The sequence below is a fragment of the Ictidomys tridecemlineatus genome, chromosome 9, assembly GCF_052094955.1.
Source record: "Ictidomys tridecemlineatus isolate mIctTri1 chromosome 9, mIctTri1.hap1, whole genome shotgun sequence".
In the NCBI taxonomy this organism is placed as follows: domain Eukaryota; kingdom Metazoa; phylum Chordata; class Mammalia; order Rodentia; family Sciuridae; genus Ictidomys; species Ictidomys tridecemlineatus.
In genome coordinates, this window is record NC_135485.1 from 29,124,636 (window position 1) to 29,268,814 (window position 144,179).

At 42.7% G+C, this 144,179-nt stretch overlaps 1 protein-coding gene and 1 long non-coding RNA gene across 7 annotated transcripts; one reads left to right on the forward strand and one right to left on the reverse strand.

Annotated features, from left to right (window-relative positions):
* Positions 1-39,962: 39,962 nt before the first annotated feature.
* Positions 39,963-67,455, reverse strand: LOC120892384 (uncharacterized). Of its 4 annotated transcripts, XR_005737037.2 has the most exons (7): positions 64,904-67,455; positions 58,837-58,968; positions 56,349-56,522; positions 54,681-54,978; positions 42,837-43,329; positions 42,474-42,556; positions 39,963-41,556 (listed from the first exon to the last, which is right to left on the reverse strand). It is a non-coding gene; the product is annotated as an uncharacterized LOC120892384 (long non-coding RNA). The 4 variants fall into 4 exon arrangements; XR_013425759.1 differs by having other exon boundaries at positions 42,837-43,035; positions 54,681-56,522; XR_013425757.1 differs by having other exon boundaries at positions 54,681-56,522.
* Positions 67,456-67,656: 201 nt separating this feature from the next.
* On the forward strand, positions 67,657-100,658 carry Klf3 (KLF transcription factor 3). 3 transcript variants are annotated; one of them, XM_078021186.1, is made up of 7 exons: positions 67,657-67,674; positions 67,915-68,224; positions 82,461-82,556; positions 88,487-88,973; positions 89,625-89,778; positions 94,550-94,710; positions 96,852-100,658. In XM_078021186.1, the coding sequence occupies exons 3-7, from the start codon at positions 82,500-82,502 to the stop codon at positions 97,031-97,033; spliced, it is 1,041 nt and encodes a 346-aa protein (XP_077877312.1). In that variant the 5' UTR covers positions 67,657-67,674; positions 67,915-68,224; positions 82,461-82,499; the 3' UTR covers positions 97,034-100,658. The 3 variants fall into 3 exon arrangements, with proteins under 3 accessions (XP_077877312.1, XP_005319965.1, XP_077877313.1); XM_005319908.5 differs by lacking the exon at positions 67,657-67,674 and having other exon boundaries at positions 67,754-68,224; XM_078021187.1 differs by lacking the exons at positions 67,657-67,674; positions 67,915-68,224 and adding an exon at positions 77,557-77,575.
* Positions 100,659-144,179: the final 43,521 nt, after the last annotated feature.

Here is a 144,179-nt window from a genome sequence, read left to right on the forward strand (position 1 = left end):
TTTACTGGGAAGAAGCTTTTGAAATACATCTGCAACATATGAAATTCAACGATGTAACTTTTTGTAAAACTCAGACATTTCAGTAATCATCAAAGCTCAAAAATGGTAAAATAAACATTTTGGTCTTTGAGTCACAAAGTTAAGTTTCAACTTGAATACTAATATGTTATCAGAAACTGTAATCATAGTAATACTACAACTTCTCATTGCCAAATTGAATTCATTGAGTTTATTAAAAAGAACATCAGCAAGCTGACACAACACTATTATATCAGAGTACTATCACTAAGCCTTATTTCAGAAAAAATAATTAGTGATTTCTTGTCTTCTTTGAAATACCAATAACAACGCCCTACCTTAAGACTAATGATAAGTGTTATGAAGAAAAGGTAAATTCTGGAACTTACCACCCACGATATTCCAGAAAACTGGGAAGAGTCTGGAATCATGCCATATTTAATTGACGGTGTATAAGGTGTCATTAACCACTGTTTAAAAGATGCTCATATCTCTTCAATAGCCAGTGCTATTCCATGGAACTTTCAAGTGTCTTATTTAAAATCACATTTCATCAACAAGCACCTGGTACCACCATAGCTATTCTGCATGGCCTTATTCTTTTTGGTGTGAATAAAAAAGACTGTAAGTCCCCCAAGAGCTGGAATTCTCTTATTAAGTCTTTTCTTCCCATAGAGCTTAGTAATATATACCAAGAGCTTAGTGAGAATGGTATTTCAGAGCTCATGTTGACATGAGGCAGGTCTCTAAATGTTTGGTGAATAAATATGTTTTCTAAAAAGGATGTATATTTTACTAACAACAAAATTAAAGGGGAATTTTAAAGCATTGTTTTAATTAAAATCTTGAGAGTAATTTTTATACACCTCAATAATAGCAAATAAAACAAGAAACCTCAAACGCATCTCCTTTAGAGATATATTTTCCAATTGCTACTTTGGCCGCAGGAACATTAATGCCCTATATTCATTCATCGAAGTAAGTACCTACTGTGTATCATTGCACTGTCCCAGTTGCTCAGAATATTTTTTTAAAAGACATTAAACAGAGTCCTTGACTTCAAGGAGTCTAGACCAGGAGAATCATTAAAAAAAAAAAAAAAAAAAAAGTGCATGTCCCTACTGCCACCCGAGACAGGCGGTGATAGAGAAATGAATATTCCATGCCGTTCATTCAGCTCTTTCAGGTTGCCATGAAAAGAAATGTGCTCTGGTGACTTGGGTCAATGTGGTTCATTGTGAGCAAAGCTTCGCAGGGAAGTGGAAAGGCAGGAAGCAGTCTTAGCAGCTGCCTGGCGGGGCCGGCAGAGCAGGAATGTCATTCAGGACATCACATACCTCCCGCCACCTGTTCTTCCTGACATGGCTTAGCAGCAGACACCTGCTGCTCCCTCTCCAGTGCTCGGCCAGTGTGGTGACAGCCGAACTCTGCCCTGCTCTCTCCACTTGTGCTGCTAAACCCTCTCTGCATTTGTTTCCTCTACTCTGAATCCTGCTTTATGTGGCCCCCATGACCATGTGGATGTGGCTGTGGGACACCCTCCTGGTGTCTGCCCACTTCTGGCCAACCTTTCAGTTCAGTTCTCCCATGAGTCTCAAGTTCAAATTGTGGGAAAGAGGCTCTGTTTAATTGGCTGCCACCTTCCGGGATGTAGTGACCATGTTGGGTGGGGCCCTTGCTTCAGTTCCTCGGTGGCCACTGGATAACCCATGCATGGGCAGCAGCCTCAATTCTCAGCTCAGTCCACTGTAGCCAGGGAGGCAGGGCCCTGCTGTGAATCATGTCAGCCATGGCCAGAGCTCTGCCTGCAGCAGCTTTTATCACAGGAGGGGTGTGGCTGAGGCTGGCATCCACCCCAGAGCTGCCTTTGCTCCAGCACAATGTCCCACTGTATTGTTTGCCCTGACTGTGTCAACCTTTCAGTTCTGCCACAAATAATGTCAGAGTTATGACAGATTTTTAAAAATACATTTTAAAGTTATTTAAAATCACCAAAAATTAAAAACAACTTGAAGCCCACATCTGTAATTCCAGCAACTCAGGAGGCTGAGGCAGGAACATAGCAAGTTTGAGGCCAGCCTGGGCAACTTAGCAAGACCCTGTCTCAAATTAAAAAAAAAATTAAAAAGGACTGGGGAGATGGCTCAGTGTGTATCACCCCTGGGTTCAATCTTCAGTGCCACACACACACACACACACACACACACACACACACACAAACTTGAATATCTGATGAGAGAAAACTATTTGAATAAATTATATTTATAACAAAAGAATCATGATTTGAAGAATAATGTGACAAAGGAAAATGCTCACTAATACAATGTTAAATAAAAATCAGTACCTACAAGTTATGTAGTATTATTCCTAAATGAATTATACACGCTTACATATGGGATTGAAAGAGCGGAAACCGGAAAGTGACTCTGGATAATGGGATGATATTTGAGTCTTATATTCATTCTTACAAATTCCTTTTATGTCTCTCTCTTCTCTTTTCCTTCACCTTTCAAAAGAAGAAAATATCCTCAAGGATAAGCTATATAAATCAGTATACACGACCAACCCTTTATTAGTAGTAAAAGCTACTATTTTTTTTCTACAAAAAAATACAGGATACTTGGGTCCGATTTTCAGTAAAGAAGATTTCCTCTTATTCATGACCCATTATATCAGAGAAAATCATGAAGACCACAAAGTCAAAGCATGATAGAGGAATGGGTGCATGGTACCCAACTGTCCTGCACTGTGGTTCTTAGGAGCATTTCTGCATTGCCAAAATACCACTTCATTCAGTGGATGAAGAATAGAGATGGCCTTTGAACAACTGTAATCCAGTGGGAAAAAGTAACAGCGGAAGACACCATAAAGAAGCATGGAAACCCAGAAGATGTATTCCTACAAGAGTAGAGGGGAGAATTTAATAGGTCAGTGACATGAGCTAAGGCTTAAGTAATGTTTACTGAATGTTCAAGGAAGAAAGAGAAAAAGAATAGAAAAAAGGGGGGGGGGCAGATTCAAACTATCCCCTTTCCTTGATAAAGTTAATATTCAAGAATAAGGCTTTACAGCTGCAAGTAAGAAGTTTTCTCATTTTGAATCCAGAAATAGAAGATTTCTCCATCCCATCTGGGAGATTCCCAGGGATCTGCGAGTTTCCTCATAGAGGGCAAAGCCCCTGTAACCTACATCAGGAATCAGAACAGATCACATCCTCAGCAGGCTGGCTCATCCCAAAAGGAAAGGGGAGGAGGCCAGATGCACACGGTCAGTTCAGTGGGTCAAATGTGGCCCCCAAAACACATCCACCCAGAATCTGTGAATGTGACCTTGTCTGGAAATTGATGTAATTAGGTTAAGGACCTTGAGGTGAGATCACCCTGCATTAGAGTGGGTCCTAAATCAAATGACCAATGTTCTTAGAAGGTAAGGGCAGAGAGGAGATAAGAAGACAGATAGGGGAAGCCATGAGAAGATGGGGGCACAGATTGAGGGTGCATCTGCAAGGCAAGGAGCACTGAGGGTTTGAGGCAGCCCCCCAGGACTAGGAGAGAGGCATGGGACGGTTCTTCCTCAGATGCTCCAGAAAGAACCACCCTGGACACACCTTGCTTTGAGACTTCTGGCTTCCAGAACGGCAAGAGAATCACCTTCTGTTGTTTTAAGCCTCCTAATGTGTGGGAATTTGTTACAGCAATTCCAAAAAAACCAACATATACTCAGTTTCTTATAAACTCAGCAGCTCGGCAGCAGTCTATGAACGGAGTGGGACGGGGAGGCCAGATTATCCCCCACTGGTCTTCCTCCACATGGAAGGAAATACTATGGGTGAGGAAAACACATCTCACCCTAAAAGAACATGAAAAGCTGGTTACTTTTTTGAGTGCTGGCTGTACCAGCCATTGTTTTAAGTGGTTTCATAAAGAATACACCAGGGACTATGTAGGGGAAGGGAATTCCAGATCAAGGGGAAAGTTCTCTGGGGTTTTCCCAGCCCACACACTTCCTCATCTATTCCTATACAACTTCCACCCATTCCACTGGCATTTATGTGGCACAGGGCTGCTGTGATTTATAACTGTGAGTTGTTGGGTTTCCAACATCCTCTGGTAAAAATAAAAAAATAAAAAAATAAGGGTGTATTTGCTCAATCATAAATTTTTTTTAAATTTTCATATAATGTTTATGAAAAACATGGGTGCATTAGGGTCCTCCAGAGAAACGGGACCAAGAGGATGTTCATAAACCTAAGGTCGGACAGCTCTAAGGACTTCATATACATGGGATCACAGTGTTTTGTCATTTTTGTGACTGGCATATTTCACTTACCGTAATATCTTCAAGTACATCCATGATGTGGTGTATGGCAGGATTTCTTTGTTTTTTAAGGCTGGATAATATGTCAGTATAGATCATATTTTGTTTCTCCATTCTCCATCAATGGATACTTAGGTTTCTTCTGCTTTTCGGCTCTTGTGAATAAAAAATGCTATGAATGTTGGTGTACAAATGTCTGTTCAAATCCCTGCTTTGAATTCTTTTAAGAAATCCAAAGTGGAATTGCCAGCTCCCATGGTAATTTTATTTTTTTGTACCAGGGATTGAACCCAGGGGCACTTAACCACTGAGCCACATGAGCCACATCCTCAGCCCTCTTTTTAACATATATATATTTTTTTTTAGAGACAAGGCCTCACTAAGTTGCTGAGGCTGGCTTGGAACTTGCAATCCTCTTGCCTCAGCCTCCCAAATTGCTGGGATTACAGGCATGCACTACCATGCTCAGCCTCTCCTGGTAATTCTATGTGTATTATGGGGGAATGTCCTACTGTTTTTCACAGTGGGTAGACTATTTTACTATATTATCATCAGCATTTTAAAACTTGTTATCAAAAGTGGAGATCATCAGGGTATGGTGGTGCATGCCTGTAATATCAGCTACTCAGGAAACTGAGGCAGAAGGTTCTCTTAAGCCCATGACTTTGAGACCAGCCTGGCAGCATAACAAGACCCCATCTCAAACAACAACAGAAGCTGGGATTAACATTCACCTAAAATAGCCAACCATATACACTAATACCTATCTATAGCTGCATACCTCAAAGTAAGCAAGTACATTCAAGAAAAAAAATAATAATAATTGATGGATACTGCAAATCCATTATCATATCTCCATTCTGTTGTTTTCTTTTTGTGGTTCTGGGGATCAAACCCAGAGCCTCACATCTTCTAGGCAAATGCTCTACCTCTGAGCTGTATCCCAACTCATTCCACTCTTTTTGTTTCCTTAGAGAACCTCGATTTTATTCCGATGTCCTTTTCTTCCCTACAGAGTAGTGTTCTTTGGAGAAACCTTACCCCAGCTCTAGGAAGGATCTGACTGGTCTCAGGAAAGTTCCACTGCCCTTCCCGAGGCCATGCTTAGACAAGTGATCTGATTTTGCCCGGTAAAATGAGAGGGGAATGTGCAGTGGAACTCCCAGAAAATTATTCTTTGTTTCTAAGAAAGCACCATAGGAAGAGACCCTTTCTCCTCCTGTCAAGACATTGTCACTTCTGCATGGAACTCCTAGAATTGTCATAATCAAGCTGCCACCAACGTAAGAATAGTCAACATCCATGCGGAACAGTAGAGAGAGAGAAAAAAAAAATCCATGTGCTTGATGTTCACATCCTTGAAATGGTTGGGGTGACTCAGTCTGGAGCCCACCCTGCACACTTTGACCTACCTGATGACAGAACAGGCTGGCAAACATATTTGCCAAAAATACTGTTAAAAAAGAAGTCTGCTTATAAATACGTGAAAACACAGGAAAGGGTAAAGGAGAACAGAACACAGATGGCTCATAATCCCACTGTTTTAGGGTTCTTGGTTGCAAGCAACAGAAGCCAACTTGGATTTACTTAAACAGAAAAAGGAATGTCATGGAATGATCATCAAGGAGCTGATAAAACCAAAGGCAGGAGAACCAGGATTCTTCCCCAGAGGAACCAAAGCCAAGAACCTCTTAATGTTCCAGGTGCTGCCTTTGAAATCAGTAGCCCCACAACTGCCACCACCATTGTTTCTACTGCACTAGCACCACCTCCACTGGCTGGCTTTGCAAGTGGCACACCACAGCTAGGTCAAGGGGAGACAAGCCCGCAGCCTAGGACAGGATTCTTAAGGAGCACCGCTCTCAGGGTTGTGCAAATGCAGACCAGCACTTGAATGACTCTGAGAATGAGTGCCTCCTTAAATTGTATACCCTTCAACACCGGATGCTTCATTGGTCTCACTGAGTACAGGCCCTGTGCCACTACCCAAGTTTTGAAGTTCCAGGTGGCAGCAGCAGGTCCAAGCCTAGTTCATATGACCACACCCAAGTTGTTATGCAGCGAGCACTGAAGGGTCTTCCCCTTCTGCTTCCACAGACGCCGAGGGCAAGGCACTGCAGTGACACATATGGGAAACTACCCCCAAATAGCAGCACCTCTGTGATCTCAGCAGTTTGTGGGCAGCTGCTCCAGGCTTTACTCCTTCCCAAGACTGGAGGTGAGGTGCAGAAACGACTTTATGTTTCTTAGCATTGCTTTTTGATTCTTAGAAAGCATCTAAGAATCCTTAGAAAATTCTAAGGATTAAGCGCATCCCAGATTTCCTCCTAACCGCATCATGCCCTGATGGCTGACCTATCTCACCCCCGTAATAAATGACTCCAGGAAATGGGATATATTCAGTCAACCACATGTTCAGTTTATGTTTTTATTACCAGCATTTGAACAGTGGCCAATTAACCATTCTGTTAATTCTTTTCTAAAAGCATTGTGGTTTATTTTTGGAAAGTCCTATTGTAGATATTTAAGTTATTGTAGGCAAAGACTTGACAACCCAACCCTGCCCTGCCAGATCCTAAGCCCCATGAGAGGACCAACAACAATACTACGAAAAAAAAGCCAGAGCGTGGGGTTCACTCAACACATCGGCTGACTTTACTGTAACAGCAATACTTGTAGAAAGAGGAAAAGCTTTTGAAGTGTAAGCATTTAGCAAGGAGAGAAAATAGATATTCAAACCAATCATAAATGGAAGGAAATGTACAACAATGTGATTCTCAAACTCTCCTTCCTTCAAAGACACTTCTTCTTCTTTTTAAAATTTCAACTGTGTATCCTTTAAGCTTGCCTACTTTGGTCTTTCTCAAAGGATCCACTTTTGAAAATTTTTGCCCTCTTTATGGGCAAAGTAACTCATTGCTCAGGCCCTGCCTGCACATTTTCTTGCCATTTCACTCTGTCCTCAGGCTGCTGACTCAGTTTACAGTTGCTAAGGTGATGGCCTTTTTACAAGATGCTTTGTTTATAAAGAAGGATTAAAGGACAGGCATTTTCTACTTGGAACTTTCTAGAAAAATGATCCTTGCCTTTGCAATATATGTCAATCCAGGTCAAATTTTAAAGACAAGAGAGCTAATAGATGTGGTGAGGCTTAATTAAATTAAGGACAAATGTACTCCATAAACAAAAGCTTTATAACTTCCCAGCTAAGACTGTTTTTCCCCCCTTTTCTTCTTTAACTGTTTAAGCTGCAAAACTCAGACCTCACAGTGATTTAAAGGCATACTACTTTGTATTACATAGCTCAAGTAGCAGATTCAATAGTCAAAATTAAGATCACATAATGGGAATTTTTACAAAATATTTGTTTGAATTTAAAGTTCTTAAAATTCTTGATTCACATCACCTGTAGTGATGTCTTTAATATTAATAATAATGATACTATCTCTGCAAACAACACTAATTCACAGATGCTTACCATCTATTATTATAGTTCTTGATGTTATCATTATCATTAATATTAAAGAAATCACTGCAAATTGTAGTTATATGGAAAAATAAAAGCAAAGCTACTCTACTGAGTAAAGCTACTTGCCGCAAACTCAATATTCCTAACCTGCTATGTTTTTTTCAGAGAAGTGCATGCATAGTTCGCCGCTCTCATTGCCGACTTCCAACCTCAGAAGCTAGTTAGATGAAGTCCATGGTCAGAACCTTTGATCCATTTATGATTAGGCACAGGCACATGAATGATGTAATGAGATAGAACGAGAATATTGCAAGGGCTTCTGGGTAGAGTTTCCTCATTTCCAAAAGGAGACAAAACACAGAGACATTCCACTCTTCTCCTCTGGACTCTGTCATCTGTGAGTAAAGCCGAAACTTTCATGGACGTCTTGTTAAGATGTGGACAAAAACCAATGTGTTGGGAATGACAGAGTGGAAAGTTGAATAAAAGCAAACCCAGGACCACCATGGCATTACCAAGCAGCTGGAATAACCTTGGAATAATTTTTCCTCCAGAGTTCTTACTTTGTGAGATAATGCGTCTTTATTGCCTTAACAACTTATTCTGTTACTTAAAGCAAAGGCACCCTAATTGATTGTGACATATTGCAAAAGTGGCCACAATTCCTCACCCCTCCCTGTATCCATGGCCCACACAATGCAATTTTGCCTCTTTTCATCTCTTTAATAAGAAGCAATGTATCCATGCCTTGAATTTGGGCTGTGTTTATGACTTGCATTGTGCAATGGAATGTGGCAGAAGCAATGTTGAAAAGTTCAAAACAAAGGCCTCGAGAGGCTTGTCATGATTCCTTTCTCACTGTCAGAATTCTGATACCACCATATAAAGAAGACTATACTAGACAGTGGAGAAGAAGGTGACTGTGGAAGGTGACCCAGTTTTCCTATCCACCTCTACTGAGTTGTCAAATCACCCAATCTCTATCAACCCACCAGCTGATCATAGATACCCAGGAAACTCACCTGAGATCAGCCAGGCCAACCCAGACAAGACCAGCCCAGGGATCTGGCCCAAATTCCACTCTCAGAATTGAGAGTTAAATAAATGGTTACTATTTTAAGCCACTACGTTGTGGTATTATTTGTTATATGGCAAAAGTAAAAATACAGATTATTGCTAAGAGCAACCTCCCTTGGTTGCATGTATCATAGTGCAACCTTTGAATATATATCTGTCTTGGCATTGGAAAAAGATATACATGCGTAGTGCCCAAATTAAGTTATTACATGTATAATAGATGTGAGAATCTTGCACCATTGTAGAAATGGAATACTTTAAGGTTATATTGGCATCCTACAATCATTTCTTACTTTTGTTCTATTGTAAAGTTGTCACTATTAATTGGACAGAGGAAGGAATAGAAAGAAATAATTGGTAATTTAAAGCTGCGTGTAATCTATGACCATTTATATTTGGTATCAGAAACAATCATGGAATGCACTCATAAACCTAATAGTTCCTCTTTCCTTAGGCTGGCAGTAAAGGTAGAAGGCATTCTACCTGTTCTCTGTAATCAAGTGCAGAACTAGGCAACTTAGAAACCTTCTGAGCAGTGGGAACAATCAAGCTGAAATTAAATAAATCATACAATTTTAGAGGAAACTAGCCTTGGAGAACACCTGGTTCAACTCCCCTATTCAATGCACTCATTTTCTTTGTAACATTCAATTCCACTCTACAGTCGTTTAAAGGATGCCTCCTGCCAGAGACGATACAGGGAATTCAAGAGTAATAACGTCCCTGCCTTCACAGTCACCACCACCACCTGGTAGGCAAGATAAGGCACTTGCTTAAAGAAAGACTTCAATACTAGACTCTCAGGAGTCAAAAGGAAGACAGATCTCTTCAAAAGTGGAAATAGGCATAGGAAATAGGGGCCTTGAAAGATGGATATGAATTTAACTCTTGACAATAGAGAGGGAGGAGGAAGTCCCAGATGGAGGAAATGTCATAAGCAAAGATACGGAGATGAGAAACAGTGGACCAGCAGGTCAAGAGCATCACATACCAATAAAAGTCTTTAAGCATTAGGTGAACATTCTGGATTTCTTTGTTCCCAACTTGTCCATCTCCTGCCTTCTTCGTGTAAGTAAATGGCACATCCATTCACCCAGCTTCTCCACCCAAATTTAGGAGGCACCTTTGATTTCCTGCTTTCCCTCAAACCCATATTGAAACCATCACAGAAACAGGTCAGCTCTAACCACCAAGCCATGTCTAGAATCCACCTCCTCCTCACCACCCGTTACTGCCAGCCGAGCGTGGTCCATCTCTTGCCATGGTGGCCTCCTTCATTGGCTTTCCTCCTCCCCTTTTAATCTCTCTCAGTCTGCTCCCCTCCCAGGAGCCAAACTGAGCGTGGTAAAATGTCATTCAGTTGCCATTACCCACTCCATGTGAGGGAGCCTCCAGTGGGAATAGATTAAAAACTCCGGGGACTCGCAGGGTCTGACTCCTGCGTTCTCCCACCTCATCTCTTCCTACTTCCTCACTTGTCCACTGTGCTTTAGCCACACTGGCTTTTTACTCTTCCTCAACTCTCCAGGTTCTTTCCCTCTTTACAGCTTTACTGGGCTCCATTCTTCTTGGCTGGAATGCAGACCCAGAGTTTGTTCTCGCATGTCATTCAGATGATTTCTCCAGGGCCAGCTCCCCGGGATGCCTTCCCTGACCTCATCTCCAAAAGCCCCCAGCTCCACCATTCTGGATTCTCTTAGCATGCTTCATTTTCTTCTTAGTACCTATCATTACCCGAAATTATACTGTACACTCACACGTTCACTTATTTCTAATCTGCACTAGTACTCATTTCCTAATGCTGTTATAACAAAACGACCACGAGGGCTGCGGCTTAAACAACATGAATGTATTATCTTACCATTCTGGAGGTCAGAAGTCTGAAATGGTTCTCAGGGAGCTGAAGCCCAGATTTCAGTAGGGCTGTGATCTCTTTGGAGGCTCCAGGGGATGATTCACTTCCTTGCTTTTCCCACCTTATAGAAGAGGATTCTTCACCCCTTGGTTCTCAGCCCCCTTCCATCTTCAAAGTCAGCAGGAGAAGGTCAAGTTCTCATCACTGACACTATTCTGCCTCCTTTTCCATCTTTTAAGAGCCCACCTGGGTGACCCAGGCAAATATCCCTCTTTTCAAGTCAGCTGATTTGCTACCTTAATGCCATCAGCCAACTTAATTCTCCCTCATCATGTAAACGAACATTCACAAGGTTTCAGGGATTAGAATGTGAATATCTTTGGGGAGAGGTCATTACTTTGCCTGCCACCACCCACACATTAGAATGTATTTTATGAGGTGCAGAACTGGGGGTCCCTCACCATTTCCCTACACTCTGCCTATGGAAATATATATTGCTTCATATATGTAAAATGAATTGTTTTGTTTAGCTTTTTGGGGTACAAGGGATCGAACCCAGGGGCACTTTACCACTGAGCCACATGCCCAGCTCTTTTAATTTTTTGAGACAGGGTCTCGCTAAGTTGCTGAGGCTGGCTTTGCACTTGAAATCCTCCTATCTCAACCTCCCGAGTTGTTGGGATTCCAGTGGCATGCCACCAGCCCAGTTGTAAAGTGAATTCTTAGTAAAACATAGTGATCTAAGAGTTTTATTATCCTAGTTTCATGGTTATAACTACCCTGAGTTAAGAACAATGATTATCCCCCCTTTTACATTTGAGGAAATGGAGACACAGAGAATTTAAGTAATTTGCAAAGTTCACATTATCAGAGAGGGCTGGAGCGAAGGCACAAACCCTAAGGAGACAAGCTCTGAGGACTGTTCTCACCACTGGGCTACAGTGAAGTCACAGAAAAGAAAAGGTGAGGTCCTCGGAGAGTCTTCCTGGAACAAACTTTGGCTCCATGTGGCAAGCACAAGGTAAATGCCTCTGGACACATGGCCGCCTGTTCTCTGTCTACAGACTGCTGCTGAAGACAAACTCATTATTTGAGGGGAAAGCTTATTTCCATCTGTCAGCCAGATCTGGTCTTCGTCCAGCTAACCACAGCCACCCACAGGTTCCTGAAGACACTTTCAACTAAATGCAAACTCTTTTGTTCTTCCTGAGCAGAACTTCTGCAAAAAAAAAAAAAAACAAAAACAAAAAAAAAACTCTTTGCTTTCCTGTTTGGGTGAACCAGGATGAGCCTTGAAGACACTCAGGGCCACCGGCACCTTCCCTTCAAGGCTCCACCAGAGCCAGCCTCAGCAGGCAACTTTGGTGGCCCTCCTCCTGCATCTCAATTACCCCGGTCTCAATCAGAGACCAAAAATCCCTCCCACACAGACAACACCCCCTTATTCCAAAACTCAGCACCAGAATGCCCCAGAGGAGGGAGAGTGAGACACTTTCATAACCATTTCCCTCCATGCCTCCCCCAAATTTCCAGCTCCTAGGCCAGAGAGTGGGTGGGTGAGGCATTGTTCTAAGGGGACCCCATTGTGTTTGATGAATACCAGGGCCCCTCCATCAGGAGACCAGGAAGGAGAATGGAGGGTGGGTGGCCAAAACACAGTGCTTTTGTTTTTCTGGCAAATAATCCAGAAAATGGATGATTCCCACAAACATAATCAAGTTATCCGTGTGTAATTCAGCAATATGTTTGCTAGTCAAATAACAACTTAAACTGCTTGTGGGAATTTTAAAGGGAAATTTACTTAGTCATTTTAATTAGGTTATTTCTCGGAGACAAGTTTTTCAAAGAACGGAAAGGCCAATAAAACTAGGGTCAAAGTATGATCCCCAGGTCTGTGTCAAAACAGCTGTCTAGAATGTACTATCTCCCCTTTAATGATCCAGCTGTCATACCCGCATACACATATTTGCCCCCACACAAACTCAACCATCTCAGACACACACACACACACCACACACACATTCATTCATAAGGACACTCACTCATACACTTCCTCCTAGTATTTCCCAATTGCCCGGGAATACTCCCAACCCTTTGCTGCCCGCTGTCCTGCTTTCTGTGTTCAAACATCACTCTACCTCTATAATGGCAGCACTGGAGTCCCTGACTGCCATTCGAGTAAGCTGTTGGTATCAGTCCCTATGCATAAATTATATCCCAACTCCACCATTTATATCCTTGACTTCAGGCAAATTAACATCTTTAGCCTCTGCTCCCATGTCTAAAACTGTCATAAGAATAGCATCTATCTCATCTCCATACTAAGCACCAATAAGATAATTTTAGATAAGTTATAGTAAAAGACTTACATAATAATGTAATAGAAATAAAGGAGAAAGATGTGGATAGTAGCATCAAAGATAGTCACCTAAGATATACATGATATTCATAGTTTTGTTTGGTTCTCTCCACACTGAATAGGCTGACCAAGGAAACCTAGGATATTGTGGAAATGGTGGGGTATGACTTCTAAGGATAGATCATAAAAGATACTGCAGCTTTGACTGAGTACCATGGTGCATGCCGGTAATCCCAGTGATTCAGGAGGCTGAGGCAGGAAGATAGCAAATTTGAGGCCACCCTGGGCAACTAAGTGAGACCTTGTCCCAAGACACAAAATTTAAAATTTTTTTAAAGGGCTGGGGATGTAACTCAGTGCTAGAATGACCTGGGTTCAATCCCCAGTAGTGCAAAAACAAACAAAAAAATAAACACTGCGTCCGCCATGTTACTCTCCCTCAGATCATTCACGGTGTGGGGCAGCTGCTATATTGTGGGCCATTCAAGCAATCTCCTGGACATTCCTGTGGTGAGGCTGTGATGAATGAGGCCTCTGGCCAAGAGCCAATCCTGGCCTGCCATGTTGAAAGTGGTTCTGGAAGCCCAGACAAGGCTTGGGATGACTGTAGCCCCAACAAACCTAGAAAAGAACCACCAGCCAAGCTGCTCCAGAATTTCTGATTCACAGAAACTGTAAGACTATAATTTTTGTTGTTGTTGTTTTAATATATGGAAATTTGAGGTAATCTGTTACACAACAACATATAGCTAACATGGGGAGCTCTGGAATAAGCTTTGGAATAATTAAGAAAAGACTTTACTGAGTTTCATCAAGCTTGGGTTTTTGAGAGGATTAAATAAATAAGGTGAACAAAGTGCTTGGACCCACTCAGTAAACCTCAGTTACGGGTATTTTTATTATTTGTGATGACTAATCTCTATCCAACAGCCTCATAGTACAGAGGAGGACTTTATGCTCTAGAAAATTTCAGACATTTGCCCATATCATACAAAACAACTGTCAGTTAGGCTAAGTCTGAGGTCAGATCTCCTAGCTCCCAACCCTAAACTAGACCTCTTTCCTCCCTCCTTGCACAAAAAGCTGGTGAAATGTGGGTGTGACAAGTCTGCACTCAGATTCAGACTCTGCTGGGTCTGCTCAGGTTCCCCGGGACTTTCAGTCAGGGCAGGCAACAGAGAACGAGAATGTACATGTGCAGAACAGCTATTTCATGGCTTGCCTATGAAGACCCCATCAGAGAGCAATGGCCATGGCCAGTTGGTAGTTTTTATTTATCTATCTATTTATTTATTTATTTATTTTGTGGAATGCTCTCTTCTTTAAGAATTACTATTAGGAACCCAGAAGCTGTTTTAATATTTTGATGTTAATCACCTTTAAGGATATGGGGAGAAAGAAAGAGAGAAAGGCAGTGTGCAAAGCCCAGGAGCCTATCTGTGCCTCGGCTCAAAAGATCTTAGAACACGTGGGTTCCCATTGGCTGCTGTTCTCATTTCTCTGTGGCCCACTTTCCTCTCTTGGTGGTCACTAATCCATTCTCTCCATGGGTATTTTGTCCTCCCCTCTCCCCCATGACCAGCTATGGAGTGGCCCATGTCCCCTGTACCTCCTTCTTTCCTTGTATCCCTCAAAGAAGAACTCATGGGCTAGTTCACTGCTGGTCACTATAAAGAGACAAGAGGCAAAGAAACAACTGAAATGGGGGGAATTAGAAACTACACAATCTTTTGATGTGACCATGCCATCTCTTATCTAAAACCTATGGGTCACTCCTCACTACCTACTGAACAAATCCCAAGTTTTTAAAGAAGGCATCCAAAGTTGTAGATTTTGGCCTGAGCAGGCAGTGTGCCTTTGAGCAGGTTACTGAATCTCTTTGTGCCTCATTTTCTTCACTGTGAAAAGATAAAAAGGGAACTAAATGTGTTAATACATATAAGACCTTAAGTCAGGACCTGTCACATAGTAACTATTCAGTAAATGTTATGGATTCCTGCTATTACTGTTATTATGACCACCTATGCAAACTCATTCCTGTCCTACACCTGCTTGAGGATCCTTGGCATAATCATCTCCATGTTTTCTTTCTTTATTCCCTGTACCTAGATGACTTTCAGCCTTCCCCAAGTCTGAATCCCATCTAGGTATTTAGAGGAGCTATTTCACTCAAGCAAACTTAAGCAAACTTTCTTTGGAAGCATTTTATGATCATGCTGTCATTTCCATAGGCTGCTCAGGTACCCGCTATCCATGCTCTTATAGCATTGGCTGTATGACTCTGTCATCATCTAAGAATATATGTGTTTCACTATATACATCAGTGTAATACATACCCCAGAACATAGTGTGTTAAAACAACAGTTATTTGATTAGTTCACAATACATGGGTCAAAAATGCAGGCATAAAAAAAAAATGTAGGTATAGCCTAGCATGTCAGTTCTTACCACATAGCATGGGGGAGGGGGTCACTAAGCCACACTCAACTAGCAGTTGCGCTAAATACAAGGCCTGTGAAGGACCTTGCATGTGTAGGACCTTGGTGTTTCTTCTTACTCCATGTGGCTCTTTGGGCTTCCTCACAGCATGGTGGTCTCCTTATAAGGCTGGTTCCTTACAAGGTGACCAACAAAAAAAGCCTTTAAGAATGACAAAATCAAAAGCTGAAGATCTCTTGGAAGTTACACAACATTGCTTCCACCAGATTTTATTAGTCAAAGATAGTGACAGGACCAGTCCAAACTCAAGAAAATGAGTAGGGAGCATCGGTGGGCATCTTGAGGACACGACCTCATGTCCCTATCCCAATAAGGTTCTGAGCTTTTTGGTTTATCCAGCACCTCACTGGGAAGAGTGCCTGGCATGGAGGAGGTGCATAACAAGTTATTTAACTGAACTCCCACACAAACACAGGAACGTTCTAGAGGAAGATGAGCTGTCCTAACAAAACCCCCAAGGCAGCTCATCTGGGAGCTGTCAAAGCCTCCCACCCACAACCTCTGTTTCTTGTCAAGTCCATCTCCAGTTCATTCCTGGCACAGCAAGGTGTGTAAGCAATGCCAGAGTCACTTGCTGAGCACCAGTATCTCTGACTGGCTGTAACACGGGTAAAGGGCAAAAGTGAAGGAAGTTAGTAGAGTTGGAATGTTCTGCATGTCTATCTAAAGGACAGATAAAATATGAAATGTATGTGTGGAAACATTCCCAACTCCAGTGTGATGGAGGTTGGAGCATCCCCAACTAAGAGGACTCTTAAGTTTCCTTTTTTGGGAGAAACCCTTCCCCAAACCTCATGCAAACAGCAATCCAAGCCAATAGCTAGACCATGAGGCTTTTCTCCTGAATTCCCTGGAGAAAGTCCTGTTGTTTTTGCCCATGGCTCATGGCAGTAGCTCGAGATTACTGCAAGAATGCCAACTTCCCAAAACCAGGTGCCAAGGCAGAGCCATGGGCGGCCAGGGTGTGAGGGTGAGTCAGCCCAGACCACCAGCGACTGTGTGTGCAGAGAACGTCCACACCTCCTCTGCAGCCCGCATTGGCAAAGTGCTTGACTTTTAATGAGCAAACCGTCCAGAGGAAAACAAACACAATTTTAAGTATCTGAGTACACAGTTTTGCCTCTTTGTTCATTTTAGCATCCACATGGTCTCACTGATGGGATGGATCAGGTCCATTTTTAACCTGGGATCTCAAACAGCTGGAGGTCCCTATGGGAAATGATCACAGAGTTCATCTGACACCCTGCAGAAATAGGGAAGGGGGTCAGTTAGGTCACTGGGGTACACCCTTGAGGGACATATGGAGGCCCCAGCCCTTTCATCTCTTTTCTGCCGAACTGCCATGAGGTAGGAATATTGCTCCACCACATACTCCCCACCATGACGACTGCCTTGCTACAAGTCCAGCGTGATGGGGCCAAACTCCTAAGTTCCACCATCTCCCATGAGTGCCACACGCTTGTGACTAAGCCTTTAGCATATGGGCTTTGGGAGACATTTAAGATCCATATCATACCACATATTGATGGCTATAGTTTGGATCTTGATTGTTCCTCAAAAGCCCAAGTGTTAAAGGCTTGGTCCCCAGTTTGGTGGTATTGAGAGGCAGTGGAAACCTTTAAGAAGTGGAGCTGAGTGGGAGGTCACCAGTCACCAAGGGCATGCCTGGGGTGGTGCAATGCCAGCATCTTGCTCTCTCTTTCTCTGTTTCCCAGCAACCATGGGCTGAGCAGCTTCCTCTCCCACCATGATGAGTTGGCTCTCCATAGGCCAAAAATCAATAGGACAATCAACCAGTACTGGAACTTCTGAAATAATAAGCCCAAACAAGCCTCTCTTCCTTTCAAGTTGATTTATCTCAGATATTTGTCACAATGACAGAAAACTGACTAACACACTGCTAACCTGGGAAAAGATCAAAATTCAAAATCTGAAGAATAGTTTCTACTTTTCTACTATTGTCTAGTTGAGAAACCGTAAGTGAACCATTGTATGTTAGGGATCCTCTGAATAAGGAGCACAGCGTAAAATAGTGGGGCTATATCACACAGGGCCTTTTATATCACTAAAAACCTAAGATTTGGTGGTTCTGCATATTTTGCCTAAACTTTACCACTAATAGTTCTATAGCACTACCGTTTTCATTTATCAGAGATTATGATGTCCCAAAGCAGTGGTCCTGAAAACATGGTCCCAAGACCAGTAATTTCAGCATCACTCTGGAAATTTGTTAAAAATGCGAAGGCTCAGGACCCACCAGGGACCTGCTAAATCAACAAGCCTATGCTTGCTGGCCCAATGTGGCTGTTCTTTTTGAGTATTTTGTGCTTGCTTTTTATAGCTGCCTTATAACTCCCTTTGTTCTTCAGTGTTCAATTTAGTTAATTATAGATACTGTGAAAATTAAAATAGCTGTTTATTAAATTACTATATATCAGGGACTATATTTCAAGATCCCTGTTAATAGATACTAATACCATTTTGCAAAAAAAGAAAACAGTTTCCTAGAAATGAAATTGTATATATTGTAACACGACCAGTAGAAGGCCATGTGGGTATTCAAACCCAAGTGTATGAGTTATCTAACGCTGAGTAACAAATGACACTAAAATAAGCAGTCTAAAATGGCAGAGATACATGTGCTGATGCAGTTGCTGAGAATCATGGACCCAGGGGTAGCTTAACTTTGTGGTTATGTCCAGAGCTTCTCATGAGGTTGCTGTTAAACTGCAGTCCCCTGAAGGACTAGAGGGTCTACTTCCAAGATCATTCATGTGACTGCTGTTAGGAGGCTTCTTATCCTTACCAAGTAGTCTTCTTCAGAGAGCAGTTCTTGATGCGGAAACTGGCCTCCTCCAGTGCACATGATGGATGAAAGAGAGAACAACCAAATCAGAAGCAATAAGGTCTTTTATATCCTAATTGAGAAGTAACATAGCATCTCTTACATTGTATTCTTTGGGTCACATAAACTGCTGTTGGTACAAGGTGGGAGAGAACTGCACAGAGGAATGATTATCAGGAGGCAGGATCATTGGGGGCCATCTGGAGGATGACTTCCATACCAGCTTTACTTTGATATGCATAACCTCTTTATTCCTTCAATAAATATTAAATGCATAATGATTTTTCTATGTTGTCTTGAACTCTGTGTCTTGTTGGTAAGTAAAGCAAACAGCCCTTGTCCTCCTGGAGCATATAATTGAGTAGGTAATCAGGTGAGTATGTAATATAATTTGTGATAAATATTATGAACTCTATTTAAACAGGGGGCATAGAAAAGAATGGAATTGGGGTGGTGGGAAGAGACCTCCTCATCCAATTTGGTAAAACCTGGAAAGCAACTTTCAAGAGCTAGTTTTAAATAATTGACACCAAGCTTTGGGAATTAGCTAATTAAAAGTTTTTGAGTAGACATTCCTAAACATATGTTTTATTAATTTTTAACTTTATTTATGTGTCTATATTCACATGTAAATATAATCACAGACATAATATACTTCATAATATATAATATAAAAATAAAAATATAATGTAATATAAAAATACTATATATAAAAAATAAAAAGATAAAGTTAAAATATAAAATATTTATGTATTTATAAATAATCATACAAAAGTCACTTTGCTCGCCTTTTGAATTTGGATGTGGGGTACTAGAGATTGAACCCACAGGTACTTTGCCACTGAACCATATCCCTGATCCTTTTTATTTTCTATTTTGAGACATAGTCTCATTAAGTTGCTTAAGGCCTTGCTAAGTTGCTGAAACTGGCCTCAAACTTGTGATCCTCCCTCCACTTCTTCCCAAGTCACTGGGATTACAGGCACACATCACCACATCTGACTTATTAATAATATTTTGATTAAAGTTTTGTAACTGAATATGTTTCACTATTTTTAAATTCTTTGTGAATAAATGGTTTCATTCTGAATCTAGTCTTTTTTCATTTTTGGTTCTAAGAGCTATCTAACATGAAAAAGATACCTCTCAAAAGTACATTGATTAAAACAAACCTGGTCTTACTAAAGTATGATATTTGTTTTTCAACCCTGACCCTCAGTTTAAGTTTCCAGTAAGAATTGTCTACTAAATTTCTGTCTTCCCTAATGCCAATCAATGGTTCATACAAGCTAATAAGAAATTGATTCAAAATCTCCTAGAACTGCTTATCATTTTTAAAAGACTACAAATTCAGTTTTCAAGTAAAATGGATAGGAGAGTTTTTAAAGGGACATACTTACTAAATTTTTGGCAATAAAACTGCATAGAGAGTAGATTTCCCAAATATCCATTTTCAAAACACCCTACATTTAGCATCTGTCTTGGTGCATTTTGTGCTGTAACAGAATACTTGAGATTGAGTAATTTGTAAAGAAGAGAGATTTGTTTCTTACAGTTCTGTAGGCTGGGAAGTCCCCAGTCAAAGGATCAGCCTCTGAAAAGGTTTTGTTACACTGTAACATGATGGAAAACATTACAAGGGCAAAAGAGAGCAAAATGTTGAACTCACAACCCCAAGGCTTTTTATTTATTTGCTTGTTTGTTTGTTTATTGATACCAGGGATTGAACTCAGGTGCACGTACTACTGAGCCACATCCCCAGCCCTATTTTGTATTTTAAAGACAGGGTATCACTGAGTTGCTAAACACTTCACCATTGCTGAGGCTGGCTTTGAACTTGCAATCCTCCTGTTTCAGCATCCTGAGCCGCTGGGATTACAGGCATGTGACACCGTGCCCAGCCCCCTAGCCTTTTTATAGTTGATATTCATCCATTCATGAGGGTAGAGCCCTTGTGACATAAATGCCTCCTATTAGGCTCCACCCCTCAGCATTACTACACTAAGTTTCCAACACATTCAAGTCATAATGACATAAAATGTGGATACTACCTCACTAATATTAAAAGATTACATTTACCTGGATAATTTCACAATTTTTTTTAACCAAGTTATTTTGTTCCTGGCTTTTCTCCAGTACTGTGTGGCTGAAGAAGTACTTGCATGAGGAGCTAAGAAAATACCACCTTTGCCCTTTCTGATCACTCCACTAAATTGGTATCACTAGGGAAATCTTCAGACTTAGTCTCTCTGTAAGAAATCTTTTTAAATTACTTATCCATTTAGGGAGATGTTTGGTTAAACCTAGATTATATAGGACTTTTTGTTCTGGTCATGGGAATCTATGTCGTTCAGAACAACTCTCCCACTGAGGATAATTAGCAAAACAAAATATTTTTTAAAACTGGCTTGAAAGCACTATAGAGCTAACAAGAGAATAAAAATTACTGGGTTGGGATCTGGGGGTGGGGTAGGAATCAAGGGAGCTGCGGGGGCAGCTTTTTCTCTTATGGCTTATGTCAGTTTCTAAAACAGGGACTGAGAGGCCAAAAGGCTGACCCAAAAGGCTGTTCAAAGGGTCTTTCATAAAGTGAAGGCCAAATTCAGGGTCCAGCAGCACCATGGCACATAGCATCGGTGAACCTCTTGATTCTGGATGTGCAATGGGAGGAAAGTACCCTAGAAACAATGATAACCCAAGAAAAGGTCATAGAAACAGCTGCATAGTACTGAAAGTTGGATTAAAAGTGAGTCCATAATGCTAGTGCCCTAGTTCCTAATAGAACCAAATATGAATTCACTCTAGAGAAGGATAACATCATTCTAGAATCCTAATTATTTCTATAATTTCTATTTTATATATTTATTTATTTGCTGTGCTACAGATCAAACACAGGACCTTGTACCTGCTAGGCAAGTACTCTGCCACTTAACTACATCACCAACCTCTCTGATTTTTTAAAAATACTACATACATGAATACAATTAATGAAAAAAAAAATCAGAAAAGCAAAGAGACAAGACCAGATGAATGAAAACTAAGAAAACACAGCCACAGATTCCAGAAGCTCAGGTATGAGTTTCTAGGTTAAAAATAAAAAACTATAGCTGAGCATCGTGGCATACATCTATAATTCCAGCAATTTGGGAGGTGGAGGCAGGAGGATCATGGAGTTCAAGATCAGCCTCAACAACATTGCATGATCCTCAGAACTTAGTGAGACCCTGTTTCAAAAACAAAGAAAAAAATTAAAGCACCTGGAATGTAGATCAGTGATAAAGTACCCCCATTGAATCCCTAGTACCACAAAAACAAAAAATGAAAAACTATCGACTTTAAAAAAAACTTCTACCACCATGGAGGCAAAGATATAAATGCCTTATGGGCCTGAATATGCATAGGGAAGACAGAAACTTTGTCAGAAAAAAAAATAAAAGGATTATAAAATCCCAAGGCGATCATGCTTTCTCTTTTCTCCTGTTAAACAACAACAAAAAAAAGTGACTATTTCAGAGAGGGTCATCTGGGAGCCTTTAAGGTCTGTGTTAGTGTCTTAGTCCATTCAGGCAGCTATAATAAAATCTTTTTGGCTGGGTAACTTATAAACAACAGAAATTCACTTCACACAGTCCTGATGGCTGGGAAGGCCAAGGCCTTGGCAGAGCCCGGGAAGGGCTGGCTTTCTCACAGATGGTGTCAATCTCACAGTGTCCTCGCCCTGTAGAGAGGGACTCGCTGGCTCCTTCTGGTCTCTTGTATTGAAAAGGGCAGCAGTTCCCATCACGGGGGCGCTACCCTCCTGACCTAATCACCTCTGGAAGCTTCCACACTCTAATACTGTCATCTTTGGGGTTAGGATTTCAACATAAGAGGTTTTTTTTAAGAGAGAGAGAGAGAGAGAGAGAGAGAGAGAGAGAGAGAGAGAGAGAGAGAGAGAGAGAGAGAGAGAGAACTTTAATATTTATTTTTTAGTTTTCGGCGGACACAACATCTTTGTTTTGTATGTGGTGCTGAGGATCGAACCCGGGCCGCACGCATGCCAGGCGAGCGGGCTACCGCTTGAGCCACATCCCCAGCCCCAACGTAAGAGTTTTGAAGAGACATTCAGACCACAGAAGTGGGGATTCTGGATTTCAGATATAAATTCCACATCCTACTTTTATTTTTCCAGTTGTGTAAATTTGGGCAAATTACTTAACTTCCCTGGGCTTCGTTTATATAATGGAAACTGTGTAAAACTTTAAATCAGGTCTTCAAGGAGCCTAACTCTTGCATTATGACATGTTCCCCCTCTCCCAAAACAGGTACAAAGGAAAGAAAATAGGATTTGCCCCAAATAGAAAATCAAGGGAGCTTTGCATCCACAATAGGTATAAAAGTAGAAAAGACAGTGGACCGAGGGGGACCAGAGAAACTAGTATAGATGCTGAGTCTAAACATGAAGGTTGCTTGGCAGTTCTCTGAGTTGCCGAATTAGGGTTCTACCAGAGATTACAGTGAAGTGGCTCTTGAAATAAGAATGGAAGTGAGCCACACAAGGTATTGAGTAACTCCTTTCTGCACACGCTCCAGAAGGAGTGTTTCTGCATTTAATCTGGCCGCCCATGGCACCGTGCATGCACCTATTCTAACCCCTGTAAGGTGACAGACAGTGAATGGCATCTCCACCCACTTTCCACTACACGAGGAATTTCTGAAAAATGAAAAGACAGCACTCTGTTCATCTTTGAGCCTTAGGAGAGTAACAAGCACAATGGATCTCAATAAATGTTGAATGAATGAATTGACAAATGAAAGGATAAATGATGTAGTCCTGCTTGCAGAAGCAAGCCACCAAGTAAATACTGAACCTCCTTCCCACAGTTCCTCTCCTGCCTGACCTATAATTTTTCACCTCCAGATTTCTTCCCCACCCTGCTGGAAGAAGCACCGAACGGGAGGGTACATTCTTTGGCTTCTCTTACATCGCTCAGAATATTCCAGTCAGTTGACTGATGTTAACCTGAATATTGCTTCCATTTTCTCCCCCAGATCTGGGTGAAACTAGGTCCTTCTTCCCCAGCACCCAAGACAGGCTCTTGCTAAGGTGCCTCAGACTCATGATCCTCCTGATTGGCTGGGATTGAAGCATGCCTGGCTTCTTGACACTAGATTCTTGACAGTGAAATGCAGTTGTCCTCCTCAAGATCTGCCCCTGCTTCCAGACTGACAGCTGGGGGTGGGTCCCCAATCTTCTAGTTGCTCAGACAGGAAATGCTGACTCATCTTTTCTTCTCTCCAACATCATGTTCCATCCATCAGAAAATCTTATTGACTCTTCCTTCCAAATATTGAGATCTGGTGAGTCCTCAGTCCAAACTATCATCATTTCTTGCTTAGATAATTGTGTTCTGTTTCCATCTGTGCCGTCTTGGGTTTCTTTGGAAACAAAAGCCACAGTGATTCTTTCTCACTTCTGAAAACCCTCCACAAGACACCCAGAGTCAAAGTCCTTGTAGTGACCCCACCAGACCCTCAGGTCCTCGGGTCTTCCTCCGACCATACCTCCCACCACTGTCACTCACCCTCCCTGGACACCCCTGTGCCTGGGGCAGCTTCCTTCAGTGGGCAGCAGTGCTCACACCCTCACTAGGCTGTACCCGCACTTCCCCAGATGCCAACCACTCTGTCTCCTGTATTCCTCTTTATTTTTCTTTGCAGCAAGCCTTACACCCTGACAGTTTATATAATCTGTTAATCTGATTGTCTGCCTTCCTCCCACCTGGATGTTAAATTCTGAGACAGCAAGAACTTGATTGTTCGTACATTTCTATGTCTCCAGCACTTAGTACAGTGCTTAGAAAAAGATAAATGCCCAAAGATTTTTGTTGAGTGCAAAAAGAAATATTATATCCTTTGCTAAGCATGTGATGAGGGAGGGGAAATATGGGTCCAAAATAATTAAGAATGCCCCATCTTTAGAAGCTCCCAGCCTGGTCCCCTTCCCTGTGGCACAGAGCTGCTACCTAGGCCACAACAACTACTTGCAACCAAAAGAGCATACCAATACCTGATGTCATTGCTTTTTCTCACTCTGAACTTGGACTTTTATCCCATGTCAGAAGTTTGACATAGATCCATTTGCTGTTGCAAAAAGTCAGACCTGAAAATCCAAACCCATATGCATTCCCTGCTCTCCTGTGAATTGGAGGATATGATGTGGCCAGGTCTGGTCTCAACAAAGAGACAAGAGCTTCCTAGATGTCTGAGTGACACCACCCACCCCTCTTCCACCCACCCACCCTCTCAACAGTCCCCCCTATTCTGCTTCAGGTCAATTCATTGACCTCTGAAAAAGCAAGTCACGCCCCAAGGAGAGCTGTAGACAAAAGCGTTCCCAAGCGGATTCCTTGTTGACACTGGTCTCTGGTTACACCCAGGCATTAAAAAGGGTGGAAATTCTTCAAAGCCAGTGCTTCCCCCACTTCTGTGCAACCCCAGCAGAATCTCTTCCTCCACACCATCCCCCCACAGAAAGACACCCTGTAAGTTCAAAACACAAGTGCTGGGGGGGGGGGGGAGACATTTTCAGGTGACACACTATATATAGCTAAAGTAACTTATAGGTCCTGTCTCATGTTACTAGCCTTGGCAAGGGTTTAAAGCCTTCAGTAATTCCTCTCCAGCATGCCCTGTTGTGAATCCCTTTTCCTGTCCAAAAGCCCTTTGTTGGCTCAGACCCTGAGAGTCACCTTTCTTCTTCCGGCCACTCCCGCCTCACTCACCCTCTTTCAGTCTCCTCACAAAGCAGGGCCTTTTCTCCAGGGTCCCCCCACCTGCCCCAGAGTTTCAGAGCCGCTGACATTTCACGAGTCAGGCCTTTCCTCTGACCCTTCACATTTCTGGATTGTGAGTCTCCTGTTTTTTCTGGTTCCAGACCAGAGTCAGAGGGGACAGATGGAAGGCCCGGATGAAGTGCCTTCTCCACCCCACAAGCACAGCCCGTTCTACTCACCCACCTGCCACCTGCCCTCTAGGCCTCACACCCTTCTCACATAGCCCGGGGCAGGGGTATTTGTCACTCCCAGTCTGGAGCTAGGCCAACTTTATCTTTGAGGCCCTGAAAATGGAAATCATGTGCTAACACTCCAGGAACCTATCAAGGCCAGAGCTGAGACAGGAAACTCTGACACACTGACCCCGAGCAGGCTCCACCAGCCCTGGCCTCCTCGATTCTGTTCTTTGCAGCTTTGTTCTTCCTGTTTCCGTCTCTTCTTGCTCTACAGTTTGAATTTTTCTTAGGGAGTGATTCCTTCCGGGTTTCCATCCGGGTCCAACCATAGGAGCATCTCAGTAACTTGGCCCATTAGTCTTGAGCTCACAGCCTACATCCCCTGCCTGGGCACCCTCAGCCCACTTGTGATTCTGACCCCTCCACTGCCCCCTTCTTGCCGCTGTTCACACTGACTTGTGATGGAATTTGCAGTTCTTGAAACATATATATGTACAGTGCCCCAAAGATGATGAACAAAAAATCTTGTGACGTCATCTGGAAAGGTGGGTGATCCTCTTTGTGTTTGCAAATGCAGAGATTGAGATCCAGGACTAGGTTCTTCATTCATTTCTCCACTTCCAGAGGTCTCTTATTATCAGGGTCCACTAGCTCCTGGTCTGGTCCCCAAGACACCATCCTCACCCAACTTTTTCCTCTGTGCATGAATTTTCAACTTAGTCATGCATCAATTTCCAAGTTTATATATAGAAATTATTATATATTATATATGTATATATTATATTATTATATGTATATATGTATATATGTAAACATATACGTGTGTGTGTATATATATATATATATATTTTTTTTTTTTTTTTTTGGTGTCAGGGATTGAACCCAGAAGTGCTTAACCACTAAACCACATCCCCAGCCCTTTTTTTAAAAAAAATTTTGTATTTTATTTAGAGACAGAATCTCAATCAATTGCTTAGCTAATTGCTAAGTTGCTGAGGCTTAAACTCACAATCTTTCTGTCTCAGCCTCCTGAGCCACTGGGATTACAGGAGTGCACCACTGCATCCAGCCAAATGTATATATTTGTTTTTTGTTTTTTTTAAAGAGAGAGTGAGAGAGGAGAGACAGCGAGAGAGAGAGAGAGAGAGAATTTTTTTAATATTTATTTTTTAGTTCTCGCGGACACAACATCTTTGTTGGTATGTGGTGCTGAGGATCGAACTCGGGCCGCACGCATGCCAGGCGAGCGCGCTACCGCTTGAGCCACATCCCCAGCCCAAATGTATATATTTGTAATATTTTTTTTCCTAAACATCTCTGTGCCCGCATGGTACCGCAGAACCTTAGCACCTCCCTCAGTATTTCTGCCTCACTCACTCTAGCATGCCGTCAGAGTTCAAGAGTTAAGATTCGGAAATCAGACTTGTATCTAGGTCCTCTTAACCTGACCTTGGACAAGATATTTCACCTCCAAGAATTCAGTCTCCTCATTTTTAAATTGAGAATATGACTACCTACCTCAGGGGGCATTGTGAGGATCAGATGATATTGTGTCCTATGAGGTACACTATGCTCAGTTAAATGTCATCTATCACCAGTGCTATAGTTTGACCTGGAGCATCCCCTGAAAGCCCATGTGTTAAAGGTTTAGTCTCCATCTTGGTGCTATTGGGAGGTAGTGGGGCCTTGCGGGAGGTCTTCTGGATACTGGGGAGGTGCCTTGAAGGGGATACTGGGATCCCAGTCTCTTCCCCATTTTCTCTTTGTCTGCTTCCTGTCTATGAATGAGCGACTTTGCTTTCCCACATAATCCCCACTATGATGTACTACCTCACCACAGGTCAAAAATCAATGGGGCCCATGAACCGTGGGTGGAAATCTCTAGAACCATGAATCAAAATAAGTTTTTTTTTTTTGTCATAAGTTGATTAACTCAAGTATTTGTAAAAGGAATGGAGATCCGATAAACATGATCATTATCAACACATCAATGTCTCTTGTCTCCTAACTGTTCCCTTTCCACTCTCCCCACCCCCCCCCGCCCCCCCACCCCCGGCCCCATACAACTACCCAGGCCATTACGCTTTATCTTCCACAATCATGGGACTACAAAAAAAAATTAGGAACCATTTTGTTTCCATACTTGTATAGGTGGAAGAATGTTTTTAAATTATGCCGCAGTCTGGCTGGGCACAAATCACGAGCCACTGAAGCAGGAACAAACTTTACTTCTTAACTCTACCAGCACACTCCACACACGCTCCCGGGAAATCTGCCGACCACCACGCGGCTCCTCCAGGACCCAGCCACCGGAAATATTCCTCCGGAAATCTCTCCTCCTGCACTTCCCCAACCAATGGGAACTTTCCGGGAATCCCCACGAGAACTCCAAAGTAGCGTGAGAACTCCAAAGTAGTGGCTGAGGCGGATAGTAATGCCTCGCCTGTCAACCAATACTACTGGCAAAATTCCAGCGGCCATTCTGACTCAGCTGTGGCTCTCAGCAAAATTACTAAAAATTCTACCTATACACTACCTTTCCTTTCCTCCTTACCTCCAACAACAACAAAAAGTTGGCAAATTTTGATCAGATTTGTGATCAAAACCCACCTTATGCTCCATGTAAAAATCCAACAATCTCCCACTACATCTGCAGGAAGCAGCCTACATTCTAAGTTTATCAAGCCACTTAATGTTGGCCAAACAGACCAGATCCCTTCTGCCAACAGATGAAGAATTAGATTCTGGTGTTCAAATTCTGGCTCTACTGCTGTGTGGCTTTACACCATAGTAGTCTGGCTGTGCCTCCATTTTCTCTTGATTATAATGGGAATAAAACATGGCCCAAAGATTTTTTGTGTGTGTGAGAATTAAATGAGATAATCCACGTACAATAGTTGGCACATAATAAACTCTCAACAAGTACTAGGTACTCATTAATCAGTAGTTTTCTCTTCAGTAGACTGAACTAGCTCCATGGAGTCTCCTCTCCGGCTTCCTGTCTCACTTCCTGTTTATCTTAGTGACCTTCAACACTTCTCCTCCTGAAGTCTTTCTGGACTGACTGTTGTGAATTCCCTTTGTGTCAAGCATATTCCCTTTCCTACCACTGTCGATTCTGGGTGATCTGCATTTGTTTTTCTGAGGTCCCCTTCACTATCCTACAACCATCTTGAAGAAACCAGACCTCATGCCCACTGGGAAAGAAAAGAGGGAAGAGAGAGGAGAGGGAAGGAACACGGACTCAACCTCAGCGTGCTCCAGAATCTTCACAGTGATCCACTGACTCTCAGTACGGTCTTCCCAAGAAACCATTTAAGATATTTAAGAACTTCCACTTACACCATGCCCCACCTGCCCCCAGCTTCACCCCTCAATCCAGAATCTTTTTAAGGGAGGGTGCTGTTTTGACCCCACCTTTTTCCAACATTCTCTTTTAGCCTGCTTTCTTTAAAGAAATTAAATCATTAACCCCTACGAAATTATTTATCAGATCTATTCCAGGTCACTCTGTGAGCCAGAGTTGGCCCCGGAAGATTATATTGTACCAGTTCTTTCCAGGAACTAAATACGTCATGGCACAGGAGAAAAAAAAAATTGTTTCCCTGTACCACCTTCCTCCCACCCCACCCCCCATCACCCCCTCCAAATTCAAACTGTCTTCATATTTGTTACCAATGAGGCCACAGTTCACATAAATGACTCCAAATCAACATGAGGGAAACTCAGCAGCTCCTGGCACTGATACTCGTGCATTTGACCAAGGAATAAATGCATCTCATATCCTCTTTTGTTTATCGATGGCACACACAAAAAAAGGGGGGGGATCTAAATTCTGTTAGCTTCAATCTGGAATGCAAATGACAGGCACCAGCCTTTCGTCTCACAATGAGTGCCTTGAAGAAATGGTGATGTGCCAGGGGTAGGGGAAGAGTTAGAGTTGTTGTTGTGTTGTTTTTTCTTTTTTTTAAACCGAAATGGCAACACCCAAATGTTTGCAGCGTCTCAGCTAGCCAAGAGGCAGAGAGGTGAAAATGTGGAGCCCGCACTGACAGGTACCTGAGTGGCCCGGAAGTAGAGAGCTCCCTGGATGGAATACTGTGAACTGCAGGTGCAGGTTACAAGGGGAGGTTGGGGTATGGGAACATGCCAAGGACTCAACAAACATCAATTGAAGGGAGCCAAGCTGGAGAGGGCCGCCCCAACACAACACAGGAGGCAGCAAATTCCATAGGATTTAGGCAGAGAAGCAGAATTGCCATGTTTTCCCTTATGAGTTAATTTAAATACTGAGTAGGAAAAAGTAGCATCCTATTTCCTTTTCGCTGAGAACATTTTCATGATAGAGTCAGCTCTTTGGAAACAAGATTCTTCTGCATTTGATTTAGTTCTCCAGACATTATATCAGAATCAGTCATATCTTCAGCAAAATAAAAACAGATTTATTTTGCTTAAAGAATGTTTACAGAAACTTGTATATTGAAAGTACAAGTACAAAATGAAGCAGTCAGAAATAGCCTACCACTAAAACAAAACCCATCCTAACTTACACCGAGTTTTGCCTATTTTAATCTCCAGATTGACTTGTACTGATGGAATAAATTAAGAAAGAGGGGAAAGGATCTAATACATTTTTAAGCTTTTCCAATATTGAAACCACTGCTAAGATATTTTACAGATAGGTCTAATTTTTACAGAACCCCATGAACTAGGTATTATTGTTCCTATTTTGTAGATGAGGACACTGAATCTCAAAGAAGCTACCTAACTTTTCTAAGACCACACAGCTAGTGAATGGCAGAGATGAGATTCAAGATTTTATATTTAGGATTTTTCCCTGCCACAATTACAAAGCACCTTTGTACATTACTAGGTATCACAAAAGACTGTGACATGAATCTTGGCACTAATTGAACCCTTAAAAAAAAATAAATGGTCAAGTGAACTGTAGTCAGACTTTTCTATAGAGAATAATTTCTGGGGAAATATTTATGTATTGTATTTTTTACATGTCAAAATTTATAATTGAATCCGCAACCCTTTTAAAAGGCACATAGTTCTCTTTTTATTTTGTATGATAGTTTTATTTTAACGGAAGTTAAAAAGGAGTTTTATTTCAGCATGTCCTCTGAACCTCAACATTTTCTTAACTATTACTAGTGGGTCCTGTAGGGTTGGCACCAATGTGAGAAATTTCTAAAGTGAAAATTCAGTTTTGAAAAATACATCTAATGACATCGAAAAACAGGAGGCACTGGGGGGTGGGGTATGCTTTCTAGAAGACAATATCAGTGTATCCATACTTTAGGGAAAATGATAAATCTATTTAAAGGGAAAAGAAATAGAAATGACCTGATCAGATCACTTGGAGAAATAAATGCTTTTCTCTGCCCTATCCTGAGATCACATTGCGATTTAACCTGTTTTTAAACAAATAAGGACTTTTTAAACATTTTCTATCCTTTGAGCAAATGTTCTCTGCTTGGCTAAATGACAATGTTCAAGAAATGCCTACCACAGAAGCATAAAAAACCCTTGGCAACTTTCCAGAAGAAATCCACCCTGCACAATGGTTTCCAGCCAACGCTCAATAGCTCTCTGCTGAACCTGCTGGCTCAGTGTGCACTCGAACAGGATCTGGAAAGAACAAAAGAAAAACTGAGAGACATTTTCCTTTTTGTGAGTCTGGGGAAGTAGCCCTCTGCTCATTTTAGCCAACTTTCCAAGCTTGGAAACCTGGATGTGGGGATGGTTCACTTACAAACCCTGCCCTGGGTTCTGGTATAAACTTTGTTTTACTACCTTTGATTTCCCTGAAATTCAAGTATAATTATCGTGTTTGTCTTTTCATCTTATAAAATGTGCATGACCATGGGGTTGCACTTCGCCAGACCTTTTGCTTAGATGAACGTTATTTTTTTTTTTTCAAATGACACGTTAGGGCTGTCACCAGGAGAATACTTTAGATGATTCCAAACCTCATATTAAAAAGAGGGGCGCCGCCAAGGGACAGAGACCTCTTCAAAAGGTTTCCGGAGTGTGTTCGTGATTGGTGAACGCCACTCAGTTCTCCAGATATTTATGCAAGAATTTCACCAAGCGCCAAAGTCACCGGTAACTTTAAAATGACATCCATTTCCCTGTACCAAGTGAAATGGGTGTGCCTTCTGGATATTTTTTACCACTTTGCAATTTTTTTTTTTCCTCAGGATAAACATTTTCTACTTGAAAAATAAAATGGTTGAGCATTTTACAGGGCCATTAAACTGTGTCCATACTCGTGGCCCAGTTCTCTCCTAGGGCCTGGGGGAGGTAGGGTTGGGCTGGCTGGCACAGGGCGTGTTCTGAAAGCCTCTTTGACCTTAAATGCCCTGAATGGAGGAGCAGAGGATAGCTGGGAAGGGGAGAATTTCTCGGGTCAGTGTTGTGGGATGACTGCACAGTTCTGCAGTGGAACCCACGCTGCAGAGAGAAGCTAAGACCCAGCTGCCAGGCCCCGCCAGAAGGCCACCCTGGAGAGAGGGCTGGGGGCACTAGAAGTGGCCCTCTCTGGCCCTCCCATCACCCATCTCTAGCCTGTTCTGAACAAGGCCATTTTCTGACTCCAGGGGATCAGCAGCAAGGCCACTTGGAGGAGGGTAGCAGGCAGGAGACTGGTTTTGGGGTTTGAAATGCAGACTTTGGACGGGTCTCAGGGACCGACCAACAGGAGTGAAGAGGAAAGACTCTGGCACAGATTTTTCATGGATGGATATAAACTTTGAGAATAGACCGTGCTGGCTGGGGCACTCTTGGGGTATTTCTTCATTTTTAACTATGCCAAAAGCCTCCAAAGATGGAAGAGACCCAGCTCTCTGGACTCTGGTGAGGCCCAGGCTACCAGGAAGTCACGTGGTCTATTAGAAGAAGGCAGGATATTTACAAAACCTCAACTGCTTTCTGCAAAAAAAGGTTGGGCCTCACACTCCCATCAACAGAGTAAATTGCCAGCACCAAACACACAAAACTAAAACTCTCTCTGGCCCTGTTATCCTGGCCTCCACTCTCTCCACTAGGGTAGCCATGACCATTATTAGTTCAATGAGTTTTCTACAGACCTTTGAAAAGACACATACACACACACACACACACAAACACACACACACAAACACACACAAACACACATATACTGCAAATGAATGCTATGTTCACATTGGGTAATACTCTGCGTACCCTAAAGTTTGCTTTATTCAACAATAATTTTGAGAGCCATCCATGTGGCTATACCTAGATGCATTTCATTACTTTTGACTGCTGAGTAGTATTCTACCATTGGAAACCATCACCCTTACTCATCCATCCCCCTTCTGATCCACATTAAATATTTGTCTGTGGATGAACTGGTACATTCTTCCAGACCATTTAATCTTTCTTTTTTAGAAGTCTGAATGCACGTTATTGCTCCTTAGCTGCTTCATGTGTGTAGAAAACCCAAAGTTCATCTTACAGAACTCCATATCCAGCATCTAGAATACATTATATAATAACTTCTTGAATGAATGGACTTTGGGAATCTGACTCCCTCAGCTTTGGGCTCAATAGAGGTTCAGAGAATTCTATGTATTTATTTCCTTCTCTTCCTTAAAAGAGAACTTTTGTATGTTCAAATCAGGTTCAACTAAAATCTACTTCCTTTCCCAGTCTAGACTTATGGTGGTTGATGTCTCCTAAAAATCTCCCAAATCCTGACACTAGTGATATAATGAAGGTTGTACCTTTTAAAGATTGGAGGGTGGGCAGGGGGAGGAGGAAGAGTAGGAAGAGAAAAGGGAGGGGGTGGAGTGGGAGGAGGAAGAGACTGAAGCCAAAACTTGCCCTAGGGTGTGGCCCTGTGGCCCCTGCTGGCCTGCAGGCAAAGCCAGGCACAAAGGATCGATTCTCTTTGCAAATGAAAACTGGAAAAGAAGCACTTTCCCTTCTTTTAAAACTCTCACCCTATAAATTTTACTTTATACTTTTTCTTTTTTTTTTGTACCCAGGATTGAACTCAGGGGCACTTGGTCACTGAGCCACATCCCCAGCCCTATTTTGTATTTTATTTAGAGACAGGGTCACACTGAGTTGCTTAGTTTGCTGGGGCTGGCTTTGAACTTGAGATTCTCCTGCCTCCCTACTCCCAAGCTGCTGGGATTACAGTTGTGTGCCACCACGTCAGTCCGGCCTTTACTTTATACTCTTAAGTTGCTGTGGTCAAAGGCACCCTTTTCTTTCTTTCCCTGGAAACTTTATTCTGATACTTTAGGTTTCCTGTGGGGAGGTGGGGAGCTTTCTAAGGACAAAGAAGAAAAGTGCACAGTCTGCCCACTCACCAGAGATCCTGAAAACCACTCAACCAGACCCTGGATGATGTCATCAAGAGCCAGTCTGAAACAGTGGAAACCTTGCCAAAGAGTCTAGACCTGTAAGTTTGTCAGAGGAAAGGGGAATACGTGATAGGACCAAAGTAGTGGAAGCACTTGGGGGATCTTTGTGTCTGTGCTAAGCCATTTTTCCTTTTTATTTATCTTTTATTATTTATTGATTTATTTACTTATTGTCTTATGAAGTCATTTTCTTTCCTAGTCTGAGACACCTTATCGGCAGTTCTTTGGGATTTATTTATTTATTTATTTTTGAGTCTGTTTCCTTTGCTCTGACCAGCAACTCCCCAAATGCAAATACCATCACATATGCAAGTCTACCGAGTACTTCAAGGACTTCAAGAATCCCCTGAGACCTAGAGAGCCCAGATTAAGAAGATCTAAATTGAGGCGGGAGCACCAAGAATCCAGACGTCCGGAGACAGCAGAAGAGACAGATGCTATAAACATTTCTGGTAGCTTCAAAATAACACCCATCTGCATGATGGGGGTACTGGAGAAAGAAGGGCTGGTCCTGGGTTTGGTCTTCTGAGACACACTGCTTTCGGTTATGGATAACAAGAGTAACAATATGTCATCAATATTCCACTGCCTTGGAATACAAAGAAGGACTGCTTCCAGAAGATAAATGCAGGCCAAACCGCAGGACTATTACTAATAAGAATGAGATTTTTTTTTCTCATCAAAAATAGCAACACCAGCGACGAGTACTGGAAATAAGTGAATAAATACGTTGCGAATGGTTGCCTTTCATCTCGATTTTTAATCACACCTTCTGCATCTTTTCTTTCAGTAACGATCCTACCCTCCAAGTCCTTCTTAGCCCTGCTTCAAGGTGAGAGATGGCTACATATGTCATCTTCCTTGGGTCTCATCTATTCAAACACAAAACCCTATAGTCATGAGGTCAATGCCATCATAGGAACTGGTATCACTCACAGAGTGGCTGCCATGTGCCAGCTAGGCGTAGAGTACTTTCAGTGTATTAGGTACATGTATAAATCTTTACCATAACCCTGCCAAGAAGATTGGAGCATTTTCTTTTTTAAAGATCAGGAAAAACTGCAGTTCAGGAAGGAGCCCTTCGCTGGAGGTTACAGAGCAAGGTACCAGCAGAACTGGGCTCACCCTTCCTTGCTCTTGACGGCGGCTTCTTCATCTCATTTCTGATGGCTGGAGCCAAAGTCCCCGTTTTCCAGGGGATTCTTAAAATGATACAGTTCTAAGTTTCTACACATGCTTAACCTTCTTTGGCACATAGACTATTTGAGCAGAAAAGGATCTTTGAGGCAATCTTGTTTGATTCTCACACTTTACAAATAAGGAAGTAAGACTTGGCTAGAGTCGGGTACTGGCCAGCCGCAGCCTTCCTGGTGCTGAGTGGGAGGAAACACATCCTTCAGGAAGTCAGTTTGTGCTCCCCCCAGCACAGCTCTCAGTGCAGACATTCGATGATGATTCCACACAGAGACTGAAGTCTGGAACACCTGAAGGAGCAGAGCAAGGAGCACCCAACTCTGAAGGCATCTACAATCTGGAATGGCCCCTCTGCACTCCCCCAGGGAAGCCAAAGATGTGGCCTGATCCACGAAGCTGGCATAGCAATAGCACAGCCACAGAGGTCCAAGAGACTAACACCTGCAACCTGAGGCGCTTTTAAGGAGATGATTTCAAAACCCACCTCTGCAAGTCCATAGTAGCTGGAAGGAGGAGGAAAAGGACAAATCATTGCACTTTAGCTTACCTTTAGGTTTATGATCAAGCTCCAAAATCAAGATTATTGCCATATTTGAAATATGCTTAAAAAGTCTTGAATCAGACAACTACTATGGTTTCCATTGTCCTTGAAAAGGAAAAATGGATGTCTTAGTCAGCTTTTTCCCTGCTGTGACTAAAAGAGCCAACCAGAACCATTTTAGGGAAGGAACAGTTTTATTTGTGGGCTCATGGTTTCAGAGTTCTCAATCCGTAGACAGCAGGCTCCACTCCTTGGGGCTCAAGGCGAGGCTGAACATCATGGCAGAAGAGTGTGGCAGAGGGAAGCAGCTCACATGATGATCAGGAAGCAGAGAAAGAAATTCTAATCTCCAGGTACAAAATATATACCCCACAGCCATGCCCCCCAAAGAAAACTTCCACCAGCCACACCCCACCTGCCTCCAATTACCATCCAGTTAATCCCGTCAGAGATGAATTCATTGATTAAATTAAGGCTACAAATCTCCAGACTTTTTTGCATTGTCTCACACGTGAGCTTTTGGGGGACACAACATCTAAACCATAACAACAGAAAAGTAAGAAATTATTTAAGAGGCAGTAAAACAAGGAAACAGAGAGGGGATCCAGGGTGTGGGCAGCAGATCTTTATTGTTGATACCATGGTCTTTCACTGTGTGACAATAGTTGACAAGCACTGTTAAAAATAGAGTCAGCGTGCACCAGAATGACAAAGTTACCTCCGTGTAGTGGGCCTGTAGTCCCAGCTCCTGGGAGGTTGAGGCAGGAAGATCACTTGAGCCCAGGTGTTTGAGGCCAGCCTGGGCAACACAGCAAGACCCATCTTTTCAAAAAACAAAACAAAAGAACAATAGTCAAGCACAGTTTCGATCTGTCTCCCAGGAGAGAGAAATAACAATAGAATAAGAGACTAAAACACAGACTATTTGATTGGCATTCTTATTTTCTAAAGAAGGAAATTCAGGGTGGCCCTAGTAATATAACATTAATTTTTTCCCACTTTATTATACCATTGGAGAATACCAAAAACATAAAGCACTATATACCTCAAGTATCACATGTAACACAGACAGGCAACACTGGGTGGATCAATGATCTGAGCTTGCCCAAATTAGCTTTAATTGATTGTTTAACTTCCATAAGTTCTCTTGGGTATTTTGTCAATACTTATTTTGTAAATAAGTCTGACTAAATATAAGGTGAAACATAAATATCCAAAATAAGCATGCATACGCATTATATACAAATACAGATATGTATAGGTATATAAGTATATATGTAAATGTCTTTGTATGTAATATATTGAAACCATTTAATATGTCCAGGTATTGAGTCTACCTTCCAGCTGAATAATTAAGTTCACTGGGCATTCAAGTATAGATCCTGAGCCTTCTCAGGGCACATGCACTGTTTGCTCAATATGTAAACACGTAATTATTTAACTTGCCTTCTAAAGGGATACCACACCCTGGATATGATGCAAAACCCAGCATTACAAGATAAGCTCTGTCTCAAGTTTCTGCTCGTTAATAGTGCCTGAAGTATTTGCTCATATACTCAGGGACAGAAGCAGAAGTAAACAGGCCAGTATTATAAGGGACACCTATGTTACAAAACTGACTTTCGCACATTGTGAAAGCAATGAATGAAGCTCAGCAGAACTCCTGTAAGAGCACCTATCGAGTTGGTCAAAGGGACTTTAACCTCACCACCTCCTCCCAACCCACCCAGGTGGGTCTCCTTTCCTCGGGTATCAGATGCAGCTCTGAGGTGTGGGCCTGGGCGACAGCACCTCACCTACTTGTGTTCTTTCTGCCTGCGCCTCCATTCACCCGGCTTCCTCTCCATCTGCACTGCGTCAGACCTCAGTGAGGCCTTTGCACAGGGCAGTTAACATGCCTGGACTTTTTTTTTTTTTTCTTTAAAACTACAAAATCATTCCTTTATGATTCCCTCTCTAATTAAAGAGAACACAGTGTCCTGAACAAGGACTCTTGTCAAAGTTGGGCTCTGGCACAACTTTGCTTTTTTATACCTGCCATCATCCCCAGATACACGCTGCAGTGAGATCCGGCTAAGCAATTAGAGCAAAAACTTGGAAAACCTGATGACCAGTGTTTGAAATCTTGATCCATACGCTTGCTATGGCGCCGCTTTCAGTACCCGTCATGGGGATAATGGATGGACAGATGGACAGATGGATAACCAAAGTGCTTAGACTAGTGCCTACTCTGCCATAAGTTCTACATAAGTACAAGCACAATAACTGTGATAATAAATAGCAGCTCCTATCTACTTCTGAGTTTGGGAAGCCACAGGGATTGATGGGGGCTGCCCTTGCAATAAAGTAGGGAGGACATGCCTGAATGGCTGCAGCTGGGCTGCCTCAGCCAGCTGTCCCCATGGAGGGGCCCAGCCCAGTGTGACTAGCTCTTCATATTTTCAATAGAAGACAAACATCAGCCTCTAGATTTTAAATTGTTTACATTTAACAAATATCAGTGTTTAAGTTGAAGAAAGCATGTCTAGAGGCAGGGATCGCCCTTTAGTCACCATTGTGTGACCTCTGACAGGTCTGAATCTACCATATGTGTGTGTGTGTGTGTTTCTGTTTTTCTGTGTTCTCCTCTACCTGTTTCTCAGTTGACTACCCTAGGGCAGTAGAAAGCGCTCAGAAGGTACTCAATTAAGGCCGGCTGACCAGGCTTGTTAATGAATAAACACCTGTGAAACTTTTCTGAAAGAAAGCAATAAGTACCTTAGTGCTCAGCACCTCTAGTGCCTTTTCTTAAAGTGTGTTTTCACATCAACAGACAAGATCCTAGGGACAGGAATCTGAACAAGACTTACAATGCTATCCCTGCTCTTTTAAGAACTTTCAGACTTGCCAGGGACACAAAAAAGCAGATGATGTTTACAAGACAAGATGGCATGCATCCTCTTACATCCTGAGAACCCTCTGCAGTAGATAGGGTGCGTGGTTTCAGACCCATCAGAAAGGAATCAGAGGTTAAGGGACTCGTCCATGATCGCTCCACTAGTAATTGAAGGTGTAACAAGAACCAGATCTGCAGACTCTCAATCCGGGGCCCTCCCTGCTGCACTCAAACGCTCCATACACTATGCCCATTTCTCAGAACCTCTGCCACTAGAGACGCCAGTGTCGCAAAGAGGGCTGCTGCTGTCCAGTGAGTTAGGAGGCATCGGTGGTACCATGGAATGCAGGCTTTAAAAAGGCCCCTGAGAAGGGTTAGGGGATGTTTTTTGTTTTGTTTTCATTAATTTTTTAAATATATTTTTTAGTTGTAGTTGGACACGATATCTTTATTTTATTGATTTATTTTCATGTGATGCAGAAGATCGAACCCAGAGCCTTGCACATGCCAGGCAAGCGCTCTACCGCTGAGCCACAACCCCAGCCCCTGTTTTCATTAATTATAATTTCCCTTTTGCCAAAAAGAATCTGAGGCCACTTTCAACAAAATATAATGCCATTGTTAAAAGATTTAAAAGAGTAACAGATAAAATTGCTCTTCAGAAAATGAAAGTTAAGAATAGGGGCAAACTGGGAGGTGACCAAGTTCTTGTTGTCTGCAAAAGAAATTTAGCAAATATTATCACCACTTGTTCTCTAATTTCTGGATCGCATAGCAAAAATTGGTGTTTTTATGAAAAACATTGATTAAAGAGTATGGCATTTTACAAAAATAAAAATAGCTGATTTTGTTATACTTGTAAAGTCTTGTTGATCGGAAGATTTGGAAATATGTAACAACATACTGACTAGTCCGTGGTTAACAATATTAATGACGTGGTGTGTTTGGTGAAGGAAAAATGGGAACACTGATGTCCAGTTTGGAACACTTGTGTGGCTGAGTATTGGAACTATAATTTTGAAGAGAGAAAGAGCAATGTCACCCTTTTCACACACAGTAGGCAACTCATCTCAAGTTCTTAACTGTGTAAACAATAGCCACAGGGCATAAGGAACACAAGATGATAGTCAACAGTGACAGGGACATATCATCATTCACTCAACTGTTCCTGAGGGGCCACGAAAGGGTATTTGTGTACTGTTCCTAGGGAAGGAGATAGAGCCGTGAACAAAGATCTCAGACCTCCAATATGAATTTGCAAGAAGGCACGGTGCTCAGAATGAAGAGGATGTCCTTCCATGGCGTTGTGTGCTGACTTTTAGCAGCCAGACTCAGGTACAGAAGTTACATAAAAGCAAAAGATGGAGCCAGAGGTAGTGGTGCATGCCTGTAATCCTAGCTAAGTTGGAGAGCATTCATATGTTTGAAATCAGAATTAAAGAGCGAGCCAAATTCAAAGTGACTTTAAATTCTATTTTAAGGTTCTCACAACACCTTCAAACTTAGTAAGCAATCAAAAGTTGATAGAGAACAGTCTTTATTTCCACATCAGAGTCAATAATAACATTGCATATATATATAATTTTGGTACTTTGACATTTCTTAAAACCTCCCCAAATACTGACAAACAGTAATACCATATGGTTGTTGACACTTTGCAGAGAGCAAACCTGTTTCCAAATGCAATACAACAAATATGTTAATGGATTGTTTCATTTCTGAATTTTAAATGTTCAACAGAAAACCAATTGCACCAAATGTACATGATATTTCTTAATGTACACCAATTGCATTACAGAAAGACATAGAACTGAAACATTCATTTATTTGATTATGAACCAAGCCATCATCTCTCTGGGTATCAGTTGAGGGGAAAGACATAAGAGCTAGGATTTCCAGATTTTTTGGATTTAGTAAGCCAATTAAACTAAACGAATCAAGAAGGAACCAACAACTAACATAGGGTTGCCAAGGAACTAAAACACAAACACACACACACACACACACACACACACACACACACACACAAAACCCCACTATCTATCAGGAAATCATTCATAAATAACCTCAAAATATGAGGAGGGAGACATAGTCTTTGAATTAGAAACATCCTTTAAGTTGAGTGCATTTAACCTGATATTTTTAAATAATCTGCTCCAATGTTCATATTCTTCGGATGCGGCCCTGGAGGGTAAAAGCTGTGTCTCTGACTTGTTTTTAGACCATTGATTCTTGACCAAAAGCAACTCCTCCATGTAACTCCTAAATTCTTCCTAGTTCTAAAATGTTTTGATTTTACGGTCCTAAATTTTATTCTAGACTTTTTGTACCAAAGTAGCTTGCAAACACGTTTCAAATCCAGTCTCTCGCACCTCATTGACACCACCAATGAGTGGATTCCATGAATGGGGTCTGGGCACCTTACCATCTAACAGACAGCAAGGGAGGGCCTCCCGAGACCAGGCACTGGGCCATGCAGTTGGGGACACAGAGACACAAAGCACAACTCATGCCACCTAAAATAAAGTTGCTGTAGGGCACATCCAGTGATACACTACAGGAGGTATGCCGGGTTCCTGGGTATTTAGGAGCAGCCCTGTATCCTGAGTGGGGTAGAGGAGGCTAAAGAGCCAGACGTCCTGGATAAGGGGATGGTCACGGTGTCTTGGCATCCGAGGGTTCCCACGACAGCAATGAGCAACTCACGTGAAACTGACCTGCCTTCAGAAATCACGGAGAATCCCAGGAACTCCATACCCTGGTGAGTTCCAGAGAGGACAGGTCTACGCGGTGGAGAATCACTGAAGATGCTGGAGAGTCAGGCAAACTCCAGTTCCAGGAGACCTGCAGCACCTCTTTAAGGAGTATGGGCTTCACCCCCAACATATTGGGTCTCACTGAAATGTTTTCATCAAGAGGATGAGACTGAGGCCCCAACTCAAATTTTCAAAGAACCTCCAGGTCAAGAATTCCTTTGTTTTTTGTTTTGTTTTGTTTTTTAAGGCTACTTCAGGCCTTCCCCAAAGTACCTCCTCTCTCCTTCCCTAGAGCTCACCAGCCACAGGCGCTGCTGGATGGACTGTAGAACAGGTTCACGTCTTCATTTAGATTTTCCTAAATATCACAGACAACAGTGACAAACCACTCAAGGTGCTTCTTTATGTTCAGTTTGTAGAAATATTTGAAAATTATATATATATATATATGCCATACCTATTTATTGGAAATTGGGACAGACATTAATTTCGACGGTGTGTCCTCACTATTTCTCGACTCCACCCACCTCTCTGTCTGCGCCCCAGTCCTCTGTTGTGCCCTCCTTGGCCTCTGTGCCTCCTTGCTGGCCTCCCTCTCATCTCTCTGCCACGCTCTCCAGCCACGGCCCACACTGGCACCAGAGTATCTCTTCATACCAGCCTCCCCCAGCTCTTAACCCTCTTTGCTCTTGGGCTGAAGCGTGTCCCTCTTCCCAGCCTGGTCTTCTCTCGTGCCACCTCCTCCTCCCTTCTTCTGGCTCCCACCACACGGGGAACATGGAGGCATTCTCCCGCCTACCCCCTGACCTTTGTGATTCTGTTTCTTCTGCCTGAGTGCTCTCTCCCCCACTCCTCTCTCATTGATGTAACTTCTACCCAGCGGAAAGAAAACTTCCCTTGACCTCCCAGGCCAAATCCTGCGCTGCTCTTACACATTTTCGTGGGACTCTGCTTTTTTTTCCCTTAGTCGTTATCCCAAATTTGCAATGCTACCGTTCACTAGCATCTGCTTCCAGTGCGGCAGGAGAGCTTCCTGAAGATGGGGCTGGGATCTGTTTTGTTCTTTTCTAACCATAAGAAGAGAGCAGGGCTGACCCAGAACCAGTGATCAATAAATACTGTTGAAGGGAGGGAGAAAAATGAGGCTATTCTGAATGATTCCTTACAGGTCTTTCTCTTCCTCCTACGCTTGTATTCAAATACAAGAGGGTATGTCCTGGTCACAGAAGTGTGCTGACCCTGTCAGGTCATTACCAGTATTTATCAGGAACCTACCATGTATGTATTGAGCACTTTTTCAGGAACTGGGAGATGCCACAGGGAGCAAAACACACCAATCTTCTCCTGGAGCTTGTACTCTGGGAGGAAGAAACAGTAAACATCCTAGATAAGTAAACTATGCAGTGTATGGAGAAGGTAAAACGCACTGCAAAGGAAAAGAGAGTAAGTTGATGAAAGAGGAAGAGAGAAGAGGGAACCAGCATCCATTCATTTTATGTTAAAAAAAAAAAAAATTGATCGGTGAGACTGAAATAGAAGGGACACCAGGAGGCTCATGAAGTCTAAAACAAGTTTGAAAAAAGCAACAGAAACAGACACAGGAACTCATTAACCTCAGGAGGAAAATTTCACACATACCTGAAAAGAACTGTGTCTAGGCACATGGTGGCAGGTCTGTGGTGGCCCCTCTCACTCCACAGGGCTTCAGCACCTTTCTCCAGAACAATATAAGTTTAACCGCTACCTTCTCCCTCTGAGTCCTCTCCCTCTCCTTGGTGCTGTTGGTGGATCTTTCTTCCACGTTCCTACGGCCTTTGGATGGTCTCCCTGCATCTCCCTGTTCGGTGATGATTTATTTTCATAAATATCAGCTCCATCAGAACACAGGAACCATGTCCCAGTGGCCAGTGTCTGGTCATTTTTAGCACTTGATAAATGAGTAAATCGTGGGTAATGACTGAACGAACACACACAGTGCGGGAGTGAGTGTAGCTACGACAACGAAGAGGCGTCCTGTCCCGACCGCCGAAGTCCTCCATGAGTTTTCCATATTTTTGTATGCTAATAATTATGCTAATAATCTTTAGCCTCTGGACCCCAGGAATATTGGAATAGTCAGACAAATTATTCTCTAGAAGGAATAAAATGCTTGGGTAAGGGCTTATTAGCCAGCTACAAAATCAACTTAATAAGTCCCAAAAAGCATATTTTAGTTAATTAGGATACATGATAAAGTAACAGAATGCATGAAATAAATAAGGTTAAGTGGTTTGGAGACATGTGGCCCACTTTGCTCAGAATAGCCCAGTTTCTTCCTGTCGCCCCCCCCCCCCCCCCCCGCCGCTCCGTCATTACTTTCCAAATAATAACTTCCCCAGTTTGCACAATGAATTAGGTAATCAACTTCATTATACACACATTTGTAGATAATTTATATACTGGTTTGTGAAGTCAAGTGTATTTCTAGCAATGGACATTGTTCAAAAAAAGTGTGAGAAACACTTTTATTCAGAGATTCAAACTTCTAAAGCTCTGGGCGAGTGGAAGGAGGAAAAGCAAGGGAAAATTAGAGGGGAGAAAAGAATATTGTGGATTGCCTGAATAGCCATTTCTTTGTTTTGTTTTGTACCATGGATTGAACCCAGCAACTCAGTCTACTACTGAGCTACACTCCCACTCCTTTTCTTTTCCTTAGTCTGAGAAAGGATCTTGCCTAGTTTCTGAGAGTCCCACTAAGTTGCTGAGGTTGGCCTTGAACTTGCAATCCTCCTGCTCCAAAGCTCCTGAGTCGATGGAATTACAAACTTACATTACTGCACCCAACCCCAAATAGCTTTCTAATGCTTATGCTATCCCTGTGTGGAAAGCAGAACCTTCCATCTTACAAATGGGGGAACTGAAGTTCTCAGCTCTTAAAGGTTGCCTGAGTCCCTATGCCATCAGATCATAGTGCAGTATTGAAATCTAGAGCTACACATGGAGAAATCAGAGCACTAATCTCTAGGATGTATAAAGCACTCAAAAACCTTAATACCAAAAAACAAATAACCCAGTCAATAAATGGGTCAACAAATTGAACAGATATTTCTCAGAAGAAATTGATCAACGAATATATGAAATAATGTTCAACATCTCTAGCAATTAGAGAAATGCAAATCAAAACTACTCTAAAATTTCATCTCACTCCTATCAGAATGGCAGCTATTAAGAATACAAACAACAATAAGTGTTGGTGAGGATGCAGGGAAAAGGCATACTCATACACTGCTGGTGGGACTGCAAATTGGTACAACCAACATGGAAAGCAATATGGAGAATCCTTGGAAAACTTGGAATGGAACCACCATTTGACCCAGCTATCCCACTCCTCGGTATACCCAAAGGACATAAAAACAGCATACTACAGGGACACAGCCACATCAATGTTTATAGCAGCACAATTCACAATGGCTAAATTGTGGAACCAACCCAGATGCCCTTCAGTAAATGAATGGATAGAGAAAATGTGGTATATATATATATACAATAGAATATTACTCAGCTTTAAAAGAGAACAAAATTATGACATTTGCAGGTAAATGGATGGAGCTAGAGAATATTATGCTAAGTGAAGTTAGCCAATCCCCCAAAAAAACCAAATGCCAGAATGTTTTCTCTGGTATGAGGATGCTGACTCATATTAGGGAGGGTAGGGGGTGGAGCATGGGAGAACTTTAGATAGGGCAAAGGGGAGGGAGGGGAGAGAGGGGCATAAGGGTAGGAAAGATGGTGGAATGAGTTGGACATCATTACCCTAAGTACATGTATGAAGACATAAATGGTGTGACTCTACTTAGTGTACAACCAGAGACTTGAAAAATTGTGCTCTATATGTGTACTGAATTGAATTGCATTCTGTCATTGTATATACCAAATTAGAATAAATAGATTTTTTTTAAAAAAAGAAAAGGCATTTCTTTCTGCACACAAACCACAACATTTGTAGCTGCATAAGATTTTAAGAGGGCATAATGGAACACACCTCCCACTCTGACCTAATAAATTTTATGATTCAATAAACATAATTTTTCTTTGAAAATATTTTGTATTTGAAACTACTTAATATTTTCACTCAAATGGCAGTTTTTAATATGAACTGAAGAAGGGACTGAATATTTGGGATTAATGAAATAAGCCATATGTTTCAGTCAGCTTTTCATCACAGTAACCAAAAGACCTGACAAGAACAACTCTGAAGAGGAAAAGTTTGATTCAGTCCATGGCCAGCTGACTCCACAGCTCTGAGACTGAAGGGAGGCAGAACATCATGGCGGAAGGGCGAGGCAGAGGGAAGCAGCTCAAGTCAGGGCAACCAGGAAGCAGAGAGAGCTCCGCCCACCAGAGACCAAACACAAACCCCAAAGACACACCCACAGTGACCTACTACCTCCAACCACACCCTACCTGCCTGGAGTTACCACCCAATTAATCCATATTAGTGGATTAATTCACTAATTAGGTTACAGTTCTCATAATTCAACCGTTTCACCTTTGAACATTCTTGCATTGTCTCACGCAGAAGATTCTGGGGACATTTCCTATTGGAACCCTAACACCATGCTAGGCAAAGTTACAAAACGTGAGCAGTTCTGTGCAGAGTAGTGCATACGTAAAGAATTCAGTCCAGAGCCACGGGTAGAGCTCACTGGTAGCATGCACTGGAAAGAAACATAAACAACAAAAGTCTATTTTTTAATTGCTATAGACTGAGAAGAGCTTCTTAAGTTTCTCTGTGCTTCATTTCACTCATCTACTGATACCCCCAAGATAGACCTACCTCACAATATGGTTATAAAGACTAAATGGAAGCATTGACCTCAGTAGTGAGTGAGCTGCCATAATAATAGAAATTCGGAGGACTGGAGCCAAAGCCACTCTCTTTTTACTTTTATTTTCACTTCCCTTTGACACACACCTCCGCCTTTAATGGTCTTTGCTTTGTAGTTTGGATCTGAAATGTTCCCAAAGGCCTATGTGTTAGAGGCTATTGGAGGTGGTGGAAGCGTTAAAAGGTGCGGCCTAGAGAGAGGTGTCAAGTTATTGGGGACAAGTCTTTAAGGGGAGAGTGGGACCTTCTTCTTCCCCTCTCTCGCTCACGTCCTGTACTTCACCATGGACACACTGCCGTGATATGTTGCCTTTCCGAAAGCAACAGGGCCAATGGGCTCCAAAACTGGGAACCAAAATAAACTTTTTCTCTTTATATCTCAGATATTTGGTATAGTAGCAAAAAAACAAAATAAAACTGGTTATTATAGAGTTCCTCTAACCAGAGCATGGTGGCATACTCCTGTAAGCTTGGGAGGCTGAGGCAGGAGGATCGTGAGTTCAAAGACAGCCTCAACAATTTAGTGAGATCCTGTCTCTAAATAAAATACAAAAAAGGGCTGAGAATGTGCCTCAGTGATTAAGCGCCCCTGGATTTACTCCCCAGTACCAAAATCAAACAAAAACAAAAACTCATTCTGCGTCTAGTTTCTCTTATTTTCCTATAATAACCTCCATTCGGTCTTTATACGTTATTTCTTTAAGATATTACTGAATTACTCAATTTGTTAGCAGTTTCCTAATGTTTTTTGTGTCTATCTTTATGAAGAATATTGCTTTCTCATTGTTGTTTTTCTTTTTTTTTTTTTCTTCCCCTTGTGTAATTTGTGTGTCAGAGTTTCATAGCAAGGGGATGCTGGCCTCATAAGATGAATTGGACAGTATTCCTTTCATCCTCTTTTCCTACAAGAGTTTATGAGACATTATTGTATTTCTTAAATATTTGATAGAAGTCACAGGTGAAGCCATCTGGGTCTAAATTTTCCCTGGTTGGAAATTTTTAAATTACACATTAAATTTCTTTACCAAATATAGGGCTATTCATGTTTTCTACTTCTTCAGTCAAGTGGCAAGATGTATTTTCTAAAGAATTTGCTCATTTTAGGTTGCTGAGTTTATTGACATAAAATGATTCATAATATTAATTTATTATCCTCTCGATGTTTGTTGTCACCGATGTAATGTGTCCCATTTTTTTTTCTTGATTTTGATAAATTGTGTTTTCTCCCCGTTTTTCTTAATAAGTCTAGCTAGAGGTTTGTAAGTGCTGTTGAAATTTTCCAAAAATCAACATGAGATTTATTGACTATCTCTTATTTTTGCTTTGTGTTATGTTGATTTCTGCTTTTATCCTTGTTATTGTCTCACTTTTTCTTTGAATTCAATTTGTACTATTCTTACTTTTTAAGGTAGAATCTCAGATTACTGATTTTAGACCTTTTCTAATATAAACATCTTTTTCTAATATAAACATTTACTATTATACAGTTCCTTTGAGACAGTGCCTTAGCTCCCTCTCATAAATTTTTATATGTGTGTTTTCATTGTCATTCAAACATTCTCCACATTCCTTGTGATTTCCTCTTTGACCAATGGGTTGTTGGAAGTGTGTTGTTTAATTCTCAAATATTCAGAGATCTCCCAAATGCCGTTATTGACTTCTAATTTAATTTCATTATGGTCAGAGGACATACTTTACGAATTCAACATTTTTAAACTTGTTGGGGCTTGTTTTATGAGTAACATATGGTCTCCATTGGTTAATGTACGACGTGAACTTGAAAAGAATGTGTGTTCTGGTGTCATTAGGGAGAGTCAGTTAGGTCCAGTTGGTTGATGAGGTTGTTCCAGTCTTTTATATCCTTGAGGATTTTTCTGTCTTCTTTCTTTATTGATTATTAAGTGGAAGTGTTGAAATCTTCATCTGTAATTGTGGATTTTTAACTTTCCTTTCAGTTCTGTCAGCTTTTGCTATGTGCATTAAGAACTGTCCTATTTTCCCCATGAATTTATAGCTTTATCATTATGAAGGTCCCTTCTTAGTCTTAGTAATATTCCTTTTTACATTGTCTGCTCCATCTGATATTAATATAGCCAGTCAGGCTTTCTTGTAACTAGTGTTTGCATAGTATATCTTCTTCATCCTTTCAGTTCTAACATTATGGTGATATATATTTTTAATTGATTTTTTTCATAGCATCTAATAAGATATTACTTGTCCTTCAGTCTGACAATCTCTGACTTTTAATTACAATGTTTATGCCATTTATATTTAACATAATGTTGTTAAGTTTAAATCTACCATTTGCTATGGTTTTTCAAATGTCCCATTTGTCTTCATTAATTTTTCCTCTTTTCCTGCTTCTTTTGAATTAGCACTTTTTAGTATTCCATTTTATCTCCACAGAATCTATATGTACATATACACACAAGTACAAAGAGTCCCTGAATTATGATGTTTCACTTAGGATATTTTTTGTGATGGTGATAAAGAAATATGCATTCAGTAGAAATTGGGAATCTTGAATTTTACTATTTTTCCTGGGCGAACACTATGTGGTTTATTACTCTCTCCTGATACTAAGCAGAAGCTATAAGACACAGCTTCAGACAGCTAGGCAATCATGAGGGGAAAGAGCCCACATTCTGTGGTATACTGTGTTGCTAAGGTATAACAGTAGGTAGAGAAAGTATATTAAAAGCATTTTAAACTTAATGATATTTGGGGATATAAGCCCACCATAAGTCAAAAAGCATCTCTCTATATAAAAACTCTGTATTTTATTTTTTTGTGACTGGATTATTTATAGCATGCACTTTAACCCATATGTACAAATAATATTATCCCATTTCATAGATAATGTAAAAACCTTACAGCCATAGACTTCCTTTTCTCCCCATCCGGACCTTCAACCTATTATCAAATATTTCACCTCTGATACTTTTATTAAATCTCAAAAACACACTATTATTAATTAATCTTTCTTTATACAGTCAATTAACTTTTCAAGAAATTTTAAAATGAGAAAACAAAATATTTTCTATTTTCCCATATATTTTCCTTTTCTGTTATTCATATTCTGGCTAGGCAGACCATAAACTGCCTACTCCATGTGTCCTCTGAGATTTACTCAGCTTACCTCTCACCAGTGTTTTTGCCCAACCTTGTGGAGTGTCGTTCTGGGTTTCTAACTGGTATCATTTTGCTTTTGCCTGAAATTTTTCCTTTAACATTTTTTGTTGTATATATCTGCCAGCAACCCAGTTCCCTCAATGTTTGCCTAGCTGATAAAGTTTTCATATTACCTTTGTTTTTGAAGAAGAGAATGTTTTCACAGGATGTGGAATTTCAAGTTTGACTTCTTTCTTTCAGAATTCTAAAGATATTATTTCATTGTGTTCTACCTTGCAAAGTGTCTGTGTCAAAGTCTGATCATTCCTTTGTGTGTTTCTCCATAAATAATGCATTCTTCTTTAACTGCCTGTAAGATTTTTTTCTGCAACACTGATATTCAGCAATTTTATTATGTGCCTTTCTTTCTTTCTTTCTTTCTTTCTTTCTTTCTTTCTTTCTTTCTTTCTTTCTTTCTTTCTTTCTTTCCTTCCTTCCTTCCTTCCTTCCTTCCTTCTTTCTTTTTTACAAGATTTTCCAGCCTCTGATTCATTAATGTTCTTGGATTTATAAAATATAGGTTTTGTCAAATTTTGAAATGTTTTACACATTAGTTCTTCAAATTTTTGTGCCTTTGCTCTTCCCACGTGTACCATAGATCATTCGATATTGTCCCACAGATCACTGGACCTCTGATTGGTTGATTGATTGATTGATTGATTGATTGATTGACTGGGCCCAGCCAAGACATTGATTGAGTTTGCTTTATTTGTTCAGGGTCACAGTTCTACGTAGACTGTTGTCCAATGTCGCAATGCAGTTGTTTCACTCTTTCTCCATTTTCCTAGTGATTTATAAAGGGCAGTTATGATCTGTTCCTTGTTACTCCATTGTGACTATCAGAGGATATCCTCTCCACTTATCTTTTGACAGGTAGAATTCTCTCTCTAGTGCACTCTGGGGCTCCAGACTTTCCAAAGGAGATTGGGTGGGTTAGACTGGCTTATGTGGAGCTAGAGAAGTAAGCACAGAATCTCCCTCAGTGACTTTACCTAAATATTTGATAATATAATACATTTTTTCTTGACAGTTGTCCCAGTTATAACAGAAACAACAGAGAGGACTTTATAGGAGAAGGTGAAAGCAGGTTAATCTTGCTAGGTTTTTCTGAATTCATTTGTTCCATCTATACCAGAGACGTGATGATAATATTGGCAGTCCCATGAAAGGATATGAAAAGGTTAGGAAGTGATTATCATTAGCTCTAGATGCTAAATTAAGTTAAGCAAAAGGAATTGTCTACCTCTAGGAATTTATAGTTAAAAGAACACATCCAAAGTACAGAAGAGAGAGAGAGAAAAAAAATAAAATAAAAACAGAGAAAGAAATCTTCCAAAAATTTTTGTTTTAGTGGTATTTATTTATTAAGGAATAGGAACTCCAGTCAACTCACAACAGCAACAAAAAGTTCATGTCTATTTTTTTTGGTACCTGATGAGAAAAATATTTCATAAAAAATGTGATGAATCCATTTGCTGAATGAAAATGAGTAATGATAGTTAAGTCAAAGGGAAAGAGAAGGGGAAGAGAACTGAGAAGAAAATAACATCAAAGCTGTGTCAAAACCAGGAGATTTAAGAATCATAAAGAGAAATAGACAGTTAAAGTAGTCAAGGAAAGGGACGATGGGAAAGTAAAGGATTTGGAGCACAATAGTACAAGCTCATAGTAGGTGCTCAGTGAAGGTTTATTTGGATGATGGATGATGGATAGATTGGTAGATGGGTGGATGACAGGAAAAATATAATAGAAAATGGTAAATGTGATGCTGAGGGTGAGCATTTGATTTTGTTTGTACACAGAGGAATCTAATGGAGACACATGGAATTGTAGCAGTGGGTTTTGGACAGTGGTAATCTGCAACTGTTTTAGGTGAAAATAGCACCTCCACACAGAGTTAACTCATGCTCAAAACCTCAGGTCACTTCCTTGAAGATCACTTCCTGAAAGAGTGACATGCCCTGGCCATCAATCCAAATTAATTAACCAGTTTTTTTTTTCCCTCTGTGGCACCCTATATTTTTCCTTTATTACACTTATCATGGTTTTCAAAAGTATTTGTGGGTAACTGTTTAATATCTGTTCTCTCACTAGACTGTAAGCTCTGTGTGGGAAAGAACTAGAGGCTTTTTATTTGTTTGTTTTCTTTTTCTGTTAATCCTGTGTTCTCAGGGTCTGGCATAAATCCTGGCTCTCATTAAGCTCTCCATAAATACCTGTTGAACGTAGGCATCAGTAAATGAACGAATTCACCAATGAATGAGATTGGGACATTGAGATGTGCAGAGCTCTGGGACCTACCAGTCTCCCGAGACAGAAAGCCTGTTTCCCCAAGGAGTGAGAAAATTTACCCCCAGCCTTTGCCGTTCACTTATTTCCTTAACTAGGACAAGATCATTTATGAGATCTTCTGTCTTCTGAGTCCTTTAATGAGGATCGTGGTTATTATGAAGCTTGGTTGAAGCGTGCTCAGAAGGGCTCAGGTATTTTCTCCCAAGCATCCCCTGGAAGGAAGCGGGGTTCACACCTCTGTTGAACCAAAGGCACACTCAAAACAAAAGCAACTTCTTTGAAATAGGCTTCATCGCCAAAGTTCATGAAATCTTACATTTTAGAAAATGATATGTCTGTATGGTTATTTAGTTTTTTATGTTTTGAGTTATTCGCTGGCTAATTAATAGAACTGTTTTGTCCATTAAATAATTAAATCAAATTGACCCTTCCACAGAATTCGCATTATAATCCTTTGGTTTTTTCCATATTTTTGAGAAGTGTGGGTTTATATGAAAAGATGGGTAGATCCTCCATAATTGTTTGCTGAATCTGAATCTGCCCACAGCAGAAAATCATGGCAGAGCTACCGGGCAAAGCAGAAAATGTAAGCAAGATTCCTTCCCATGGAGGAGAGCCCAGCAGGTTGCTATGAGGGGATGGCTCAAAAGTCAGAAGTGAGAAATCATCTATAACTTCATCTGAATCCAGATAATCAAAAGGAAATAATTATTACTACATGAAATGTAGGAGTTATGTAATAAATTATGTATTCATTATTATAAATCTCATTGTTTTAACAATTTATCACAACATTTAAAATGTTATTACTCTGTAGTATATTAGATTATATAGAGGGGGGGAAAGATTTTTAATTATCAAAGACATGACTTCTATCTTGGTCATATTCTAAGAACCTAATGTAAAACACACACACATACACACACACACACACACACACACACACACAGAGCACATCCTTGACTGCTTCCCCAGCAATGTGTTAACATCCCAAACTGGTCAATTCTGCTTCTGAATTAGCCAAGGTGGCATGCCCTACACATTCAGCTGTGGCTCAACTCAGTGAAAACTAAACACCCCGTCACTGGAGCAAACTCTCCTACAAACGAATGTGGTGTGCCCTCAGTTTCCTGATTTCAAAGGGATGTTACAGTCAGCTTTTCACTGCAGTGACTGAAAGACCTCACAAGAACAATTGTAGAGGAGGAAAAGTTTATCTGGGGGCTCATGATTTCAGAGGTCTCAGTCCATAGAAGGCTGGCTCCCATTCCTCCAGGCTCAAGGTGAGGTGGAACGTCATGGTGGAAGAGTGTGGTGTAGGGAAGCAGCTCACATGATGATCAGAAAGCAGAGAGACTTCATTCCCCGATACAAAATATATACCCCAACGGCACACCCCCAGTGACCCACCTCCTCCAGCCACACCCTACCCACCTTCAGTTACCATTCAGTTAATCCCAGGGGATTAATTCACTGATTGGGTTAAGGCTCTCATAACCCAATCATTTCTCCTCCAAACCTTCCTGCATTGTCTCACCCATGAGCTTTTGGAGGACACCACTTATCTAAACCGTAACAGTGGGATAGCCATACTTGCCTCCCAGGTGGGCTTTGAGCATTCAATGAAGCAGTGCACAGGAGCAGGCCAGGGAAGGGCCTGGCACCTTACAAGTTGTAGGGCTCATTCACTGCTCTGTCATCAAAGCCCACTGGTTAAATGTTAAACTGTCCCTGCCCCAAATCCATACATTGGTGTCTGTTTTAATCCCTAGTGCCTCAGAATGTGGCTATATTTGGAGATAGGGTCTTCACAAAGAAAATTAACTTAAAATTAGGTCATCAGAACAGGTCCTAATGCAGTGTGACTGCTGTCCTTGTGGAAGAGGAAATTTGGACATAGATAAGTACAGGAGGAAGACAGCATGATGACACAGGGAGAAGATGGTCACTTACAAGCCAAGAGGCATGGAATAGCTCCTTCCCTCAGGGCCATCACAAGGAACCAACCCTGCCAACACCATCTTGATCTCGGACGTCAGCCTCCAGAACTGGGAATAAATATGTTTCCATTGTTTAAGCCTCACATCCATGGCAGCCCTAGCAAACTAACAGACCACTATAATAAAAGCTCTGGGAGGGCAGGGGTTTTATTTTTCTTCTACAATGTGCCCTAAGGGCCTAGAATAGAGTCTGACAGTCAGTGTCAGACTCTAATCCATAATTGTTGAAATATGGCATAAATTCCAGTCCTGAGCTTAGCACAGATATTTAGCAAATATTTGAAGACCAAAGAAAGGATTCTATTTCCCAAATTCCAGATGAGGACATAGCCTGAAGAAAATGTTACCTGATTTGTAAATGAATTTATATACGCTTTATAAAACTTTAGCTAGCAAGTCACATTAAAATTGCCTTAATTGAAAAGGGGCAAACTGTCGTGAAATCCAAGCTGGTCTTGGAAAAGCCACATTTGGTAGAATAGATGGTGAAATGTTTAAGGTCCAAACTCCCTGGCCAGAATTTAAGCTCAGTGCTGTAGAGCGCTCTCTTACCAGTCCAACCCGAGTTCCCCAAGACTGCTACAGAGTCACCTGTCTGCGCCTCACTTCCAGATGCACCACCTTGCTAGGTTCTGCTCAGATCCCCCCTCATATCCGTCCTTCCTCACCCTCTAACGCCAAAGTAATATAGTCTTTTCCAACAATTTTCTGAAAACACATCACTTAGTAATCTTTGTGTGGCTCTGATTTCCATTCTAGAGTGAAAGTTCTTTGAGTCAGGGACTTTTAAAAATATTCAATTCTATTGCTAAGTAGGAGTCCAGTAAATGTTATAAATAGAGTTTTAATGAAGTCATTGAGAAACAGCATAGTAGGCATTTACACCCAATCCCAGAACTGACAGCAGTAAGAGCCAGAGAAGGCACCGGCAACTCCAAGTCTCTTTAACAACTTGGGCAAGAGGCCCGCCCCTTAAAAGTAGGAAGTAATAGAGTCAGCGGAATGCCGCAGCCTCTGAAAGACAGAGTGGCCTTCCTGTTAACATCAGTACACCATGCTTAGTTTTTGAGTAACACCTATCTGATCAATGCTGGGAGCACCCTTTCCAAAGGATCATATTACTCTTTCCTTTCCCATTGAGCAGGCACTTACCTCAGATATTGAAATCAGCAACAGGATGCAGAGAAGCATTCCATCTATGCTTTCGTGGGTCTTGGCAAACAGCGGAGTGGGTTTATGCCATCACAGGTAGAAGAAACACCGTACAGAATTAATTAATGTGGACTCTTGTTTTTTGTACTGTAGATGATTTCTGATTCACTTGGAATGAAAGGAAAATTCTTTCCTCCTGATTTGCTGCAAAGTCTTTAGGAAAACTTAATGTGATGTTCCTCAAATTCCTTCCTGACCACTTGATCTCATCTTCATATGACCTTGAAAAGTCACACATCTAAGCAATAATGGTAAAAATCACTAAAGACAGGGAAAGGATTCCTAATGTCACACATAAATGTGAATGATATTAGAGTCCAGCTATTTTAGTAAGCATTCCTCATTTAATCCCCAATCTAACTTTCTCCTCTTCCTCCTCCTCTTCCTCCTCCTCCTCCTCCTCCTCCTCTTCTTCTTCTTCTTTTTTTTTTTTTTTGACACTGGGGATTGAATCCAGGGCACTCAACCACTGAGCCACATCCCAGCCCTTTTTTGCATCTTAATTTAGAGACAGGGTCTCATTAAATTGCTAAGGCTGTCTTTGAACCCACAATCCACCTGCCTCAGCCTCCAGTCACTGGGATTACAGGCGTGCCCCATTGAGCCTGACTCTCTTCATTTTTATGTGATATAACAGGGCATTTTACATGGAACTTTTATTTGTATTTTGAATACAATATTCAATTGTAGTATTTCCCTAGGGAAATAAGGCTCTAAATTATACTATTTTGAGTAAAGTTTATATTTATCAAGCATACTTCAAAGAGCTAGGATGTAAGTCAGTGATAAAGTGTTTGTATATCATGTGTGAGGCCCTGAATTCAATCCCTAGCACCACAAAAAAGGAAAAGAAAAAAAAAAGTAAAAGGTGTTTTTAAAAGAATATACTTCAAAGATAAAAAAGAAAGTGATATATAATAATAGTGCATAAAATATAAAAATAAAAATCAATACTTATTAGTCATAACAGACATCCTGTTTATGGACAAATACATTTAAATTTTAAAAGTCACTTATATTGTCAAGGAAGTTAGTTGTTAAAATAATATAGAGTTGTCTTTTAAGTACAAAGAGTTGTAATAAAAATTAAAAAAATAAAGCCCTTCCTCTAATTAGCTTATAAATAACTTCTAGAGTTTCAGCTCACTAAAAATATTAACCTCAGAGGAGGTGGTAGTAACAACTTAAAACATAAAAACAATTTAAAATTTTTTTGAAAAGAATTTTCTTTAGATTTGAAAAGAAAAATTGAATTACATACATTTTTTTTTATACAGGAAAGATTTTCTTAAAAATAAGCTTTTCTTTTCTTTCCTAGTTTCTAAAGGCTGTGGAATAGGAAGATTGTTATCTGGAATTGAAATAACGTAATCAAGTGTCATTGGGAAGGCATCAGACACCGTGGTCACTGTTTCTGAATTATACAATGCATCTTTATCACATCATCTGTACCAAATGGTCTAGATTAAATTAACTAGGTGTTTGGTTCCCCACACACACCAAAGATCTAAGCATACTTTTCTCCATGGACAGAAGAGAAGAAATCATCAAGAAATTTGAGTAATTTTGTTGTTACCCACATGACACTACTCAGGAGAGCTTTCTCACCTAATCAAAACCAAAGAGTCCTGAGCTCTGGACGTTGGAAAGATACTTTCAAATGCTGGACAACAGGGAGAATCTTGGATATCTGATGATGGAAAGAGCTTCTCCCCAGGACACGGTGACAAACTTGTCCTGTGTCCTCTTGTCCTCATCCTCTCAGCACCAAGTGAAAGCAATCTGAAAATTTGCTCCATATGGAAATAAAGAAACAGGGAAATGGAGAAAAACTTGTGTGAATCTGGGGGAAAGCTTCATTTTTTCAGATATCCACCAAAGAATCAGAGAAACCTGAGGTATTGATGTGGATTGGGGACCCCACCATCATCAGTTTCTGCTTCTTTTGAATTTTCATTTCTCTCGTGTTCAGAACAGAAAAGGGAACTGACCAGATAAATTACTGTGCCATTCTACTAGCGTTTGAATGTATTTCCCTCCTTTTTTAAAAAGTGGATTTTTCTTTTTAAAAATGTTACGTTATTCTGGTGTAACGGACACTATGACTCCTGGGTGGAATTGCGTATTCCGTTGGGCTAGAGCACTCATTACTTCTTTTAAAATGTGTGCTAGTTTTTTTGATGTTGTGACAAAACACCTGAGAAAAACAACTTAAAGGAGGAAAGACTGGTTTGGGCTCAGTTTCAGAGGCTTTAGCCCATGGTCGGCTGACTCCACTGCTCTGGGCCCGAGTGAGGCAGGACATGACGGTGGGAGGGTATGGTAGAGAAGATCTGCCTCCATTTGGCATCTGGGAAGCTAAGAAAGAGCAAAAAGGGGGCCTGGGGCAAGATATATCCTTCCAGAACACACCCCCAGTGACCTGCTTCCTGCAGCTAGGCCCTACCTTCTACAGTTTCTACCACCTCCTTAGACTCCACCAAATTATAATCCCACCAATGGATGGATCCAGGGATGAGATCCCTCATGATCCCTCACTTCCCCCAAAGTTCCACCTCTGAACATTGCTGCATTTGGAGGAACCAAGCTCTCAATAAATGAGTCTTTGGGGGACATTTCAGATCCAAACATGACAGTATTCTTAAACAAAAAAAAATATAGTATTTTTTATAAACCTGTGAATTTTAAGAGCTAGATTTCATGTTTCACGGCTAATAGATCCATTTGCAACAATAACGAGAAAAATCAAAGTGCAAGTCTAGATGGATAATTTGGATCTTGAATGTCCTCCAAAGGTTCCAGTGCTGAAGAGTTGGTTCCCCAGTGACCCTTCTGGGAGGTAGTGGAACCTTTGAAGAGTGGGGTTCAGCTGGAGGCTGTTAGGTTACAGGGGATATTATGAAATGCCCCATTACCCTCTTTCGCTCCCTAGCACGAGGCAAGCAATTGTGCTCCACCATGCTCTCCCGCCATGATGTGCTGCCTTGCCACAGACCCAATGCAAGGGGGCCAACCCATCATGCACTGCAACTTCCAAAACTATAACCCAAGTAGATAATTTCAGGTATTTCATTGCAGTGCTAACACGGTTCATGTAAAATTATTGAGTAGCTAAAATATTCTTTATAATCTAATAAACTGAATATCATTGTAGGTTTTTTTTTTGTTCCTGTCACAATCAGGTCACTTTAAATGTTCAAAGACCAAAAAAGTGCTATAGCTAGTTTGAAGTTCCACGTTTGTTTGTATTCCCCTTCCTTCTTTTTGAATGTTCTGGAAATACAGTATACGGGAGACGGACACTGGAACTTCTACCTAGACATATTTTAATGTATTCATGATAAAAGAAAGTATAACACAATGAATTAAAAACTGAATAGATGCCTGCCTTCTTTTGGTCTGAGAACACATAATAAAAATAAAAGTTAAAATTAATTCAGTGAGCATGGCTCAAAGGATGGTAGCTGGGTGGGGGTGGGGGTGGGGCGGGGGAACAGAGTCAGGGAGACAAACAGGATGCTGGGAGGTGAGAAATAAGGGTGGGGAGTAGTGGGCAATCTCAAGAGGAACTAACAAGATCTGTTGCTTATAGTTACCCAGAAAACTTTTAAGAACAATAACAGACAAACAAAAGTAACTTAGTCGAGAACAAGAGGGAAGCCAGAGCCCTCCAGCTGAGACCATGCACCAGAGTCTTCTGGGCATTCAGGGCTGGAGGTCAGCTCCCTCGCACTCATGTCCCCGAGTGCTGACTCTTCTGTTGGCCTAGGACACAGCACATCTGGCAAAGGGCCACAGGACAGGAGATGGAGCCTGTGCCCTAGGAAGTACACGTTCTGCTTTGAGGAATAGGAACTTGGGCTCTATTCAACTTAGTTTGCTGGCTTTTAGCTTTTTCTCTTTGGAGAGGTTTTCAAGTAAAAACATTCTTTTCAGGAAGAATTCTAGTTCCAAGAAGTTGCACAGGCCCAAATATTCAAGTGGCCATTAAAAAGCCAAAGAGTCAATGAAAGATGTTCGCCTCCTCCAGTGCCCTCACCTCCACAGCCCCTCCCCTCAGCTCCCTTTCAAACTCCCAAGAAAAGAACCTCAGTACCTCTGAGTTGCGGATGCTTTCGGGAGACCACCTTGCCAATTGTGCTTGGTCCTGAATTTAGTTATACATCGCTTGCCATTTCTTTCTAGCTCTTTTTAATCTCTTTTTTTTCTTGTTTCCAAACTATACATGCTAATTGAGAGAGAGAGAGAGAGAGAGAGAGAGAGAGAGAGAGAGAGAACACATTATTTAAGGGCAAGTAAAAATATATCACTGCTTTGATACAACCATCATAATCATTTTCATATTTTCTATTTAGTAAATCTCTTTTTTTTTTCCTTCTTTTTTTGGTACCAAGGATCGAACCCAGGAGCACTTAACCACCAAGCCACATCCCCAGCCCTTTTTAATATTTTATTAGAAACAGGGTCTCACTGAGTTGCTTAGGGCCTCACTAAGTTGCTGAGGCTGGGTTTGAACTTAGGATCCTCCCTCCTTCGCCTCCCTAGTCATGGGATTACAGGCGAGCACCACCACACCCATCTAGTAAATCTTTTAATTTCAAGGCTGATGAAGACTTCCTGGCTGTTCATTAAATACAACTATGTGCTGATTTTCATGGACCAATCAGCAAAACTTCCAAAGCATTTGTGAGTATAGATTGGAAATCCAGGATGGAGACCTAGGAATAGGTTTTAGTCCTCTTCACAGCCAAGCACCTGAAGGCCTGTGCAGCTATGCTTGTGCCTGGAGGCAGATGTTTCAAACTTGAGACTTGGGAGATATAGGTACACAGTCCACGGGAGTGAACAAAGGACAATGCCAAGTCTACATTCCCTGAGCACATTGTACCCACTTGTCTTTTTGCAGGCATAGTCACTGAAGGAGAAGATCCCCCCCCACCCTGTGTGTGTGTGTGTGTGTGTGTGTGTGTGTAGAATTAGCAACAAAGAAAAAGGTGGTATATGCATGTATACATATGTACATAAGCAGATGCTTCCTAAATTACAGTAAGTGGTTTGGATTAATGATTTCTCAACTTCACAAGGGTGCAAAAGTGATATATGTTGAGTAGAAACCATACTTTGAATTTTGATCTTGTCCAAGGCTAGGGACATATGGTCAGACACTCTGGTGATGGATGCTGGGCTGGGTGGTGAGTGGCAACTCCCAGTCAGTCATGATCATACAGTAAACCACAGGCACTCCACAGTGGACTACGTTGCTAAGCCAGGATGTTTGGTGGGTTAGGTGTAGTTGGTGCATTGATAGTGATATTTTCAGTGTACAGAGGATTATTGGGATGTAATCCCATCAGAGGTCAATGGGTGTCTGTATGTATTTCACCCACTGGTGCATGTATCACAATTCCTACTACCTTCTGCACTGTTGGGACTTTATGTTGAAGTTACATTCAAAGTCATTTGTTGTTGTTGTTGTTGTTTTTAGTTGTAGTTGGACACAATACTTTTATTTATTTATTTTTATGTGGTACTGAGGATCAAACCCAGCACCACGAACATGCTAGGTGAGCTCTCTACCGCTGAGCCACAACCCCAGCTCCCCCACATTCAGTGTCATTTTTATGTGTTATCATGCAACTCACATGTTCGAGAACCTTCCTAGGTTCCCAACATTAATTTCCAACATTCTTTATGATACAGCTTCAGCTGACCAGTCCTACCTTGTCCCACAGCAGCCAGAGTGAGCCATGGAAGAGACTACCTCCTCCGTGAAGATTTTTGGTGTGATTTCATGGGCAAGACTGTAAGCCCTTGGAAGTCGTGCTATGCCGTTCTATGCCGTGCTATGCTGTGCATGCTATGGTCTGGTTATGCTTTGAATGTGTCCCTTCAAGGGCTCACGTATAGAAATTGAGTCCCCATTGTGAGTCATTAAGAGGGTGGAGACTTAATCCCAATATAGCATTTAGAGGTGGGGCCCTTGGGAGGTGGTAAGTGTTTGATGAGGTCACCAGGGTGGAGCCCTGTTGATTGACTGGTAGTAGCTTTATAGAAGAGGAAGAGAGAGCAGAAATGATACCCACACGTGCTCCCTGTCTCTTGCGGTGTGATGCCTTGCACCTTCCCGGGATTCTGCCAATAACAAGGCCATCGCCAGACACACCCTCTGCCTTGGACGAGACCAAGTCAAGTTAACCGCTTTTCTGGATGTTTCCTCATTTGTGCTATGGTGGCATTGTCGACAGAAAACAGCCTAAGACACCATACATGAATACTCATATTTTTTTAAAAAGGGAGTAAAATTTACCTTGTTATCTGTTTTAACACCCCTATCATTTTCCTTTCGAAACATTACTCATTACATTCTACATTATATAACAGTCAGAATAAAATATCACTCCAAATTCCTTGAGTGTGGAGATCATATTCTACGTTTTTCTTGCACATCCCCCAACCCAGACCTATGGTAAATTTCCAAGCAATACTTTAAATTTAAATGTAACACATTTAAATTGAAATGTACTTTTTCCTTAACACAGAGAAGGGCTGGAAACAAAGAGTCTGTCTCGATTCAAAACAAGGTGAAAAACAGTCTCATTTTTAAATGAGGAAGAAGTTTTTCTTATTTGTAGGTCTCCTGTGGGGTTTTTTTTTTTTTTGTTAGTTTGTTTGTTTTGTTTCTCAGTCTGCCTAGCAGCACAGAAATCTAGGTGGCCATGCTATGATTTGACTGCCCACTTCAAAACTCACTGAAATTTAATTGTCAATGTAAGTAGCATTGAGAGGTGAAGACGTTAAGAGAGGATTAGATCCTGGAGGTCTGTCCTCCTGAATGGATTCATATAGGGGGTTCCCGATAAGAGGAAAAAATTCAGCTCCTGTCCTTCCTCTGTTTGGCACATGATTGCTTCCCTTCCTGGGTGTACTGATGTAGCAAGAAGGCCCTTGTCAGATGCTAGCTCCTGGATATTGGACTTCCCAGCCTCCAGAACCGTGAGGAATGAATTTCTTTCCTTTAAAAATTATCCATTGTGTACGTTTTCTGTTACTATGACAAAATACTTGAGGATGCGTAGTTTATAAAGAAAAAGGATTTATTTAGCTCACAATTTTAGAGACTGAAAAATCGAAACAGCATGGCACTGGCTCTTTTAAGGGCCCCATTGTCTGTATCATGACATGGCAGATGGTGGCATAATGGCGAGAGTGTGTGGGGAGACTAAGAGATGTGGTGAGATAGAAATTCAGAAAGACACTTGGTCTGTGAGAACTAATTCAGGGTCCCAAGAAAACTACACCAACTCCTTCTATGGGCAAGCCCTCAGTAACCTAAGACCACTAGACCCCACTTTTTAAAGGTTCTACAATCTATTAATATTCTCATATCTGGGTCCAAGCTTCCAACACACAAACTTCTGAGGAACAAACTACATATAAATCATATGACCCAGTGTGTGCTTAGAAACCAAATTCAGACCATTCCCAACTCACCAATAAGTTACATTCTAAATCTTTATATGTTGTGGGTCATTGATTTGGAAATTATAAATTATTTCCCTTTGAAATAATATTTTTTAAATTGAGTTAGCTGTCAATAGACCTTTATTTTATTTATTTTTATATGTGGTGCTGAGAATCGAACCAAGTGCCTCACACATGCTAGGCAAGCGCTCTACCACTGAGCTACAACCCCAGCCCTGAAATAATATTTATACACAATGCTTTATGATCTCTGACAAGTCCCCAAATGCTGATTTATACTCTCAATGATGCAGACATAGCATATTTGCAAGAAAATGTTGAAAGTGAAGCTACTGACATACTTTACAAAAGAAACAACCAATAAACAACCAAATGTGAGCAATTTTTTTTTTTTTTTGTACCAGGGATTGAACCCAGGGGTGCTTAACCATTGAGCCCTGTCCCCGGCCCTTGTTATCTTTTGAGACAGGGTCCCATTAAGTTGCTTAGGCCCTGACTAAATTGCTAAGGTTGGCCTCGAACTTTCGATCCTCCTGCCTCAGCCTCCTGAGCCTCTGGGATTACAAGGATGCACCACCACACCCTACCACGTGATTGTTTTTAATTTTTAATGATCATGATTCAGGAAAATAGGTTTAACTACAGAAAAATAAGTGTATTTCCCAGCTATTCTCTCCTAGTTGCCATCATCCACCCTTCTCTTGGTGCCTGTCTTTCTCTTGTGGAATGAAGATGTAGCCTGAGGGCCCAAATCTTACTCTGGGTCCCTCTGGCTAGTTACTGACCCTAACACCTGTCACTCTGCTCCTGGTCTTCTCCTCTTCATGGATCTTCTCCACGGCCCTCTGTCCCGGCTCCCACAGGCACACCCTGAACCTTGCCAAGCCCCAGGACTGCTTTTATAGGTGGTGCTAGGTACTAATCTCACAGGTCTCCATGCTCTGATAACTCACCTCCAAACCCTCCAGGTCACTCCTTATTCCCAACACATGTGCTCTTCAACTATTTGGAACGAACGTCCAGATTGTCCCTAGGTTATCTCTCTGGACCCTTCCTGTTTTACCTCTCCAGCTGAGACTGCAAGATGCAATCTTTTGTGCCACTGTCCTTGGATCGCATGGTCCTGCCAAACACAACCCTGGACAATTGTCCACATGCACTAGAAATGCTGGAAGCTCCGGGGTGGGTGGCAGCAGGGTGAGGAATGCATGCCCCCAGTCTGATCTTTCTCAGAACTCTTGGTCATTCTAATTCAATCTGGGTCTCGTGGAAATCCTAAACCGGATGGACGGATGGATAATACAAGTGGGAACTTGTAAAGATGCTGGAATCTCTAGGCCTTTTGTCACGTTTAAGAGATGGACGGCCCTTAGACTAGTATGTCCAATTTAACTTCAAAATGTGGTCCTGTTCTCCTCTAACACGGGAATCTATCTGCACTGTCCATCATTTCACAAGCACATGACATTTTTCTGCCTTTGTCATTTCGCCACCATCCAACGAAAAGGAGAAAAATTCCTGGAGAAGCCATAGAGAAGCTCTAAAAATATAACATTAGAGAAGTAAGAAGGAATCTTAAGAATACCGATCTCTGCCTCAGAATGGTTACCTGCAATGGAACTAACTGTGAGACACAGCCACAGGGGGAAAGTGGGAACTGGTAGTGGCTTGTGTCCGCCAGGCCCCGAGTCAGTTCCAACAGGGTGTTGCTGTCTCGAGACAGTTTAGCTGTTATTCAGGAACCAACAAATGCTTATGGAACACCTTCCCTGGCTACAGGTTGTTCTAGGAGCTTAGAAAAAGGAGAGAATGATAGTATCTCACACACAGAGCTCACACTCAGGAATAGGGGGTAATAAGTACATAAGAAAATGGGCAAAGTCACTTTAGTTACAGAAACTTTAAAAAAAAAAAAAAAGTAACCCAGATACTAGGGAGGCAGAGTCAAGAGAATTGTAAGTTCAAGGCCAACCTGAGCAAGACTCTGTCTCAAAATGGAAAAACAAAATAAAACAAAACCATAAAAAGGGCTGGTGATGTAGCTCAGTGGTAGAGTACCCCTGGATTCAACCCCCAGTACTACAAAATAAACAAATAAATAAATAAAATAGGACAAGAACTAGATAATGAATGGAGAGGGTGGGACATTTCATATTGTGTGGTTGAGGAAATCCTCCCTGGAGAGGTCATATTTGAGCTGAAAACTAAATGGCGAGAAAAGAACCATCCAAATGGAATTCTGAAGCATGGGTTTTCACCTTGTGATTACAAAACGGCTGCAGCTTCAAGCATCACACCCTCACATCACAACTTCCCAAGTAGGTGTGGGAGTGTCCTATGAGGACTATTTCCCATAAGCCTCTAGTACACTTCCCTTCAGCCTCCAATGGACAGGGTTAGGTTACATACCTACTCTCCAACCAATCACCAGCCAGAGACTGAGATTGCCATGGCAGGCTGGAAACAAAGATGGCGCCACTGAAACCAGGGAGGCGGAGCCTTCCCTGAGCACATGCCACCCCTAACCTAGCCCAGACCACCAGTTGTCAGCAAGAACAAGGATAAAGCGGCCACTCCAAAGGCTAAGCTTCGATTTGATATTTGATTTACCCAGGATTTCTTGAACACCTGAGGAAGTGCTAATGTTAGAGATAAAAAGAAAACCTAGACACCACTTTTACCATCTCTGCTGCTTGAGAACATTCAGTGAGGAGAGCGCCCTCTTCGCTGGTCCTGGGTATTTCAAAGTCATTGGATTGACCAAGGCACAGTCCATAGCCACATGTGTTCCTGGACCTTCTTCTCATCCCTTCATCTGGGGATGACTTTTCCTGCCTCTCAATTCATAAGCAGTCAGATAAATAAATGTTAAAAACAGTTCCTGTCCTCACAGAGTTTCCATTCTAGTGCCTGAAAGAGAGAACGGACAGTATTACAAGAGGTAATATGCAGGCGCTCCAGAGCAAAGGAGCAACTCAACTGGCCCAAAGGGTAGGTGGGTACAGGAAGGTGCCACAAGGAGATACATTTTGGAGAAAATGTCACATAAGTCAAGACTTAAAGAATGAATAGAATTAAGGGAAATGGGAGTGGAAATCAGGAGTTGGGAGAGAAGGCAAGGAGACTGTTCCACCCAGAAATTGTGAGCAAATGCCCAGGGGTGGGGAGAGTGAGGAAAGGAAAGGAACCAAGCTCAGCATTACTGAAAGACAGAGTGGAAGGGGAGAATAGGTACAAATGGGGTTTTGAATGACAGGTAGAGGCCAGGGCAGCAGGAGTGGGAAAACTGGACTTTATTCCAAAGGAAGTAAGCCATGGAACGGACTGACATGTTTTAGGTTTGCATTTTAGAAAAGCCCCCTTACTCTAATTTCCTTGCCACACTTCAGCCCATGCTACAAATAGGATGTCCAACAAGGCACTGTGGCAACAGGGTAGACCAGGATTGTGGTCAAGGAGGATTCAGTGAATGATAGGCTAGGGCCTGTTAGGGAGCAGGGAGCCATGGGTAACTTCAGGCACTTCTGGTTTGGGCATCTGGAAGGATGATGGTGTCCTTTGCTGAGCTACCCAGCACTGGATGGATGCAGTTTTTATACATGTCTCATTTGAGCTGACTCCCACAGGGTGCTGAACGCAGTGTGCTCATTAATTAAACTTTTTTTATGGCTTTTTTTTTTTCCTCCTTCACCACCTTCCATATCAAAGTAACTCCCTTCTTACTTTGGATCACATTTTTCTCCAACAGATCTATTTTCCTCTTTCCCTTTGGGCCTCTATCCACATGATCAGAGTACAAAACCCATGGTTTATGGGCTTCAACTTATCATCACTCTATGCCCTTTGAGTGAAACGGTATGTTTTGAGCACCTACTATGAGCCAGGCACTCAATACAAACACTTCCAGCATTCTCATTAGAATGGCTTTTCAGCTACTATAAATCTAAGGCATCCAAGAAGACACTTAATGGTCAGTGATCATTGAATTGCAATTAGTAATTGATACACACTCAACTTTTTGTGTTTTATTCATTAAAAAATAAAACCCTCACCGCTTTACATTTTAAAGATTAATCATATGGGACTGCAGGATGGCACAGTTTTGGTTGTCCTCCACGTGGTCGTTTGAGTTACCGAGTACTATTATAACGCCGTGCAGCTTCATAAAGAGGCTGAGAATCCATGTATCCATTGCATTTTAAGTAGGACCATGCCAGGATGAAGCATCAAAGTGAGAATGGTGATCTTAAAGGGCTTTTAAAACATCTTGAAGCAATAACAAGCTATAGACTGAAGCAGGGGTGTTTTTAAACATTACACGGGACTAAAACAATTGAACCAATTTGTCCTTTGTTCTTTTTATTGCATTCTTTATTATATTAATGCTGTTTAAAAAGAAATTCAAAAGGCATTAAACTCTAGCACCGAGCTAAGGGCCTGGCTTGGACAGAAAGTGCGTTTCCGTCGTCCCGCTCACATGCAGCGCGTGAAGGCCACTGAGCTCGCTCGCGCTGGCTCCTAGAGAAGCGACATAAATGAAAGGTCGCCAGGCCGAGCCCTCAGCCAGCCGGAGCTCTCGCTCTGGGCAGGAGAATCTCACCGAAGTTTGCCAAGTTTTCTGGCAGGCCGGTCTGAGCAACGGCCGCCTTTTCGCTCCAGTGGCAGGCCTGTGGGAGGTGCATGCCCCCAGGGGTCTCCCAGCTTTCAAAGAAAAGTCCCGCGAGCCTGGGGGGTGACGCCCAGGCCACCCCAACGCTGGGCAGACGAAGAGGGGGCTCCGAAGCCCCAGGGCAAAAAGAAAGAGCGCGCCTACAGGGTGTCCGGTTGATCCTGGAAACTCGGGACCCTTTCAGGCTCGAAGCCCCTCCAACTGACCCCTCGCCCCAGCTGCCGCTCGTCCTCTCCCGAATCCGTCCAGGTCCACCCACTTCTGCACCACTGCTGCCTTCGCTGTTTTTTCTTTCAGAGTTGTGTGTGTGCCTGGCCCAGGAGGGGCCGCGCTGGCCGCGGGGCCCAGCCCTTCCCGCCGCGCCCGGGGCCGCCCTTCCCGCCGGAGCCGGTGATTGATGGCCCCGGCTGCCCGGGTCCCCCGCCTCGGCTCGCCCGCGAGCCCGGCTGTGTGTTTTGGAAGCGGCGCAGCGGGCTGCAGCCGTGTGACGCCCGGAGCGGGCAGCGCCGCCCTTCCTTCCCCCCGGGCTCGGGCGGCGGCGCGGCGCGGCGCGGCGGCCCGGCCAGGCGGGCGGGGCGCGGGCTCCGGGGCGGAGGGCGCGGGGAGGGGGCGCGGGCGGGGACTCGGCTGGGGCGCGGGGCTGGGCGCGCCAGGCCGGGCGGGGGCCGAGGGCGGAGGGCCGGGGCGGGGGCCGCGCCGCGCACGCCCAGCCCCACGGCCGCGCAGCGCCTCGCGGGACAGGTTCGGCCGGCGGGGCGGCGCCCGCTCCGGGGAATAATGAGTGTCTGTCAGGCCGTCCCCGGGTGACTGGGCGGGGCGGGGCGGAGGCGGCGCGGGAGGCGGGGGTGGCGGGGGAAGGGCGCAGGGCGGGGTGCGTGTTTGCGCGAGTGACTCGGCCGACCCCTCTGGCGGCTGCCTCCACCCAAGTGGGTGGGGACCCGCCCAGCCCGGGCGGCCGCGGCGGCTCCCTCTCCCCTCCCTGACCCTCCCACCCCGGGTCCCAGCCTCTACTTACCCCGCCAGCCCCGGGAGGCTCGCAGAGCGAGCGGCGCCGGCGTCATGTGACTGCCCAGAGTTGGTGCCAGGAGCCAGAGGGGAGCCAGGAGCGGAGCCGCGCGGAGCCGGGGCCCGAGCCGGAGCGCAACGCGAGCGCCCGCCTAGCCGAGCCGAACCGCGCCGCACGCGCGCCCGTCCCGGTCCCTGTCCCCTGCGGCCGCAGCCGCCAACGCCGCCCGGACTGGACCGCTGACATTACTGCACTCGCGGGGCTCACGGCAGCCGGGATCTGGGCCTTTATTTCTCACCGGCAGCGTTCAGCACCGCGCCTCGCAAAGTAAGTCTCCTCTTCCTCACCTTTGCTCCTTGCCCCGACTCCTGCCACCCCGTTTTTGCCTTGTCTGGTTTTGTTTTATTTTCTCATGGAGGGGGGGGCGCAGGGAATAGATTGGGGTGCAGCGGGGGCTGCCTGTGGGCTTGGGAAAGTGCTGCTGCTCCGAGCAGCCAGGAGTGGGGGCGGAGGGAAGCGAGGGGGAGGGGGTCCCCTGGTTCGCGGCCAAAAGTGTGGGATTGGGGAGACACCGTGCAGATCTTGGGTGCGGGGGAGCGAGTCCCGCAGCGCCCGCGGCGGCCACGGGGAGGGCGAGGACCGGGGCTCACCTGTGTGGTCCCCCGGCCTCCGCCCGCCCGTTCGCGGTTCCCTCCAAAGCCCCAGAAACCCCAGTGCTCTCCGCGTGTGGCTGCGTTGTATGGAGAAAGGTAGCTCCGGGGCCGCGCGTTCCTGCTCCTCCCCCTCTTGTCCCCCCACCCCCAGCACACACCCGGGCTCCAGCGTCCTTCCCCTCCCCGCCCTCCGTCCGCGCCCCCCGCCCCCCTTCCCTGGACCCGGCGCGCAACCGCTCGCCCTGCAGAGCAAACTTGGAGCAGCCTCTGGCCCCTCAGGGAAGAAACTTGGGGCAGTTGGGTCTGGAGGAGCATCCCATTCTCGGTCCTGGAACCCGGGAACTGCTGGAGCGTCTGGCTCCTCCGGGCGAGGGAAAAGAGCCAACCGGGTTTGGAGTCCTCCTGGGGGCACGGAGAGAACCTGCCGCAGTGCCTGGAGCAAGGATTGCAGCGTGGCTAGAGGCGGAGAGCGCCCTAGGCGACCGCCTGCAGCGTTAGGGACTCGAGCCGAGAGGGGACCGGGCACTGATCCCTGCACCCGGATCTTTGGGACCTACCTAACATTTCAGAGGGCTATCTTGGAGATAGCAGATAAGACCTGGAATTGTCATATCCATTTCTTTGGCAGATAACAGAAACACTTTACTGCTTTAAGATTTACAGCAATATATGGTGATACTACATGAAGAATGTACTAAGACATTTTTTTTAAATAACTGAGTTAAATGTAAAATGGGATTTACCCACATTCTTGTATTTTACAAAAATAAACATTTTGCACTGAATTTTTGTTAACTCAAAATTTATCTTCCCATTAATATCACCCAAGACACCTTAAATACATGGATTATATTTTCACAGGAGTCTTGTGTATGGGGGAAAGTATGAAGTGGTATTCTGATTTCATTTACCTTTAGTATCGAATTATTAAGCAAAATCAAGTGGGGCATAGGCAGTTGTTCATTATAGGTTTTTCACAGCAGTTTTGTGCTGCCCTTTTCTGAGTGTTTTAAGTATGAGTTTGAGGAACATGTTTATAAGAGAATTCCATCTGGATGATGATCTGCCTCACCCTAGGGAAGTCTTGTTTTTAGAAGAAAAAAAAATCTAGTAGCATTAACATTTCCAGAATTTTGCAAGTTAGTGGTATTGTTTAAAGAAAGAGTCCTCAAGTGATTTCCTTGGCTTGAAACATGAAGTATGCATGGTAGTTAACCTTGGGCTGTTAATAGAAACCCGGGATAAGATGTTTGATTGATTTAAACTCCCTAGAGAAACTGATTTCTCAATTTCTACAGTCAGTGAGGTTTGCTGTAGAACTATTAGGAGAAAAAAGCCTAAGGTACTATTGGTTAAGTTCAGTGAAGATATTCTATAAACAACATTTGGCCTTGCATGAGGGAGAATGCAAGTTATAAGACTTGCATTGTGAGAATAACAAAGAAAAGTAGCTGCTTAGACCACAAAACCTTGTCAGATATAAAACAACAGCATAGCTTTGGAGAAAGCTATTGTTTTCTTCACTGCAAAGTTTCTAAATTAAAACCCAATCTTGTTGCTATGGGTACAGTGATCCCCCACCCCCTTTTAACCTGTGGTTATGTCTGTACACCAATCCTCAAATCGTTAAGGGTGGAAACCTGAGTTAATCTATCCTGGCTAACAACAGGAAGATAAATAATGAGAATGGGACTATAAATGCACTTTGTTACCTTAAAAACCCTTAAAGGAAAACAGGTATTTTAGGGTATCTGGTAAAAATTGGTACTCTAGTCTGCAGGCTGCATTACAATTTTGGATTAATGGAAATGTCAGGGACAGAATCACATCTCAAAACATGAATTTCTGGAGATGTTTGAACATGTAGAACAGATGAGCATCTCTGTGCAACTATGTCTGTTAACTGCATTTGAAGAAGACAGTGAAAATTTGGGTGACTCTCAGTGGCCCACAGTCTGTGTCTTGGAATTTAGTTCTGTGACTAAAGGAGGCTTAAAACTGGCCCAATTTCAGTTATGTGGGGTAACCCAATTGTAATCTGAATTCTTAACAGCAGGGCTGTATCTTAATTTTCTTCTTGATGACATGAAACTGTAAGGTCATCATTACCCCGACGACCCCCCCAAATTTGGTTAGGGCCAGGGATTAGCTATTGGGATAGAGCAGAAAGAGACAAAAGAAATCAGGAGGGAGGCTGGTGTTAATTTGGAAGATCTCTGCAGCTTGACTATGATAAAATCACATGTGCACTTAGGATGTTTACTATATGTGGCAGCTCCTATTTGTAAATAGGGCAGGTCCTCAGTATAAAGCTGGTGTTATTATTCACACCCATAGAACAAACACCTCCACCCCCCTGTTGTTGTCTTAAAAAACTCCAGCTGCTCATGAATATAGGGTCAGGGAGGGCCGGCTAAATGTTTCTCTGTGCTTTCTCTCCAGCACAGCCAGCAGAGCTGTTTCCTGTTCTTTGTTTCAAGGCTGGGGTTTGCGTCATACATTCCAAGTGGCATATGTGTGCTCTTTCCTGTTTCAGGCTGTTTTCTGGTAGATCAGTAGCCTAGACCAGGCCATGGTCCCTGCCCCTAAACTCAGCATCCCCTCCCAGGGAGTTATCATGTCTCTACACACTTGCGATTGCTCAAGATGCCTGTGTTATGTCATAATGAGAAGTCAGTTAACCTTTTTTACATACACCCTTCGCTCCACTGTGTTTATATGGGTGAATCAATACTTTTACCTTTTTAAATTTTTCATTGCCACACTGTGATTTGAAGAAATTTGTGTGCATATTGGCAAAGAAATCTAAAGGAGGTTGTCCTGATTTGTGTTTATAATTCTGTGAAGGTGGGCCAGGTGTTTGTTTTAAGATAGGCATTTTGCCCTGAAGCTGTCAATTTTGGATCGGGATTAACACCTTACAGTAGAGAAGACCTTGTGTTATCTGGAAGATGTGACCCACCTTTGTTAACATGAACAGTAGCCCAAGGTAGGCTTTCATGAGTGAGTGGAGAATTGAAGCAGTCCTAGCATCCTGGGCTAAGTTAAGTCATGCTTATGTTTTAAAGGAGAATATTTTGGGGGAAAAATTCAAGCAAAGCATATATTGAAAAAATTCCAGGATTATTGCTTTTTAAAGAGAGAGATTAAAATACCAGGACAATTTTTGAAGGACAAAGCTTTTACTGTATTCTGGATCTGACTTCCAAACCATTTTAAGAATAAAAAGCTCAAGGGGAAAGGGAAACTAGCAATAAGAAATTCATTTAATGATAGTTTGGAAATTTTTAATCTTATATTTTTGAAAACAGAAGAAGAATGCCTCTTGTTCGTTTTTCAGTGACAAATTTTTTATAATTCCATTTTTTAAAAATATTCTGTCCGTTTTAAGTCATGAATTTCTGGGTTAATTTTTTAAAACCTACCCTAAAAATTATTTTTCTCTTGGATCTTCAAAAACTTAATTTTAAAGAAATGGTTGGGAAGGAAAAAGCATATTTTTTAAACTCACTTTGGGATTTTCTTTGAAATCTAAAGGACAGATCTATAGTGTCCTCTAATGGAATCAATTCAAAGAGTTGCAAAAGCAGCAGATCAGGCCTGGTACTCTCAGATGTTGTTGATAATAGAACTTTGGCTTTAAATATCACATCCCATCATTCTCTTTCATATAGAAAAGGAAAGTATAAAATATTTTGATGTTTAAATTACTGGTATCAAGTAGTTGGCTACTGTTTACCTTCCTTGAGAAATGATGGGAGATTTAGAGTGTCCCAGTAAGATTTTTTTTTTCCCCCTTTCTCCTTTGGGAAAAACTACTTGAAATATTAGGCTGACTTGGAGAACAAGAGGCCTTTAAACCGAAATTCAGAAATATCCCAAACTGAAGCAAGGTTTTTGGTTTTGGGTTCTAAAGTTGTTAACCATCCAAGTAGACTTGGGTAGGCAGAATGTTGATGTGGCTTTAGCCAGGTCATTCCTTCCTCTTTGGTATGGAGAGGGGGATAATTAATAGGAATGATTAGGGAAAATGGTCTCTATCAGGAAAATCTCTGCCAGCTTTTAAAGGCTGTTCGAAATAGTAGACGGAAATTATTCTAATAGCTACTATTTTAAACAAAAACTGAATACTAATTTTATCTCAGTAGTGTAAATCATCATTCCTAATTTAATTCCATTCCGTTTCTTTATCCTGCTTTTCAGTACTTGCCTTTCTTAATTTTTCCAAATCCACATTTTTGCTGTACAGTGGCAGCTTTCACAGACAGTGTTTCTTGCTCTATTTTCACACCCAGTTGTATTTAAGAAAAATAAATAAATACAAGCAACCTCATCCTTTAAGTACTAGGAATGACATTCTTCTGGAAGTGGAGCTTCTTTCTGAACTGCTTCATTTGTCCTTGGTTTAGCTTTATTTTAAATATAATAGTAATAGTAATCTCTAGAGTCTTAGAACAGTTGATACCTGGTTTGCTAATAGGTGCTATTCTAGTGGAGGTGCCTCTTATAGTGACTTGGGAAAGGATTATGATGGTCTTTAGAATTCTCATTTTCAAGCCTGGCCTGCCCCTTTCTTAGACCCAGGCCCTGCTTCTCATCTTAAGCAGTCACACTGGAGCTTGAGACAGGAAACCAGACAGCAGTCTGCCCTGATAAGGGAGGGCATTGTCTAAAGGAGGTAGCCCTGCTCCCCCAACCCCAAACTCTCCTTCCTTGAACTTTAGTAGTAATAAAAGACACAATGCTGTAGACAGTTTCTGAACCAGAACTAGAGGTGTTTTCTCCCAAGACCCCCCCCACACACACACACACACAAAAAAAATGTCTGTCAACCCTTCAGTTGGCCTGTGCTGATTGTGAAATATAACAATCTTTCATGGGACATTGAAGAAATTATCTGTTTTGTGTCCCTTGGCCAGAGTGTTTATAGTGAAGTTCTTTCTTTAAGCATAACAGGTTTCTGGAGATTTTTGAAACTCATTCCATTGTGTTGGTAGGCTGAATACATTATCATTTCCCCAGCTAATTAAGGAGGGCTAGAGACAGAACACCAAGCTGTGTGGCCCTTCAGCCAGTTCATTTGGCGGAACTTCTGGGTCTAGTTCTTCTCCTGATTTCCAGGAAAGGGGTGCCCCTTCTCCAGGAGACCTTTTATAAAGAGCTTCACGTAGTCTGGGACATACTAGTGGTGGTTGCCAGTCTCCAGAAGGTTTGAGAATCCCGCCAGGGGTGGTTGAGCTGTCTTCAGCCCCAATCCGTGGAGTTTGGCCAAATCTAAAGAGGAGCCATGGATTGGGTATTGAGGTTAGTTCGTTCTACCCTGGAGAGCGACCTGTGAATCCAGTGAAGGTTTGTTCTCAGTTGGCCTACGTGTCATTCTTTGTTGCTTCTACTGTTCTTTGAGTCTAATCACTGAAATCCACTCCTTTATCTGTTCTTGCATTTTGTACATTGGTACCTTCCAAAACTTTGCACCCCAAAGTATTTTCATTAGTAAGATCAAGTTCCTATTCTGCTTAGTTCTCCAAACAAGGGAGTTTTTCTCTGTTTCCCAAGCGTCCAAAGTTTTCACATCTACTTCGAATTTTAGAAGGTGGTGTTTCCGGCTGACTTTGGCCCCCCTAACCAGTTTTCCGTGTGAAACACCTGCTGTGCAATCATTCCAGGGCCCTTGCCCTTCACTTCATCCTAGCATGTGAGAAGTATAGTTTGACATCCATTCATTTATTCATCTCCCAAGTATTTATTGAGCACCTACTCATTAGTGCTAATCTCAAATTACGTGCAATCATTATTCTGAGTTATGCCACAGGATGGAGTAGGTCTGCCGTGATCTAACCTGAAAAGGCATTTTGAAATCTTAATTGCCAGTAGGAACCTCCCATGGCACTGCTCAACACAGACCAGTGTGCACACCCACATCCTCCGTGCTGTGGAGTGACCTCAGGATGAGGCGATTTCACCTAAAACTGGGTCCCACCACACAGACTGTGAAGCAGAACAGAAAGAGCCCCAGTCTGCAGGCAGGCACACTTCTCTACTTGGCTGCAACTCCAACCAGCTCCGCGAATTTGGGCGAGTCATTTCACCTCTGTTCCTCCATTTCCTCATTTCTAAAATGGGGATGAGGACCTGACCCTTCCACCTTTGTACAGTTATTATGAGGATTTCCGTATTTACTTGGGTAAAGCTGCCAATTTTTCTCAGCAGTTTTATGGACCAATTGCAGGTGCATTGGCGAAGGAAGAATAATAGCCTAATTTGGGGCCTTCGAAATGTGTCTTTGATCTTGCGTCCAAGCATCTGGGCATGCTCTCTCAAGGAGAGAGGTGGCAGCTGGGGCCATTTGGTAGTGGCTGAAATCATGTCTATTGGCTACTGTAAGACTGTCCCCCTGCTCCCTAATCCCCAAGGACCAGTCTGTTCGCAGAAATCACTGTCCCACTCTTACTGTTCATAGTCTAGTTGCCCTCTGCTTGGAGAGGTGATAGAGTGGAGTGCCACCAGTCTCAAAGTCGGATGATGACCTTGGGTTCAAATCCTGTTCTCCAGCTTGGCAGCTGTGTGGTCTTGGGAGGTTAACTGACTTCTGTTTCGGTGTTCTTATCCAATGAGAAGGCAGTAGTACACCTCTCCTGGGCATTAAGTGACACAGTCAGTGTGAAAAAGAACAATACCTGCGATTACCTGTCTCAAAGGTGGTGCTGACCAGCAGAAGGTGGGGGGGGGGTGTCACTTAGCTCTGTGTTTCTTGGTTAATAGAAGTGTCCTTTTTTAAAAGCTCAGTGTTTGTCCCCCCAGCACACCTTTCCCCTGGCATTGCTGCCTCCTACTTTCCATTGTCTTCTATTTTGGATTTTAAAACAGAGAATAGAGACCTTGACACTGACTTGTTTGGAAGACCTCACAGGGTGGGTTATAAAAGGTTCTTTGAGAATGATACCAGTAAGGACTCTGGAGGACCCTGAGAGGTGAGGTTGAGGTTAGGGACAGTGAGTTTCTTAAAGGAAGTCTAGTTTACTAGGTTTCCTGTGGGGCCAGGCCCTCCCTCACCCCCATTCTTTCCTAAGGAGACTTAAAGTGCATCCAAAGGAAGGTGGTGCAGGACCCCTCCCTGCTCAGGCTGCTTCTCCTGTCAGCTCCCTGGGCCTGACCCATGAACCAACGTGGCATTCCTAAACAGATCCTGAAGGGACCAGGTCTCCTGGAGAGTAGAGAGGCAGTCTCTGAGGCAGGGCGAGGCACCTGCCTGGCCATCAGGTGTTCTCAGTCCTGCTGGTGGTACTGTACATGCCTTTGAGGAAATAAAGCAAATCTAGGTAAGAAGAGGTGGCCTGGCATCTACCAGGGAGCCCTCAGCTGGCTGCCCGGGGTGGGGAGGGCCTTGAGCCGGTCTTTGAAGAATTAGGAGGATTTAGATAAGCCGGAAGGGGAGGGGGGCATTCCTCGCCGGTTGCCCAGCATCAGGGCCAAAAATGAACAAAGACCTGGGGCAGGGAGGGGGAGGCAGGGGGGCCAGCATGAGGGGCACTTTTTGGAGCAGGGGGTGACCAGTTAGAATGGGGGTGTCAAGCACCTGTACCTACCCTGTAAGCCCTGGGGTCCCCTTGGAGGAGGGTGTGGTAAGCTTGGGAAGGATGAGATTTTAAAAAGAACTGGAAACCGGAGGTGACGAGGGGGTGGGCTGCATGGCTGGGGTAAAAAATTCTCAAGGACAGGGGTGTGAGGCCCTAGGGCCTGGCCTTGAGGGCTGGACTGGAGAGGGAAAGAAAGGGGGTGAGGGAGGCTTCACAGATGACCTGAGGTTTCCATGGTGAATGACAAAATCAGGCAAATGGAAGGGTCAGGGGCAGCCTCTTGGAGGCTGGAGCCAGGAGGAGGAAGATTTGGGTTTGGGCCCTGTTGAATAGCAGTGGTCCCAAATGCCTTTCTGTTTCTTTTTTGTTTACTTCTGGAGGGACAGGGCCGTGTTAGCTAGAGGTTTTGTATCCAAAGGTCCTGTGGTTGTCTGAGATAAACTGTAGTGGAGGATTCTCAGGGGCAGTGGGAACTGCCACCTCCCTGACGGTCTTTCTGGTTCTGTGGAAGGCTCCAGCCATCCTTGTTCAGGCCGGAATTTCCAGGAACTGGCTGCTGCCTGGAGCCAGTCGGTCCCTCCCAGCCTCCCACTCCCTCAGGGTGGGGCTGCATGGGTGGAGGCCCTGCAGGGTGGAGTGGGGTGGGTCTCCAGTGATAGGGAGGGCACCGAGCAGAGGCAGATGAGAGGCCATGTGGCCTCACACAGCCCTTCTGGATTTGATTATATAACGCTGCACAGAGGAGGACTGTGAGGGCTTAGGCGAGGCTTGGGAGCTATGTGCACAGCAGGATTAGACATTGTGGGTATTTTTCAGTTTATCTTGGGTTGCCTGCCCTTAAAACTGAAGCACAAAATCGGCAGAGAGCATAAAGAAGGAAAACAAGTGTGTAACCCTAGTAGGGAAAATTGATTCGTGTTTGCTAAAATTTCTTTGAAGAAGGGTGTGGCCTTCTAACCAGGTGCCCTTGAACTTAGGAGTGGCTCTAAAGGGGAGTATGGGTTTGGGTTTCCCCGCACTCACCCCTGCTCTGCTGAGCCCCAGCCTGGAAATGTGTAGGGATTTTGCTTGCTTGTTACCTTTGCACCTGTCCTTATTTACATGCAAAATCAATTGCTTCACTTGGTCTTTCCGAAGTACAGGGTGTGGGCAGAATCTTATCTGAAGCCATGTCCTGTTTGGACAAGTTGGACTCCCTTGGCAATTCTCCATGGGGTGGAGCAGATGGGTGGAGGCAGGAAAGTAAAATTGGGTGGCTTGTTCGCTGAGAGAGGAGAGAGGGCGGATTGTTTGCTCACTGGATCATTCTATTTCATCTGAAACAAAATAATTAACTTCTCTCCCATTTATAAAACACATTAATGCAAAATAACTAATTTATGAGGGGCAGAGATTGGGACATATTTCGTGGAATTTTTTTCCTTTCAAACCAACAATAGAAGACTGAGGTAGGTGGAAATCCTTGGGTGGTATGAAAACGGGACGCCTTTCCAGGTAGGTGCCAGCATTTCGCTGTTCTCGATGAACTTTCCAACTTTTATGCCTGCCCCCATGTGTCATCGGTACCCTTGTATTTTTGGCCAGCACAACTGCCATTAAATATGATTAAACCCATCAGCAGCTTTCAAAGAGTTGGGTTAAAAGAGTGAAAAGAGAAAAGTTTACCTGGGTAAGGAAGTTTTACCTGCAAGGACTTCACTTGCCTGCCTGGCAGTCCTTCTGGCTGAGAGAGGGAGAAAGAGGGACACACACACACACACACACACACACACACACACACACACACACACACCCCGGGGTGCGCCTGCCCACAAACTCACCCACACCTATTATTTTAACCCCCTCTGGGGAGTGAAGGGTAGGAGATGGTCACAGTCTTCCTCCTGTAAATTCCAAACACTGAGGAGCGTGGAGAGGATACTTAGAGATAGTTTAATGGTTGCTTTAATGGTACTCATCTCTATACCTGGGGGAGTCAGCTAGGAAGGTTTGCTTTGAGGGAAGCAGGTTAGTGGGGAACCTTAGGTCAGACTGGATGGGGAGAATGTAAAGTTGGAACCCTTTGAGGATCTGAGGAAAGAAATAGGACATAGTACAAGGGAATGAGGAAGGAGAATGTCAGGCAGGTCTTGCTCCATCCCCAGAAAGGGGGGCGGGCAGCATCCCTCATACTCTGCCTTCTCCCTCCCTCGTCCATCCCCGGCTTCTGAGCAGGGGGCTGGTCCATCCCCGGCTTCTGAGCAGGGGGCTGTCGTTGATAAGGCTGTTTCTATAATAAAACGCTCCAGACCAGTTAGCTCCCTGCAGAGGAGCTTGTAACCACAGAACCAGCCTTCCATTAAGGACCCTGTGTTTCTGTGCCTGCCCGGAGCTCATGCCTCCTCCCTCTGGAAGCGATGTCCAGGGGGCCTTCTAGGGCTCCCTCTGCTCTGAAGCAGAGTCCTATTGCTTGTTCCATAGTCTGGAATCCACATCAGGGATTTGCCAGGTTTTTAATATATAACCACAGTTTTGCATTTTGACAGAAATCTGACCCTTTTTGACATCTGAAAAGTCAGAAGTATAGAGAGTCTGAAGGGGAAATGTTTTTTCTTTGTTTGTTTCTTTCTTTCTTTCTTTCTTTTTTTTTAAGGAAAAGTTCAGTTTTATGGGCCCTTCCTAGTAAAATAACATAATTGCTCCAGTTGTAGGAAATTATTTTGGCAGTAGTGATATCCTGTATTTTTACTTGTAGGCACCTCAGTAACATAAAGGTTTTCTGTTGTTTTGTTGTTGTTGTTGTTGTTTTGGTTTGGTTTTGGTTTTTATTGCAGTTTTGTTGTTCTGGGGTTACTTGGTTTAGAATGTATTTCTGCTAAGCAAGTTGAATGTAACTGAGATGTAAATGCGTGTGATTGGAAAATAGGAAAAACAGAGCCGTATTTGAGGCCTCCTCATCTGTGATACCCACAGGTTCACAGAGTTCACAGGATGCCTCATCCTCAGCCAGGTTCAAACCCACTGGATTTAAAGACCCTGGGGTTGGCCTGCTCAGTTGGCTGCCGCGCACTAGCCTCTAATACCTGTTTTAGTGCGCCACCTACTGTTCTACTTAAGATTGCTGCTGGTGTTGTGTGGTAGATTTTCTGTAGCATTTTTGGTTTATTCAGCATTCTTTTAAAGCATTCTGATCATATCCCCCAGAGCACTGAGCTGCCCATGGGTAACAAGGGTCACCAAATAAGGGATCCTAATTCTTGCAGTAGTGAAGTTACTTCTTAGTTCTGTGGAAGGCACCTCGAAGACACTGCAGTCACTCTTCTAATTCTAGACCAGAATCCATAAAGTCCAGACCAGTGACAAAGTGGTTAGTTCAAAATGTAGAATTTTTTTTGCAAATAAATAAGCAAATCCTGATTACATAAATGTATTTGATTGACTTCCTAAACTTGGTTCCTTTCTATCTTAGCTTCCCACGTTTTCTTGCTCCGTAGCCTGTGATTATCACTGTAATATCATTTAAGTCATTTGTTATTAGAAAATATCAAATATGGCTCCAGAATTTGAAACCAACCAATCTAGTTTTGTGTGTATAGCATGTACCTGTATTTCCAAAAATTGTGCATATACTTGTGTGCATACTTGTTGGCAGAAACAATTTAGAAGGCAAAACCTTTGTTTTTTGATTTTTGTTTTGCTGTGCTGGGATTTCTAAGGCACTTTATCACTGAGCTACACCCCCTGCCCCAATTATTTATTTAGACAGGGTCTTGCTAATGTGCTGAGGTGGGCCTCTAACTCAGAATCCTGCCTCAGCCTCCGGAGTAGCTGGATTAACGTGTGTACCACCACACCTGACTTCTGTTTTTTTGTCTTTTTGTGGGTTTTTGTTTGTTTATTTGTTGGTTTGGGTTCTGGGCTTTTTTGTTGTTCTTTTTGTTTTTGTTTTGTTTTGATACTAGGGATTGAACCCAGGGTTGCTTTACCACTGAGCTCCATCCCCAGCCCTATTTATTTATTTAGACACAGGGTGTCACCAAGTTGCTTAGGGCCTCATTAAATTGCAAAGGCTGGCCTTCTAGCTTGCAACTCTCCTGCCTTAACCTCCCCACTCACTGGGCCACTGTGCCCCCCTTGTGGTTTTTGTTTTATTTTTTATCTCATTTGATCATCCTAAAAGTTTGAGAAGTAGTTACAGGGTGTGGTCTGCATCGGACCTGGGAAGAGTTGTTCCATGGCAGGTTGCAATCTGCTTGGATCAGGACTCTCTTCTCTCATTCACACCTGAGGGTGTGAATGCTTTTATTTAAAAGGGTTTGCCTGGAGATCCCATCTTTATGGGCTAGATGAATCTGTAAGTGCATTCATTTTAAAAGCTGGGGTGTAGGGGGTGTTGGTGGGAGCCTCGGCAGGGCAGCAGGTCATCTGACTTGATCCATCTAAGCAAGGGATCTCACCTGTGTTTACAGTCTGATGGGGGGCATGGATAACAGTTCTTGGTACCATGACCATTCGAACATGCTATGCTGGGACTGGTTAATAATAGATCTCAAGGCACAAAAGGATTTTCATCCTTCATTATGAAATCGTCCATTTTTCACTGGCTGTTGGTTTGTTCCTGCTGGGTTTACTCATAAGAGGACAGTGGCACCGTGGATTTGAGCAGCCTGGTATTCAGATTCTGTGATGTAGGAAAATGTCCTTTGGAAGTGAAGGTCATATGTTGTGTTATGGATGAAGTTCACAGAACAGGCTTCCTTCAAATAATTCAATTATACTTCCATAATTTTGTAGGTGAAGGTGAACTAGCATGACCCATAGATAACAAACTACAGAATTGCTGTCAAGAAGATGTGGGGTGAAGGGTTGTGATACTGAAACATAGGAAGTAACCCAGAATATGGGACTTCTGCAGCTTTTTCAGGTAGAACTCAAATCTAGAGCTTGTTCACTTTGCCCCTTAAGCCAGGGTGAGGTATAAAGATCTTGCTTCTAATCAAAACACTGAGCAAATTTGCATAGTAAGTACCTGAAGCAGGTTTCTGAGGATCCGAGTGGTAGCTGGGCAGTGATTCTGTGGGCTGTGAAAGGCAGTTGAACGTTGTGCAGATTAGATATTTTGTCCTGAGAAGAGCAGTTGACCTGATGTAGATTAGTATTAAAAGTGGACCAGTATAGAACAAAAAAGAAAGCAGTGTGATTAAAAAGTTGAACAACCGAAGAGAAGCACAGCAGAGGATAAGGGTAGATGTTTCCTTTACATTAGGGTAATTTCCTAAGAAGTGATAAGATTATGTTCTTCATATGTAAAATGTGTTTAGAAAACAATAAGAGAGGGTAGGGCTCAAGCTGAAGGGGCATTTCTCAAAGAAATGTAAATGGTAAAGATGAATTCTACTTTAGTAATTAAATCAATGTAATTAAAAAATAATTTGTCATTTGAGCCATGTGCAATGGCGCAGGCCTGTATTCCTAGCAGCTAGGGAAGCTGAAGCAGGAGGATTGCAAAGCCAGCCTCCACAACTTAGATCCTAAGCAACTTAGTGAGACCCTGTCCCAAAATAAAAAGGACTGGGGATGTGGCTCAGTGGTTAAGCACTCCTGGGTTCAATCCCTGGTACCAATAATAATAATACATTTGAGACCAACAGAATGTTTTGTAAAATATACATGCTTCTAACCCAACAATTCTTCTACAGAAAAAAATATCTTAAAAGCTAATAAAGAAAAAACAACTAATGAACATACAGGAAGATACAAGTATAAATAATGGTAGTGCCTGGTAAAAGGGGATGTTAAATTGATTTGTTTGAACAGTGGCATGCTGCTGAATTTGTTGTAGAATAATGCTTACTGGAAAAAAAAAATAGTATGTATTCTTTGCTCCCACTTAAAATGAAGGTTTGATAGGATAAACAAGGATGGTTGGTTTTAGGTTTTCTTTTGGCTCATCTCCCCTCTCCCATGTTTCTGTGATGAACATACAGAAGAAAAGATGTTTAACAGTCCTATGTAATGTGAACTTCTGTTGAGTCACCCAGCGAGATCTTATGCAAGTTTTGCTACTCAAAAGAGGTTGTACATATTGTTCCAGAAATCTCAGGGCCTGTGTATTTGAGTTAGCGATTCTGGTCAACCCTCATCTGGTTATGACCATGGAGTATGGTTTTAATTACATAAAAGGGCATCTTCCGCAGGTAAAGGAAACAAATTCCAGTCTTTCTGAGCATAGAGAGAAAGGGGTAGACCAAGCCCGGGGGTGGGGGGGATGTATAGAGTATGGAATTTTATTTTTACTAGTTTATATCTGAAGTGACCTTGGAATTTAAATGGACATCTTGTTTTATTTTCCAGGCCAAACACCAGAGCACCCTAGAAGGTTTAACTAAAAGAATGCTCATGTTTGACCCAGTGCCTGTCAAGCAAGAGGCGATGGACCCTGTCTCGGTGGTAAGTTTTCCAGGGTTGAATACCTCTCCTTGTCTATTCCGAGTCATACCAACAGGGGTGTGTCTTGTGTCAGTCCCTGAAGTTACCACTTGCCAGTCATTTGGCAGGTAGAGCAGTAACAGATGAGGGGTGTGCCCCCCACCACCCCTCCCCACCCCCCCACCCCGGCAGCAGCTGCATCCCTTAATGAACGTGACCCCTGCTTCCTCGGTGTGTCCCCCACACCCTCCAAGACATGCTCAGCATAACTCTTAGGCCACAGGAGAATGTGGTTGTCACAGCAGTTAGATTTACAAAACTCCCCAAACCTTTTGTATGGAAAACCATATCAAGAATAAAATGAGTCGCTTAAAAATCATCCACATGAGAGATGACTGAGAAGCCAGAGAGAAGGAACTTGGCAGTGAGGACAGAATCTCATTTCACTGGGAAGAATCTGGCTGGGTGGTAATTATGTCCACTGTCATCTTCAACGTCCTCCTGCTAAGCTGGCCTCTCTCCCAAGCCAGGCCATCAGATACTGTGAGACACCAGGGGACTAGTAACTAGTGCCGGTGTTTATGTAGGTGCGGTACTGTTGCCATGAAGAGGAGACGTGGTGGGCAGAGGGGTGTCTGACTTCAGAGCAGGAGTGGCTTAGACTAGAGGGGATCTGTTTTAGTGAAAATTGAACAACAAGGCGATGCTCCCACTCTGTCTTGGTTTTTTTTCTTCCTCGGGCTTGGAAAATATTCACAAGGGGAAAAACTTGGCCTGGGTTTGTGTATCCGAAGGTTGGTAATGACACGCTTGCAAAATTAGATCATCCTTATGCATTGGCTGAGGGAGGTTCCTGCCAAAACTGTTTATGCGCGGGGGGTCAGTTCGAGGCCCTCGGAACCCAGTTGCCATGGATATTACTAAGCCAGTGAAGTATTTACCAGTGTCTGTAATGAAAAGCTAAGTCCGAGTGTCTTGAAGGAAATGACATTTACATTCCAGCATGATAACTGGATAACCGAGTGTCTGAGTGTGATAATAACCAAGCAATAATAATTTTATTAATTGGAAAAGTAAATTTACTTCTCATTTTAGTCCATGCTGCCATTTATCAACCCCTTTTCCCCCAGCCGTGCAGGGTCCTCTTGGAGGAAAATTAAGGTGAAACAATTTCCCCATTAATTCTGTCTTTGAAATGTGAATAGGTTCTCAGTGCTGGAGAATATGACTAATTTGACAAATGATGCAGAACCATCACTGATGGGTTTCACTCTTGGGTGTACTTCCAGTGCTTTTAATCAAGCATGGAAATATGGCTCAAGAGCCTCATTTCAAGCTAAAATGAAGATCCACATTGCTAAATTGATATGAAATAATTAAGTGAAAGGAAATGCACTTAAGTGAAAAATGGGAAATAAAATAAATTGGAAGTAACTATTAACTTGTAGTGCTATAACTTGTATTAATACATGAAGTTAAAATATATAGAAGTATATTTTTGCAGCTAATAATCTTTTTCTCCTTCGTGTTCTGGATTTCAACTGACACCTACAAAATTTAATTAGATATTTTCACCAAAAGTTAATGTCAGTCTTTACAATGAAGGTTTTTTTTTTCCCTTAATTCAGAGAAGAAATTTTAGTTAACTGAAACATTAGAAGAGTAAGGAGTTGTGATTATTTTTGTCTTAAAAAGTTAAATAAAGAGCTTTGGTTTCCACTCTTAATTACATCTTCAGGTTTCATCTTCTTTACCTTCATAGATGCACTGTATGAATCTAATTTATTATTCTATTTTCTTTTTATTTCAGTCTTTGGCTCGAGGGTCAGAGTCTTTGACTACTCAAGTATATGTTATAAATGTTAAGGCAACATGGGACATTTATACAATTTTTTAAAGTCCCACTTATGAATAAAAATATTTTATGGTAACTTATTCCCCACCCCTTAAAAGAAGAGCCCAGCAGAAGCAATCTGCTTATTTGGTATTTTGCCATAGCTTAGAAAAAGTGAAAAATGTCATTTTTTTCTCTTACTAAAATATAAGTCCTCATACTATTTGCTGCTAAGCTTATGCTCTGAGGCTTTGGCTCACCCTGTTAGAATGTGTGAGAACAAGGAGTGGAGTATCCCTCCAGGTCTGCGCCAGGGATCGTTGCTGCTCACTGTCCCCAGGTTGGGAGACTCTCCAGCAGGTCCCTGAGCCTTGATTTTTTTTTTTTTAATTTGTGAAATATGCACATATAAAGAAATTGTTTGTTTGTTTTACAAATTTAAAGGATTTGATTCAGGAAATCAGAAAGCAAATTGTGTTTTAAAAAGCCAATTTTTAAAAAAAATATCCTTTAATAAATATCTTTTTATAATTATCTTGTGTTCCCATGGGAAGATTACTTTTGAAGAAGTGTGTTCCTCTTTTTTTCTTTTTGGTTTGTGAATATTGTCTTCTTTCGGACTCTTTAGAGATTGAGAGGTACTTAGAACCAGTAGTTTCCCTTGCTCCATCCTAACTAACTTTCCATGGTTTTTCTGGGCTGGTAGAAAGAGAGCCTTCTGCTTTGGTTGCACAGAGGGGCAAGTCATTTCCAGATGTGTTCAGTCACCCTGCCCACTTAAACAGACTCCTTATGGAAAACTCACCAAAACCTTTCCTAATAAAATAAGAAGCTATGGAAATTCTCAGTTTGGTATAAAGTGGTAGACCTTTGGGAAAACTATCCAAACCCTCTGCCTTTTTCCCCAACGTATCTCTCCGCCCCTCACCCCCTCCAAGATTCAAAAGAATTGGTCCTCTGCTTAGCCTGGCATCGGTGAAGGCCTGCTGAGAGCGTGTTAATTTGCTCCAAGCAGTCGTCAAGTGTTTATTGAGCACCTATGCCAGGCCCTCGCTTCACATTCCAGTGAGAAGCAGCAGCCAGTGAATACATACACGCTGGAGGTGTAGATGTTTGAGTGCATGTTCCAACAGAAGGAAGGAACTTTCCTTCTTAACAGATGGTTTTGAAAACTAGACCCCCTTTCCTCCCTTGATGAAGCTGGGGGTTGGGGTAGAACTTGCTTGTGTCTTGTCTTTGGGATGATCTGTTCCAGAACAGGGGGGTCGGCATTGAATGTTCATCCATGGCCACAAACAACGAATTTTCTGCTTCATCCACCCTTGGTGCTGATTTGGATTTAGGACCAGTACAGCCACGCCTATTTGCATTGCTTTGTTAGAAGATAGGAATGGTCTGGAGCAGAAGGGAAGCAACTGTTACCAGGGTGGACTCGCCCGGGGCACACCCAAGTGGAGCCCTGTATCAGTCCTTACTCTGTGGAGATCCAAATGGTTGCCAGCTGATTGCAGTAGCTTGCGTGCTCCACCCAAATAATTAAAGTAAACATGGCTCAGAGAAGATTCTGGTAAGCACTGCAGTGCAATTTGCCAGTGAACTGGTTTGGAGGACCACATTTCTTCACTCTTTTGTGAGGCAGTTGGACTGAAAATAGTTAATTAGTACTCAAGAGTTGGGTGACTGGCGACATATATATGTCTCCCTGGCACTTCAGAAGAAATACATGTCCAGTAGGGGAGGGGGCATGCATTTGAAAGCAAACTATTGGTAAAAACTGCGTTTTTCTAAAACTGAGCTTCATGTGTGACTTCTTTCTTGATGGCTTGAGAAACCTGAGAATATTAAATTTACAAATCCCCCAAGGTTCTAAATTCCTACTTGCCTTAAACCCATGCCATGGATAGAAAAATCCAGCAATGGCAGCAATGAAAGTATGTCCTCATTTTGCTTCCTATTTAGCTGCCAATAACTATTGGCCTTAAAATCTAGGTCAGAGGGAGGTCTTGGAAGAATAGGGCTGAAAATAAGGGAGAAGCTACATTTTGGTAAATAGAATCGATGCCGCCTTCCATTTCCTGAACTTTTCTGCTAGCACCAGGACTTTTGCCCTCTGGAGAATTATAAAAAGCACGTTCAACTTTAGAACTAGAAGTCTGTCTCTTCCTTGAATTTAATTAATTCCTGAACTCTTCATTATGCGTCATCTATAATAATTTCTAGTGAACCTTGTGATTCTTTTTCTTGTTGGTTAATATTTAAATTGAAACATATGTAATATTAATATTGCTGTGTATTTTGGACCTCTCACTTGCTGGTGTGCTTCTTTTATGATAGGTTCTAAAGAAATGTAGAAATCATCTTCATTCAATCCTTGACATATAACTCAAAGCTGGTGTTAAAATTTTGTGTATTTTGTATTTTCTGATTTTATATCCTTCCTGTCCTTGAGCAGTATTAGCAGTTACAATTCTTTTTGCTCCCACCTCCCCACTTCAGTCAATCTTTATTCTGTCATTTAGAGCCTTGCTATTCAAAAAGTGGTCTCTGGCACTTTGGACTGCTCCCTAGTCATTCAAAATCCGCATTTTAACAAGATGCCCAAGTGAATTTGAGTGGACAGAGAAGTTTGAGAAGCCTTGTTTGGAATTTCACAGCCCATTACAGTGTACATCTCTTGTGTAAGGACAAGAAGGGACTCCTAAGACAACCTGGTGTGTCAAGTTTTATGTTAAGCTCATTACATGGTTTATCTCTCCGAATCCAATTTTAAATTTTGACCTCACAACCTCCAGGAAGTTGGATTTTGGGGTATCCACCTTCAAAGTACCTGCACTTCTGATATTTAGTCATTTTTCTTGCCTTCTTTTCTAGAATTGCTTTTGGGGTATGCAGGGTGTACCAGGGCTTGGACTCGGTACTCGCCACTAAGCCACATCCCCAGCCCTTTTGTATTTTATTTGGAGACAGGGTCTCACTGAGTTGCTTAGCACCTCACTTTTGCTGAGGCTGGCTTTAAACTCTTTCTATATCACTACTATAAGAAATAGAACCTTTTCTCTTACACATTTAAATAAACACATAATCATTTTAAAGCAATAAATGTCATTCTCCTTGAGTATCATAGATTTCCCCAGTGGGCATGCACCCTACTGCTATTTTGGGAAATTATACAGATTATCATGATCCAGATACAGAAAGAGCAGAAGAAAACAAAACACAGAAGCATAAGGATAAGGAACTGACATCAAAACCAGATAAAGACAAACAAAGTTAGATAACAAAGAGGTTTCACTGGCTAATCCCTTACTTCTGGGTACTCTGATGATGCTCAGTTGCTTGGAGTGGGAACTAGGCACCTGGAATTTCAGAAAGCGGAGGTGATTCTGATGGGTAGTCAGGTGGAGATGCACATAGTCTAGGCCCAGAGAGGAAAGGTATGGTCCCAGTAGAGCTCTCAGTCAGTCAAAACCACTCCTGCTTCATTCCCCTGCCCAGCTCCTGGTACTGGGAGTTTAACAGGGGTGCTCTACCACTGAGCCACACCTCCCACCCTAAGTTGTCAAGGCTGGCCTTGAACTTGAAATCCTCCTGCCTCTGCCATTCTAGGAATGGGTTGTTCACAGCTGGAACCCATCAGAAGGTACTATTAGCATAAGGAATGTTTCATGTCCTGCAGAGTTTAAAGATACTAAAGCTAGAGAGTTTCTGCCAGTTGAAGAAGTCCCATCAGAGAAGCAGCAAGGTTAATGTGGCTTGGCTGGGTCTCCTAACACTGAGTCCTAATAATAAAGACCCACAAGCCCTGTGACACAACCTGCTTTAGAGCCTCACCTGGTATCAACCTTGACATTGGACTGGGCAATCTTAGAATAAAACTGCAGATTTCCCACATATCCCCAGGACCACACTGGTCTTATTGGTTCTAACATTTTTGCTAGAGCATCTCTCTCATGGTCTTTGGGGGGGGGGCGGGGAATCAATTATATATGTGAACTGTTTTTTAAAGCCCATGTGATTGTGCCCTGTTAGATATTGTTGTTTTACTTTGTACTTCAAACAAATAACATTTCTCATCTGACTGTGGTGACATGTGTTTCCTTTTTCTTCTTTCCGACAGTCCTACCCATCTAATTACATGGAGCCCATGAAGCCCAACAAGTATGGGGTCATTTACTCCACGCCGTTACCCGATAAGTTCTTTCAGACCCCAGAGGGACTGTCACACGGAATACAGATGGAGCCCGTGGACCTCACGGTGAACAAGCGGGGTTCGCCACCCTCGGCTGGGAATTCTCCTTCTTCGCTCAAGTTCCCGTCCTCTCACAGGAGGGCGTCCCCTGGGCTGAGCATGCCTTCTTCTAGCCCGCCCATCAAAAAGTACTCACCCCCTTCCCCAGGCGTGCAGCCCTTCAGTGTGCCGCTGTCCATGCCGCCAGTGATGGCAGCTGCCCTCTCTCGGCACGGAATCCGGAGCCCGGGCATTCTGCCCGTCATCCAACCAGTCGTGGTGCAGCCCGTCCCCTTCATGTACACCAGCCACCTCCAGCAGCCGCTCATGGTCTCCTTGTCGGAAGAGATGGAAAATTCAAACAGTAGCATGCAAGGTGAGTTCTGCCGGCACCAGAGCTGCTGGCCCCTTCATGTGCCAGGTCTTCCCTGGACAATGGCGATGGGGAGGGGGGCGGGGGCACAGGCAAAGCTGTTGAGTTCTGGGAAGGAAAAGTTCATCTGCCCGAGGCACTTCCTTGGTATTGTTTCTTGTTTTGAAGAGTCCACATTGGAGAGTTAGGCTGTTTACTATCCTGAGATGATTGCTTTCATTATATAATTGTCAGCCTTGGGATAGGAAAAAAAAAAAAAACCTTGATTTTGTACCTTCTTTTATTGAATACTAACATGGTTTGGGGTACAGAAGGCATTTAATAAATACTTTTTGGTCACAGTGATAAATTAGTGGCTCTGAAAAGCCACCTTGTTTACCAGCTGGTCAGACACAAGACTGCAGGTTGAAGGAGATGACCAGAATTCATAAGGAAGAATCTTTGCAAAGAAGTCCAGGTCCCTATGTTTGCTGCTTGCTGGCAAAACAATAGTCGGGAGAAACAATCTCTCACAAATTTATTCTTGCTCTAATCCTGCCAAAGGCAAGTAAATATTCGCACATTAATGCTATAGATAGGAGCTGTATAGTGAGCATTTAAAAGCTGAAATTGGCAAATTATATATAGAGTGACTTTTCCTTTTTTATTTTTTAGTACCTGTAATTGAATCATATGAGAAGCCCATATTACAGAAAAAAATTAAAATTGAACCTGGGATTGAACCACAGAGAACAGATTATTATCCCGAAGAAATGTCACCACCCCCTTTAATGAACTCGGTGTCCCCCCCTCAAGCATTGTTGCAAGAGTAAGTATATTTAGGCGTACCTGGCTTTTTTGCGTCTTGGGACTTGGAGTGGAAAGACAGGTTGCAAAAGTGACATGCTGTGAATGACCAGGAACTTCTTACATTGTGTTGCATCTAGTGGACGGTAGCTCTGGTCAAAGACAGAGACTCTCCAAAAACAGTGCACTTTCTAGCATTTCGACAACAATTACCTCAGCTTTTCATTGAATTTGTCACCCATGATTTTTCACCTCACCACATAAATCTTTTTGTTTGTTTTTCTATTCCTCCTGGCTTGTGTGCATAGTTTTCCTGTGCAAAGGGCGAATCCTTGCATAGATTGGATCTGGTGTTCTAGAGAGTCCACGTAGCTGGCTGGGGTCATGAAATGGTTCACGTGGACACACAGATTCCTCTCTGGTGTCATTCCTGATATGTCTGTTATGGGAGATGTCTTTAATCAAAGTCTTCCAGCCAGCCTCAAGCCCCAAAGAGGAGTTCCAAAATGAGTCCTGTAAACAGCACTGGCAACAGAAGCTTGTTCTTGAGACCCAGAGAAGCTCAGTGCTGAAAGGACTCTATTCTCAGATCTTCATAGCTGCCTGCAGGGTGTTCTGTGTCCTGTAGAATTGCCATCCGCAGGAGGCCTGTGCTGTGTGCACATGCTCTGACACAGGTCAGATAGTATCCCATGTGGGATCGGCCACTGTAGACATCCTCGCCTTGCCCAGGTGGTCACTCTGCAGGCTATGTTTGCGGTTGCTGCAAAGATGGCCTTTGAATCCTGGCTGCTCACCACGTGTATGACCTTGGGCCAATCACTCCTCTTTCATTATTGATTAGAATCATTGCTGTTGTAATTATGTTGTGGTGCTTCAGTTCAATGGCCTAGTTCAAGGGCAATAGCCATTGTCTCTGCTGGGTCCCACCATCATCTTCTTCCTGTATCACTTTTTTCTCCACCTTGAATAAATGCTCTATCCATCTTTTCACTTCTCTTCTCTACCTTCCTCTTACATACTTAACAGCCAAATCAAAGTCTCTGGTTTTAGAGGAGCTGTTTTCTAGTGACTTCAAATATAATCTAATGGTACCCACATTTAGCTTGGGGGGATGCCTTCGTGGTAGCCCACTTTTAATTCTCCCCTGCAGTGAGCTGTAGTCTTTTTTGTTTTTGTTATCATTTATTCCCTGATAGATGAAGTAAAGAATGCATCTTCTTACCCAGCTGCAGCAGCCAGCAGGGAGACTGTCTGAGAGAGTTGTATACTGTTACTACTCACAATTACATAGTGCCCTCCCTAAAGAGACTTTTCCAGGTATTTGCAAAGGAATTGTTTCCTTCAAGGTAAATAGAGAACTGATGAGCTAGACGTTCAGTCACTGGCCTTAATCACAGTTTGCTGTGGGGACCTGCACTTGATCTGTTCCTGATGAGTGCTGTCTCTGCTGTCTTGTCCATAGCTAAGGAGCTGACTGCATCTATTTAAGCACTCAGGTAAAAGGAAGCACAGTGACTGAGTAAAATGGTCACATCTTGAAGGCTGAATCACCTCTTTCTGATAATGAGGGGTATCTCTGGCAAGGTAACATGTAATTGTTAACTTGTAATTGTTCCTGCCGCCCCCCTCCCAATGAAAAGATACCATGTAACTAAATAAAGCCAAGAACCAACATAGGGAGAAATCCATTGACTGAAAAAGTATTGTCCAAAGTCTAGGCTATTCTGAATTATAATTCAAAACATTTTAGAAGAATATTTGAAAGCAGTCTCTCATTTTCTGGGTGATCTCAAACCCAATGGCTTTTAATGAGGAATGAGTAATGTGCTTATTTTAATGCTGACCTAAGAATGCATTTTGCTCCAAAAGGGGAGAAGAAAAAAAAATTCAGATTAGCCACAACTGGGACATGGACTCTTTAAGTAATTCTCTTACAGATGTGATTAAGTAATGTCTTGGAGTGGGCCCAGTAGCAGCCCACATAGGAAACCAGCTAGCTAGGAACGGGTCACTTGAACCAAGAGCCCAGGACTATTGCAGTGAGGCAGACACAGGAATATTTGCCTTAGGAAGCACCTCTTCCCAAAGACTGAGGCTACAGCTTTAAAATTCATTTGTTTGATCCTAGAGTTAGAACTTTAGCCTTAACAGCACTCACAGGTATATCAGATGCTTCTTGTTATATATTTGCATATGTGAAGCTGTATGTAGAACAAAAAGCTTAAGGATCCAATTGCTCTGTCATCTGTATTGTAGCAAACTTGGGAGAGGTCAGCCTAACTCAAAACAAAGACCAGATAAATAGCGATCAGGTATCTGATACTTGATAGCTGTTCTCACTTCTTGGTTATGATCCTGAACCTCCTCTTAAGAATGAGGAGTTAGAAGACCAGAAAACTGTGAGGTCTCAAGACCCTATCAACAGCTATCATTTAGGAAGTTTACCTCTGGGGCAAATGTCATTCTTAGGTGCTTCGTGCACATTTCCCACAATAACCTTTGAAGAAAATACTGTGTCTCCCAAAAGCCCTCTGAGGTAGCATTGCAATCATCGCGCCTGTTACAAAGAAATTAAGTACCTGGCCCAGCATCACAGATGCTATCAGTGACAGAACTGGAATTTAAAGTTGGAGCCCAAAACCTTTCAGTGTATCCAGATCCACAGCTAGGAAAAGCAGTCGTAATCACTGTGCTAAAAGTATTAGATTCCTGTCCCATAAAGTCCAATAAAATTGCAAGAGATTTCTAAAGTTATCCTGGGATAGATATTTGCCCCGTATCCCAGAGACTTAGGAGATATAGTTAACCATTGAATTTCTTCCTCGGCATTTGGTTTCCTAGAGTTGAAAGTTAAAAATAAATTGATACATTTCTTTTTTATGAAGGATTGTGAACGAATAATTTTGCATTTTAAAAAATTATGTCTGTAAACCTCTGGCTTCTCTGTTTTCCCCATTATTTGTAAGAGCGCGCGCACGTGTGTGTGTGTGTGTGTGTGTGTGTGTGTGTGTGTGTGTGTGTGTGTGTGAGAGATTAAAGACTTTCTCTCCATCCCGCCCCGAGTCTCTAAACACTTCTGGTTTGTCCATCTGTTCCCTCCTCCCTTCCAGGCATCAGGGTAGGAAGGCCAAGTGACACTCGCAGCTGACAGTTTTCTTTCCTAATAGGAGTGTCAGGAGTAAGTCAAGGTCACTTAAAATAATCATGTCTTTTGTTCTTTTTTCTCATCACTTCTTAGCATGCCTGTCAACCTTACTGACAAGGGATGTGTATTCAGATTTTTAAAAGACAAAAAAACAAATCTCATTTCAGGGACTCCCTTATTGACTGCATGATTTATTTGTTTGGGTCTCAACAACTTGAGTGTTCACCCTCATCGAATCCTTGTCTTTTCCCCTTTTCACCAGTCTTTTCTCCTCCTGCACACTCACACAAAACATTCCCGGGTGATCCAGAACATCTTTAGGAGCGAAAGACATCTTTGGTCACAGCTGGAGGCCAGCACGTGCCCCTGTAATGTATAGAGTGCTCCATCATCAGGAGAGTGAATGGGCGGTCGGAGCTTCTTGGTGGCAGATGCTGTCAGAGGGAAGCCTGAGAACATGAGGCACAGCTTTTCTCAGCCTTTTCCCAGCTGCCTTTTCTCTCAACCAAATTTCCTTTCTGAGAAAGACACAGTTGATAGTAATGATGCTTAATGGGATTTGATTTCAGATCCACCTAGGAAAATTATGCAAATTCCGGAATGTGAGAGAAAGTAGGAAGGATGTCAGGCATCCCAGCGGGAGCTGGCAGGTTGATGCTGGGGAGCTGATGTCATGGGGAATGGCCTTCCTCTCTCCCCTCTAGGATTTTTTTTTTTCTCTTTTGAAATAGGGTCTCACTCAGTTGTTGAGGCTGGCTTTGAACTTGCTGTTCTCCTACCTCAGCCTCACATCACCGGCCTTACAGGTGTGTGCCACCGCACCTGGCCCTCACCCTCCCTCCTAACGCTGCAGTGGAACTCTTTCTAGTGCAGGAGTGGTAGTGCCAGCACAGGCTGCTGTCAGTCTTCTATCCCACATATGTGGAGCTCAGTGAGCAGCCAGAGGCTTGGTTACTATCTGTACTACACATTTATGTTTGTGAAGATGGCAATGCCAACATTTTTTTTTTCCTCATAAGAGCCAGCATTTGAAATTTGAACGTGAATTGGCAGTCTTTAAAAGATGCTGCTAAATGTTAGCTATATAAAGGATGAAATGTAGAGACATCCTACAATATTGTTGCTCGAGATATAAGAATTTGACTTTTTCTATTTTTCCCTAAAGAATAATAACAAAAATCAGTGCCACCGATGGAAAAATATAGTACCGTGTTCAGCATTGCCTAGTACCATGAAATCTTATCGATAGGCAGGTTTTTACTGCGGGAAAGATCCTCTCCCAGCGTGGCACCTCCCTCTAGCATAGCATCTAACCCTTCTTGCTGTCATTACTTATCTCCATGTCTGTCTCCCCCTAGAGTGTGAGCTCCTCGAGGGCAGGAACCCTGTTTTTATTCATCTTTGTGTCCTGGTGCCAAGCCCAGTGCCTGGCTCATGGTAGGTGCTCACTCAATGTTTGTTGAATGAATATAGCAGTGCTTCTTGGGTTGAACGGCTAAATTTTTTGTTGTTGTTTATTTTGTTGGGTTTTTTTGTTTGTTTGTTTGTTTGTTTGTTTTTGCCCAATGTTGTTAACGCTTTTAGTCGACTGAAGAAAAGGCAGCAGCTTCACTCAACAGTTCTCACTTGACCTTGGCTTTCACAGGAATCACCCCTCAGTCATAGTGCAGCCTGGGAAGAGACCTTTACCTGTGGAATCTCCAGATACCCAAAGGAAGCGGAGGATACACAGATGCGATTATGATGGATGCAACAAAGTGTACACTAAAAGCTCCCACTTGAAAGCACACAGACGAACACATACAGGTAGTAGAAACACCGGCCCCGCTTCTATCTTAAGAAGTAGGCAGGTGAAAGTCAACTTCTGGCTTCCACCATGTTTTGCAGGTTGAGCATCCCTAACCCAAAAATTAGAAATCTGAAATTTTTGGAGCACTTTGGATTTCTGGATTAGACCTGCTGAACTGATAAAGTCTGTGCAAACTTTCCAAAATCTGAAAAACTCTGAAGCCTGAAACACTTCTAGTCTCCAGGGTTTTGCATTAGGAGCTCTCATCCTGCATGTTGAAAGTTTTCCAGGCCTCTGCAAAGTTCCCACAGTCACCCACAGATGTCTCTGTCAGTCATAGAAGAGCAGTTTTTATAATGATTGCCTTTTGTAATGAATTTGAGTAGATTAGAATAATCCCTGTAACCAGGTCCCCACAATCTCTTGAAGTATTGTCCTCTAGCCAGGAAAGGGATGGAGACTTTGTTTCTGGAACAGAAGGGGAAGCGCTCTCACCACCAAGGATGTGGCCTTCCTGTGAGCTCTTGTAGCATACGTATATGATAAAATTTATCATAGCAAAGAACACTTCTTTACACAGAGCAATAAAATGCAACAGTGCCATAGAAATGGAATTCAAATAGAATGCTGTCCTCCATAGAAATAAAAATTGAATATATTCAGGTAGTGTCCATCTTTTAAAATTGAAGGAACTCTTATGCCATTGCCTACACTATTTGTTCTAGGAAATCTTCCAGTTTGGTCAATACTGAAAATAGATAGTGAGTAGCCAGATCATATAAACATTGTTACATAGATGGAGAAAATGTGCACTTGCTATCACTGCTTTCCTGACTTAAGGAAATCATACAGAAACGTTTTCAATAGCCTGATTGATTGCAGTCAGTATTGATGATTGATGTGTACAGTAAGCTCATGTCACCTCAGACTGTCCAATGTAAAATTTTGGTTTAGCAGCAATTTGCCTCTGTGTACATTTTCCTGAACTCAGAATGCAGATTGCCCTACTGAATTTTGAGAATTGTTCTTATTAGGAACATTAACAAAGAGAGGAATTTGGGGGTTGGAAGCATCCTGAGTTGTCGGTGAGACTCAGGCATGGTTAACAACTTCCAGCCTAAAATGAGGAAGGCATTGAAATATTTAGATGACAATTCAGATGTACAAATATACCTCTTGTTATGTATATTCTGTGGGCAAAGGAGATCCTATAAATCTAGCAAGGTTTCTAGAGAGCGGACATGTTAATCTGATACCCAGTACCCACTACAGGCCGAGTATCCCTCATCTGCTATCTTGGAGCCAGATGTGATTCAGATTTCAGATTTGATTGGAAATTTGAAATATTTGCAAATACATAATGAGATATCTTGGGGATAGGATTCAAGTCATATGTACCTTATTTATATACATGGCCTGAAGCTAATTTTGTACAATAGTTTAATTTTCTGCATGAGACGAAGTTTCATGGTATAGAATTTTCTACCTACAGCAATGTGTCAGTGCTCATTTTGGATTTGGGATTGTTAGGTTAGGGATACTTAACCTGAATTGGTTCTTTTAAATGTTAAGATTGCTATTAATAGTGCTTTTTATTCATAAGAGCCTTCAGACTGGTTCTCTTCATCATTTTCCCATAAGGGTCTTCTAATCATCACCTGTAATTATCACTGTAATACAGGAGGGTGATGTAGAAACCTAGCTTCTGAGAAGTGGCATATTATTTGAAAACTTTTGAATAGTTATAGGAAAATGCCTCAAACTTTGAAATTTGACTTATTGAATCCGTAGTACTACATATAATTAAGCTCTTTAAGTAGGTTGAAGACTTAGAAAAATACCAGTATAGATCACCATGTGCTTCAGATTGGTAGTCACTCAGAATGGATCTCATTTTCTTTATGCTTTAAGAACTCTTAAAATCCATCTCCATTTGAGGGTTTTGTTTTGTTTTGTTTTTGCTAGCAGTCATTTAAACATTAGAAGAATTGATTCGTTTTTTTCTTATTTGTCCCGAAATGCTTTATAGACCAGTCAGTGTGTTATCAAAGGGACAAATATATGACCTTCTCTTGGGAATAATATTTTTTAATAGCATTAACTCAGCCCTTACCATCTTTTCAAAAAAAATTAAGCTCTCTTCTCTTTCCTTTTGCAGGAGAAAAACCCTACAAATGTACATGGGAAGGATGCACATGGAAGTTTGCTCGGTCTGATGAACTAACAAGACATTTCCGCAAACATACTGGAATCAAACCTTTCCAGTGCCCAGACTGTGACCGCAGCTTCTCCCGTTCTGATCACCTTGCCCTACATAGGAAACGCCACATGTTAGTCTGAAAGCCTCCGTCTCCGCCTCATTGTGACTCCCCACTCTCCTGGCTCTCTCTTGTCCTCCCTCCCATTATCTAACTCATTTTTTACATGTACATTTTAATTTTGATTCAGCTGGTCTGAATCTCTGAATTTATATCATTCAAAACTTCCATATGGTCAGTAGTCGATACTCTCTAATCCTCCCTCTCCTTACCACGGGTCAGACCTAAAGAATGTGAACACTTTTTTTTTTTCCGGGGATGCTAAGCAAACCCTTCTTACGTTTAATGTAATGAGAACAAGGGAACATGTAAACTAACATACCAATTGTCGGTTTCTCCATGTATTCCTCAAAGAATGTCAAAGTAAATGTGTTAGAAATACAGTATCAAGCCTGCTAGTCCTTGCCAGAGACATCCGTACCTCTCTGCCTGGTGATCCCATTTTATGCTTGACAGCAAAGAGAAGGGTGGCCCCAATCACCAGTTATAGGAGGATATGCAGCAAGATGTCACACGAGCCCAGTCAACTCTGCCATTGTCCTTCACACATCTTCCGTGTGGACCTGGATTATTGTCACTTCTAAATCAATGCCCTCTTGTATGCCGGAAGCTACGTGGAGGGCTGTGCCACCATTGGGTGATGAGCCAGGGCTGCCAAATTAGGTGGGTGATATGTGACAGCTCAAGACATGGGATACTGCTGTGCCTTGTAACAGCAAGCAGTAGAAGCAGAGGAGCATTGAGGGGAGATGCAGGGTGCAAAGCGGGAAGTGGGCAGTTCCTCCTGAGCTAGGGCCTGTCAGTGAGGTGTCCAGATTTGGTCAGCTGTGCCGTGCATCTGCAGAGTGCAGAACCATGCTGCAAAACCAGGTGCCTGTGGGGTTATCCACACAACTGTCTCCATTCCTCTACAATATCCTTTGGATGGTCAAGTTTGAGAGTAAGGAATCCACAGAAATATTTGCCCAGTAATGATTTAAAAAAAAAAAATCTTTTGGGTAAGGGTATGAATGGTCTTTCTTTTATCTAACTTACTTATAGCTTTTTTGCATACAGGGAAACATTGAGTGGTACTTGTATTCCCCTGTCAAATCAGTCGCATAGCTTTCAGTGTGAGCTGGGAGGTGCCAGACTGGCTGTCCTTTGTGTTCATGGCACATATCATAAGTGAGCATCTGCTAAGGCTTTAGGAGATTGATTCAGTTAACACGTGAGTGACACTATTTGTAAGAATAACTAGTTGTGAAGCACACATACCTTCATTTTAGGAACAGACTTTTGAAAAATATAGAAAACCACAGTTCAGGGATTTATATATGTAGCTTGAAAATTCCCAAAAGTTTACTGTCAGAACTAAGAGTTTCCCATCACTATCCATGATCCTGTCAGAAGAAGAAACTGAAAATAATGACTCGTCTTTAAGAGAAATAGCACCATTATCGGAAAGTTTTTCAAAAGCAGGCTTTTGAGTACCACAGTCCAGTAAAAATAATTGATAATGTAGAAATGTCATTAGTCTTCAATCTGAAGAAAATGAGCAAAGGTTGTCAATATGGTTGCATAACCAAATGCCCCTTCATCCCTCCATGAAGGATGGAGGAGGAGAAGAGAGAAGAATGGAATCCTGAAGATTCATCCCTGCCACAGCTCAGGATCCAACACAATCTAAACTGGGAGGAATACATAACTGTTTTAAAACATTGAATGAATGATTCTGGAGGCCTGCAAATCACCCGGGGAGCTTACTTTGGTGGCGCTGTTTAAGTTAGCTGTAGGGCCGGCACCCCTGTCAGCCCTGTGAACCAGCTGGAAGGAAATGTAGATGAGAAACGCAAAGAAATTTGTTTATCTTGGCACTTGGATTTCTTTTCTTTCAGCACTGCAAAATGTTTAGAATATTACAACATGCTAATCGGGGATTTTGTTTGTTTGTTTTCTTTTTTTTGCAATTATGAAATGAACTAAGGAACAGAAATAACTTCTTTTCTAGCAGTATCATCTGTATTGTCAATGCTTAGTCACATTTATCCAGAGTGTTCATGTCTTGAAGTGGTTTTTCAACAATACACTGAAGAATTGAGAGGGATTTTTTTATTGTAGGGAAGATCACCAGCTTGTGTTCCAGCCCATATAAGCGGGGAAAGGAGACAAGAAAGGGTAGAATTGATCTGTGAAACAGCTCAAAGTCTGAGTGCAGTTAATAGAAGGCTTCATGGGTTCTCATGAAATTTGATGTCTGCTACAGCATATTTAAGTTTTGTTCAGAAGACTGTATTATGTTACTATGCAGCTTGCTTCGATCTTTGTTAATAGTTCATTAACAAAGATCCATTTTCACTCTGAAAGAAAAGCAGCTCAGAGTGGCCATTCTCTGTTCCCATGCTGGTTTGATATTCTTTAGATGCCATTGGCCCTTACCAAATTTTCTTATATATATATTTGTATTTTACTATGATAGTTGAGAAATTTAGTCTCTTAGTCATTTAGCTATTATTGTGGAAGACCTCAGATATGAGATAAGATGCCCTTGAAACATGGTTTGTTTTTTTTTTAATGATTCGCCATGTTATTCTCAATCATTATTTAATTGCAATATTTTAATTTGGTGAGAATGATTTGTAAACATGAAGTCGTTGTCATGTAAATTGTTAGTTTATTCAATTATTGCTCAAGTGTCATCTTGGAGAAGTCATAAAAGTTAAATCAGAATCCATCATATTAGAGTTTCAAAATGTGAATTTACATCATAAATGGGCATTAACATTCTAATTTGCTTGGTTTGGAGAATGTCTGCAGCATAGCTATGTTCAACCAAGGAGATGCTAAATATGCAGAAGTTTCAAGAGCCTTGGAACAGAATTACAGGGGAACTATATGTGTATATGTATGTTTTATTTAACACCCATCTGCACTATCAGTATTGCACTAATGTGGGATTTGAAAGACTATATTGCTGAGACTGTATATCTGCACATCATTCCTATTAGATTGGTTTAAAGACAATCTCAAAGATCTAAGGTTTAAAACAATTTGGTTTGAAAATACACAGTTGTCTTGAAGGAATTGCTGTCACACATAAAGTCGCTCAGAGTTCTTTATTCTCTTCTTGGTCAAGGTTAACAATTTCTAAATGATTGCAAATTCACTTAATACATTTACAAAGCCATTTTACATGCATTAAACGAGGGCTACAACATGTTTTACAAATACTAGCACTTTTTTTTCCTGTTATGTACTTAGTGTTAGAGGGTCAAAATAATCTTTCTGCTTAGCATCTCTTAAACCATACCTGCAAGTATAGCAGGATTATTACATTTACAGTACTTTAATACTTGTATAAACTATGCAGAAATTTTTAATAAAGTGTAATATATTTTATAAGCTAATAAGACTGAATGGGTAAAGGTTTTTAGCATGCATTAGTATACTTGCAAATACTGAAACATTTTGGTAATCTTTCTTACTAAAGATGTGAATGTTTAATGTACCTTCTCTGTTTCTACTCTGTAGTCCAATGGGAATTCAGTAATGACATTTTGTCATGTCAAACTGTGAACATAAATTTGTACTGTACAGTCCTCATATACTATATACAGTATGCAATATATGTATTATATACTTGTTAATAAAACCATCAGAATATTAAATGTGATCATGTGATTACTATGTAAGCAGTGATCACTAAGAGCAAAAAAGAACCATGTAAATACCCTGCTTAGAAATTTTGAAATAAGTCACTCTGAGCACTCATTGATGGAAGGAAAGAAAAACAGATCAACTTCATGTTGCACTCAAGGAGTTAACTCTTCCCTAAAACTATAACCCAACTAGCAGGAAGTCTAAGCTCAAACCATAAAACAAACAACCCAGCATAAATCTATAAATTCACCTAGTGCATTCTTGAAATATTTATTTGTTGTAAGCCCTACCTATTTCCAAGATGAATTTGCAGAGCCTCCTGGGCTCTGGTTTAAGTCTGTCCCTGAGAAGTGTTGGAAACTTAATTCCTCAGTACAGAGGCACTGAGGTGTTGGGCCTGGTGGGAGGTGCTTGTATCATAAGGGTTGAGCCCTCCTGAATGGATTAATGCCGTCTCATATGACTGTTGATTCTCATGGGAATTAGTTACCTGGAGAGCGGATTGTTACAAAGGGAGGCTGCCTTGGGTTTTGTCTTTTCCACACACAACCACTTTCCCTTCCTCTTTCAGCTTCCACTATGTGAAAGCATAAGGACCTCACAAGATGTGTGGCCACCCTCACCTCCCCCATCTTGAACTTTGGACCTCCACAACCATGAGGCTAAATAAACTTTTCTTTTATAAATTATCCAGTCTTGGGTATTCTGTTTATAGCAACAGAAAATAGACTTGAGACACAAACGTGCTCTAAATTTTTAAGTAGGATAAAACCTCACGACTCATCACTTGGGGTTGTCAGGAACAGGAGTGTAACCACATTAAAGAGTTAAATAATAAGTCAATGATTCTGGAGCAGTATGATTACTGTCCATGCCTTTAGCGACCACATCCATGGACATAGTCTTTGCAGCCTCACAGGGACAATAGGAAGTTTCTGATAAGGATCTAGAATTCTTTTGGGGGCAAAATGTAATAGCCTTCTCCTGCCCACATTCCACCCAGGCAGTGGGAACGGGGTTCCCCTCAGTGGAATGGGCTGGCTGAGAAATAAAAGCTAGGAGAAATGAGTGAAAAAACCACAGAACACAGAAAATTTCAAAGCAGGAACAGGATGAGGCAAGCTGATCAGATGGATTGAACTGGCAAAATGGCCCCTGCGTGTGCTTTTTTATATTGGGAGACATCAAAGAGATTGTATAGAATGTTCCTTTCCAAAAAAGGTTAAAGGTGGGCTGTTCAGTTCCTGAACAGTTACGCCCATCTCCAGCTACCCTGAGGAACCTTCCTAGCAGAGGGGAGGGAAAGCTCATGTGCACTGGGCAATCTATTGCTAGGGGAGAGCAAGGGAAGTTCCCAGTGCCAGGCCTATCTCTCCTTGGTATCCATGCAGAGAGATCCTCATGTGTTTCACAGATGGCTTCCAGCAGCCTCCCCTCTTCTGCATCTCCAGCTCAGTGTAAGTGAAAAGATCTCAGCAGCCTCCTCCAGCCCGAACTCCACCTTAACATGAAATGACATCTGACCTGCCTGCACTTACCATGACTCACCTTCAACAGTCACATACGATCACCTACATCATAAAGCAGAGAAGTTCCCTGTTAAATCCTAGTGGAATTCTTGGCTGGGACTTACCCAGAGGACTGACTGACATTATCCTACTGAATTTCTAATGTATTGATGACAAGGACACTTGCCAAGTTCAAGAAGACCTGTCCTCCTTCAAGGAATGGGTTCTGTCCCGGTGAATGATCAGGATGGTGACAAATACAAATCTACAAGAAAAGTATTTAAGGAATGCTTGAACAAAGTAAGGATGCTCAACACCAAGAGACAATACATAATCATTGCCCAATTGTTTAAATGCAGTCTGGTTGAAGAAAGCAGGATTAGGGATCTTGCTGGGTCAGTGGGGGTAGGGGTGGAGGGTATCTTTCTCGTGTGAATTAAAGGAGAGAAGGAACTGTTTAGGGAAGGATGATGTCATCCCAGTGACTCAGGAGTCTGAGGCAGGAGGATTCCAAGTTCAAGGCCAGCCTCTGCAACTTTGTGAGGTCCTGTCTCAAAAACAGAAAAGGGCTAAAGATGTAGCACAACAGGAAACTCCTGGGTTCAATCCCCAGTACTGCAAAAAATAAAAAATAAAAAAAACATATAAACTTGGGTAGGTTAAAATTTTAAACAGTTAAAAGCAGACAGCAACTAATGGGTCAGACATTGTGATCACCAGTAGTTGGGCTCCCATCAAGAGGGTATGAGAGAAAAACTGACCTGCTGAACTGGAAAGTCCATGATTTGACATTGGTGGCTTCTGATAGGTGTAATTTCTAGCTAGAATTCAATTGGCGGTTTCTCATTGGTTAAATCACTGCCAATCAATTGGTGGTTTCTGATTGGCGAAATCTCTAGCTAGCGATCAAGGCAATTTCTGATTGGTTAAACTTTCCCCAGGCTCTGACCATCCCCTGGGTTACCTTTCAGTTTGCTCAGGTGGGAAACCAAGGCTCTGGAGCTGTCTCAACCTAGTGGCCTCCTGGTTTAATCAGGTTTGCACTGTTGTGACTGAAAGGCCTAAAACCAACAGTTTTAGAGGAGGAAAAATTTATTTGGCTCACAGTTTCAGAGGTTTCAGTCCATCATCCAGTGACTCCGTAGCTCTGGGCCCAAAGTGAGGCAGCGCATCCTGGCAGAAGGTCATAGGAGAGGAAAGCAGCACCAGATATGGCAAATAGGAAACAGAGAGAGAGAGAGAGCGCTCCCCTCACCAAGGACAAAATGGAAATCTCAAAGGCATGCACCCAGTGACCTACCTCCTGCAGCCACACCCCTTCTGCCTACAGTTACCACCCTGTTCAGTAGGTCCATCCACTGTCAGGCTACACCTCTGATAATCTAATCATTTCACTTCTGAATGTTCCTGTATTGTCTCACACATGAACTTTTGGGGAACAGGGCGCCTCTAAACTGTAGCACCTTCCAATTCCTTCTTCTTAGCAATGGGCTGAGTTGGTAGTCAACACGTATAAGCATGTAAGTTAAACTGCTAGGGACCAGATAATGCACCAAACTCAACGGTGAATTGTCCCTCGCGGGCACATGCACTTTAAGATGTGTCGACCAAACCTGTTGTCTTCTATCAGAGCAGGTCATGGTCGCAGTTGATAATGTCTCTTTATGTACAGAGAGAGATTCCCAAACTGGGATGACGGGTGCTGTAAACGAGAACTATTTTTAAACTTATGACCTGGGGGTGGGAGAGCAGGGGCCAGTCCTCAAGCGAGTGGAGACAAGTTGACTGCTGTGAATGCTTCTGCGTTTGACATCCTGGTTTTGCCTTCCCTCCAGCACGGGGTAGTCGTTAAAAATAGAAGGCAGAACAGGCTCTTCCTGCTCCTAGATCATGTCCTTTGCAGGCACATATTAATGCATTCGATGCTTCCTCCTTCTCTCAAGATTCAGAAATTCCATCCACTCAGGGACTAGCATCTAAAGACGCCAAGCCTTGCTGCTCTTCTCCAGAAGAGACCTGACCTGCTGCTGCCAAGCCCAACAGCTCGCCTCGGTGACAGGCCGGCTGGGCTGTGCTCAGGCCATCTTTCACCCGAACTGCAGACCCCAGCACTTTCAAACCAGCTGCCACCGCATCACCGCCAGCGCTCACCTCCCGCCCAAGGCGCAACCCTGCACACCCTGATCGCTGCCCAAGACCCTTCTCTGCCTGGATCTCTGTCCATGACGGCACTGGGAATCCTTCCACTTGTGTCCTGGGCACCACAACCAGAGAAGGCACTGTGAGATAGTTTTTGAAAGAATAGGAGGATCTGAGGTCTGCTCCAGCTGTGGCCTTAGCCTCTCTCATCTTTCACATGCAACTGGCCACCGTGAAACCTTCTCCATCTGCCTGTCCTATCCTCTGCCACCATCCTGGCCCAGGGCAGGCCTCTTTATTTCTTGCTTGGGATGCACAGGGATCTGGTTTTACTTAATTCAGCCTTGCCTCTTGTAAAGCCTCACCTATTACCACTGAAGTGTGTGTGTGTGTGTGTGTGTGTGTGTGTGTGTGTGTGTGTGTGTGTGTTCCACTCTAACACTCTTCGAACACTTTCCAGATTCTGACTTTGATGGATTCACAAGGTATTCAGGGAAGTATTCACCAAACTCCAATTTACCCCTCAAAACCCCCCTCAAAAGTAAAGGCTCTGGGGGGTTTTCCTCAGGTTAACTCCACTGACTCTCTTCACAGAAACACTCTTAATTCCTTCCATGGCCCCATAGTCCTTGTGTTTTCTCAGTTATTAGAACTTATCACCCTATAATGTCAGTTTGCCCCACATGTCTTCTTCACTAGATCTCAGATGTCCCAAACATATTGCTACTCCAGGTGCCCAGCCTCCAGTCCCCAGGGCCAGGCACAAAGTGTGCCTGGATGTGCATTTGGAAGTATGTCAAAGAGGTGTTTGAAGGAGCCCATGAATAATAAGAACTAACACTAACTGAGCACTTACTATATCCCCAGCACTAGTCTATATACTTTACAAGTATTGATTGGTTGCTTCTCATCATCATAAGACATTTAACTATTAATCTCTTTTTACATATGGAAATTGAGACACTGACATAGTAATATACCCATCCTGGACTAGAAAAATACTAATTCTTCAATAACTACAAGATCAGAATTCCTCCAAGAGGTAAAAGGGAGGGGTGGGTAGGTTTGACGGATTTTGTAAACAAGCAGTTTGGTATTTTTTAAAAAATATCAAATAGAACTTACATATAGTACATTCCAATGAGTTGGGCTTTGGTTTTGATGCTGGGGATTGAACCCTGCAGTGCTCTATCACTGAGCCACATCCCCAGCCCTTTTTATTTTTCAGTTTGAGGCAGGGCCTTGTTCAATTTTCAGGGTTGGCTTTGAATTTGCTATCCTCCTGCCTCGGCCTCCTGAGTCGCTGGGGTTGCAGCCATGTGCCACTGCATTTGGCTCCAAGGAGCTTTGACAAACACATACAGTGGAGTCACAATCAAGTCACAGCTCGATTATACCTTTCCCTAAAATCCTCTTGGGCTCCTTTGTAGTCAACCCCACCTCCGGTCTACTGATTCCCTGTTTTTTCGCCTTTTGTATATGTCTGCAGCTGTTTTGAGTCTGACATCTCTTGCTTAGCACTGTGGGTTTGAGATTCATCCATGTGCCTACACGTTTTTGTTCCTTTTAATATTGAATATGGATGTCCCATGATAGGCTTTATATATTCACCAGTTAAAGGCTATTTGATTATTTTCAATTTGGGAGCAATTATGAATAAAGTCACTATAAATATTCATATACAGGCTGTGCATTAACCTTTTTGTTGTTCATTTTTAATTTATTTATGTTCTTGTTCATTGTTCATTTGCTGAAGAGTGGCATTGCTAGATCATGCAGTAGGTGAACATTGGCTCTTTAATGGCTTCTGAACTCCAGAGCAGCTGTGCACTTGCACTAGCAATGGCTAAGGTCTCCACACCTCTCCAGCTTGCTATCACCAAGTGCTTCGTCTCAGTCCACCTACTAGGTGGAGTGAAATCTCACTGTGGCCTTAATTTGTACTTCTCCTGTGACTTACAATGAGCATTTTTCAATGTTTTTATTTGCTATTCATCTATCTTCTTCGGCAAAGGGTCTTTTCAAATATTTTGCCCATTTTGTATTAGGTTGTTTGTTATTGTTCAGTTTTGTTTATTTGCTTGTTTTGGTACCAGGGATTTATCCCAGGAGTGCTTAATGGCTGAGTCACATCCTCAGCCCTTTTATTTTATTTTTATTTTAATTTTGAGTCAGGGTCTTGCTAAGTTGATTAGGGCCTCTCCAAGTTGCTGAGGCTGGCTTTGAACTTGGGATTCTCCTTCCTCAGCTTCCTGAGCTCCTGGAATGATAGGTGTAGGCCACCATGCCTGGCTGTTAGTGTCAAGTTTTGAGAAGTCTATATTCTGGACATTAAGTCTTGTTTTGCTAATCTTTCCACCCAGTCTATAGTTTATATTTTGACCTGGGGAAGTTTTTAATTTTTATTAAGTTTATTAATTTTTTAAAAATTTTATGGAGCATACTTTTCCTGTTCTAAGAAATCTTTGCACAACCCAAAGTCATCAGGTTTTCTCTTATTTTGTCTTTCTCAAGATTTTTATAGTTCACTCTTCTTTCTCACTGCCAAGTGCAATGGCAGAGGCTGTGGACCAGGACCCTGTGGGCAATACCTGCCCAGCACAAGCCCCAAAGATGCATCCTATCCCCATTTTCAATCAGAGTTGGGAGAGGATTATGGGGAGAAGGGAACAGAAGAAAGCGGTATTTAAATCCAAGACTGAAGTCCTAGCCTCATCTCCAAGGCGACCACCTTTGAAAAGACTCTGAGAATTGGACTGTGTAGAAAACCATCCAGGTCTCAGACTGGCCTCTGAGAAGCATGAGGTTCATCAGACCAGAATGTACTACACAGGTTCAAAAATGAAATTAATATTCCAATCACAGCCCACAAAAGTGGGCCAGGGTTCAGGTGTGTTCTATACCTAAACAGATTGCTTGTCTGCTAAGACAGAAGGTTCAACTGGAGTCTCCTAATACACAGATTCGAAACTACAATCCAGAGTTACTCTAAATAGGAAGAACCAGGAAAATCTCACCCTGGTCGAGAAAAAAAAATAAAAACAAGCACTAACTCCCAAATGACAGAAATGTTGAGATTATCTGATAAAGATTTTAAAATCACTATCATAAAAATTCTCCTTAAAGCAATTATAAATGCATTCTTGGAAGAAATGGAAAACTAGAAAATATTAGCAAAGAAACAAGAGTCAAAAGACAAATTCTAGAACTGAAAAGTACAATATCCAAGGTAACAAAAACCTACCAAATGGGCTCAACAAGCAAAATAAAGATTTGAGGAAGGGATCTGAAAACTCAAAGATAGATCAAAGCAAATTGTCTAATCTGAACATCAGGGAGGATATAAGTTGACAAAAATGAACATAGCCTCAGAGACACGTGGCAGAAGGACAGAAGGTGTCATGCCATGTCACTGGGGTCCCAGAAGGGGAGAAGGAAGTGCAGGACTGAAAAATATTTGAAGAAATCACGTCTGAAAACTGCCCAAATTTGTTGAAGACAGAACCCAAGGATTTAAGAAACTTAACAAACTCCAAAAAGGATAAATCCAAAGACATTTTCACCGAGACACGTCATCATCACACTGCTGAAAAACAAAGACCAACCACAAACAACAAAATGTGGAGTCAGACACAACATGCATGGAGCTTGATACTGAATTTTTATACAGAAACTAGATTGATATGAGCTCCAGGAAGAGTAAGTGGTTTTATGAGAACTTTAAAAGTATTTAATTGTAGGAAACAATTAAATAAAACTTCCCAGGTTCCCCTCTGTCCAGACCTGTCGCCTTCAGTGTCAGGAGTCTCCTTTATCACAGGTGTTGTTTCCATTAAGCCACCTGCATGCAAATCTGTCTTTGTGTGCATCTCCAGGTGACCTGATACAGGCATGTGCCATTGGCATAGTGGCAGGGAAAGAGGTTTGCTCGTTCAGATGGTGGTGTGGTGAGACCAACAGTGGTGAGCTGACTGATGGATATTATTATTAAATGTACTCCCATTTTATACTTTATTTTAAACAGTTTGGTTTAGATTATGTGCATGAATATACATATTTTTCATTTTTCTTTCTTTCTTTTTTTTTTCTTTAGAACAGGGTCTCACTAAGTTGCATGAGTCCTTGCTAAATTGCTGAGGCTAGCCTCAAACTGGAGAACCCCCTGCCTCAGCCTCCTGCATCGCTGGGATTACAGGCAAATGCCACTGCACTTGGCTACATTTTTTTTTTTGAGAGATGGGGGAGTCTCACTATGTTGCACAAGCTGACCCAACTCCTGAGCTTGAGGGATCCTCCTGCCTCAACCTCCTGAGTAGCTAGGACCACATGCAAACTGTGACCAGCTTTGGTTTTAAATATTTAAACATACAATGGGTCTTCATTTGAATTCTTGTGCCAGATCCCAGGAATGTTTGGAGTGGTCTTACTCTTCTCTCCTTGTTTCTATTACCACTTCTAGTTTCTGCTGTAGATGAACACTATTGGCTTTATTATATAATCTTGCATCTGGGAGACAGGCTATACCATCTAATTAGTTCTATTCCTTTGCCTGATGGTGCTATGGGTTTATTGCTGTTATTGTTCTAATACTTGCAATAACTACAATAATAACTATTTAATTTTTCCTCTCCATCCCCATATCTCGTATACTCTTCTCTCCTCTTATGATGTTGACCAAATTACACAGCTCCATGTTAAGAGTTAGTGGCAGCTAATGCTTCTTAACCCCATCATAAGCGGATCACCATCCTGATGATCTTTATGGAAAAGTGCCTAAACTTTCCAATACCATGATTCTGTTATGGGATTTGGGGTACACAATCTTTATCTGAAAAAGAAGTTTCTTCCTTGTTTTTTTTTTAAGTAGTTATTCTTTTACTTGTTCTAGTTAATTATTACACATGACAGTAGAATACCTTTTGATATATTGTACACAAACGGAGCACAATTTCTCCTTCCTCTAGCTGTACAGGGTGCTGAGTCACACCAGTAGTGTAAATTGTCTGTTTGCTGTTTTTTGTTTTTTTAAATTTCGCTTTCTGAGCATTTCTAAATAGGTATTGAACAAATGTTCTTTCTTCATATTTTTAGATATTCCTAATTTTTCTTCCTTTGATCATTAATATGGTAAATGGCTGTGATAGATGTTTTTTAATTTGCAGTCATCTTTGTATTTCTTATGTAAAGCCTACTTGCGTACAAGATACACACAATTTATGAATATATATGTGTGTGTGTGTGTGTGTGTGTGTGAATATAGACATATATGTGTGTGTGTGAATATAGACGTGTGTGTATACATATACATACACATATATATATGGCCAGTTTTATTTAGGATTTTGTATCTATGAAAATAAGTGAATGAGCTTACAGTTGCCTGATCAAGATTTCACTACCTTCCTAAACTATGTGGAATAAACAAAGACCGAACAGATGAGAACAGGCAACAGCTACTTGTTCAAAGCTGTGACAGCAAAGTCCACCACCACATGCAGTTTGGAAGAGACTCAAGGCAGGCAGCATGGAACAGACGTATAGTGGAAAGAAGGTGTTATGGTTTGGATATGAGGTGTCCTGAAAAAGTTTCTGTTAGTGCAGGACAGAGGTAAAATGGATGGTGAGAGCTGTAATCTAATCAGTTCATCCTTGCTTGAATGGACTGGATGGTAACTGCAGGTGGGTGAGGTGTGACTGGAGGAGGTGTGCCCTAAAAGGGTGCATCTTCCCTGTGGCCCCTTCCCCATACCCCTTTCTGCTTCTTGACCCCATCATGAGCTGAGCAGCTTTCCTCTGCTGGGCCCTTCCCCCATGATGTGCTGCATCATCTTGGACCCAACGCAATGGAGTTGGCTGTCTTTGGACTGAAGCCTCTGAAACTGTGAGCCCCAAATAAACTTTCCCTCCTCTAAGTTGTTCTTGTTAGGTAGTTTAGTCACAGCGATAAAAAGCTAACTAAAACAGAAGGCAAAGCTTTGGGTGGGCGCTGGCTGGAGGCTGTGGGCCCGGGGACACAGTGGTTGGTCTAGTAGACGGAGGCACCCCATGCAATGGCTAGGGTGCACATTTAGTTTTTCCTAGTTTGTCTGAAGTTGGAAGCAGGGTCAAAAATTAGGGAATCTGTCAATTATTAATCAAGTCCTAGTTATTGTTGGCTAGAGACAGTGGCTTGACTTCCTCAAATTCTGGTTTAGAGATGGCAGCCTGGTTTCCTAAGCCGGTTACTGTAGGTAATAGGTTAGCTTCCTGCCTAGTTGCTGAAATGGTGGGTCAGAGTTTTATTTTTATATGCTGTCAGGCTGCCATCTGATTGTTTAGTGACTCTCAAATGAGTCGGTCAGTTTTGAGTCTTTTTCAGTTTTCTGGAATATCTTATAAAAGATAGAGTCCTCCCTGAAAGTTTTGTAAAATTTCCCTTAAAAATTGCCTGAGCAAAATCCTGGGACGAGGGGATATTTTATTCCTTTTTGAGTTTTTAAATAGTCATTATTCTATTTTTTATTCCATCAATTGTTGTCTTTTATGTTTTTCCAGAAATACATCTGGTTCTTCTAAGTTGTTACATTTATCAAAGAACAGTCATTGCAGCATTTTATAGTGCTTTTAATCTCCAGGTCCATAGTTATTTTCCTTTTTATTATATTATGTATATTCATGTATTCTTCTTTCTTTTCTTGATCAGTCTTGCCAGAACTCTTGCTTCTCAATGATTTCTCCAACAGTCAAGCATGCTTTGTTTGTGCTTTGTGTTAGTTTATTAGCATCTAATTTCATTAATTTCTGTCTTTATTATTTCCTTCTTTCTTGTTTTAGTTTGCATTGTTGCTATATAGTTTTTAAATTTCTTGACATAATTGCCTAACTCATTTGTTTCCAAATTCCTTTATTTTTTTTCTTTTTAAATATGTGTTTAAAATTATGGATTTCTAAGTTCGGCTTTGATTTGGCTCTTTACGTTTTGGCACACAGGTCGGGTAGCCCTTGGAAGGTAGCCCATTCTACCAGGCCTGGATGAGGGGTAGTCAAAGGCTCTCTACAGAGGGGAAGAGAGGCTGTTTTTTGTACAAAGGGAGCTTCCACTCACTCTTCACCAGCCCTCAGGGTGCTATTGCCCAGAGAGGTGTCTCTTTCTGATTCAGAGATACCTTATCGGGCAGTGAGAACGCAAGAGCCATTTAGTAGCATTTTATTCAGTTTCCACATATCTGAAATTTGGACTCAGTAATATACTAGAGTAGGTGGGAGAAAATGGACTCATGAAAGTGAATAGACTCTGTGGGCTCTTGATAGGTAAAAAGTAGTGGCAGAAATTAATGCAGAAAAGACAAGCTACTTAGGAAATGATGTGTAGACAGGATCACTATTAGAGAAAACGCTGAATTTGCTATCCAAAGATGGATGTCTATAAAAGAAAGACACTGGAATCTAACCGAAGGCAACATAGGAGGCCATCATAGAGTGGTAGGTGGGGAGAGATTTCTTCCATGAGGCTGAAAACGTATAAACCACATGGCAAACTTTTGATGAAGCTGACTGTATCAAAATTAATTTTTGTCAGCAAAGTTAGCCATAGTTAACAGAATGGGAGAAGATTTTTTCCACTGTTTTATAAGAACAGTACAAATATAAATATATAAATGTAAATATATTGGCCTCAAAACAGTGTTAAGTGAGAAAAGTAAGGAACAATACTAATATCACATACCATTACTAGAAATTAGATACACACAATCATACAGAAGAAAACTATGTGTTGTATAAGAATCCATGCTTGTAAGTCACAAAGTAGACACATTAAATAGATGTCAAGGGGAGTAGGAGACAGAGATAAGGGACTAATAAAGAGGAGACATATGCCTCAGATCAGGGCGGGTGGTGTAAAGCCATCTTTAGTCCATACCTGAGTAACTCAGTCTAGCTATTCCTGTCTTTTACGGCTTAGATATGAGGTGTTTCCCAAACGCTCACATATGAGCTAATGCAAGAATGTTCAGAGGGAAGATGATTAGATTTTGAGAGGTGTAACCTAATTGGTGGATTAATCCACTGATATGGATTAACTGGGTGGTAATTATAGGCAGATAGGCTATGGCAGGAGGAGGTGGGTCATTGGAGACACACTTTTGGGGCTTGTATTTTGTCCCTGGTGAGCAGAAAGCTCTGTCTGCTTCCTGTTTGTCATGTCCTAAGCTGCTTTCCTCCTCCATGCTCTTCCGACATGATATTCTGCCTCACCTTGTTCCCGAACAATGAAATCAACCATCTATGGACTGATACCTCTGAAACCGAGGGCCCCAAATAAACTTTTTCTCCTCTACATTGTTCTTGTCAGGTCTTTTGGTGACAATGACCAGAAAGCTGACATGCTAGCTATTGAATATGTTAGCTACTTTCTACCACAACTGCCTGGAAAATCCATGTAACGTTGTGCAACCCAGCCTAAGTTTGTTGTATTGCTTTTTCAATAAGAAAAAGCTTTCAACTCACCAGAACTTCCTTCTTACTAACAATAAAATGGTTGAGCAAAAGGCCAAACTGAATATTCAAAATGAGAAAGGAGTCATCTGTCTAATTTTCTTTTACAGGCCATTCTACCCTAATAAAGAATGGAGTGAACAATTGGTTGTATCCGAGGTTTTAATTAGACCAAATTTAATATGCTTACTAGCCCTTTGCCTGCCAAGCACTGCAAAAATCACTGCTGCCGATTTTACAAGAATTTAATACATGGGAAGACAAGTTGGCTGGGATTAAATAGGAGATTATCTTGCTAAGTGAGAATGGAAAAAAAAATTTCAGGAGAATTACAACCTTATTGGAAGGGGTGGAAGAAAGGAGGAATGGGTGGGCAAGGATAAGGATGGGAAAGCAGCCAACATTGGAAATGAGGCTCAGAAATGCAGTGTAATTTAGTCAGGGGCAGGTCCAGGTTTTGTGAGGCCTGATATTCACTCATTTGGTGGTAAAAGGGGGAAGGATTAGGAAAAGCCTATAAGAAATGAATACAAAGTCAGTTATGATTATGAATATTTATTGTGATGAAGAAGTCACAATAAATCACAAATTTTGAAAACTGATAGATAAGTTAAACATGACAAAATCTAGAAAAATCTCGCATCTCTTGTTGACCTGCCTACCTATCTCTATAATGCATATTTTCTATGTCTTTTTGGCTGCATAATATTATAGAATCTTTTCTAAGACAATCATTTTGGAATATTTTGTACATGAAAAGATAAAGATAAATCTATTTTACCCTACTATGAATGATTAAAATTTCTTTTTTTATTATTAATCATTATATAATTAAACATGAGACTTTACACACCGATATACTCACTTTTGTATGAGTGCTGCAGGGTCATGCCCTGTAACTATAATTTCTGACAAAATCTATTTCCCATTGTTATGGTTTAGATATGAAGGGTCTCCCAGAAGCTCATGCGAGACAATGCAAGAATGTTCAGAGGTAAAATGATACATTATCAGATATGTGACTTCATCAGTGGGGTAATCCACCCATATGGATTAACCTGGTGGTAGCTATAGGCAGGTGAGTGTGGCTGGAGGAAATAGGTCACTGGGGGCATGCCTTTTGAGTTTGTATTCTGTCCCACATGAGCAAAGCTCTCTCTGCTTCCTGGTTACCACGTCCTGAGCTGCTTTCTTCCGCCACACCCTTCCACCATGCTGTGCCGCCTCACCTTGGGCCCAGAGCTCTGGAGTCAGCCAACCCTGAACCGATCCTCTGAAACTGTGAGCCAAAATAAACTTTTCCTCTGCTAAGTTGTTCTTGCCAGGTATATTGGTCACAGTGATTCAAAAGCTGACTAAAACACTCATGATTCTGTCAAAAAGGAAAAAAAAACATAAATGATTCATTTTTAATTTGTAGCATTATTAGGTCAATTCTTGATAGGAAAGAACTGTTTGGACCAGATGTTAACGATAATTACATCCCCTGCTTACAAGATGACACAACTGGTGACTGGAAGAATGTTCTATGGTCAGCCTCTATCTACACACTTCAAGCCTTGCCTCTCTTCTATTGGCACATCTAGGCTAGATGCCACAGGACATACCTTTTCTTTCTTTTTTCTTTTTCTTTCTTTCTTTTTTTTTTTTTTTTTGAGTGAAAGGAGGAGTTTATTTGAGAGTTTACCTCAAGAGACACTGGTAAAGAGAGTTGAAACATGAGAAAGGGAAGAAAAAGAAGTCAATAAAGGCCGCATTATTGATCAAGTTACCCCTGTGGGCAATCAGTTGGAAAAACTAAACAAACAGCATAAGGATTTTCAAAACCAATCAGATTCTCACAGTAGTAGTTCCTGGTATTTAGTTTCCGACTCTCTGAGCTAGTTGTTAGAACTTGCAATAAGCTTTTACCCGGAAATCGCATCCTCACAGGACATATTGGAATATAACCTCTGGCCTGCAGCTTCCTGCCACCAACCAGGTGCAGTCAGCACAGGATGCACTGGCAACAACTTACATGGGTGTGACACAAGACATGACTAGAGCCGGATAAGCCCAAATGAAAGGACATTTCCTAGTTCATATTCCTTTAGGTGAACCCCAAAAGTGCAGACAGAGGCTCCAGGCCAAGTACATGAAGGAAAGTCCAGGCGACCAATGTGCAGTGAAAATTTTGCATGTGTTTCTGCAAATGTCCAGGGAGCACAACACTGGGCTCCTGCCCAAGCAAGGAAGGTCCCTGAAGCTGCAGCTTTTCACCTACATAGGAAATCCACCTCCGACCTGGTGGAGCTGCACAACCGGCAGGTAGATAATGAAGCCCATCTGGGGCCCATAAGAGAAATCCAGACTCCAACACCCTACCCTGAGGTTCTGCTTCCTCAGTGGAAAGGGAAGTGATGGGAAGCAGGTGGGGCAAGGTGAGCAGGGAGATGGCAGGGAGGAGAGGACAGAGGGATCTAACTGAGCCCTCTAACATCATTATCTTCAGGTTAGCTGGTCTGGGCAACCACCTTTTAAAGTCTCCTGTGGTTCTGAGAAATGACAGCCACGCTCACCTTTTCTAAGTTGCAATCATTCCCTTTAAGACCACCAACATACCCCACCTGCTTCTCCCTCTGGGTACCTGTTCTGACCACTTTGAAATAAGGATCTCATATGCACACAAAGCCTTGTTCTCCTGTGAATTACTACCCCGAGGGCAAACATGAACTCAAGGGCAGAACCTAGCCATTGGATCTGGGTTTGGTCACTGGGAAGTTGGAAATCTTTCGTCTTCTCCCTGTATTCTAGAATGGAGGTGATTCTATTTCCACCCATCTCCCAGACGCACAGTTCAGGAGAATGATGAAATCCATGCAATGCACTTGGAGTTTGTGGGAAGCTCCTTAAATCGGAAAGATTTAAAAAACTAAAAAACAAGCCTTTATTTCTGCATTGCTGGAGACTTGATTTTCCACAACTGCGACCCTAACATTTTAACTATCAAATACCTACTAAATAGTATTCTTAAGACAATTGCAAGCCTTGACATTAAATCTGTCTCTGTTTGACACCTCTGCTCCTAAGTGCCCAGGACTCCATGCACATTCCTCCCCTGTACCTTGCTGTCGTGTGCCATTCTGGCAAGTCATTCAACCCCTCAGCCTCTCTGAGCTTCTGTTGCCTGGGCTGCCAAATGAGGAGGGATCATAATTAGCTGATAAAATGGTTAGGACCTTGACCTTGAGCATGCTGTAAGGGCTGTACCACTGAACTACACGAGCCACATCCCCAATTCCTAAAATGGTGTTTGTCAAGTGCTTAGTGCAACCTAGTCCTTTGCTTAATAAATCATAGCTATTTTCACTATATTATTATTAGTGATTTCAGAAAGAATAAAAACATGCCAATGAGAAGAGGAGACCCTAGAGATGTTGTGGCTGCAGAGGAAGGACCTTCTCAAACACTAGCCATAAACAGGAAGATTGGTAAAGATCTTTTAGAAAGTAATTTGATAGTGTTTATCAAAATTTAATTTGTACATATCTAATTGCTAGGGACTTGCGTACTAAGCTAAACTCATTTGACTAGGCAACAACTGCCAGGTTTTAATAAAATTCAGTTGACTCCAGTGAATAGAGGTAAAGGCTCCAAACTTCATGTTAAGAGCTGCACACCTCAACTGTAGGTTTCTGATTAGGATACTTCAAATGCTGACCCACTGTCCCTAGGGTGACAACAAGATAAGCTGTTTAGACTCTCTGCTAACACTCATGACAGATATGGCCAGTCCACCCTTTGTCTTTGTAGGGCAGGAAAAAAATCCCTTTCTTTCTTTGTTTTTAGGTTTTTAGCTGGGACTCTGTAGCAAAAGACAGGTTAACAAGACAAAAGAAGTTTATTGACATGTATCTCATATGCATGGGAGACACTCAAGGAGCTGTAACCCCGACAGCTGGAATTTGGGCTTCTGTCACATCCCTTAAAAACAGCATCAATACATTTCAGAGAAGTAACAAGACAAGGAAAAGGCCTTGGGTTTCTAGGGTGGGAAATTATAGGATGATAACTCTAAGGAGGACTAGGAAGATTGGAGCCGGTAGGGAAAGTTTGTGGTGCAGTTTGCCATCTCTGGACTGGTAAGGACAGACATTGGTGGTTAACTTCTGCAAAAGTTTATGTCTTGCTTTTAGGAAAACAGGGAGAGCAGAGAGCTTTCCTTGTATTTGCTTTTTCCAAATTGCCTTTGGCCTAAATAATCCATACACCACATTTTGGGTGGCAAATTCCTCTCCCCTTTACCTTTCTGAACTGCACATCCTGGAAAACTAAAACATTTCTTAGACTCTCTTACATGGCTAAGATTTGGGACGAGAATCAGGTTCCACCAAAGGCAAGTCAGATGAGTTGCAAAATACAACCCTTTCATTGATAAAGGCTAAGCTGAAGAATATACTTAGCATGAGGTCCCGATGGCCTGCAACTGAAGCCCAGGATCTGGCCAGGTTACTGCCAGATCAGGGCAACACAGAACAGGTAGAGGCCTTGCCCCAGTGGGGGCAAGGGAGGGGTGACCCGGTAACACTTAAGGGATGTAGAAGCAGAGGAGATTTGTGTCTCTTGCAGATAGCTCACTCTCCTGAGCTGAACACACCCTTTATTGTTTCCATATTCGCCAACCAGGTTAAGCCACCTCCTTTTGCTCCTAGCCACCACAGAAAGTGAGAGGGAGAGAGAGGTCACAGGTGGCACAACTTCACATGGAGAATCATCCAGAGGGTGAGAAAGGGCAGGGAGTCTGGTGTCTAGGGGCAAAGAGAACTGTCATGGCTTCTTCCATAAACTCCTACTGTTTAAAATCAATTTTCTATAATGATACCATATTGGTGTGCGATTGGTACAGTTACAAAAGAAAGAAAGCAATGTGTGGAAGGAAAAGTCATATGAATTTTACTTCTGTGTAGGATGGAGTCACCTATAGCAGATCAAAGCTTCTGCCAAGAAAAACTGGAAAAACTAGGTACAATTTGGGGGAAAAAGAACTTTCAAAAGCATCGTCAGACTGGATGAAGCAAGAGGACTGGGAGGGGTCGACTCTGGAGCAGTGAGAACTGCAGAGAAGTGAACTGCTAATTGGCAACCACGTTCCCAGGGGACTCCTCAGCTGCCAGCGCAGGGGCCAAGTCACTTCCTGCCACCCTGTCTAAAGCAGCGCTCCTCCTTGATTCTCTGCCACGGCCATTTCATAGCATGCACTGAATTTGTAACTAAATGCCAATTTAACCTGTCTCTCCATCTCGACTGTGAACCTCTGGTGGGCAGGGGCGACCATCTTCCTTACCTCTCTGCTGTATTCCAGCCCTGCCCTTGCTGGACAGGAGGGGCTTAGGCTTACTTGTCCCACTGAATTGCACTGAAACAGGGAGTGCTTGCTGGCGTTTTCAGATATCCTGGATTCCTGGAGGCCAGATTCCCCTGAGGGCTTTTTTCAATAAGGTCAAACCCCAGCACTTTCCAATTAAAATTGCATCCGCTGGGTCTTGCTCTAACACCTCCAGGGCTGGAAGTGGGTGGGGTCCAGAGCCCTGTCACTCACACTCTGACTCCCAGGCCTCACCCAAGCCACCGCCCTGAGAGCCCTAGGCCCTTCTCCTTAATTGCAGGAGGTGCTGAGGCCCTAACAGAAAGAGTCTAAGAGCTGTTCTGAGGCCCTGTCAGGCATCCAGTTTTCTGTTTAACTCAACCATTGGGCAGTCTCTCCAAAGCCCTGGAGGCTCCTCAAACCCACCTGTTCTTCAACCCCTTCCTCAAGTTTGTAAAACCAGGCTCTTCACCTCCAGTCCCTTTGCCAGGCCTCTGGCCACCTGCTCCTCCTAGTGAAGACTGTGTCTAGGGAAAAACCTACATGGTGCCACCTAAGCTTAGCTTCAGAATAAAGTCTGATGTTCTCAGAACATTATCCCTGTTTGAAGTCCTCTCCAGGTATAGAAAGTCCCAGAGTAAAGCCAGGAAAATCCAGCTATAGCCCTGGTTCTGCTGCTGCGTGACCTCAAACCATCTGTTTTCTGATGGGACTCTGACTTCTGTTGTGCTTATTGAGGTTTTATTATTTTTTTGTTTTGAGACAGGGTTCTGCTATGTTGTCCAGGCTGCTCTCCAACACCAGGCTCCAAGATTCTCTTGCCTCAGTCTCCTGTCATTCACCTTGGGTCTGGTCCTCTGATGGTATAAAGAAGAATCTTAGATCTGTTTCTGAATACCCTGAGCTGTGGGGTTCAGGGAAACGGATGTACGTGGTTCACATTTTCATGGGGGCCTAAAACCTTGACGTGACCACAAAAATGTGTGGGCAACACGGAGACCCGGAAAATGGCAGGAGAGCCTCAAGCTTCCCTCAGTGTTTCTGCAGCCCTAGGAGGGAGGGCCTGAGTTCCAGTGGCAAAGATCTTGCCATTAGTGCTTTGGGTTGATTGGGTTACTTGATCCTGGACCCAGCCCAGTACCCAGTTGTAAGGAGCTTGCTAAGTGCCTACGAGCTGAGTTCAGTTGGAGCTTTCAACCAATGACGCAAGGTCTCCACAGCTTGGCCAATGAGTGCAGTGCTCAGTAATGTCTCCTCAAGTGAAGTTAGTAAACAAAAGCTAGTAAGGCACAGTGTCGTGGACTCAGAATTTGGGATTCAGGATCAGATGATCCTGGGATCAAGTCCCAGCTTTGCTTGTTTCTCCCCGTGCCCTGGGCCTCCAGGCTGTAGGGGACCTACTGCCCAGGGTTCTTATGGGACTGGCACAGAATCACGCTGTGAAATCTGTTAGAAACTACCTTGGTCTGGAAAGTGTTCTAGGCCTTTCTCTCTCATACCAGCTGAAAAGGAAGGTGCTATTTTTATTTTTTACTTATTTATTTATTTTTGGTGTAGGGGAAGGTGTTCTTAACTGCCCCACTTCTTACAGGTGAAGAACCAATTCAAGGAGTGACATCTCTGGCAGAGCTAGTGCCAGGACCCTGAGGGAGAGTTCTACTGTGGCCCGTGGGGAGCAGACGGGAGCTCTCCCTGCTGCCCCTGAGGCACTGACAGCAGAGGAAAGGGAGGGCCAGAGCATTTGAGTCCCCATAGTTACCCCACAACAGTGCGGCCACCTCCCAGGGCCCCAGCAGTCAGAAGTGGCCGGTTTCTCGAAGCTTTCACAGAGGCCTGGCCTGGGCAGCCACACCCAGAATTCTCACCACACCCCGCCGTCCTGCCACCCAGAAGTTCTTGCCACACCCTGCCTTCTCCAGGAAGGTAAACAGGGCCCCAAGAAGGGCTGCATTGTGTGCCTGCCACCACGTCCTTGAGGGCCTTGAGGCTGCAGGACCAGCACTGATAAATGCCAACAGTAAATGCCAGAGTGGAGGCCCTCTTGAACTTCGGCTGACCTCAGCTCCATGCCAGTTAGCACAGAGGACAAGTGCCTGGGAACCCGATTCCAGGAGAGTGAACGGCCTCCTGGCATCTGGTGGCTACCTCGAAGGAGGAAGTTCAGGTGGGGAGGTGGCAGGAGGGGCACCCTGTTCTCTAGGGGAAGACAGGGATTTGCCAGTGTCACCAGAGCAAAGAAGAAACTTCCGGGCCACCAGTACAGATCCCAGTGGTGAGCGATGGCATGATTCCTTTCTGCAGGAAAGACTTCCCGTGGGCCACACACTGGCCTCAGATTTTACACAGGTTCATTGGTGGAATGCCCTCAACCACCCTGTGAGGTAGATGCCATTATTTTCATGGTAAGGAAACCATGGTCCAGAGAGTAAGTAGCCTATTCAAGGGGCTGCTCAGCCCTCTGAGGTGGTGTCTTTGTTCCTTCCATCTGCTACAACAACTGGGCTGTCTTAAAAATAACTGAATAATAAAAATAAATACATTTATTCTCACAGTGACGGAGACTGGCAGTGCTAGATCAAGGCGCCGGTAGATCTGGGATCTGGTGAGGTTCCACTCTCTGATCCATAGACAGCACCTTCCAGCTATGTCTTCCCCCAGAGCCTGAGGGCTCTGCCTAATCATCCCTCCCCCCAAAGGGCCACTTCTGTTTTACATTACCTTGGACCTTGGAGGTGAGGATTTCAGCATCTGGACTTCAGTGGGTGGGACACAAGCATTCGATCCTAGTAGGTCTTCTGTAGCCTATTAGGGCACTTCAGAACACCTGGGGAATATAAGCTAGGAAGCTGGAGAGACTCGCATACACTGGCCAAGCAACTTTGTTCCTGTTCCCCATCTGAAAGGTCCCCAATAAAAGTAGGCCTCTCACCTGGTGTTTACTGCAGAGTACCAAGGTTGGGTGAGGGCCAGAGCCAGTGGGGACTCCTGACAGAGCCACTCACCTCCCACCACTGTGAACGGTACCAATCCTGCCCATTCTCAGCTTCTGGCATCTCTGCCCACGTAGGTTGGGGTTTGGCCTTCAAGGGCTTGTCCTCTAAGCTAACCTCCTGCAAAGGAGGTTACCAAGGTCTCTAGAGAGAAAACACCCCAGCACGGGTGGCCGATGCAGTAATTTCAGATTGGCTCCTCCAAACTCGCAGGCCCTGTGGGAAGACTGACACCATCAAGGCCAGTCCATTTTAAGAGCATGCTTTCTGAGTGCTCTCAGAAGAACGCCTGTCTCAGACGTGGCTGTGGTTCCTGGAGTTGGCATACTGCTGCCAGCTTGGGGCCCATGTAGGGTTTTTGGGCTCTTGGTTATCAGTGCCATTGCAGGCCCTCCAAGAAGTGTAGTGGAACAGTTCCTGGATTATTTCCATGTGCTGGATAATTCTTTGACTAGTGCACTACAAGTGCTTCAAGAGTTGATAGACAAAGTTTAAAGATCAGGGCTTTTTCCCACAAAGGGTCAGGTTCTCAAGGGGGAACCCAGGAAAGAAAAAAGTAAGGTTTGGGCGCCCCCTGCTGGAAAGGAAGAACCTGGAAGAAACCTGGGGTCTGGGGTCTGAAGGTTCTCAGCACACCTTCTCTTCTATGCCCTTCCTGGGCTGGATTGCATGAAAGTAGTGCTGGTAAAAGCAACAGTGACAAAGAGCCAGACTGCCTGGGTTCAAATCTTGGTCCTGCCACTGCCGTGTGACTTTGAGCAGGACCTCGTTGAACCTCCCTGTGCCTCAGTTTCCTCATTCGTAAAATCAGGTTGATAATATTCGATAGAGCCTACCTCACCTATGAAGTGTTCATGAAATAACATGTCAAATGCTGAGACATAAGGGAAGCAGTAGTCCAGAACAGTTAGAACAGTGCCTGGTGCATAGTATGAAAAGTCTCCATTATTGCTATCGTGAATGTCATCACTGTTTTCACTACTATTAATAAAATCTAAGGGAAATCTTTCCTCCTCTCTCTCAACCCTAAAGGTCACTCTTGTGACCGTCAGAAGTTCTAACACTTTGGGAATCATTACTGGACAGGGAGGGGGATGGCAGAGATAACAAGACACATAAATACATCCTCCACCCCCTTCCCCTGAGTAAGCAGCTGATACTGTTAACTGTCAGCCAGTCACATCTTGGTGGGTGTCATGGACGACCACTGTAGACACAAAGGAAGGAAAGAAGTCACTCACACTATGCGAATAATAATAATCAAAAAAATCTCCCTCAAAAGAGAAACATAGCCTGACTTTCAAACCAGCCAGACACGTCCAAAGTTTGCCGAGTCTCTTGCCTTTCTCTCTGATGACAAAATAAGCTGCATTTTTTTATTTCTGCCATTGGGGAACATGGAATGCAGTTAGGTTTCTGAGGTAGGGAGAGATAACCCCGAATGAGCAATTCGTTTTTTGGGAACTTGGAGATTATATATCTGTGCATTCACTTTATACATATAACACATACATGTGTATATGCAAACACGTATGTGTCTATATTCCCTTTCAAGACTTTGGGCTTATATACATACATACTGTGAACATTTTTAAGACTCTACATACACACATCTGTTCAGAACGACTTCTAGGTGTTGGTGTCCCTTTGGGTGGAGTGTTGGTGGTTGTGGGGATGGAAGTAGCTTCAGCAGCTATGGGGTTGCTCAGAGGCCTGTATGCTTAAGAGGTCTGACAGCTGGGCAGATCAGGGCTTGGAAAGTGGGGGTGATGGTGGGGTGCAGTGGGCACATAGGGGATCCCAAAAGGTTAATTTCAGGGGAGCTGGAGGTAGGAATGGCTTCACTGTCCTTTTGCCTGGAAAAACTTGTGCTTGGCATGACTCTCTGTGGAACGCCTCTCCAGATCCAAGGACTAGTGTGCCCTCTGAGGCTCCACAGCACCCTGCACCACCCCTCCCCACTCTTGGGATGGAGTTTCATGAGAACCAGGAGAGACCTTTCTGTCCTCCCGCTCGTCACCTCTGCCCTTAGCACTACTCTGGGCGCACTCCGCAAGCAGCGAGTGCTTGTGTGGAGGGTGACAGACAGGTGGATGCTGAATGAATGGAGGAAGGAAGGAAAGAGTAAATGAAGGAAGAGAAGGAAAGAGGCAGAGGGCTGGGAGCTCCTTCTACCTGAGGAGCTCTCTGCAGGGCCAGAGCCAAAGCCTGGGATGTAATATCTGCTGGCATGGCCTCCTGACAGAAAGGACCTGGGCAATGGCATGGTGCCACAATCCGAGGACACTGTCCCCAAATTAAAATAAAATTAGGAATCGCTCAGACAAGTGAATTGTCTGCTGGGCCCCTTCAGCTCTGAAACAGGAATCCTCTCTTTCTTTCTCCATGTCTCCTGAACTGTGTTTCTATTCACTTGGCTCCGAACTTGAAGTGATGTTGGTGACAATTGAGCTGCTATTACAATTGAAAATACTTTTTTTTAATATCCTAAGACTCTGCCAATTAGCATTCATAATTGGTGGTGCAGAAAAGCACCAAAAGCAATGCATTTACTCCAGACTGTAGATGTCATAAAAGGCTCTGAAGAAAATCTAATGGCCATTATGATGTGATATGCTTATAATTCAGCAGATTGATTTCTGCAAAATATCAGAGTTCATGCTGAAGAAATGAAAAGCACCATTAAAAGGCAGTTACACACCAATAAATGTAGATTTATGTGCTCTGAAAAGATATTCCTTCGTACTTTAAATTTATTAATGTGGGAAAATTGCTTTGAATTACATACGTTCTGAATAATGCGGTCTTTGGGAATGTATTCATTGCATAAAATGAACCCATCCTGAAGACATCATTTACTCCTAGGAACTCAAATATCCAGTGCACTCAGTAGCTGTAGTTCTCATTACCATTTCATAAATTGAAAGTTTTATTTATACATCAGTCTCTAATAAGCTTGGTTACCATGAATTACCTCTGGCAATAATGAAGGAAATAATTTTCCCAAGTGCTTCAGCCCAGGACCTGTGTTTGTGCTGTGTCTACCCAACCCCCTGTGTACAATAGCACACAGCAGACCTGGGTAGACATTAGTGGATGCTCCATTTTTACCAAACTTTGTCAGAGCACCAGGGCTTTCTGAGAAGTAAGTAGATGCATGCATTATACAGTTAATAATAGAAGTTACTGTTTTTTGAGTGTTTTTTTTATGCCAGACACAACTCTTACATGCTTTATGATTATTATTTTATGTTATTGACACAATAATTCATGGGTATGGACAAACTAAGGCAAAGAAATGTTGAATAAATTGTCCATATTTTTATTTAGGATTTGGTAGAGATGGTTGTTTCAATGTCTCTAGTTTACTTTTAAATATGTCCATGTAGACAGTGTGATAGCATATGAATTACTGGAAGCCACAATGTAGGTGATAGTTTCTGAGCAAAAATGTACAGTCTGAGGGAGGTCAGCAGGCTCTCTGCTCAGGAAACAGGGGCTCTGCCAGCAGCTATATGCACACTTCAGTTATTTATAGCTCAATCAACAGTTAATAGGTTGCCAATCTTCATGGGGAATATAAAAAATGGGTTCTTATTTGCTCAATAGCATGACAGATTTTAGAAATGGGCTCCAATTAAAACAATTGAGGGCATTTTAAATACAAGGTGTAGCTAAAATATTTTAGAGGTATTCCCCACAATTACACAAATGAGATACAAGGACCCTGACACCTGTCACCTCCCTCCTTAAGGGCAAATCTCCAGGCTAAATTCCTGGTGGGTTCCAGGCATGGCCATAATCCAGAGGATTCCAGCTCCCTCTCTATCCAGTACCAGAACCTAAGGACAACAGAATCGTCTGGAGCTTTAGTGTTTCTGCTCTGAATGACCTTGTCATGCAGGTAGTAGATGGAGCACCTGGATGGACAGAAAGCTGGAGCTTCCATCTGCTCTAAAGAACAGGTTCCAGAAATGTCTCTGGATTTGCTTACTAATAAATATTTGCTTAACAGACATCTGCGTACGCCTCAGTAGACACGGATGAATTAGAACCTGCAACCTTAATTGCAAGGAATTCACTTAACCTCACTGTGATGTTTAACTTTGGGTGTCAACTGGTCAGATTGAAAGACACCTAGAGAATAGGTAAAGCACACCTCTGGAGGTGTCTGTGAGGGTGTTTCCAGAGAAGGCTAGCATGTGGGTTGTAAAACTGAGCGGGAAAGACCTGTCTGGAATGTGAGTGGTTGGGGGACAGATGGGATGAAACAGCAGCAGAAGAGGGAAGCTCGCTCCAGGGTCCGCTTGACCCTGCTTGGCAGGAATTTTTCTGCTGCTGTCACCCATGGACATGGACTCCAGTTTCTTCAGCCTTCGAAAGCCGACTCACACCAGCAGCTCTCCATGGGGCTTTCTAGACTCCCCCCCTCAGACCAGGGTGACATCATTAGTCCCCTTATTCTGAGGCTCTAGCTTCTTGGACTGAGCAGCTGCTGGTTCCCTGGCTGCCCAGCCTGCCCATGGCCATTGGGGACGACTCAGCCTCTGAAGTCAATGAATCCCCTCTTATAACTATGTATGTTCTATCTGTTCTGTTTCTCTGGAGAATCCTCATACACTCACTTCAAATCTCTTAGGTGATTATAGAAGAGACCAAATTGACTCAGTTGAGTTGGTAACTTGGATATTGAACCCAGAACTGTCTGTCTCTAAAAGCCATGTTCCTGACTACTTGGCTATTAGGCCTGTGCTACCAGGAAAAAAATAGCATCATGGTTTCAACCTTAAAGTGGATAACCCAAAATTCTGAAAAATAATATACAGTCAGACCCTCCGAGGCCAATCTCTTGGGAAAGACTGGAAGATTAAGGGGAGGAAGTTGTCATTCCTTGGTGTCCACCTGTGAACTCCTACTACCTTCCTCTCTTTGAGTCAGAGCTGACCAAAGCCTTTAACCAGGGAACACATGGGACTAGACCAAACCTGGCTGAGATGTTATTAAATGGAACTTGAACCAGTTGTTTATCAGGAAACATTGAGCAACTCTTAAGAAGTGCTAACATATTTTGGAAAACATCTCTCTCTTTAGGAACCTTCTGCATTTATTGGCAGAGAGGGGGATTTCTTTTTTTACTGAGGGCCTTCCTTGCCAGGCTGTGTTCTGCATCCCTGACCTCTAGTTCTGGGTCTCTGGGGCTGGTCCACGTATGTCTCTCTCTGTCTCTGCATCCCCTGCAACCCCTTCCTTTTTGACTTGCCCAGTTCTCCATCCCCAGCCAATGAACTGGATTGGATAAAATGTCCTCGCTATTGGTTTGATTAGTGAATTATGGGTAAAACTCCTGAGTTGCCTCAAACTCCACCTGATAGCAAAGCATCTCAAATGGACACGTTGGTGTATATTGCCTTTCTTCTCCTTCATTGGTGAATTATACCATTTAAAAAAAAAAACTTGTATGCTTTTCTCTTTTTAAAAAATTTTAATTAATTAATTAATTAATTCTAATTAGGTATATATGACAGCAGAATGCATTTTGATTCACTGCACACAATTGGAGCTCAACTTTTCATTTCAATGGTTGTACATGAATGACTGCACATACGGTGCGATGCTACATCGTGTGTGTGTGTGTGTGTGTGTGTGTGTGTGTTTTGAGGCTATTGTGAATGGGATAGTTTTCCTAATTTCTCTTTCAGAGGATTCATCACTGATGTATAGAAATGCATTTGATTTATGGGTATTGATTTTATATCCTGCTCCTTTGCTGAATTTATTTATTAATTCTAGAAGTTTTCTGGTAAAGTTTTTTGGATCCTATAAGTATGGAATCATGTCATCAGCAAACAAATATAGTTTGAGTTCTTTTCCTATTCATATCCCTTTAATTTTTTTCATCTAATTGCTCTGGCTAGAGTTTCAAGGACTACGATGAATAGAAGTGGTAAAAGAGGGCATCCCTATCTTGTTCCAGTTTTTAGAGGGAAAGCTTCCAAATTGTCTCCATTTAGAATGATGTTTAGCAGAGGGTGCTTCACAGGTGCTAGATGAGCACCCTACCGTTGAGCCATAACCCCATTTTTGTTATACCATTTTTGAAAGGAAAATCAACTTTGAATATATATACATCTTCATAAGGACAAAGAGAAAAGAAAGTTAAAAAAGAAAGCAAATGTTTGGAAAGCTGAAAAGTACATGGTCAAGTATTCCTGGCTCAGCTGGCCAAAGGAAACTGAAGCCAGAGCTAATGTTGGGGGAGACCTGGAGGCTGCCTGAGTCACAGAATCACTGAGCAACTCCCGAGTTGGTGGCTCTAGGGCGCTAGTAAGGCTGAGAACAGAAGACTGGTGACAAGTCTGTACAAGCAACACACAGACCCTCCTAGGTTTGACAGTCCCACCCTACACACACACACACTCTGAAGTCCAGAGACCAGCTGTCCCAAGAGGGTGGGCCAGGGAGACTGTGGCTCAGGGACATCACTGTGGAGCACCACAGAGATCACGGGATCCACTGGAATTCTATCTAGGGAACTGTGGAGCCTCAACCCCTCCCTTCACAGTGGTCTCAGAATACAGGCAGCCAGGTCCATGACTCTGAAATCAGAGAGGATTTGGGGAAACAGAGTTGAGAAAGAGAAGAGCAAAAATAGCCACCAAAATAGCTACACACGCACGCACTATGCAGCTTGCAATGATCTCTTTAGTGTCTCTCTCTTAAATATGAGATAGGAACCAAGGATGACCAAATAGCTGAAAAAGAACTTTCAAATAAAAAAAAAAAAACCTGAGGTGAAAATAAATTTTTCCAAGAGCTCCGGAAAAACAGAAATAATGAAAAGAGCAGAAGAAAACTTCAAGAAACTGTAATCAATATGTTCAAAGAAGAAAATTTAGGAGTTTATATAAAAGCTCTTTGAAATAAAAACAAAAATCAAGCCCTTGGAAATTAAAACTATAACAGCAGAAATGCGAAATACAGTAATAGAAAAGTTAAAGTCTGAGAAATAACCCAGAAAACAGAAGAAAAAAAATCAGAAATGTGAACTAGAAGAGAAAAAAAAAATACTAAATTTGAAGAGGCACAATGTTCGAAAAGAAAGGGTTGAAACTATTCAAAACACAATTTGAGAAAATCTTGAGAACTGAAGGACATGCATTTTCATGTCAAGAGACCCCACAGAGCTCTTTGTGGGTAGTGGGCTGAAGAAGTCCCGTCCTAAGACACATCGTCATAAGATTTTGGAATTCCCAGAACAAAAGGAAGATTCTAAATGCATCCAGAGGGAATAACAAATCTCATTCCAAAGACAAAATCAGGCCTCTCACTTGGTGCACTGGAAGCTAAAATGGCAAGGTCTTCGCATTTCTAAGGGGAAAATATTTTCTATTTAGAATTCTACCCGCCACCCGACATGGATCACGAATGAGGTTGAAATGATTTTCTACACATTCATGATCTGGAAGCCAGACATGGATGTGCTGTCCCCAGGATGAAAGTGTATGACAAGAAAGAGGGTTTCATGGCACCAAAACACAATTTTTACAGAGGAGAACTGAATGGAGTTTTGAGGTTGGCAATTAAAGGACATCCCAGCTGTGTGGACAGCAGCAGGGGGACAGAGCTCACTCCAGGAAGGAGGATGTCCCACCCCAGATGTTTACACCGGTAGAACTTATTGAGAGCAGACTGCCATTTCTGGTGAGGGGTTTGGGGTGATTTCAGTAGAGGTTCATAGAAAACTAAGCAAAAACCAAAAGAAATGTGAGATGAAAAAGTTGCAAAAGAAAAATATAAGATCATAATATTCTATGTAATTCTGCTATAGGTATTGTCATAATGATATAAGTGAAAAATATGGTTCATATACTAGCAGATGGCAGGAGACGAAGGGAAAGGGGAAGAGGACATAGGAATGGAATTAAATTGTAAATTTTTTTTTCTTTGGTACTGGGGATGGAACCCAGAGATCCTTTTACCACTGGAGCCACCACATCCCAGCCCTTTTAATTTTTTTATTTTGAGACAGGGTCTCACTAAGTTGCTGAGGCTATCCTCCAACTTGTGGTCCTCCTGTCTCAGCCTCTTGAGTTGCTTAGGATTATTGATATGCATCACCAAGCTCATCTCAATAATAATTCTTAGTAGCACGAGGACCATAGATAATAACTAAAGCTGAAAGATCAACATAACAACAACAGTGCCAGGTACTGTTGGTTTAAAGTAATTTTTATGGATTAATTCCTTCTAATGTTCATACCCACGTCATGCAGTTTACGCCCTTTTTACAGAAAAGGATATGAAAAAGCAGGATAGTATACATTAAGAAATATGGAGGACCGGACAACGTGGCACACGCCTATAATCCTAGCTGCTTGGGAGGCCAAGGCAGGAGGAATGCAAGTTCAAAGCCAGCCTCAGCAACTTAGTGAGGCCCTAAGCAACTCATCGAGACCCTGTGTCTAAATAAAATACAACAAGGGGCTGGGAATATGGCTCAGTTGTCAAGTGCCCCTGAGTTTGATCCCTGGTACCAAAAAATAAAAAGAGAAAAGAAAAGAAAAAAGAAACATGGAGGCAAAATCCAGAAGCAGCAGCTTTTGGAAAGAGAAGTAATTGCCTCCATGAAGAAAAATCAAGATGAAAAAGGATGGGCGAGTAGGGGTCTGCTGGCTCTCAATGGAAATCCTTAAAAAGTTGACTCACTAAACCTGCTACACGTAGGACTTTCATAAAACCAAAAACCTATTAATAAATACAGTGACTTATTAATCAATTAATAAATATGAGTAACAAAGTGTTCTTAATTCACAAGTCTGGCATACCTGTCAATCCTATGTGAAAACCACAGACAGCAGATCAGGGGCACCCCTCTGGGGACTACACCTCTCCCTGTCTGTCCTGCAGAATCCCAGTCCAGAGGAACTGTTATCAATATTGTCCCTCCAGAGGCTGGAGATGACAATCCCTGTCCTTCCCAAATGGGGAGTCAGTGTGCACACACGCACGTGACCACAAGTCAGGGTAAAGGCAACTCAAACCACCGTCATGAACAATCATCATTGCAAAGGTTCGAAACTAGGAAAGCCCCACCTTCCATTCAAACCACCTACGTGCCCGCCTGATGTACTTCCTGAGGTAAAAATCTACTAAACCAATGGACTTACTCCATAACCAAACCCAATCAGAGCATCCTTTTTTAAATTAAGTCAAAAAATAAAACTACATTTACTTTTTATGATGAGCCCCCTGACAGCTTTGGAAAACAGTTGCTAATTAGTAAATGCTAGAGAGAGAGAGAAACTAAGACCCGTGAATGCTTAATACATTATTCAAACTGCCCCTGTCCCTGTTTCAATCTTTTCTAAGCCATTCGTTTAGAGGCTGAAGTTTTCTTCACTGTCCCTCAAAGCAAACACAGAAGTCTCCTTAAATTGTGTTAGAAGCAAATCAGTTCCCAGATAGCATGTACTCTGCAAAAGGAAGAAAGGAAGGAAGGAGGGAGGGAGGGATGGAGGGAAGGAAGGAAGAAAAGGAGGAAGCCAATGAATAATTCCCAAAGTATATTACCGTCTGATGTACAGGACTTAACTGTGCCCTCAAACTCCAATGCAGTGACACAAACACTAAAATTTATGCCCGTGACAATACACTGGCTGGGGAGAGGGGAAGGGGAGTACCCAGGCATGTAGGCAGATATTACCATATTTAGATGATTTTTTAAAAATATACTTTATCTTTTGAGCAGTTTTAGGTTCACAAAATTGAGTGGAAGAGGAGAAATCAGAAAGCAGAGTTCCCATTTCTTATTCACACACACACAGCCTCCCTGAGGTTGACCCTGCACCACAGTGGCCCATTTTGTGGCAATCAGTGAAGCTATGTTGACACACCATTGTCACCCACATAGGGTGACTAGGATTCCCTCTTGGGCTTTAACAAAAGCATGATGGTGTGTATTCGCCTTTAGAGTACCATAGAGAACACTGTCACCGCTTTCAAATGCCCTCTGCTCTCCCTGTTCATCCCCTTCCCACCTCACCTCTGGCCCTAAAACTGAGGTTTTACTTCTAGCTTTGCCTTTCCTGGTGCGCTGTGTTGGAATCACCCAGTATGTAGCCTTTTAAGGTTGGCTTCTTTGACTTAGTAACATGCATTGAAGAATCTTCCATGACCTTTCATGGCTTAGTGGGACCTTGAGTTTTAAAAGAAGCTCTTCTATTTATAGTAGATATTTACAGACATCTGTGCCTCGAACTTTAAAAAAAAAAAAAAAACACAATAAATTTTCACCCCTTTCCTAGAATAGCTCTTATTTTTTCCAGCTCTGAGGTAGTTCAGGATCTGATAGAGCCCGTGGCCAGCCATTCCTTTATGTGTTTAGTGTCTATCATTGACATTTTTGTAGTTACTGTGGCTGAGAAACAAATAAGCCCAACACTTAGTAATGCTCAAAGATATTTAATGTGCTAACAGATTCTGTGGGTCAAGAGTCAGACATGGCATGGCAGAGAGACTTGTCTCTGTACAGGGCTGAGGCCTCAGTGGAAGACTTGAAGGCGGGTGAGTAGAATCATCTGAAGGTTCATCCACTCATCTATCTGAATAGTGGATGGAGCTGACTATCATCGGGGCATCTCTTGCTCTCCTATGCATTGTGCTATTTTCCATTGCTGTGACCAAATACCTCAGGCTGGGTAATATATAAAGTAAAAAGGTTTCATTAAATCATAGTTTTGGAGACTGAAAATTCAAAATAGGATAGTCTCATTTGTTTGGTTTCTGCTGAGTGCCTCATGGCAGGCGGCATCCTGTCAGAGTGGCTATGAGAGGGATCACACACTGAGACAGGAAGGCAGAGAGCAGGGAGAGTTCAAGCTCACTCTTTTATAACAATTCACTCTCAAGGGAACTAACCATAGTCCCGTGAAAAGTACCTGAATTTCCTCGCAGGGCAACACCCCCAATGACCTAACTACCTCTCATTAGGCCCCACCTCTTAAAGGTTTTTGCCTTCTCAACACCACCACACTAACGGCCAACTCAACCACATAGAACCTCTGGGGGACAGACCACACCCAAAGCATAGAAAGCTGGTTTAAGCTTCCTCACCACTGGAGACTGTCCCAAGGGAGAGCTGTGGGTGGGAACCTCATGTAAAACTGGAAGTACTTTCCATTTTTGAGAAATGCAATCACCTCTTTAGGGCAGGTGATTGCCAGGTCCCAGGGATTCGCGGTGAAAAGCCAGAGTTTCTGATCTCAAGAGGAGAGAAAGGATAATGAACGGTGAGGTAACAAGCACGACAACCAAAACACGTCGCGTTCTAGGGCAGTGAAGAAACATGCAGCTTCAGGAAAAGCAGCATAATCCAACGTCTCCCAGCTCCAGGAAGATTTCAGGAGAAAACTGTTACAGAATCATGGAAAATCTCACCTGCATTTGGGACAAGACAGGTGCAGACCTGTGGGATCTCACTTCAACACGGGCCATGCAGCTACCCTCTGCAGCCACTGCCAAGAACCTGTGTGTATTCACCACTGGGGGTGAGGGGGGGGCCGTCACAGTCTTCTTCAGCTCTTTTCAAGAATGCCACGGTTTAGCCAGGAATCTTCCACACCTGCTACAAAGTGGCCATTCCAGGTGGGGCAAGTTCTCTTTCAAGAACTCCAGGTGACCCCCCTACCTGCTCAACCAGGTTGTGTTGAATATGGTCTGAGATCAAACAAGACCGAAGCAAACGTGGACTCAATTGTCCAATTAATGCGTCTTCTTCCCTTCCTCCTACCTGTTCCAGCTTGAGAGGACTCTGGAGAGCATTGTTTGGAAGTAACTGGTCTAGTTTACACCTTCGTTTCACAGACAGGAGGCTGAGCCTGAGAGATTCAAGTGACTCACCCACCCAAGGCGACCCAAGGGGACCCAAGGCCGGGGCTTGGTGTTGGTTTTTGTTTTTACACTGTACAGAGCATTAGTGTGACATTCCTTGGAAATACGAGAGCCATGCTTGTTCCATAGTGGCCCGGGGAGGATCATCATCTAGTCAATTCCTCATTCATGAATTAGCATTTGAGATTTGCCCAGAGAAACATGCACAGGCGTCCTCACCCCTTCCTGCAGTGGCCACCCTGCACCGCTCCGCAGGAAACCTTCTCCCAGCTCCAATGCACTTAAATTGACTCATTTCCCTGGAGGCTGAGGAAGGCAACGGAGGCCGAATGAGTGCTACGGCCTTCTGATTTGTTTTTAATTATCATGGCCCAGAAACCCTTCCAAAGACCCTTCATGGAGAGTAGTTCTATTTTTCCACTTATTAACCTCATTCACTAGACTGGAAAAAGAATTCCCCATCTCTCAAAACCTCTCCCGTTCATTCTTCTAATTCTTTCTTTCTTTTTTATTTTTGCACAAAGTAATGTGTGTAAAACTAGAGCCAAGTACACTGTGGATTCAAACACAAGCCGGTTTGGAGCAGAAACCCATGGGATTCCTGAGTCGCAGCCTCAGGGGATTGCCCTAGTGGCCTCTGTCTATGAAAGCCGGGAGCTTGAATGGCCCTTTGATTCGGCCCAAATCTGGGGGTGGAGGGTGGGGAAGGGACAGGCCTGTTATCTGACACTCTTGTTGGGGTTGGCCCTGGGCCTTCCTCCTTATCTGGGCCTCCCTAGAGCCTGCGGAGGTTCTGAGGATGCCCGACTTGGCAAGGGCCGGGATGCATGGAATTCCTGGCTCCTTGGGAAGTGTAGCAGCCATCCCAAGGGCTTGGTGCATTCCATGCCCTTGGAGAATGCTCCTGTCTCCACAGCGCTCCCCCCCAACACTCACCCACCCACACATGCAGGCCCCTCCGGCTTTGCTAGGGCGATACCAGGTTTTACCCAGCTGATTTTTAAGGCCTTTATGGCTATTATTTGCAAAAACCCAAGAAGAGACAAACCGATTGTTAGAATTGATGAAAGAATTTGGCAAGAGTAAGAGGGAGAATGCAAGGTTATCGCCCTGGAGGTTGGGCACGTTCAAATCCTGGCTCTCCCACTTGTAACCTTGAGCGATTGACTTAACCTCTCTGTACTTCTCGGGACCTCAGTTCTGTCATCTATAAATAGTTATAACATCTCTTCACAAAGTCCTCATGAGATTGAATGCATTCCATATACTTAAAATGCTTAGGAAGTGCCTGGCACATGGGGGAGGTTGTATAGATATTAGCTATTGTGATATCTGATATGGCTTTGAGATCAATATGTGAAAATGGGTTATATTCTACACATTATAGCAAACACTTAACAAGATGCAGTTTTGCAGGGTGTTGGTGGTGCACTCCTGTAATCCCAGCAGCTCGGGAGGCTGAGGCAGGAGGATTTCAAGTTCAAAGTCAGCCTCAATAATTTAGGAGGCTCTAAGCAACTTAGCAAGACCCTGTCTCTAAATAAAAAATAAAAAGGGCTGGGAATGTAAGTACCCCTGGGTTCAATCCCTGGTACCAAAAGAAAGAAAGAAAGAAAAAGATGTAGTTCTTAAAGCTCATGATTATATCTATTACATAGGGTGTTTAGGAATAAATCTAATAAATGATGTATATGACCTTTAAGAAGTAAATTATAACATTTTATTAATGTAATTAAAGATGACTCAAATAAATGGAGCGTTATTTCATGTTCAAGGACAGGAAGATTCATTATCTCAAACCTTTTCTTCTCTTCATATTAATTTATAATTTAAATTAATCCAAAATAAAGCACCGATTGGTGTTTGTAGTGTGTATGTGGAACTTGATATGCTGATTCAAAACGAAGGCTGAAGAGCAAATGATTTAGAAGTGCAGAGTCAACTCGGATGTTGAGAGAACAATGACCGAACAGAAAGTCTGACAGACACTTCTGTGCTTATAGAAACTTGAAGATGATGAAGGTGGTCAAAGGAAGCCACACAGTCAGACTCAGACTTGTTGTGTGGAGATGCATATTCTGCTGCCTGCAGACAGGCACCCCCAAGCCATCATGTGAAAGGTACAGGCAGATGATTATCCTGTGAGGAGTCTGGGTAAAGTCGGGGCCATTGACCTACGTAGGTGAGCAGAAAACAAAGATCACAAATTCAAGACCAGCCTGAGCAACTTAGCAAGACCCTGTCTCAAAATAAAAAATGTGAAAAGGCTGAGGATGTGACTCAGTGGTAAAGCTCTGGGTCCAATCCTCAGTACCACAGGAAAAAACAAAGAAAGGAAAAGGAAGGAAGGAAGGAAGGAAGGAAGGAAGGAAGGAAGGAAGGAAGGAAGGAAGGAAGGAAGGAAGGAAGGAACATGATGCCAAACCAGAGATTTTCATTGTTGGAGTGTGGTTAGCCTTGACTGCATCATTTATCATGACAAGAGCATGCCCGCAGTAGCTCTGTTTTCAAATCTGAGATACCTGGAACAGATTTGAACTAAAGTTTGAAGGAGAGCCACTCTAGCCAACCAGTAGAACTATGAATTAGAAAATAAATTTTTGTTGCTCTAACTACTGAGAGTGTGAATTTTTTTAACACAGTCTTATTCTAACAAAAGCTGATTAACATTGGCTTATTTAAAAAAATTGTTTTAATGGGAAAGACATTACATTGGGGTTCACCTAATGAATCAATAGGAGGAGAGAAGGCAGGGGCGTAGCTCAGTGGTATAGCACTTGCCTACATGCACAGGCTCTAGGTTCCATCCCAGCACTGCAAAAATAAAATAAAATAAAGGATAAATAAGAAGGTAGAGTCTAAGATAGAGGCAGAAACTAGACCATTTCTAGGAGATTGGATTCAGGGACCATGAGCAAGTGTCAAAGCTGACATCCAGGCCAGGCACCACTGCTGGGACGGAACAGAATTATTTTCTACTTCCATGATCCTGTGGTCAAGATCCAAATAACAGGAGAAGAGAGCAGGCACTTGTCCTGGCCAGGACCGCCTCTACCCACTAACTAGATACTGCAGGATCGAGGTAGCTGTGTCCAGTTGGAAGAAAGAAGGCTTCAAAGGACACAAACATTTCTCTTTTGTGTGTGGTGGGGATTGAACCAGGGCCTCGTGCACACTAAACACGCACTTTACCACTGAGCTACAGCCCCAGCCCCTGTACTTTTTAAAAGAGGGGATTGATAGTGGGCTGCCAGGGACTTAATCCAGGCACCCCTTCCCTTTAGCCACCAGGTAGCCACCCTTCTCCCTGGGCAGCACAGAGGACAAGAGGAAGAGCCGAGTCAGAGCATAAGGAACACGAAGGGAATAGTGACAGGCACATTGATTGGTGTCAGTTTTTACTTTGAAAGCCAAGATGGTTTTATCTCATGTCAGCAGCTGGGCATAGCTGGAGGTAATTTTGAGTTGGGGAATAACTCAAACAGAGCTGTATTTTAGGAACATTGACCTTCCTGGAGTATATAAATTGGAGAACAGGAGAGAGACTGGCCAGGGGCTCTGTCTCTTTGCCACAGCCTTTTCAAGGTAGAAGTGTGATCATGGAAAACTCTGAGGTCATTTCCTCATCTGCTACTCTTCGTCAGTCTCCTATCCAAGGCCAAGGGAAGCTTGACCCTGAATATCATCGGAGACAGTTGAAATCAGTGTCTTTGGAGTTGAATGGTAAGCCATCATAAAGCATTTGGGGTGTGCTTCCATACTGAGGTTCCCTAGCCTGTGTGCCAAGAATCCTCTGGAGAGCTTTGGAGCTGTTGCAAGAGGCCCCCCTCTATCTACACCCCAACCGTAACTGACCAGATGACAAATCTTACAAACCTGCACTACCCTTCCAGAAGTTTTGGGATTTAATTCAGTGAAAGTGAATAAAATTTATGAGTGAATAATGATTTTCAAGAGTTCATAGATTCATGATACAGGTTAGGCATACCTTATCCAAAATATTTGGGACTTGGAGAATTTTGGATTTCATAATTTTCCTAGTTCAGGATACTTGTGAACATATAAGATACCTTGGGAATGGGACTCAAGTCTAAGCAGGAAATTCATTTGTGTTTAATATATACCATTATCTACATAGACTGAAGGTGATTTTATACAACACTTTAACTTTTATGCCAGGTCAGGGATGGAATTTTCCACTTGTGGTATCACATTGATTCTCAAAACATTTCAGATTTTGGAGCATTTTTGGATAAGAGAAAAAAGCCTGCAATAGTTTCTTGTTAGTATTGATTTTTCCAATCAACAAATACTACAAAAAAATTACTGTCAAATGGGCATCTACAAATAGATGCCTCACTGATTCTTTATGATGTTTCAATGACTAAACTCTATGGGTGTTCAGAGCAGAGCTAGGAACAGACAGTGCTCTTAAGGGTGGGGTCACTCAATCTATATGATCTCTAAAAATAGTCCTTTGTGCATCTGAGTTGTAATGGTTTTATGAATTTTATGAAAAATCTTGTGAAGAGGGAAGGTATTCTTTGATCTCTTGATGTGTTGTTGTCCCCAATGCAGAAACTGCACAAGCCTGTGAGCCACTCTTCTGAGCCTGGATAGAAGGCATCTTTGGAAGAAGGCCCTTATCGTTTCAGTTGACAGTGTGTTGGAGAGAGGGCGCAGTCGGAGACTTCTGGGCAGCAGTAAAATGGCCATCTGTGCCCTCCAAGGATAAATCAACTGACTGCTGATGTGAAAGTTTATCCAAGGCAAAGCTCAATCGCAACTACCAAACTAATCACAAGGTGGCGCTGTGACCCAAAAATTTCACACAAGGTTCCCAATTTACAAAACCCGAGTTCAGTGTATAAAGTTTGCTTTCTCTGTACTCCTCAAACTTGACTGTGCTTACAAATTTGTTAAAATGCACCTCCTTGTTGCATAGCTCTGGGATGGAGCCTGAAATTCTGCATTTCTAACAGGCTCTCAGGTGATGCCAATCCTGGAGCCTGGTTCTAGCCAGAGAATAGCTTCCAGAAATTCTCCATTGTTGTCTCTGATTTGGGACAAGAGTGAAAACTAAGTAGACCCCCGAAGGGCTCCATTCTTTGCTTGCAAGAGGCAATGAAAAGGAAGAAGAAAGAAAATGAGAAACAACAAAAGGAAAATAAAGGCTGCTTTCTCTGAGCATCTCAGTCCCAGACTTCGTTAGTGCTGCCCGCTGAGGACTGCCTGATGGCAGCAGATGCCTTCCTAAGTTGTGGAGGTGGTCAGGGTGGATCTTTATGGTACATTCTCTGACTCAGGGCTCATTTGGGAATTTGTGACAGAATTTGCAAAATTCCAAGTGGCCAGATGCATCAGCAAACGCCTTCCTGAAAAGTCAAGTTGAAGTTTCTAACAGAGTCTATAAAAACGGGTTGAGAAGAGCCAAGCTTAGAATTGAGAAGTGAAATAACAGGAAGAGCCGCTTTGCTGATGGTCTTACTCTTGCATACACAATGGATCTATTTTAAGACCATGAACTTCTGCTTTCCGTAGTGAGAGGGGTCTAACAACCCATGAAGTGAAACCACTTCTAACCCAGAGCAAGTCCTTGGACTCAAATCAGACCCTTGCTTTAAGGTAGATGCATCCTACAAAATGTGAAGTAGCATTATGGACGTCTCCTTGCTTGATTTCTTTTTCTCTTGGTATTTTTAAAAAATTATTTATGTTAAGATTGGATTTGACTTTTCCTTTTTAATGATCTTCATATATCATGCTTGTCTTTTTTTCCCTTTATTTTGGATTTGAGGCTGAATGTTAAGATGGATAATTAAAATTAAAAAACAAAATTATGTCTACTGCATTCAGTTTTATGTATTATATCCTTTCAGTTTAAAGTGTATCCAGTTTCCTACTTGTAAAGACTAAAGATGTGGGCTCAATGCTTTCTCCAAGGCTCTAACATGGAGTTAATTTCTTTCCTCAAGTTAATTTGTCACCTGTTTCCTCTCCTGGGCAACTTTATGGGCCAAATCCCCCATCCAACTTGCATAAAATACATAGCAGGGTGACCTAGCTGCATCCAAATTGGAAATTAAAAATTGGCTTTTATTTGGGTGAGACTCACCTCTCTCCACCTCTCTCCATGCATGAATTGGTATGCGTAGGTAGGAGGAGGGAAGAATGTTCAGGGGCTGGAAGGAGAGGAGGAAGAAATAAGGACCGTGGAAGGGATGTGGTGCTGCATCATATTCTTTGTCCCCTGGAGCTGGTCTGGAGCCTCCACAAAGGGTGGGAGCGGGTGCTGAACAAGGGGGTGTCATGGGAGACTCAGCGAGACTCTGCATTCTGGCAGAGCAGCATTGGGATGCTGAGAAACTGCCACATGGTTTTGAGGAGAGAAGCGCTAAACCTACAGCTAAGTGGTTCCCCACCTTAAGGATAACTGGATTTGGGACTAGTGGGAGAAAGTACCCTTAGCATGGACAGACACCGGCTCAAGGCACCGTCATTCAGCAATGTCAATAGGAAATGATTCTTGCAGGACCTTAAGAGGCCCCAGGTTCCAGCCTCCTAAGTGTGATGAGCACGGAGCACACCATGGAAGACGAACCAGGGAGTGTGGCTGACAGTGTGGTGAGGAGCACATCCGAGGCTCCTTGGGATTAGGTGGGAATTATCATGGGGGTCTTTGCAGGGGGCTTGGAGGTCCCATGTCAGCAGGTGCATCAGGAACAAGAATGGACATCACTGATGTCCATGAGCCCTCTGGGTAGTCCCAGGCAGGTGAGAATTGGTAGCATTGTGTTAAACACTGAATGATGAGAATCGCTTTTACACAGGATACCTCCCTTCAAGAGCAGGGGACAGCAAGAACAAGTGTTTCCAGGGTGTCTATAATAGAAAAGAAACCAAGAGTTACGTTATCAGGTCCTTGAGAGTCAGGATGGCAGAGCAGCTATGAAAGCCAGCTCAATGAGAAAACTGCCCGGGATCTCCATCACTCTCTAGCCACGAAACCTTAGCTTTCTGGTTAGGTATTTTATCATGAAATGAGAAGAGAGATAACATTTAATTCATGAGATTTAATAGGTATAACTTGTGATACCTATTAGAAGTGTTTATGTGTTTATAAACACATAAACACTCGAGAGAGCTTAGCGGTTGGTATAGTTGAGGATACTAGAAACAGCATCATGAACAATGGGCCAACTCTGTGCCACAAATAAACCTCCATGAGGAGATTGAGGGCTGATGGCTCTCTAGATCTCCTCCGAGCTAATGAGTTGGAAAAATCAAAAGACATTAATCCCAGTGGAATAACAGAACTAATCTAGTAGCAGTTCTTGCAATATCTTTTTCTGGCTGATTATTTATTATGTATTTATTTATTTTCCTGGAGATTGAACCCAGGGGAATTCTACCTCTGAGCTGCATCCCCAGCCTTTTTTATTTTATATTTTGAGACAGGCTGTCTCTATGTTGCCAAGGCTGGCTTTGAACTTGGGATCCAAGTTGCCTTAGCCTCCTGAGTCTCTGGGATTACAGGCTCTTGACACAGTTTCTAGTTCTGGCTAATTTTTTATCTCATGACCAAAGGCACTACTGCCAGAAGAGACATTAAGAAGTCCTCAGGGGGCTGGGGATGTGGCTCAAGCGGTAGCGCGCTCGCCTGGCATGCGTGCGGCCCGGGTTCGATCCTCAGCACCACATACAAACAAAGATGTTGTGTCCGCCGAAAACTAAAAAAATAAATATTAAAAAAAAATCTAAAAAAAAAGTCCTCAGGTTTAGAAAGTCTCCCGGCGTGGCTAAAGATCTAATTCCCTCTGAGGGGAGAACACACACATAAAAAAAAAAAATGTGCTTTAACCTGTCATGATATAATATAAAAAATGCCTTGCCTCCTTTCAATTTTTAATAAACACCATCAGAAAGACTTCCAGGAACCTTAATAGTGTGACATTAGAATTTGCTTGTCCCAATCTGTCAGAGTAATCAATTTAAAACCATCTTGCAGCCAGTGAGCTGCTCTGAAATGGAAACAAATCATTCTGCAACCAGAAGAAAAGACCCAGTAGGTCTGGCTGCAGAGGCCCCACAACTTCCTTCTCAGAGCTGCTCCGAGAGTGTGCAGGACCCCTGGGGAAAGTTTCCTGTGGTGGTGGTGGTGGGTTTGTTGTTGTTTGTTTGTTGTTGTTTGTTTGTTGTTGTTGTTGTTTTGCAGTGCAGGGACCTTGTCTATATAAATAATTCGATTTTAAAATACATCTTAAAACACGGACTCCTGTGAGGTCTAGTGATGTATTAATGAAGAGTGGCTTTCCCAGTGTGCATCGTCCCAAGGGTCCAAGTGAAGATTCTTTTGGGCTCCACGCCCCCTCACGTCCTGTCTGAATCCACAGCCGCCTCTGTGCGCTCGGTTGTCAGGGGCACCGCTCCTGGTTGTATTTCCCTTAGGAGAAAACAGTAGCTGGGCTGTAATTAATCACAGGGTCCTGGCTCTGCAGAACCTGCTCACGGTACAGATCTTGCCTCTGCAGTTCCCTAACAGTGCCTCTGTGACGCCAGTTACATTGTTACTCATGTCACCACATCATCCATCCACACTGTCCCCAGTGACTCTCTCAGAGGTCACTATTGTGCTTCGTTGATGCAAGTCTTCCCAAGAGTGTGCAGGAACATGTGAGCCCATGTTTGCTTTCTGGTCCTGTTAAGCTCACCAGCCAAAAGGCCACAGCGTGAACACAGAGCAACCCGTCTTCCAGCCACGTGTCCTCTTGGGCTCTTGAGGTGGCCGTCACTGCAGTCCTAGAAGGGGAGCTCTTCCAGAGGTGACAAAACCCCTGACTTCCACGTACCTCCAATAGCAAGGATGGAAGGCCAGGGGTCCACATGTGAAGGGAGAATGAGCAGTTCCCTCCCGTGGGGAGCAAGAGAAACCCTGACTGGAAGGACAGTCAGTGCTCAGTCTTGAAGCCACCCTCAGAGGACTGTCTGGCCTGGTTCAGAGCCTACAGTAGGGGTGGCCTGAGTGCCAGCAGCTACAGGGCATAATGGCACATACCCGCCACCATCAAGCATTGAAGACAGGCAGTGATGCCACCCACAGTTGAGATACAGAAGGACACAGGCCCACACTGGTGACTTGAACCCAAGGCTTGGTGGTGAACTGTTGGTAACCGAGTCCTGCAGCCTTCTTGTGTTCAAGTTGAAGTTACCCCCAAATCAGTATGTCAGCGCCATCTGCTCAGTCTCAGGAGGTCCCACACTGCACCGCGGTGCCAGCAGGAATAACCTAGTTGCCCAACTGCTCACCTTAAACGAAGGCCCAACCACCAGCCTGTGAGGAGATTCCATGGTTGGAGTCCCAGAGCTGGTTGGGATATCTGATTGACATAATGTTCAGGGTCAGAAGCATCTTGACAGAGGAAGACAGAGGTCATTGTGGGCTGGGTCAGGTCTGAGCCAGGAGTCTGTCTGGAGAACACGGCCAGTCCTGGCAAGTCCCAGGCTGTGAGAAGGGCTTAGAAAATTCAAGGAAGGCCTCCAAAGCACAGAGGTGCAGTCCTGTGGCAGAGGCTTTGCTGGCCCACTACTGCCCCTTCTCCTCTAGAAAGGCTGACACGAGAAGAAGAACATGGACAGGGGTTGGCAGGGGGCAGCCATACACCCCATTTGTGGTGATTTGTGTAATCTGCAGACTCTGAAATAGTTCAAGGGCAAGCCCCTGAGATCCACCAGCTTCAAGGAGGAAGTGAAGAGTCATGAGTGGGGTGGAGGAGAGACAGAGGGCCAACGATGGCAGGTCCCGGAAAGAGCCAGCAAGAAAAACACTTACTGAAAGGGAGGAGTGTCCTCCAGTCCAATCTGTACCCCTGGTTCACATCAGAGGCCGACACTGGGGTGGGTGGCTTTGGCAGCCAGAGCTCTGCTGGACTTCAGAAGAGCAGAGGGTCAGCAGAGGGTCCACGAACTCTGTTTCCTTCGGAGAATACTTGGGGGGTGGCGGTGTGCCAAGGACTATTCTAGGCAGAGATGCGGACAAAATTCCTGAGCAAAACAGACAAAAATCTCTGCTTTGAGTTTGCATTCTGGTGGGGGAAGTGGAGAAAATGCAGAATAAACAGAAAAATTACATAGTGATTCAGGAAATGCTATGGAGGAAAAAAAAAGCAGGAAAATTGATTTAAAAAAATGGCCATTGATAATTACCATTTTCAATGATGTTGCCTAAGAAATCTTCACAGGGTATGTGTTTGGAGCAAAGATTTGGATAGCAGAGGGAATGTTGAAGTGTCCTAGGAAAATATGTGAGGATTCAAAATCACTTTCATTGGATTTTCATTTGAATATTTCAAACGAATTATTAAAATATATGGGCACTGTTAGAATGGTTACTCTTGAGGCAACGTGGACACCACCATCAAAACATATTCTGAAGAAGAGTCATTTTCATTTTGACAAGACAGACATATAGAGTCTCTGTCTGAAGTTGTATTGACCAGAAGCTCCCAACCAACCTCCCTAACCCTGACCCTGATCCTGAATGACCCTACCTTTGGCTACAAAAGGTAGCCACAGTTTGCTATGGACTTTGGAAGCAAAAGCATTGGTCTAGGAGTTCAAAGGCAAATGTTTGACCTTGGGCTTGGGCGAATCATTTAAAATTTGAAAGTCTTAGTTTCTTCATTTGAAATTGAGAGTTAGGCTTGGTAATTTTTAAATTCCCACTCATTTCAAATTCCCCCAGGCTCTACTTCTCTTGAGTGATTCATTATGGTAGACAGAGGAATGAAACTTAGGGAACATTTGCCATAAGTCAGGTTTAAAACCGCTGTTCCCTGCCGATCTGCTTGGAATTTGAAGATGACAATTCCATTTCAGAACAGTCCCGTCTTCCATATTTATTCAAAGGATGTAGACCATTCTCAGCTCAGATGCTGACACACAGGAAATGCTGCCATCCATCTGCAGAGATGCTCAGTGAGCGTGAAGGCCTCGGAGGAATCCACAGAACGACTTCGACCACACGGATACAGAGTTCAGGCTCCTTGAGGGGGGAAAAATACGGAAGAAGCTCCAGATGGACACATGGCAAGAAATAACAAGAAAATTCCAAGTACATAAGATCTGAAGCCATTTTCCAGACCTGATCAGAGCATGAGGGAATGGATGCTCATCTCATGATTCCGC

Coding starts and splice junctions, on each gene's coding strand:
- Klf3 (XM_078021186.1), top strand. CDS start 82,500: ATGCTCATGTTTGACCCAGTGCCTGTCAAGCAAGAGGCGATGGACCCT. Junction 88,974..89,624: donor TTCAAACAGTAGCATGCAAG/GTGAGTTCTGCC, acceptor TTTATTTTTTAG/TACCTGTAATTGAATCATAT. Junction 89,779..94,549: donor CCTCAAGCATTGTTGCAAGA/GTAAGTATATTT, acceptor TGGCTTTCACAG/GAATCACCCCTCAGTCATAG.